At 38.1% G+C, this 137,356-nt stretch overlaps 20 protein-coding genes and 1 pseudogene across 23 annotated transcripts in view; 9 read left to right on the forward strand and 12 right to left on the reverse strand.

Annotated features, from left to right (window-relative positions):
* The first annotated feature begins 17,924 nt into the window (after window positions 1-17,924).
* On the forward strand, window positions 17,925-23,952 carry LOC133715004 (disease resistance-like protein DSC1; annotated as a pseudogene).
* An 830-nt stretch (window positions 23,953-24,782) lies between these two features.
* LOC133714033 (uncharacterized) lies at window positions 24,783-35,623 on the reverse strand. Its single transcript, XM_062140045.1, has 20 exons — window positions 35,498-35,623; window positions 34,302-35,133; window positions 34,003-34,209; window positions 33,792-33,853; window positions 32,615-33,113; window positions 31,733-31,933; window positions 31,036-31,291; window positions 30,485-30,725; window positions 30,195-30,361; window positions 29,605-30,108; window positions 29,188-29,354; window positions 28,572-28,788; window positions 28,285-28,479; window positions 27,815-27,931; window positions 27,346-27,588; window positions 26,755-26,959; window positions 26,228-26,442; window positions 25,949-26,100; window positions 25,447-25,711; window positions 24,783-25,325 (listed from the first exon to the last, which is right to left on the reverse strand). The coding sequence occupies exons 2-20, from the start codon at window positions 35,129-35,131 to the stop codon at window positions 25,056-25,058; spliced, it is 5,013 nt and encodes a 1,670-aa protein (XP_061996029.1). The 5' UTR covers window positions 35,132-35,133; window positions 35,498-35,623; the 3' UTR covers window positions 24,783-25,055.
* Window positions 35,624-35,674: 51 nt separating this feature from the next.
* LOC133714034 (uncharacterized) lies at window positions 35,675-37,120 on the forward strand. The gene is made up of 4 exons (XM_062140046.1): window positions 35,675-35,830; window positions 36,148-36,223; window positions 36,321-36,447; window positions 36,716-37,120. Exons 1-4 carry the CDS (start codon window positions 35,717-35,719, stop codon window positions 36,930-36,932), a joined length of 534 nt encoding a protein of 177 aa, XP_061996030.1. The 5' UTR covers window positions 35,675-35,716; the 3' UTR covers window positions 36,933-37,120.
* A 1,770-nt stretch (window positions 37,121-38,890) lies between these two features.
* On the forward strand, window positions 38,891-42,986 carry LOC133715080 (uncharacterized). The gene is made up of 2 exons (XM_062141398.1): window positions 38,891-39,513; window positions 39,619-42,986. Exon 2 carries the CDS (start codon window positions 39,758-39,760, stop codon window positions 42,569-42,571), a length of 2,814 nt encoding a protein of 937 aa, XP_061997382.1. The 5' UTR covers window positions 38,891-39,513; window positions 39,619-39,757; the 3' UTR covers window positions 42,572-42,986.
* A 3,058-nt stretch (window positions 42,987-46,044) lies between these two features.
* Window positions 46,045-53,371, forward strand: LOC133717577 (uncharacterized aarF domain-containing protein kinase At5g05200, chloroplastic). Its single transcript, XM_062144299.1, has 10 exons — window positions 46,045-46,336; window positions 48,189-48,331; window positions 48,861-48,974; window positions 49,191-49,379; window positions 49,471-49,626; window positions 49,952-50,217; window positions 50,323-50,420; window positions 50,798-50,976; window positions 52,357-52,473; window positions 52,935-53,371. Exons 1-10 carry the CDS (start codon window positions 46,132-46,134, stop codon window positions 53,112-53,114), a joined length of 1,647 nt encoding a protein of 548 aa, XP_062000283.1. The 5' UTR covers window positions 46,045-46,131; the 3' UTR covers window positions 53,115-53,371.
* A 274-nt stretch (window positions 53,372-53,645) lies between these two features.
* Window positions 53,646-58,483, reverse strand: LOC133714107 (uncharacterized). The gene is made up of 3 exons (XM_062140185.1): window positions 58,157-58,483; window positions 57,866-58,056; window positions 53,646-57,496 (listed from the first exon to the last, which is right to left on the reverse strand). The coding sequence occupies exons 2-3, from the start codon at window positions 57,984-57,986 to the stop codon at window positions 54,021-54,023; spliced, it is 3,597 nt and encodes a 1,198-aa protein (XP_061996169.1). The 5' UTR covers window positions 57,987-58,056; window positions 58,157-58,483; the 3' UTR covers window positions 53,646-54,020.
* A 2,422-nt stretch (window positions 58,484-60,905) lies between these two features.
* LOC133718917 (uncharacterized) lies at window positions 60,906-63,606 on the reverse strand. The gene is made up of 3 exons (XM_062145795.1): window positions 63,360-63,606; window positions 62,613-62,726; window positions 60,906-62,531 (listed from the first exon to the last, which is right to left on the reverse strand). The coding sequence occupies exons 1-3, from the start codon at window positions 63,481-63,483 to the stop codon at window positions 62,416-62,418; spliced, it is 354 nt and encodes a 117-aa protein (XP_062001779.1). The 5' UTR covers window positions 63,484-63,606; the 3' UTR covers window positions 60,906-62,415.
* A 2,296-nt stretch (window positions 63,607-65,902) lies between these two features.
* LOC133718113 (protein NETWORKED 4A-like) lies at window positions 65,903-68,985 on the reverse strand. Of its 4 annotated transcripts, XM_062144924.1 has the most exons (4): window positions 68,859-68,985; window positions 67,835-67,944; window positions 67,533-67,723; window positions 65,903-67,334 (listed from the first exon to the last, which is right to left on the reverse strand). In XM_062144924.1, the coding sequence occupies exons 2-4, from the start codon at window positions 67,926-67,928 to the stop codon at window positions 66,237-66,239; spliced, it is 1,383 nt and encodes a 460-aa protein (XP_062000908.1). In that variant the 5' UTR covers window positions 67,929-67,944; window positions 68,859-68,985; the 3' UTR covers window positions 65,903-66,236. The 4 variants fall into 4 exon arrangements, with proteins under 4 accessions (XP_062000908.1, XP_062000905.1, XP_062000906.1 ...); XM_062144921.1 differs by having other exon boundaries at window positions 65,903-67,723; XM_062144922.1 differs by lacking the exon at window positions 68,859-68,985 and adding an exon at window positions 68,676-68,837 and having other exon boundaries at window positions 65,903-67,723.
* A 7,422-nt stretch (window positions 68,986-76,407) lies between these two features.
* Window positions 76,408-79,554, forward strand: LOC133718787 (methylesterase 17). Its single transcript, XM_062145666.1, has 4 exons — window positions 76,408-76,917; window positions 76,997-77,137; window positions 78,225-78,359; window positions 79,005-79,554. The coding sequence occupies exons 1-4, from the start codon at window positions 76,642-76,644 to the stop codon at window positions 79,305-79,307; spliced, it is 855 nt and encodes a 284-aa protein (XP_062001650.1). The 5' UTR covers window positions 76,408-76,641; the 3' UTR covers window positions 79,308-79,554.
* A 216-nt stretch (window positions 79,555-79,770) lies between these two features.
* LOC133718785 (low affinity inorganic phosphate transporter 8-like) lies at window positions 79,771-81,869 on the reverse strand. The gene has a single exon (XM_062145663.1). The coding sequence runs from the start codon at window positions 81,773-81,775 to the stop codon at window positions 80,069-80,071; it is 1,707 nt and encodes a 568-aa protein (XP_062001647.1). The 5' UTR covers window positions 81,776-81,869; the 3' UTR covers window positions 79,771-80,068.
* Window positions 81,870-82,466: 597 nt separating this feature from the next.
* Window positions 82,467-83,947, reverse strand: LOC133718788 (thioredoxin H9). The gene is made up of 5 exons (XM_062145667.1): window positions 83,798-83,947; window positions 83,304-83,370; window positions 83,100-83,225; window positions 82,905-83,027; window positions 82,467-82,777 (listed from the first exon to the last, which is right to left on the reverse strand). The coding sequence occupies exons 2-5, from the start codon at window positions 83,328-83,330 to the stop codon at window positions 82,625-82,627; spliced, it is 429 nt and encodes a 142-aa protein (XP_062001651.1). The 5' UTR covers window positions 83,331-83,370; window positions 83,798-83,947; the 3' UTR covers window positions 82,467-82,624.
* Window positions 83,948-86,288: 2,341 nt separating this feature from the next.
* LOC133718786 (probable inactive receptor kinase At5g58300) lies at window positions 86,289-89,552 on the reverse strand. The gene is made up of 3 exons (XM_062145665.1): window positions 89,273-89,552; window positions 87,224-88,532; window positions 86,289-87,033 (listed from the first exon to the last, which is right to left on the reverse strand). The coding sequence occupies exons 2-3, from the start codon at window positions 88,524-88,526 to the stop codon at window positions 86,399-86,401; spliced, it is 1,938 nt and encodes a 645-aa protein (XP_062001649.1). The 5' UTR covers window positions 88,527-88,532; window positions 89,273-89,552; the 3' UTR covers window positions 86,289-86,398.
* A 2,830-nt stretch (window positions 89,553-92,382) lies between these two features.
* On the reverse strand, window positions 92,383-95,521 carry LOC133714666 (uncharacterized). The gene is made up of 3 exons (XM_062140832.1): window positions 94,847-95,521; window positions 93,436-93,708; window positions 92,383-92,980 (listed from the first exon to the last, which is right to left on the reverse strand). The coding sequence occupies exons 1-3, from the start codon at window positions 95,312-95,314 to the stop codon at window positions 92,711-92,713; spliced, it is 1,011 nt and encodes a 336-aa protein (XP_061996816.1). The 5' UTR covers window positions 95,315-95,521; the 3' UTR covers window positions 92,383-92,710.
* Window positions 95,522-96,143: 622 nt separating this feature from the next.
* On the reverse strand, window positions 96,144-98,033 carry LOC133714667 (large ribosomal subunit protein uL16). Its single transcript, XM_062140833.1, has 4 exons — window positions 97,891-98,033; window positions 96,952-97,453; window positions 96,636-96,717; window positions 96,144-96,411 (listed from the first exon to the last, which is right to left on the reverse strand). Exons 1-4 carry the CDS (start codon window positions 97,898-97,900, stop codon window positions 96,340-96,342), a joined length of 666 nt encoding a protein of 221 aa, XP_061996817.1. The 5' UTR covers window positions 97,901-98,033; the 3' UTR covers window positions 96,144-96,339.
* Window positions 98,034-100,103: 2,070 nt separating this feature from the next.
* LOC133715682 (hydroxyacylglutathione hydrolase cytoplasmic) lies at window positions 100,104-102,769 on the forward strand. The gene is made up of 7 exons (XM_062142288.1): window positions 100,104-100,262; window positions 100,367-100,489; window positions 100,648-100,809; window positions 101,295-101,373; window positions 101,703-101,816; window positions 102,194-102,370; window positions 102,551-102,769. Exons 1-7 carry the CDS (start codon window positions 100,216-100,218, stop codon window positions 102,623-102,625), a joined length of 777 nt encoding a protein of 258 aa, XP_061998272.1. The 5' UTR covers window positions 100,104-100,215; the 3' UTR covers window positions 102,626-102,769.
* A 505-nt stretch (window positions 102,770-103,274) lies between these two features.
* Window positions 103,275-108,973, forward strand: LOC133713660 (uncharacterized). Its single transcript, XM_062139688.1, has 8 exons — window positions 103,275-104,145; window positions 105,072-105,148; window positions 105,259-105,427; window positions 105,841-105,929; window positions 106,015-106,179; window positions 106,281-106,358; window positions 107,903-108,006; window positions 108,530-108,973. The coding sequence occupies exons 1-8, from the start codon at window positions 103,554-103,556 to the stop codon at window positions 108,633-108,635; spliced, it is 1,380 nt and encodes a 459-aa protein (XP_061995672.1). The 5' UTR covers window positions 103,275-103,553; the 3' UTR covers window positions 108,636-108,973.
* A 12,897-nt stretch (window positions 108,974-121,870) lies between these two features.
* Window positions 121,871-124,828, forward strand: LOC133713661 (autophagy-related protein 18c). Its single transcript, XM_062139689.1, has 5 exons — window positions 121,871-122,023; window positions 122,542-123,361; window positions 123,602-123,860; window positions 124,244-124,367; window positions 124,551-124,828. The coding sequence occupies exons 2-5, from the start codon at window positions 122,603-122,605 to the stop codon at window positions 124,642-124,644; spliced, it is 1,236 nt and encodes a 411-aa protein (XP_061995673.1). The 5' UTR covers window positions 121,871-122,023; window positions 122,542-122,602; the 3' UTR covers window positions 124,645-124,828.
* Window positions 124,829-124,900: 72 nt separating this feature from the next.
* On the reverse strand, window positions 124,901-127,352 carry LOC133713662 (uncharacterized). The gene is made up of 6 exons (XM_062139690.1): window positions 126,965-127,352; window positions 126,784-126,892; window positions 126,610-126,701; window positions 126,228-126,486; window positions 125,468-125,611; window positions 124,901-125,306 (listed from the first exon to the last, which is right to left on the reverse strand). The coding sequence occupies exons 1-6, from the start codon at window positions 127,303-127,305 to the stop codon at window positions 125,211-125,213; spliced, it is 1,041 nt and encodes a 346-aa protein (XP_061995674.1). The 5' UTR covers window positions 127,306-127,352; the 3' UTR covers window positions 124,901-125,210.
* Window positions 127,353-127,358: 6 nt separating this feature from the next.
* LOC133713658 (uncharacterized) lies at window positions 127,359-130,375 on the forward strand. Its single transcript, XM_062139687.1, has 6 exons — window positions 127,359-127,680; window positions 127,829-128,312; window positions 128,516-128,855; window positions 129,127-129,225; window positions 129,311-129,431; window positions 129,913-130,375. The coding sequence occupies exons 1-6, from the start codon at window positions 127,485-127,487 to the stop codon at window positions 130,125-130,127; spliced, it is 1,455 nt and encodes a 484-aa protein (XP_061995671.1). The 5' UTR covers window positions 127,359-127,484; the 3' UTR covers window positions 130,128-130,375.
* Window positions 130,376-130,461: 86 nt separating this feature from the next.
* On the reverse strand, window positions 130,462-131,860 carry LOC133713663 (early nodulin-like protein 1). The gene is made up of 2 exons (XM_062139692.1): window positions 131,266-131,860; window positions 130,462-131,116 (listed from the first exon to the last, which is right to left on the reverse strand). The coding sequence occupies exons 1-2, from the start codon at window positions 131,720-131,722 to the stop codon at window positions 130,533-130,535; spliced, it is 1,041 nt and encodes a 346-aa protein (XP_061995676.1). The 5' UTR covers window positions 131,723-131,860; the 3' UTR covers window positions 130,462-130,532.
* A 97-nt stretch (window positions 131,861-131,957) lies between these two features.
* The window catches only part of LOC133713664 (GCN5-related N-acetyltransferase 3, chloroplastic), a 7,484-nt gene continuing 2,085 nt past the window's right edge, over window positions 131,958-137,356 (reverse strand). The window contains exons 4-14 of the mRNA XM_062139693.1: window positions 136,749-136,924; window positions 136,506-136,545; window positions 136,346-136,415; window positions 136,130-136,174; window positions 135,954-136,052; window positions 135,330-135,398; window positions 134,936-135,069; window positions 132,953-134,715; window positions 132,720-132,778; window positions 132,507-132,563; window positions 131,958-132,412 (exon numbers count right to left, since the gene is read on the reverse strand). Coding sequence (XP_061995677.1) covers window positions 132,214-132,412; window positions 132,507-132,563; window positions 132,720-132,778; window positions 132,953-133,501 — 864 coding nt within the window. The 5' untranslated portion in view covers window positions 133,502-134,715; window positions 134,936-135,069; window positions 135,330-135,398; ... (3 more) ...; window positions 136,506-136,545; window positions 136,749-136,924 and the 3' untranslated portion in view covers window positions 131,958-132,213. The remainder of the gene's footprint in view (window positions 132,413-132,506; window positions 132,564-132,719; window positions 132,779-132,952; window positions 134,716-134,935; window positions 135,070-135,329; window positions 135,399-135,953; window positions 136,053-136,129; window positions 136,175-136,345; window positions 136,416-136,505; window positions 136,546-136,748; window positions 136,925-137,356) is intronic.

Genomic DNA, 137,356 nt, shown 5'->3' on the forward strand with positions numbered 1-137,356 from the left:
AGCGAGGTTCGATATCATCATATTCTATGATTCCTTTTGCAACATGATATGCAAATGCATCATCAATTGCCATAGAATTTCTATCCATCGTCTCATGTACACTAGTGTAATTCATGGAGATCTCTCTATTCTCTGAAGTTGGTTTTGACATTGGAGCGTCCCCCAATGATGTCTCTTGGACATAACCATAATCCGGAATATTCTCATGAGATGGATTATTTACATCGATGATTAATGGATTATTTTTGTGTCAAACTCGCTTTCTTTCTTGGGCGAGAATCCATCGAACCTATAGGCCTCCCGCGCTTCCTGGCAGGAGCCATGGGCCTAGCCACAACGTCACCATCACAGTGAGAGGGGACGTTGGCGCCATGCTCAATTGCCCTTGAGATGGCGTCATGTCCTCTAATTTTAAGGACATCAATCCTTGCAGGCACGTTTGCAGCAGGTATATGTGATCTCGTCACTTTAACGATATCAGAAAACGCATCAGGCATCGATTCTGCTACGTTCTGAAGATCGAGAATTCTACGCACTTCAATTTCGGACTGTGCGGTTCAGGGATCAAGATAAGACAGAGTGGGGACAGACCACGACAATTCCTGTCGTTCCTGTTGAACATTCATGTTCTTATCTCCTCCTAACGACGGGAAGACTGTCTCATCGAAGTGACAATCCGCAAATCTTACGGTAAAGAGATCGCCTGTCAAGGGTTCTAAGTAGCGGACAATTGTTGGAGAATCATATCCAACGTAAACGCCTAATCGTCGTTGAGGACCCATTTTGGTGCGTTGTGGCGGCGCAATTGGCACATAAACTGCACACCCAAATATACGTAAGTGTGAGACATCAAGCTCATACCCAGTCACCATCTGGGACGCAGAAAAGGATTGAGTGGCAGTAGGCCTCAGACGAATAAGCACAGCTGCATGCAATATTGCATAGCCCCAAGCAGAAATAGGAAGATTGGTGCGCATTACCAATGCCCTAGCGACCATTTGTAGTCGTTTAATGGCGGCTTCTGCGAGACCATTTTGGGTGTGAACATAAGGAACTGGATGTTCAACTTCAATCCTAATGGACATGCAATAATCATCAAAAGTTTTTGATGTAAACTCCCCAGCATTGTCTAACCTTATAGACTTAATAGGATGATCAGGATGGTGAGCCCTTAACTTAATAATTTGTGCTAGGAGTTCAGCAAATGCAGCGTTCCTAGTGGACAATAGCATGACATGTGACCAGCGTGTCGATGCATCAACCAACACCATAAAATATCTAAATGGTCCGCATGGTGGTTGAATAGGTCCACAAATATCACCTTGGATTCTTTGCAAGAATGGTATATTTTCTTTAGTGTCCTTTGCATAGGATGGTCTCGATCCTAATTTTGCTAAAGAGCAGGCTTTGCAGAACGAGTGATAGGCTTTAGAAACAACCAATGAGGATTTTGGTTGAGCCATGAAGTCACAATGGACTTTAGAAGTAAAATTTGGAGACAAAGGAGCCTTGGTGGAGTCAATGCCACCCTGAGGCCACAGGGGGATGGCGGTGCTGGCTAAGGATGGCCGGATTTGGGGGTGAACGGCGCCGTGAGGCGCAGGGGCTCCTTCGGTGTCCAAAAACCGAGTTTTACTTCTTTTCGTTCTGAAAAATGGATGTCCGTGTGAAGTCTTTAATATACGGATCATCATATTACGACCTGGATGTCCCAAATGGTCGTGCCAAAGCCGATATGTGTCAGAATCCCATAAATCATCTCTCATAACATGATTGGATTCAATTATTCGAATAGTGGTTGCATACAACCCACTAGATCGACACATAAGTTTCTCTAATACTCGTTTATGTCCGTAGTCATTAGAGGTGATGCAAAGGAACTCTTGTCCATTCTCACAATGCATTTCCGCATGAAAACCATTGGCTCTTATATCTTTAAAACTCAATAGGGTTCTTCCTTCCCTAGGAGCATAAAGAGCTTCGGTGACATTTAAAATTGTGTCATTTGGCAACATAAATTGGGCTGGACCTCTACCATGAATTAATTGAGATGATCCAGCCATCGTAGTCACAGAAGATCGAGATGGCGTCATCCATAGAAATAGTTGCCTATTTCGAAGGATGGTATGTGTAGTTGCACTATCCACGAGGCATTCTAGCTCTCCGGGAAACATACTAAAAAATAATAAAGTTCGAAATTAAAATATGTCTAAGACATTGAATTTAAATAAATCGATACTTTATTAATAATAGCCAATGATTACATTAAAGTTTCGTGACCAAAATCTAATCCAACATAAAAAAAATCAAATCGTAGACAAATCGTAGTCACTCTATCCGTTTGGTAACTCCAATCAAATGATTCAAATATGACCAGGGAAGTAGAGAGAGATGTCGGTGGAGCAAAGCTCTCTTAAGTACCACTAATCTCAATTACTTTCCTAGACATCATACTTAATTAGGTGCGCCACATGAGATAGAGTTAATAGAATTGTCATTTATTGATTAAGGCATATTGCCATTACATAATTCTTGGAAAATAAAACTAAGGACTATACTAATCAAAATCTGCAGCATCCTTGTGCAATTCTTTGTCAGATTTGAAGTCCGCTATGGTGAGATTAACGTTGGCATCATCACCATCTTCTTCTTCTTCGGCAAGATAGGCTTCATGCTCTTTAAAGTCTCTATATGCCTTGTAATGTGCAGCCAATTGTTTACTTGCATTGCATTGCTTGAACCAATGATCAATTGATCCACATCTATGGCATGCATCATTACGATTTCCTCCCTTAAATTGAGATGCATCTTGTGCATGAGGACGAGATTGACGTCCTTGATGGACAATGGCGCCACCTCTATGGCCGACAGCCTTTTGTCCTCCTCTCCCACGTTGGCTTTTGTTGCCACGTGCTCCCGCTCCATTTTGGCGGTTTCCTTCCTTTGTAGGGCGGTTATATGGACCAAAACGTCCGTTGTGTCCCTTAAATTTAGGGTTATGCTCCTTGCGCCCTCCTTTGGGTGCATGATTATAATTCGTCTCTTGAACGCTCTTAGTTCCTATAGGCCTTGAATTATAATTCCTCACGAGGATATTATCATGTTTTTCAGCTACAGACATGATATTAATTAGCTGATGAAACCTCGTGATCCGTCCAGTATTGAATTCAGTTCGATATTGCTTCGATAGCAAAATTGCTGAGACGGGGAAGGTGGAGAGAGTTTTCTCAATTAGTTCTTGCTCTGTGACAGGTTGTCCACAGAACCCCAACATGGTTTTGAGGCGAAGAACTTCTGAATTATATTCAGCTACAGACTTGAAGTCGGCGAATCGTAGATTGCCCCATTGAACTTTCAAGTCAGGGAGGAGGGTATCCTTAACATTACCAAAACGCTCTTCTAGCGCAACCCATAATTCTCTAGCATCCTTGATTGTCATGTACTCCAATCGGAGTGATTTATCCATGTGACGCCTCATCAAGATGAGTGCGGTGGCATTATTCGTAGCCGTACGCTAAAAAATAAGCGCAGGATTTGGTGCTTGAATTACGGGTAGGATCCCTTTTGAAGTGAGATGGTTCTCAACATCCGTGACCCAACTATGATATTCCGAGCCAGTTGAGTCAAGTATAGAAAAGTCAAGCTTCGGCTTCGACATCCTGAAATCATGAAGAAGAAGTATATTAGTTTCGGAGTTAAAACTTCCACGACAACTAATAAATAATAAGATTTCCGAGCTATGCTACCAAGAAATCGATTTCCAAGAATGATTGGATTAGACCGAAACAATGATGTTTTAGATGGTCAAAAATCGATGCTTACGGACGCTCTTAGTCCGAAATCTTAAGAACACTCTTAGTTCGTTAATAGCGTGAATCCCCACGATTCCGCTTTTCAATGATCGAACCCACGTTATAAGAAAGGTGGGATGTAGAAGATGGGAGGTTGCAAGTCCCCGAAGAAAAAGAAGGAGAAATTAAATTCGGAAAGCGGGAACTTTAATTATAAAAACTTACTTGTTTGAAATTCGGAACAGATTCTGTTCTGAATAGCTTGCACTTCGATTGGTGTACAGGTCTCAAAACAACTCCGATAAGGCTGAAATTCGGAGGTTAGATGGGAGAGACAGAGACGAACAACTTTGATGAAGAAAGGATTTTTATATGAGGTTCCGAACTAGACGTTTCGGGGCTTGCAAGCAGACAGACGTGCACAGGAAAGGTGAAGGATGTAGTTGGTGTGCGTTGGTGCTGCAAGGGCAGCAGACGTGCAGCGGTGCTGCAGGGGCAGCAGGGATACGTGTGCAGGGGCGCGTAGGTGCTGCAGGGGCAGGCAGGCGCGCAGGTGAGGCTAGCGTGGGCTAGGAGCTGCGGTGATGAAGAAGATTTTTGGGTTTTTGGTTTGTGGTTAAAGCTCGTGCTGATAACATGTTTAAGTAAAATAGATTCGAGAGAGAATGTAGAGAGAATTGTAATCGTATTATTGAGAATAGGAGCCCTATATATAGGGATTACAAAGTACATGTTCTAATGTTACAAGGAAAATTAATCCGAGTTGGATTAGGAATTCTAGAACCTTCTCTCCTATTGCTACTCCTAGTTTGATTAGGCACACTAATAGCTGATTTCCTTCAACACGATGCCTTTTCATCATGGTCATCATCAATTGAAGAATATTGTAGTTACTCTGGTCTGCTACATCTTGATTTAAGTGACAGTAATCTGTGGGAATTATCGGATGGTATTGCTCAATTGTCCTCATTGAAAACCTTAGAGCTGCGCGGAACCAACTTGGAGAACTTACCTGCAACGATGAATCAACTGCGCTGTTTAACACATCTTGAATTGGAAGCTTGCAAGAGACTGAAATCAGTACCAGAGCTTCCTTCGACTATAAATTACAGAGATGCTCATGACTGCAGCGCATTGGAAACCGTTGCAAAACCAAATACTCGCTGCTCTATGAATCTTTGCTTCACATTTTCTAATTGCCTCCAACTGGTACAAACGAATCTATTCAGAGATATTGTGGAAACTCATTCTCATAACCAGGTTCCGATCTTCCACTCAAAAACACCCATTGACTCACATACTAACACGTACAAAAGCACAGAGGTATAGAGTTTTTCTGCTTTCATTAAAAAAAAATAATAATAAATAAATAAATAAATAAATAAACTACAAAAGTATAGAGATGGGTTTGCATATCACTTTTAAGTTTTAATGGAGAAAAATATGCATAAACCTACAAAGTTTCACGCACAGAGAGATTTATATGCTTCCGACATGTGAGCAGAATGGTTGAAAAAAATGAGAGTATATACATGGTAAAATTTTTGTAATTAGGAGGGATAAATACTAGTAAGCTCTGATTCTGTATATAGTAACATATCATGAGTGATTGATCCAGGGTTTATGATGTACTCGTACTGTAGCCTTTATTTTTCTTAAAAAAGGACTGTTACTGACAATTGAGTGATATACTATGTCAGACACAATTTAGTAGTACGTGAATCTAACATTATCTAATTTGTCTTGGTTGGCAGAGCTTACTTCAGGTGTACCCACAAGTATGATGACTATGATCAGGGTTGCAAGGCAACCAAACATGTCGAACGAGTCCAAGACACTCCCACCATGTACAAAACCACCTATTATGGAAACCACACATGCACAGACATAATCAAGGGTCCACAACTTATCATGGGAGACTCCGACCCTCGTAAATATTGGTGGATACCTAATCATCAAACTACTGTTAGCTCAGAAGCTGGGTCGATCACAAATTACAATAAGAAGGATCATCAGGGTAGTCATTTCTCTAGCTCATCGTAGATGATTCCACTGACCGGTGGAAAAAGAGGAGCAAGGAGGAACAACGTTGAGTCATATGACGGCCATTTATCCATGTGGTTCTGCAGTTATACTAATGTAAGAATGAGCCATGCACACTGTCCAAAAGAAGACTCGGGCAATATATATAGTCATGATCATGTGATATAGCCACTGATTTAGAACTGTTATTGTATGTTGATCATAATACCTTAATTAGAACAGGCTTTGATGGATTGGATTCTTCACAGGACATATTCCCAGATATTGCATGCTTTTGTAGAGGAATGTACAGAGGCCATGTGTTAGTATAAAATGTATATTGGCATTCCTTATTTTAACAAAACAACTCTACCCATAAAAGCCCAAGTTTGAAGCCCAAGACCATGTTGTTTAATTGCAATATTCTTCTCTATTGTGGTTGTTTTGCCGTCGAAGATCAAGGTTGAAGAACAGAAGTTGTCCTTCACACTCATGGCTTAGGTAAGCTCATGCATGGCATCTGTTGGTCCTTAATTTGTTATAAAGTTATGTTAGATCAAAAGTGGACTCATCACAAGTTATCCTAGAGCAACTAGGAAACCATCAAAGCATTAAATCGAATACAACATGGATTTGGAAAAGAATCAACCTAGATATCTAATGTGATAGTGTATTTATCATTGGATTAGGAATCCATTATTTGGACTACAAGAAAGTCCTAAATTGTGATGCATTAGGATTCTTAGATACAAGACTTGATCCTTAAGGAAAACCTTTATGGGAGGATTCTTAGGACTAGTACTTGTATAAATAAGAGGTTAGGGTCCCTGTTATCACCACCGTTTTACAAGCATAGTGTTCTGCCCATTCAGAAGCTTAAGTTGGTGAATAGCAGAAGACTTCGACCTCGTCTTCATCTTTGTTTTGCAGCTGCAGCAATGGCTTCTACTTATGACGTCAATGGTATGTTTAAAGTCAATAATGAACATGTAATTGTGTGAGCTTGTTTGTAATCTAGTTTTACAATTGGTATCAGAGCTTAGGCTCACAAATTGTTCTTCAAATTTATTTTCGATGTAAAAATCGTTTTAATGTTTTCAAAAAAAAAAAAAATAAATAAATTTTGCTTTGCAAAGAAACAGGCCTCGTTTTGCCTCTTCAGAAAAACCTTCAAGGCCCAAGTCACAGCATGTGCTAATCCAAGCCCATACCCGGCCCGCAAACCTGCTCCTTCAGAAACTAAAGAAGGTGACCGTTGTTTTACAACGGTCATTTAAGTTAAGTGGGTTTTCTGGGTTTTGGAATCGAAAGCACAAAGGATGATTCATCCTTCTGGGAATTCAAAACCCTTATGCTGTCGAATCAAGATGCCAAGAAGGATGGTTTTTGCTGCACTCTGGTTTTTTGAATTCATGCTTCCACGAATGTTTTTGCAGCAAAATTAAGAAATTTGCAAAGGTTGGTTTTTACAGAAAAATTCAGTTTCGTTCCAATTTGTTTTGTTGATTGATGAGCACAAGAACCCTAGTAGCATTCCCGGCGTGCGCATAGGCTAGAGTAGATGGTGACCGGATGAAATTTAAATTTTTTGGATGCTTCTGTGCCTTGTGAAATCGATTTTGTGTTTGCATATCTGTATTGCTTCTGCTTGTGATTTGATATGCATGTTTAATGTGAATTCTTGAGTTTTGTATCTGTGAATCATGATATGACAATGCATACAGAAAACTCCCAAAAATTTTAGGCATTGTTAAAATTTTCTACAAGTACAAAGAGCTTAGTTTCTTATAAGGATTATCAAATCCGGATAGAAAACAAGTTTTCAAGCTCGTTTTGGTTTGTGTTTTCTGTAGGTTTGAATGAACATATTGCACAAAGCATTCTTCATTAATTCTTGCAGAAAGCCTTGAGTTAACAAACCTGAAAAATTGTATCTTGTGTTTTAAAATTATGCATATAATTTTGCTTCCAAAGAAGTAGTACAATATGATTTTAGAATGCAAATAGCAATATGCATAACTGTTGTTTTCAAATATGGATACTTAGAATACAAATTTCTGTCTAAAGATGTGATTTGTTTTCTTTGGATAACTTGTTTTCAACAGATATGGCTTATTGATTTGGAACCTTCAGAATATTATGTCTTCTGCTCAAAAGTGTTGCATGATATTTATTTTGGTTAAAGGGCTATTGATATGTGACATTGCTTGTGTTTTGCTTTCTGTTTGCATTGTTTTGGTTTTGATATTGCTTGAAGTTATAGAAAACATAAAACTTAAAATTTTAAGAACTTTACAGATGGAAAACTTACGAAGCTTTGTTTTGTTTTTTGCTCTTTAGGAATCCCTACTGTGACCTTGAACACCATTCAGCTCCTAACTGGTTATAACTACAAGAAGTGGAGAAACCAAGTAGATTTTTACTTAGCCATGAACCAAAACATGGACCTTTGCTTAACCGGTGATGAACCTAATATGCTTACTAGTGAGAGCACTGATGAAGAGAAGAAATATTATAAGGAGTGGCATAAAGCCAATAAGATGGCAAAGAATGTGATTAGGACTACTATGTCAGACACAGTTAGAGGTAGCATAGAAGAACCTGATCTAGCCATGGATTTTCTGTATGCCATTCATGACATGTATAGGGAAAGTGATAAGGCTGAGGCAGCTAGGCTGGCAAAGGAATTTAACGACCTTAAGTACACTGGAACAGGAAAAGTGAGAGAGCATATCATGAAGCTTATTGAGATTAATGCTCAGCTAAGGGACCTCAACATGGGGGTCACTGATGATTATGTAGTGCACACTGCACTGCATTTCTTGCCAAATAGTTTTAGCCAACTCAAGACTAGCTACAATGCTCAAAAGGAAAAATGGTGTCTTAAGGAGCTGATTGCCATATGTGTAGATGAGGAAGACAGGATGAGAAAAGAGAAAGAGCCAAGTACCTCAGTGAACCTTGTTGAGAAGCCTAAGAAGAAATACCAGAACCAGTCTAAGCTCAAGCCTACCAAAACCATCTTCAAAGGATCTACCTCAGGAGCAGCTAAAGCCAACAAACCATTTAGGTTCAAGTGCTATTTCTGTAAGAAAATAGGGCACATGAAGAAAGACTGCACAGGCTTTAAGAATTGGTTGATCAAAAAGGGTAATTTTTCTAACTCACTGTTTTCTTTAGAAATTAATTTAGTTAATGTTGAACCAAAAACTTGGTGGATTGATTCAGGAAGCCCCTTACATATTACTAATTCTCTGCAGGGATTCATAAGGAAGAGAGTCCCAAGAAGTAATGAAGTGAACCTGTGTGTAGGCAATGGCATGAGAGTGGCAGTCAAAGCTATTGGAACCTTAAAATTAGATCTTGGTTTAGGAAAGTTGTTAGTTTTGGATAATGTTTATTATGTACCTTCCATGAGAAGGAATTTAATTTCAGTTTCTCTTTTGGTTAAATCTGGATGTAGACTTCTTATTGACTATAATGGAATTATTATTTCTAAAGATTCAGTTCAAATTGGTTCTGGTGTTATATTGAATGATTACCTACAGTTAAATTGTTCACACAGTCAACAAGAAATTTCTCTTGTTGAAAATAATAACACATCGAGTAACACTTTAACTGGTGTTAAAAGAACTAAATGCAATGAAAAGTCTGCATATTTGTGGCATGGAAGACTTGGCCATATATCAAAAGAGAGATTGAAAATTTTGGTTAAAAACAATATCTTGAATGAACTTGACTTTTCTGATTTACAAGATTGTGTTGAATGTTTTAAGGGAAAAATAACTAACTTAAGGAAAAAGACTGCATACAGAAGCCAAGCACCTTTAGAGCTCATACACACTGACATTTGTGGTCCATTTAGAACTCAAACAATCTGTGGAAACATGTATTTCATAACCTTCATCGATGACTTCTCTAGATATTGTTATGTTTATCTACTTTCAGAAAAATCTCAAGCACTTAAAGCCTTTCAAATATTTAAGGCTGAAGTAGAAAAACAACTAGAGAAGAAAATCAAAACTGTTAGATCAGATAGAGGTGGTGAATTTTATGGAAAATACACAGAGAGTGGAGAACAAAAAGGTCCTTTTGCCTTGTTTCTGCAAGAACAAGGCATTAAGGCTCAATATACCACACCATATAGTCCTCAGCAAAATGGTGTGGCTGAGAGAAAGAATAGGACACTTTTGAATATGGTCAGGAGCATGATGTGCACAACAGGCCTACCTCGATTTTTATGGGGTGAGGCTTTAAGGACTGCAAACTATGTTTGCAATAGAACACCTAGTAAAGCTATAGAGAAAACTGCTTTTGAGTTATGGTGTGGCAGAAAACCTAGCCTTCACCATTGTCATGTGTGGGGATGCCCTGCAGAAGTTAGAATTTACAATCCAAACATTAACAAGCTTGATCCTAAAACAGTAAGCTGCTATTTTATAGGCTACCCTGAAAAATCTAAGGGTTATAAGCTTTATGCAGCTCAACACTCACCAAGAATTTTTGAAACACATCAAGTAAAATTCTTGGATGAAAAAATTCACAATACAAGTTTGGACGATTTATCTTCAGAATTTGAAGAAATTGTGGAAAATGAGCATACTGAAAGTATATTGCCTATAATTCATGATACACAAGCAGCCATTAGTGTTCCAGAAACTCAAAATGCACAAGATCAACTTGTTGATCAAGAAATGCATTTTGCAGATGATCAAGCTAACCCTGAACCCTTAACTGATCAACCACAGCCTGTAGAACCTCAAGATCAGCCTGCAGAACCACACCAAAATCAAAATCCCCAATTAAGAAGGTCTAATAAAGCAAGGAAACCAACTTATGGGGGGGGAAGATTCTGACTACATTGTTTATTTGCAAGAACATGAAGTTGAAATTGATCTTGCAGATGACAATGATCCAGTCACTTTCAATCAAGCTATTGAAAGCAGTCAGTCAAGTGAGTGGAAACAAGTAATGGAAGCTGAGATTGAGTCCATGAACCATAATACAGTTTGGGATTTAGTGAAACCTGACCCCAAACAAAAGGCTATAGGCTGCAAGTGGGTGTTTAAAACCAAGAGAGATGCAAATGGGAATATTGAGAGACATAAAGCTAGGTTAGTTGCCAAGGGTTTCACACAGAAAGAGGGTATTGATTTTACTGAAACTTTTTCCCCAGTTTCAACCAAAGACTCTTTTAGGATCATTATGGCACTTGTAGCTCAGTTTGAAATGGAACTACACCAGATGGATGTCAAGACAGCCTTCTTAAATGGAGAACTCGATGAGGTTATTTACATGAAGCAGCCTGAAGGGTTTATAGAACCAGGAACAGAAGACTTAGTCTGCAAGCTAAGAAAATCCATTTATATTTAAAACAAGCTTCTAGACAATGGTATAAAAAGTTTGACTCTGTGATTTCTTCTTTTGGATTCACTGAGAATTTAGTGGATGAGTGTGTTTATCTCAAAACATCTGGAAACCAATTTATATTTTTGGTACTTTATGTTGATGACATTTTGTTGGCCAGTAGCAATTTAAAGCTACTTAAAGAAATCAAAGCCTTTCTGTCAAAGAATTTTGACATGAAGGATTTAGGTGAGGCATCATATGTACTAGGAATAGAAATTATAAGAGATAGGGCACAAGGTTTGCTAGGTTTATCCCAACAAAACTATATTGCTAAAATTCTGAAAAGATTTGGCATGGAGACTTGTGCATCAGGGGAGGTTCCAATGTCTAAAGGAGATAAGCTCACTAAGAAACAAAGTCCAAAGAATGAAATAGAAAAGGTGGATATGGAGTCCAAGCCTTATGCAAGGCTTGTTGGCAGCCTAATGTATGCTCAGGTCTGCACTAGACCTGATTTGTCTTTTGCAGTTGGTATTCTTTCCAGGTTTCAGTCTAATCCGGGTCATGAACACTGGGTAGCTGGAAAGAAAGTACTCAGGTACTTGCAAAGGACTAGAAACCACATGCTTGTGTATAGACAAGTGGAACAGTTGAAGCTTGTAGGATACACAGACTCAGACTTTGCAGGAAATTATCCTGATTCCAAGAAATCGACTTGTGGATATGTTTTATGCTTGCAGGAGGGGCTGTTGCTTGGAAAACTATGAAACAAACCTTAGTGACAACATCTACAATGCAGGCAGAATTTATTGCAGTATATGAAGGAATGTGTGAAGGGCTATGGATTAGAAATTTCATGATGCAGACTAGGATTTTAAGTCATATAGTTTCTGATGCTCTTGTAATTTATTGTGACAATGAGGCAGCTGTGTTCTTCAGTAAAAACAGTAAAAGGTCAAATAATTCAAAGCATATTGACCTCAAGTATTACAGTGTGAGAGAGAGTCAAGCATGGTGAAATTTTAATATTGAGTATAAGCACAGACCCTCAGCTCGCAGATCCCTTCACTAAGGCATTGTCAGTTGCAGCCTTCAAGAAGCATATTGAGAACATTGATGTTTTGCCTAGTTTAGAATCTTGAGTTCAGTGGGAGCCTAATTTAGTTAAGAGCAAATTTTATAAGTTTTGTAATTTTCTGAGTTCTTGTAATTTTGGTAATTGTGATTTTTAGTTATTATCACAACTTTATGTATTATTGAACTTTTGATTATCAATAAAAATTCTCGAGGTATTTCATTCAAGTTGTGTTACTGCAATTTTATTAAAAATTCTCTGCAACTTTATTTTGTGTTCTTGATTTACCTAAATGTCAGATGGTCTTGTAATTTTAGTGAACATGTTCTTTCAGTTTAAAGTACAAGCATTAAGACCATCAGTGTTTTTTCAATTTTGCTTGAGTTTCATTTTGAAACATTCAGTTGGACCATTTAGGTATATGATCTTCTAGTAATACACGATGTTCATATACTGCATCATTTTGTTTTAATAGCATATGTAGAATGCAGGGGCTTATGTTAGTGGTCTGGAAGTGCTGCATTTTTGTTAAAGTGTATGCTTTTCCTTGCTCTACATAAGCTACTGTGTTTTGACCATGCTGAATGGATTTTGAGACTTTTCCTTATTCTGGTGCACACTTCAGTTGGTTGTAAATGAGTTAATGTTATTCAGTTTTGGTTGTCCTTGATAACCAGTGATAGTTGATTTGAGTGCTTGAATGCAACTTACGCGCAATAAGGGCACGGTCATCAAAGAAGTGGGAAATATTTGAACCCGAAATTATCGTACCACGGGGATTGAAAAGCTAACTACAATCCTTGGTTATGCCGATCACTAAGTCACCAACAATTTAACAAACAAAACCTAAAAATAGCACCAAGCTATTTACATGCCCGGCTCGGAAAAACAAAGCCTAAAATGGGTCAAGAGAACCACAAGTGAATGCGGAAACCCACAACCAAATGGTATGGACAATGAAAGTGGTTTGTGAAATTTGATTTTTGATTTTGAAAAATAAATTGACAATTGAAAATTAAAGTAGCTAATAAAACTTGAGATAATAGAAACTAATCAAGAAATAGAAATTAGGTCACTAGGGTATCCTCCTAGCTAAATTTAATGCACAAATATATTTTGATAATGGTCATTAAATTCATAGTGGCATCAAGAACCGTACCCAAGGCTTTTCAAGGCTCATGGGTCATTAGATTCCTTAAAATGTATTCCTACTCCGGATCAAGGGTCGTAGAAACTCAATTGGGACAATCTAGAGCCTTGTTAGGGCCTCTAGTTGCACCAAAAGGCGAAGAGTCCTAGAATCAAGGTTCTCAAGCTAGCCAATACGGCAATCGAAATTGGTATTGTAACTAACCATGTTCTAAACAAGTGTCCTAGCCATAAATTAGAGAAGTGATTAGATCCCTTAATTTGTTCTAGACATGCTCATCTACACATTCAAGAGTTAATCAAGCTCCTAAGCATGCATCTAAGCCAAATATTATAGAATAGAACATATGCCAAACACGAAATTGAAAACCATTAAATCAAAACATATTTACTACATTAAATCCATGCTAGGGCTCAAACCCTAGCTTCCTAAATAGACTACTCACAACTCATCCACAAATCAACAACAAAATACATCAATTAAAGATGTAAATGTGAAGAGGAGTGAGAAGTGACAAGAACAAGTCACAAATTGCTATGGAGCAATTATGACAAGCCTTGATTTATGGCTTCCCACTATACCCAATCTCAAGTCTTGATGTAGATGAGATCCCTTGAAGCTCCTTGAAATTCCTTTGAGAAATTGATGAGGATTTGATGGAATTTTGGTGAGGTGAATCTTGGTGAGGAGGAAAATTGATCTTGGTGAGGAAGAAAATGAATCTTGATGAGGAGGTGAAAATATGAGGAGGAAAAATGGTGGTGTGGTGGAGTGTTAGAGAGAAGAGGAATGGGGAGTGCGGCTGTTGGGGTTAGGGAGAGAATGATGGGATCTGTGGTGTGTGCGGCAGAAGGGGAAGAATAATAGAGAATGGTGGAATAGAGTCGTTTTTGCTAGGTGCGGCCCTCTGGTGAGTGAGAGAGAGTATATCCATATAGAATGATTGATTAGGTTTTTTTGAATAACAAATTACATATAAGTTATTGACAAAATATGACTTTACAAATAAATCATCTAAAGATTGAATTAAACATATAAGGACTAAATCTTACAAATAAGGACAATGTGCTCTCCACTTGCCACATGTCATGAGTTAATTTACTTTTTTATCCTTAACTACTTCTTTTAACTTCTAATCATTTTATAAAGATCAAATCTTACAAATAAGGACAATCTGCTCTCCACTTGCCACATGCCATGAGTTAATTTACTTTTTTACCCTTAACTACTTCTTTTGACTTCTAATTCCCTTATATTACTTTTTTTTTTTTTTTTTTTTTCTGAGAATAATTCTTTATGTTACTTTTTTTTTCCTTGAGAATAATCCATTTATGTTACTTCACAAAATCTCACTCTCCTACTACTCTCATCTCATCATCTAATCCTGCTACTGTACTCGTCCAATCCTGCTACTGCACTCATACTCGTCCAGTTCTGCTACTTGTTTTCTGCTACTGCACTCGTCATCGCCCAATCCTGCTACTGTACTTGTCCAATCCTGCTACTGCACTCATACTCGTCCAGTTCTGCTACTGCACTCGTCATCGCCCAATCCTGCTACTGCACTCGTACTCGTCCAGTTTTGCTACTGCACTTGTCCAATCCTGCTACTGCACTCGTTCAATCCTGCTACTGCACTCGTACTCGTCCAGTTTTGCTACTGCACTCGTTCAATCCTGCTACTGCACTCATACTCGTCCAGTTCTGCTACTGCACTTGTCCAATCCTGCTACTGCCCTCGCTGCACTCATACTCGTTCAGTTCTGCTACTACACAGTAGCACATAACAACAATAAACTGCAGAAAGAAACTTCAATTAAACACAGTAGCACATAACAATAATAAACTGCAGAAAGAAACTTCAAATAAACTGCACACAAATAAACATCAAATAAACTGCACACAGTAGCACATAATAAACTGCACACAGTAGCACATAACAACAATAAACTGCAGAAAGAAACTTCAATTAAACACAGTAGCACATAACAATAATAAACTACACAAATAAACTTCAAATAAACATCAAATAAACTGCACATAGTAGCACATAACAATAATAAACTGCAGAACGAAACTTCAAATAAATTGCACACAGTAGCACATAACAATAATAAACTGCACACAGTAGCACATAACAACAATAAACTTAACACAGTAGCACATAACAACAATAAACTGCATAAAGAAACTTCAATTGAACACAGTAGCACATAACAACAATAACATAGTAGCACAGTAGCACATAACAAATACAACAATAACACAGTAGCACAAATACAAGAATAACACAGTAGCACATAACAACAATAAACTGCAGAAAGAATCTTCAATTGAACACAGTAGCACATAACAACAATAACACAATAAATAACTAGCTCCAACACGATCCAGCATCTAAATTCAATGTATTAAGACTTACTAACAATCCTGAAAACTACCCAACCACAAATTATACTTGTACTAATGGCATGAGTTCCTAATTATGCAAATTCATACACAGAGAACAACAAAATGAATCAAATGATAATAATTAAACAATAACACCAAAACACAAAACTAGTAGCAAAACCAAAACAAACCAATCCTGTTTTATAGTAGCAGTATAAGCTATAGTTTTCTCATCCTTTCTACTGAAGAATCTCACAATACCCAGAGCAAATTTCAAGCATTTTAGTATTGCTACTTTCAAATTCCCAGAGCTCAAACCACCTTTTGGATTCATCTGCACCGATCCATTTTTTATTGTTTCACAAATTTTATTGGGAGAGGTGGTCAGTTGAGCTATTCTCACTCTTAACCCTTGGTAAACAATAAACTAATGTATGAAACTTAGCATCTAATTTCTTATATAACCAAAGGCCAATAATTCAACATATTTATGTTTAAACAATGATACTGAGTAATCAATCACTCACCCATCAATCCTCCTAATTTTGTTCACTCAAATTTTCACAAAAGCTGAACAATTCCACATTTTATTTAACCTTAGAACACAGATAATGAATCCCACACACATAATTAAAGATGAGCAATTCGACACCGTTCAGTTTAAACAATACCACTTGAGTATTCAATTCCCAATCTTACCCACCAGTCCCCCCAATTCTGTCCATTCGGGAGAGGTCGAATAAGAATCACACCAGTCAAATAAGAATCAAAAGTAGTAAAATGTTCATACAAACATTTTCACAAACACTTGGTGTGCACCGCATATTAAGCTGAGAGAAAAACCAAAAAGAAGCTACAGAGCTCTCGATTGAAATACAGCAAGAACAAAGCACCAGCAGCAAGAAAGCAACACTAGCACCCATAAATCAATAGAAGTACAAGAATTGAAATGCAGCAAAATCACCACACAAACAAGCAGACAAGCATTTTTGCTGCTACTGCTAATTCGAAGAAACACAAACGAAGGCAGCGAAGAAACATAAACGAAGGGCTTACCTTATCGACCGCCATTGAAGCCAAATTCGAGCTGAGCAAGGATGTAATTGTAGCTACTACTGCTTTGGCCCCGTCGCTGGGTTTCTGCTACTGCGAAATTGGGGTTTGCTTGTTTGCTTCGTCGTTCAGTTTAGGTCGTCCGTTTTTGGGTATTAGATATTGGGTCAGTGGCAAGCCTGTAAATTGTGATCAAACTAGAGCATTTTAGTCATTTTACATAAAATTGGGAGTCAGGCTTGCATCATTTGACTTCTGGGTCTGGGCTCATGTCCTTATTTGTATAAATCTTTTTGAAAGTGGGTTTTCTGTGTTTACATCTTTGGTCATGTGCTACTATGTAATTTTCTATTTTTTGAATGGATGAATCGGTGGTGTAGGGCTGGAAGAAGAGAATAGGATGGACACGTGTCATACTGTGACAGGAAGAGAGGAAAAAGGAGAGAAAAGAAAATAAAAAGAAAAGGGAAGAAAGGATGAAGAGTGCACGTGGGGGGGGGGGACTCTGATGCTGACGTCAGCAAAGTTTTTTTTTTTTTTTTCCTTTTCTTTTCTTCTTTCTTCTTTTTTTGCTTTTCTTCTTTCTTCTTTTTTTTTTGCTTTCTTTTTCTCTCTTCTCAATGCACTTTTGCATATGTCATCGGAGACAATTGGATTCTACTCCCTTGATGGCATTGACCATGGTTGATCCGCATTGACAATTTCGTCATTTTGTCGGAAACTCTATTTTGCTCCAATTTCGCTCTATTTTCACTCTAATTTCTTCATGTTTCCACAACTCCACTTATTTGCTACAAGGTAAATAAAATTGGATTAATTACATTATAATTGGCTCAAAGATTAGCTTATTTCTAGTGTTTTAGATACAATTACATGCATTTATATGCGTGTAATCAGAGGTGCAAGTTTTAGATTGTTATGGCCCTCAGCATCAGTCAATAAAGAAAATGTGGACCAAAAGAAACTTTCCGCTAAATTTGTGGGAAAGTTGTTTGCTAAAATTCAGAAGTTGTGCATCCCCTGGTAAAATATGATATGAAAAGAAAAACGCGTTGTAAGTGGACTTGTGGGGGTCCATATATCTCCTACTACTTTAACAAGAATCAAGATGGTCTCTCATTCGACGGGATATTTGGTGAACAAACAGAACATCCAGTCGATCATTTCTCATCAGCATTCTTCGATATTCTGTAAATGGCTGCTTCTTCGTCTCCCTCATCTGGTGGTCGTTGGAACTATGATGTGTTCCTCAATTTTAGAGGCGACGATACTCGCAAGATCTTCGTAGGTCATCTCCAAAAAGCTCTTAATCTGGAAGCAATCAACGCATTCATAGACTCTGAAGATCTCCGCAAAGGCAACGACCTTTCAGAGTTACTCCGGGCTATTGAAGACTCTAGGCTTTCGATAGTAGTTTTCTCCCAAAACTATGCTTCCTCAACATGGTGCTTAAAAGAACTGGTCAAGATCCTGGAATGCATGTCCACAAAAAAGCAGCTGGTGGTGCCCATTTTTTATGAAGTAGATCCCTCTGATATCCGCAAAGTAAACGGAAGGTTTGCGGAGGCTTTTGTAAAACATGAACATGATTCTAATGCCGACATGGAAGAAGTTCATAGGTGGAAGTCTGCTCTAACTAAAGCCACCAACTTATCTGGGTGGGATTCGCGAAATTACAAGTAATATTTCTTCATATTTTTATCTATTTGGGATTTTTTATTCAGTGATTTGGGTATTTCTCTAAGCTTTAACTAGTTGGTTAATCCTTTGTTCCATGACCCAAAAAAAAAAAAAAAAAAAAAATGACATCCAGAAGCTTTGAAAATAAAAGCCATCTAATGCTTTGCTTATTTTGTCATAGATAGACCAGATTAATGAAATTGAGTTTCCCCTTGAATAATCGGATTGGTTGATTTAGAGGCCTTGATGACTAGTATTAATATTACAGCAAGTTCAGGTCAAATAAACGTCAAACTGAATTCCAACAGTTTGAAATCTTGTCAACAAAGTCTGGTAACTACCACACACTTCTGTTTTTTTCCTTTGTTATATATACTCTAGTCCCCGTTCGGTAAAAACAGTTGGAAAGCTTGTTGAGACTTGGAAAGCTTGTTGAGACTTAAGAGTATAGATCCCACATGAGAAAATGAGGATATTGCCTATGGATTTATAAGGGTTTGGGTCACTCCATTCATTGCCAATATTACTTTATCAAAACTAACATAGAATGATTCTCTATAGATCCCACATGAGAAAATGAGGATATTGTCTATGGATTTATAAGAGTTTGGGTCACTCCATCCATTGCCAATATTACTTTATCAAAACTAACATAGAAGATTAGGTCTTTCTCTGACTTCTCAAAATCTTGTTCTTCATAAATGGCAGGGATGACGCCAAGTTTATTGAGGAAATTGTTGAAGATATTTCCAAAAAATTGGTCCACATCCGATCCAATAAAGCAAGTAACTTGGTTGGAATGGATTCGCACATAGCGATAATGAGTTCACTATTAAACCTTGGGGAGGACAATGTTCGTGTTGCAGTCTAGGCACTTTGAGCAGAGGTTCCAAGATGATGATGATGGATAGGCTGAGTAAGAAAAAAGTTCTGCTTGTTCTTGATGATGTAGAAAACTTTAACCAAATTGAAGAGTTACTTGGAAGGCAGCATTCATTTGGTGGTGGGAGTAGAATCATAGTAACCACTAGGGATGTACAATCACTCAGTGGAGTTACTGCGAGATATAGTCCCAAGTTTCTAAGGTATGATGAAGCTCTTAAACTTTTTATGCAGTATGCCTTCAGAACAAACCAACCTACGAGAGAGTATGATCCTCTCTCAAGGCGTGCTGTAGAATATGCTCAAGGTCTACCTTTAGCACTCAAAGTTTTGGGAGCTAGTCTTCATGGCAAAAGTATAAGTGAGTGGGAAGATGAGCTAGAGAAAATAAAGGAAATCCCGCATAAGGGAATTGAGGGTGTGCTTAGAACAAGCTTTGATGGACTGGATCCTTCACAGCAGGACATCTTTCTAGACATTGCATGTTTCTTTAGAGGAATGAACGAAGGCTATGTAATCAAAATTCTGGAAAATTGTGGCTTCTATCCCCACAGTGGATTACAAGTACTACGTGATAGAGCTCTCTTAACTATCTCATACGGCAATAGGCTTGAAATGCATGATTTAATACAGGATATGGGTTGGCAAATCGTCCGCCAACAATCTATTAAAGAGCCTGGGAAGCGCAGTCGTTTGTGGACTTACGAAGACGTGGATCGTGTATTAGCTCAAAATACGGTGAGATATATGGTTGTGACCTCTAGCTCTTTCCCATAAGGTCATGGATATTGAACTCACTTCATTTCCACTTTTGCTTTTCCAGGCTACAGAAGCAGTTGAAGGCATAATGCTAGACTTGTCGAAGTCAAAAGACATTGACATAGACGCTGAAGCTTTTGTTCGAATGACGAATCTAAGACTGCTCTTAATCGGTTATAACCACTACCTAGACTTCGATGCGAAAGATTTTCCATTGGAGCTGTTACACCAGCCAGGAGATGAGTGTAAACAACACGTCAGTGGGGTTGTAAAGTTTCTTTCTCGTGACTTGAGGTATCTCATGTGGCATGGATGCCCCCTAAAGTCCTTGCCATCCAATTTTTGCCCGAAGAATCTTGTGGATCTTGACATGCGTTTTAGCCACATTGAACAACTTTGGGAAGGAATCAAGGTACGTACAATGATCATTTGCATATCTTTCTTTTAAACGGTAATTACGTTCTCAGATATCTTGTACATGATTATTATTAAAGAGGGTTTCCCTGGTTGTACTAACATGCAGCCTTTCAAAAAGTTGAAATTCATCAATTTGAGTCATTCTCATTACCTTACCACAACCCCCGACTTCACTGAAGCAACAAATGTGGAAACACTAGTTCTTGACGGTTGTTCAAGTTTACTTGATGTTAACTCATCCATTTCAGCTCTTAAAAACCTTGTGTTCTTGTGCCTAAGAGGATGCAAAGAACTTAAGAGTCTTCCAAGCAGCATATTTTTGAAGTCTCTTAAAATCCTTGATCTTTCTGGGTGCTCAAGTCTCGTAAAGTTTCCAGAGATTTCAGGGATTATGGACGACCTATCTGAAATTTTTCTAAATGAGACTGCAATAGAAGAGTTGCCCTCATCAATTGAACGGCTTCAGGGGCTTGTGTTATTACATTTGATAAACTGTAGAAGCCTTGTCCGTCTTCCGGACAATATATGTAATTTGGTATGTCTTAAAGATCTCACTCTTTCTGGGTGCTCAAAGCTGTATCATTTGCCTGAGAACTTGGGGAATTTAGAATCCTTGATGTACCTTGAAGTAGAAGGAAGTGGTATAAGAGAACTCCCATTCTCTATCTTGTGCTTGAAAAGGCTGAAAACATTATCATGTGATGGATGTAAAGAAATGACGATGCCCTTTTCATCATGGTCATCATCAATTGAAGAATATAACTGTAGTTACTCTGGCCTGCAACATCTTGATTTAAGTGACAGCAATCTGTGGGAATTATCGGATGGTATTGCTCACTTGTCCTCATTGAAAACCTTAGAGCTGCGCAGAACCAACTTGGAGAGCTTACCTGCAACGATGAATCAACTTCGCCGTTTGACACGTCTTGAATTGGAAGCTTGCAAGAGACTGAAATCAATACCAGAGCTTCCATCAAGTATAAGTTACATAGATGCTCATGACTGCAGGGCTTTGGAAACCGTTGGAAAACCAAATACTCGGTGCTCTATGAATCTTTGCTTCACATTTTCTAATTGCCTCCAACTGGTACAAATGAATCTATTCAGAGATATTGTGGAAACTCATTCTCATCACCAGGTTCCAATCTTCCACTCAAAAACAACCCCATTGACTCATATATACTACAAACACAAAGTCAGACAAGTTAACCATTTCTTGTTTCCTTGTTTCAGGGTAATTATCGACTTCCGCTTTACTTTAATATGTCTCTTCCCGGAAGTGAGATTCCTGACTGGTTCATTTATAAGTGTAGGGGATCCTCACTTACTGTACCGCTACCCCCAAATTGGTTTGATAATAAGTTTTTGGGGTTCGCTATATGTGCTGTTAGCGACTTCAAGGGTTCTCAGAATGATGCATCTGATCTATCCGCTCTATGTCGTTGTGGCTTAAAAGGAAATCATGGTGAGAGCAGTTTCTGTTTTACTTTGCTTGATTGGGGTTTCAGTACTGACAGAATCCTCGAGTCTGAGCATATGTTCATGGCATATGTGCCATGGTCTGAATATCGCTTCATTGAAGAGGGAAAGCTGGTCAATGAACGATATTTCACTGAGGCCACATTTGAGATTGTAGTAGAAAATAGAGTTGATAGACATGGTTTCGGGACAGTAATAAACCGCCATTGCATCACAAGTTGCGGAGTTCGTTTCTTTCATGGTGATTACCTGGGTTACAGGGAAGAGCAAATTCTAAGCATCAGCGAAACCAAATCTCATCATGACAGCTGTGACATCCTTTCGGTTAGTAGGAAAGGAAAAGAGGGGGTTGGGGTGCGGTTGGAGGAGTCTCCGGCGGACCGCAGCTCTGCCGGCGAGAGCAGGAAGAGGCCGGGTTATAAGGATCGGAGGCGTTCCTACAAGCTAAGGTCAGTTAGTAGTTACTCTGTCACTATCACTGATTATAGATCCTGGCCAACTATATTCGATCGTTTGAATGCTTGGCTGTTTGTTTTGTTCGTGGTTTGCAGAAAGAGTCTAGAGTCATGGACAATTGTTTCATCCACAGTTGATGATGGTCAGGCTTGGAGGAAATATGGCCAGAAGGAACTCCTCAATGCTCCATATCCAAGGTTTGTGTTTTCTTCTCCAAAGAAATGAAATTTAAAATAGATTGTTCTTTTAGGCTTCTTTCATTGCTAAAGAACAATCACATGGGGATGCAGTTGATAAGGGGGGCCTAAGAGTTTGGGGTCCCCCCCCCCAAACTACCAAGGTTGGGTTGGACCAGCAATTATTGAATCGTTAGCTGTTCATTATTATTAAAGAAATAAGAATAAAATAATCATCTCTATTCTACAAAATTTCACTCAAAACAAATTAGCTTCATAACACGTGATGTTTGTAATTTTCTGAAATTATGTTCAATGATTGAGATATATCGCAGTATGATTGTGGTAAAATTTTCTAACTAGAAAATGAGATAAAATACAGTCAAATTGATTCCATATATAGTTACATATATACGACTAGTAGTTGGTTTGGGGTTTATGATTCTCATTTCGAGACTATATATAAGCTAGTTCGTAATTTTTTTTTCTAACACTTGGAATAATATCTGAATAAAAGGATATATTGCGTTGCGAATCTAACATTATCCGATTCATTTTGGTTGGCAGGGCTTACTTCAGATGTGCCCGCAAGTATGATCAAGGTTGCCAAGCAACCAAACAAGTCCAACAAGTCCAAGACACCCCAAAAGTGTACAAAACCACCTACATTGGAAACCACACGTGCAGAAACATGATCAGGGGTCCACAGATGATCATGGGCGCCACCGATCCTCCTACTTGGGATTCTCATGCTCCTCCTCGATCTACTGTTAGCTCGGAATCTGGATCGACCCCAATTTGCAATAAGAAAGAACATCACGGTGTTCATGGTGGTCATCTCCCTAGCTCGTCGTCTATGATTCCCTTGGTTCCGGTGAAGAAAGAGGAGTGCAAGGAGGGGACGACGTCGAGTGGTCTGACGGACAATCTTAACGATACAAGTGATGTGTGGCCGGAGTTCAAGGATGATCATCATCATCATTTTGGGTTCCCTGAGACTACTGTAATGTCTAATGAGAATGCGGTTTCGAACATGCAGTACTTGGACATGGACTTGGTGGTGAAGTCTATTAATTTCGAGAATGAGTTTGATTTTGATTTTTGATGAAGCTGCATTTCCTAAAGGCCCCTAGCTAGTAGCTAGTAATGAATATTGAATAGCTAAGCTAGGTTGGGTTGTTAATCATTTTGCTTTTGATTTTGTAGCTTAAATGTATCATTATGTTTTAAAAGAAGAACGCAATAGGCAATAGCATTTAATCTTGTAATGTGTTAGGCACCATATCTTCAATTCTCCGAACCTAATCATGAATAGCTTAATCTAGAAAAGCAATAGTTTAAACCAAAAATCCCCGAAGAAAGTAATGAATTGCTAAGCAAAGGCACTTACTATAACTAGTTTTGATTTCCTAAGAAAAGAAGGGGACAGCGTCGAGTTATTTGACGGTCACTTATTCGTGTGGTTTTGTAGTTACGTCCTACTGCAAGAAAACAGGCATATGCTGACTGTCCAAAAGAAGAGGCAGGCAGAAATATATCGACATATTGTCATGATCATGTGATATAGCCATTGATTTAGAACTGTTATTGTATGTCGATCATGATAGCATAAGGGACATTATTCCTAGATATTGCACGCTTTTGTAGAGGAATGACCAAAGGCCAAGGGCAATGTATCCAAAATTCTGGGAAGTAGTGCCTTTTATCCCATGGTGGATCACGAGTACATTTGATAGAGCTCTCGTAACTACCTCAAAGGACTTCCATGGTGGATTATCAGTCCATTTGTTAGAGCTCTCGTAAGTCCTCGTAACTACCTCAAAGGACAATAGGCTGGAAATGCATGATTTAGTACAGAATATGGGTTGGGAGTTTGTCTGCCACCAATATATTAAAGAGTCCAGAGAGCACAGTACGTTGTGGATTTATGAAGATGTTTTGCGTGTATCAACAACTCAAAATACGGTGAGATTAGCACCAACTTAATTTCCTGCGCAGGCAAATGATGTTTGAATTTATTTATGGTAAAGTTCACAAATACTACTTAAACTTTAGGTCAATCCACATCTTGTTTCATCAAATTTCAAAACTCAGAAAATGTGTTGGAGCGAGAGAGATGATTCAGAATACTATTGGAGTATCTGTCTTTAACATGACAGACAGAAATGTTGAATAGTAAAGAATAATACACATTTACAGGCAATTCAGAAAAGATTTCTGATTGCTGGAATATCTAGCCTATAAAAATGTCACTTTTCTTGTGTCACCGTGTTTGATGAAGATTGCTGCCTATACTGGGATATACTTTATAAACAAGCATCTACTACAAAGTAATGATTAAGAAAAGAATAGTTATAATTTGGGGCGAGCACTTGTCATGAAGAACATGAATGCTGCTCCTTGAGCCGCTTCTCAGCTGCAATGGCGGCAGCCACAGAAGGTGGCAAATGTCTTAGAGTTTCACTTTCAGTTGGCCTTACATCAGTCTCTGGTACAGGTAATGATGGCACTGTTGAAAATAAGGCCTCGATGTCTTTCAGTGTCAATAAGGGCTGATCTTGGTTTTTTGTGTTACCACTAATGAAGGCAGTGCTGTTCCTGCTTTTGTTGAGCTTGTATATGCTCTCTTCAACTGTGCCTTTAACCTAATTGCACCACAAAAACAATAAGAAACATTACAGAAGTGTAATAAAGAATGTGAATTTCCAAAGTCATCAACGAGTGTGAGATTAAATATCCAAGATGCAGAGATGAGATTGCACATACTATGAAACGATGAGCGAGGGTCTTATTTTTCTGTCCGATACGGTGTACCCTGCTGATGGCTTGTGCTTCTGCTGCTGGATTGAGAAGAGGCTCAATAAGAATAACATGCTTCGCTTCCAACAGATTGAGGCCATTCGCCCCATGTTGAATTAAGAGCAGCAACACTTGAATAGATCTTCCTTCTGGGTTTCGGCCATGCAACTTGTGATTTCCTGTTAAGCTTCTCTTTTCTCCTTTAAATTCACTAATGGCAACTTGTGATTTCCTAAAGTAACAAAGCCAAAAGTTTAAGAATCTTGTGATTTCCTAAAGTAACAAAGCCTAAAGGAAAAACTATGTCAACAATCTTGTGATTTCCTAAGATTGTTGACATAGTTTTTCCTTCCTTCATGATAAATCATAGGAACAAAATTGCTAGTCTAGAGTGTATTCTAAGTGTTTGTTTGACCCCATCAAAGTCACACAAAAGTAATTTAACTAGGTGTCATATAGATCGTCTTACCTTCCTCCTTTCATCCTTATAAAGGTAATGCCATTAGCAATGAAGGCATGCTCCAATACGTCAAGGACATCATTCCAGCTTGAGAAAACAAGAACTTTAGCCTCTGGATCGGTAGACTTTATCCACAGAATTCTTCTTGTAACTGCTTCAATCTTCATAATACACCACCAGACATGAGTTGTTAGTTTAAAGTTGCTGACAAAAAATTATGCCCAAAACATGGAGAGAGAATAATGTCCTGCAAATAACTTATGCCACATAACACAACAGGAAGCATACCTTTGTTCCATATGAACCTTGAACTATAATAGATGCTTCACACTCTTCACGACTTTGGATTGCATGAAGCCCAGCAGAACCACAAGATTCACTTTGTCCATCATCAGCAAAAGCAATATTTGCAACATCAGTGTGCTGTCGACATGTTGGGCATTTTACCCACTTATCTTGAACCTTTTTCCCATTTAGTAGTCTCTCAGTAATTGCAAATAAACCTAGCAGGAGCAAATTTTCGAAGTTAGATGACATTTATTTCAGAGAACATAACACAGTAGCAGGCAGGAGATATTCCAAACAAATATTAGGATATATCCTGATGGGCGACTGCCACTTATGTCTCACTTAATGGGTTCCTGGGAATTGACTAATGAAATCTTTGATCAACCACGGAGGGTCTCAGAGATTTTACCAGACAGTACAGACTTGCACTGTAGGTATATTAAGGTGATATACAATTTTTCCATTTGAACTAACAGGGTTTTGTTGAGCCAATAGTCATGTCATTTAAGTGGGAGATAATCACTTACATTTACAGCAAGTAAGATGTCCACAAGGGAAAACCATCTTTCGAATGGTTAACTGTTCTTGACAAACTGGGCACGTTTCTTTATCACCTGTAGGTACACATTCATTTCTCTGTTCTGTAGAAGTCAATATGGTGGCTTCCTCTCCAGTTACTGAGGAATGATTTGGACTTCCAAATGGCATTTTTTGTTTAGCTTCTACCAAACCCTAGGAAAATTCAAATAGAATTAGTACCAACAGCTGCGCCAGTAAAAAAGAGACACGTATTATATTTTCAAATAGACGAGGAGAAAGGTCATAGAAAATGGAAGCATAAGTTTGTTACTTTTCATCTCTGAATTTGCTAAGCCTAGTAGGCAAAGCATAGCACTAAAAAGAAAAATTAGCGATACAGGAAAGGTGCCTAAGGAAACACTGAATCAGTTATCAATATTTACTGAAACTTAAGATCCACAATGCAGAATACACTATGGCCAAAAACCACTTTCTTCATCATATGAATCGATAAATAAACACAAATATTGTCACCCTTCATGCTGCCTTGGTTCTGTATTTGACTTATAATGGTGAATGGTTAGACATGGATTTTGTACCTTCAAATAACGAAGCTTCCCTTTTATACAAGACAACAAGCTCAAGGATGCGAACTTTTCACTGGTGTATAAAACGTTAGCTGAAGGTAATTCATCTTCACTTAATACATCAAGAGATTTATCATTCTCATCTTCACTCAGGCGCAACCTTGTAGTTGCCATATTAATTTCATCATAAGCTTGCAGAATCTGAGCTTGAGCTATTGCCAAGGATCTTGCATGCCCATACTCCTTGCGCATGCCCTTAACCAGGTAATAAAGAAAGAATGAGATTGAAACAAAATGGAACCTTGATTGCCACTTTAGCTGAAAGCTTTTAAAAAGATCTCAACTGATAAAAACAAAAATTAAATTAGAGGATGAGCAAACGCTCTTCCTTCTATCATTTCTACAGGGCTGCTCAGTTGCAGACTTGAAGTCCGATAATTTCTACTGAAAAGATATTTCTAGTCACCAGTTTACGACCTACCTCAAGAATGTGTAGGTGCTTGGTAGCTTCTGATATACCTTCCTTTCCTAAATGGGCCTTGCAATGGCTTTTTATAACTCCAAGAACAACCTCTAATTCAGATGGGGATTTTGAAACCTATCAATAAATATGATAAGCAGGACGTTATACAAGCATCACTGGCCAGCTTAAAAAGATACTATCAAACTAAACACAGATACTGAAGCCTTTTGCACCTCAGTAGAAACAGTATTAAAAACAATAGTGATTGATCCTGGATTCTGATTCAAACATAATGTCAATAATAACCACAGTGAGAGGACAAACTAGAGAGAGAGAGAGAGAGAGAGGCGAGAGGCACTCTAGTACTCTACCTCAAACCTGTGAATGAAATATGCATTCCAAAACCAATGTTATGCTGTAAATAAAAAATGGTTGCACTTTGCACCTTATAACACACACAAAAATAGTGCTGACATAAAGTAACTGACCACAACTTTTCCAACATCTCTCTTCTTCGATTCTTGATTAGATTTGGATGACGTTGAATCCTTAATTGGCTGTGATAAATTCTGATAGAAACGATTAAGTTCAGAGTTCTTCTTCTGCAAATCCACAGCCTCTTCAGCAGAGGTAGCAATCCCTCCGGATATTTTCTCAAGACGAAAGAGCCTTGCTTCATATCCCTGGTCGAGAAATCAGACATGTCAACAACCATACAACAAATTCAAGTCATCTTGGATATCAACAAGGCTACCAAAGAACAGGAGTAACGAACCCGAAATAATTCATCTACTTCACAAAGAACACATAAGGGACCACCATCATTAGCTTTGCAATTTCGACAGTATCTCACACGCTGGATATCCTCCTCTTTTGGCTTCTCCATTGTCTGATCAATTTCTAAAAGTCGATCAAGTAACAGTTTCCTAGATTCTTCTAGTTGGTCCAAACCGGTCTGCATGTGATACTTTAGAGCGCTTATGCTTCGTAAACTATATCAAAGAGACTATAATTAGTCACTTACAAAAAATATAAACAACCCAACATTGCTATAGTCATTGAAATAGCCACTCATTTTAAACTCCTAAATCATACATTCTGTACGAAAATACCATAACAAGTTCCTTATCTGAACGAATTTCTAATTAATTTGAGGTACTGATGTCCATGTAACTTTATAATCTTTAGCTCAAACCATCTGTATCAGCATTCACTATAATTACTTTAAAATATGGCAGAAAGAAGTAATTGTCTGCCAAGAAAACTTGGAGCACCTGAGAAATTATCTTGGTCTAAGGTACAGAAACTACATGCTACTCTAGAAAAAGAGCTAAAAGTCAACTCTGTTCTCTGCACCAGAAGTGACATAGAGAAATCCAATGCATACTCACCGAGATGGAATTCTAGATGACTTTGAATTGTTTAGAGTTCCTATGAGCGCCTCTTCAATCTTTCTGATCAACAGACTAGAAATGTCATTATTCTTTTCAGCATGAAGAAGGGCTTCCAGCCACCAGACTGTACTTACATCTTTGATCTCACTAATTGTGCTACAAACCTTCAAAAGAGTATATCTAAAGTCAACAAACAAAGCTATATACAAAAATAAAAAAAAGGACGAAAGAGAAACAAAAAATTCATATTTAGTTTTGGCTACTAAGTGCTCACAAAAGGTAAGACAGAAGTTTTATGGACTACTATTGGTTATTTAGCACAATATGCCCTAAAATTTTAGAAATAATGCGTTTTTGTGTATATAATAAGATGCACAATGCTAAAGTGCAATCTGAAGCAGAGAGGAAATATACCTGGGTGTAAGACTTCTTAAACTCTTGCTGAGTCATGAATAACTTTGAACTGAATGCAGATAAGTACTTTTGTTTAAGATTGTCACAGACTGTTCTCAAAGATACGTCAGTGAAGGAACTACATGATGCATGGGAGTTATTATATTCTTGAGCATTAGATACGTCATTCTCTGATGAGTTATCTTCCCCACCCAGTTTTCGCCTCTTTGCTACATGTTCATCACAGGGGCCCATTTTTCCAGGAATATGTTGTCCTTTTGAAGGGGAGCAGCTTGTTGCTAATGGAAGTATTTCGGCAAGATTATGATGAATGTGAATATTCAACAAAGGATCCAGGCGGAAATCCTCAGTGTGCTCTTCAGCTAAAGTCAACGATTCCTTATACAGTGATACAGCTTGAGTAAAATTTTGCTCAATTACAGCTATCCCAGCGAGCCCATTAAGAGCAACAACTAACCTTCTGAGAGCTTCCTCTCCTTCTATCTTGGTTTTACTTACAAGAACCTGCAGAAAAGGATTCCTTAAAGCACAAAGAACACATGCTACGACTTTCAAATAACATAATAACAGACTTATTATGATGAACATACCATTAATATTTCCTCCATAGTCATGGGAGACTGTTGGAGAGAACGCAGTCCTGAGCTTCCTACTTGAGGGTGACAGCTGGCTTGGCGAAGCTTCAGAAGTGTGTTCAGCAGCTTTCCTGCCTCCGCATGTGTGATGAAAGAATCTGATGATTTAGCTGCTGAGCATCCTGGGAGAATAAGCATGATGGTTTGTGAGACCTTAACATTGTTTCTCCTACTGGTAAATCGTTGTATTATTGTATTGCATCAGAATGACTCTTAACTAAAATTTCAAAATAAACATTAACAACCTCTGACTTTTCTCTTCATAATATCATCTTTCATATGTTCAATGACTTCTCGGGCATAACTCACACAAGTTTCATGTTGCCTCTGGTAAAAATGCTCTTCAACTGGAGATAAAGTGAGCCAAGAGAGACATTCTTCCTGAGGTGGAAGCTGCAACTCATCTGCAACATGCACTTTTGAAGATCGCCACATGATTTCTTTAAAGAATTTATGTGTAAATTCCATAGCTCCTGCATCTCTCCTCTGAAGAGACGAGGGAAAAAATTCAGTGGTGTGATATACTCAAACTTTGAACTAACAAGAACTCGGTAAAACAACTGGATGAAAAAGCAAGCATGAGGAAAAATAAAGAGTTATACTTGATTAATATACCCAGATCAAAGATTCATCCAAGTAATATCTAAATAGTAACTACACTTTTTTTTTCCAATATAAAAAAAGAAAAGAAAAAGAGACAATGATGGTTCTAGTTATCTCGCATCTCTGAACTTTTGGCATGGGCAAGCAGCCTCCAGCTTTAAAAGATAACAGCGGTGAATGTATCAATCTATACCTCATATGGATCTCGTATAACTTCAATCCACCACCTGGAAGCATTGAAAGGGCATGCTTTAAGAAACCGTAGAAGTCCATATAAGTCATCAAGTTTACGTTGTATAGGAGTCCCCGTTATGCACCAATGATGCTTCGCATACAGTCGCATAGCCATTTCTGTTGCAGCACCAGCATTACTCTCCACCATCTGAGCCTCATCCAAACAAATTCTCCACCAGAATATTCTGGTAAGAATAGTTGGAACAACAGGGTATCTGCAACAAGATGGCTGGTCATTATCTTGACAAATACAGGTCTAAAAGAAATTTGCATCTAAAGTTAGCAAGTGCTGTACTAAAACAAAGCAGTGAAGGATGTAAACAGTAAAAAAAATTTAAATAAATAAAAATAAAAGTAGATTCTTTACAGCTTCATAACACAGCTTTTAACAATTAAATTATCGTGTTCTTGTAATTTTTGATGATAGAGCAGCAAAGAATAAGAGACGTAGCTAAAAGCTGAAAAGATCATCTCCACAACAAAGACAGGTGCATGCACATAACTCAACCTAATGTAAGGAGAAAGGTCTATGCTAGGCCACATCCTCACAAGCAGTTATGCAAAAAATTGAATCCATTCCAATCAATGCATATTAATTTAGCCAACATTGACCAAAGAAAGCAGAAATCATGAATGTCATAAGTTTTTGATGAAACCTCTTTTGGAATCTCATTAAGCGTCGATCACCTTCATGCCTATCAGAGTCATGTGACAGGTCCGCTTTAAGCACATCATATGTTGTCAACACAATGTCAGCACTGATGAGTTCACTGATATCAATCACAGATGTGTTTGAAAAAGATGCCTCTCTTACACCTTCATAGACGCAAGTCTTTAAAGAACCTGAACGCGTATGGCTAAGATAATACGAAAAAGTCAGCATTTTCTCGAAAGCACATATGGTTCAGCATTATTCACATATGATGCTCCCACATGCATTGCATGAATATTGACTAGATATAACTACTTAGAATGAAGTAAAGCTTACTGCGTGTGCCTTTACAACCAAAAAAATACTAGCAGTTAAAGAAAACAAAATTTTAGTAGTAAAGCATACTTTTCAGCTTCATTTTCAATACTGGGGATTCCAGCTACATTTTTCTTCTTCTTTGGTTTATAGCAGTAAACTAGCTCAAGAAAGTCACTTTCAAAATGTCCACCGAAACAAAAATTGCTTATGCCTGGATCAACTTAAACCGGTGGCTCTCTGCTCTCTAGTCCAGGCCTAATACTTTTGCAAATCCTTTTCTACCAGAGTTACCACTCTGTATGTTAATAAGTTTATTCAAGCTATACTAAAGTTCAAGGATATAGTATCACGTGCCAAAACACCTTATTACTTTTATTTACTTCAACAATCCACAGATATTAAAGAAAAATTACTAAATATTCTACAATTAAATTATACTTTCAGTAAAAAAATATTATTAAAAAAAATAAAACAACTTTACATAAAGTCAATCTTAATGCATTCCTTTTTTGCCTGAACTTTAATGCAATTTTGAAATGCAGGATAGTTAAATTGAAAATAGACATACCGCATAATTTCAGAATACCACTGGGGCAATATAGAAGCTGGACAGATTATAAGAGTGGCACCAGTAGCAACAGGAGAATTAGTGGCCTGTATCAGTTCTGAGCACAGCTGGCATATATATTCCTCATCTCTCACATCTATTGTGGCTGTATTCTTCTTTCTAGTATAATTCTTAACCACCGAACTCTTATCATGTTCTTTTTGGTTAGAAGCCTCGTTGGATTTTATAGTCTTTCCTCTAGGTGAATAGCCCACACAATCGGCATGTTGCCATGCATCACATATGTCGCACTGTACCCATAGTCCTCTGTAACTGATACTTTCACTCACAGCTCCACATATACATTCAACTCGCTCCCTTTTTAATCTTTTAAGCTTTATTTTCAGATCCTCAGTATCTTGAATTTCAGCATCAGCAAATATGGGGTCTTCATCTGCTGACTTCTGATGAGCAAAGATGCAAGCGAGAAGTTCAACAGTTTTCCCCATGCCCATCTCATCTGTCGTGATCATAAAAATATCATTTTCATTGAATTCAATTAGGAAGCACCAGTCTTTCCTTCATTAATCCTCTGATGTTTCTCTCCTATAATATAAATACCTAAAAATAATTTCCTTCAATTGCAACGAACCATTTCTTTCAAATACAACACAGAATTGGGAAATGATGCTTTATTTAGATAACACGTTTAAGCATTTGTTTTTTTTTTCCATTAATGAATGAAGGAAACACAGAAATAGGAATTTTGAAAGAACAAAGGTACTAGTTGATAGTGACTTCCCTAAATTGTATTGGCAGACGGTAGAACTGGTTGATGGAAACTTCAATTATTTGTTTCATGCCTAGTTTTCATTAAGCAGCTATAAGGTTAACCTATTTCAAAGAAATAGAAGCTTAGATAACCTGTTCCGTTGACAAATGAGTGGAACTAAGAGAAGGGATGGATTCTGAAATCATTTCATAAGGCATTACTCTAAGTCTTATATATTACGAGTAAGTCCCACAGAATTCATGTTATACGAATCCAGACTTAGCTCTAGTGGAAGCATTTAATATGCAAAACCTAGCTTTTGACACGATGAAGTGTTTTAATATCTTCAAATCTGAAAACAAATCCAAACCAGCATTTTCAAGAAATTATATCGACACACAAGAAGTTGTAGGACAATGAGATTACCAGCAAGAATACCACCAGAGACGTACGTTGAAAAATGCTCTTGGTCCAGCGAAACATTTCCACTGAAAAAGATACATAACAAATTTCACAGTAAGCAGCCAAGAGGGGATGAAAGGGAGTGAAAGAACTTGTCGTAAAGGTAAACCAACAACATGAAGAAACTCCTTACTTTTACTGCCATAACACTCATAAACCCATTTGAAAGTCATACCTGAATGGGTTGTAGAACATTTTTGAACATCTGTCGAGAAATTGCAAGGGCAAACATAAAGGCGACATGAACTGACTTTTGGCCTCTTGGGCCAGACTTTGTGCATCGCTTTTCTCCCTCTGTACCATCCAGTAAGCTGCACGGCGCTGATATGGTTTCAATTCAGGAAGCAAATCAGGCAGGACATCTTGAAGCATTGCATCTGCTCTGTAGACAAGGTACACAAGAGATTAAGCATTAATAGACACAAAGTTAAAGGTTGGAGTTAGAAGAGGACACAACATTCAAAAGTGACTCACTTTGAGGGTTTAATGGCTTCATAGAACCCAGCAACATCAAACCTTGCATGTTTACTATGATTTGAATTAGCATGTCCAGTGTCAGTATGCGAATCAATTTCCATGTCTGTTGATCTACTGACTCCATACCTAGCCTCGGAAGTCACTACTTCTGGGTGTAGCCAAGCCATGACATTCATCATACTCTTTTTCCACACTTGCCTAGTATTGTCCAGAAGTGACTCACAAGCATTAAATGCACTCTTAAGTATCTCCACCCTGACCCTGATGGTTGACGTATCATTCACAAACCCAATGGACAGAGCTGGCCTCAGTGTCATAAACTTCAAACTTGCCAAGTGTACCAGACCAGAAATACCTTCATCTGGTCCATCAAAACTCCCTGACAAGATTACTGAGCACGTGTCCTTCTCCATGTCCATATCCTCGCTTGAACATGCTTTAACGAATTCCAAAGATATATCAGCAGAGGACAACAAAGGCCAATGACCAAGCTTAATACGACCAATGAACTCCTTCACATTAGATAACCGGAACCTTAAGGAATAACTATCGCAATTCAAACCCCCACTAACAACATCACTGCAAAACCCTTCTCCGAAAGTCAAATCTGTTAAAACCACTTCAGCAATATCAAGGTGCTCATCTGATCCCCAATTAGACCGATCAACTTCCACAAAATACGGTCTATCAACTTCATCTATGTCATTCTTTTGCGTTTGTCCATTTAAAAGCCTCCCCTCATCCAATTCTCCCCTGCCAGCAGTTGCTTGACTCTCTAATACAATCCCACCCGACCGGTGAGGCCGGTTTTGCTTCCTTCTACCCATCCCTATAAAACCAAAACCAAAACAAAAAAAAGTGACACACTATGAATTCAAACGCTTCCACCTTAATCATTCCTGTTCACAAATATGTAAGACATTCACAAACTATACATCTGAAACCACAATTCCAACACAAACATTGCTTTCCCTAGTAATCACGAGTTGGGTTTAAACGTTTTCTAATTACTTTACAAACAAAGGAGAAGCCTTTACAATACCAATTGTGAAAAGTCACAGAATTTATCATCAAACATAATGAAAGCTCGAAACTTTATATTTTGGCAAGTTGAAAAACCGCGATTTAATCATGTAATGCATGAATTCAAAGCCAGAATAAAAGTCTTTCAGAGAAGCAAAGAGAATTTGAACCTGGGAATTTCGATGTTTCTGTAAGCTCGAATAAAGAACCGAAAGAGCCAAAACCAGATATTGTGGGTTAACTTGGGTTTATATACGTGCGCAACCCAACTAGGATGGAAAACTCCAAATTGCCCACAACCCACTTAGTAATTACAATTGTGTCACTACTAAACCCCTTTTGACCCTTTATTCTTAGGGTTTTAGATTTCCCCAAATCTGAGAGAAGCAATGAAAGGAGGAAGGAAGAATCTGAAGAGGGCTGTGGAGGAACAGAGCTTAACCCTCAGCGATGGCCACTCTATAATGCAAGTGCTTTCTCTACGTGGTTCCAATCTCATTGAGGTAATCAGTAAGCTAAGTTTCCCAAATCTGCGGCTTGCTTTGTAAAGATTGATGCTTTGGTTTGTTAGGGTTCTTCACAGATTGGGTTTTCTGAGATAAAAATTGGGTCTTTTGGGAAATTGAGATAAACCCTATTGGAATTTAGTGAAAATTGGAAAACCAGTCCAAACCCAGTTTCCAATTTAGTGTCTTTCTTCAAACATTGTGCTTGTTCTTCATTTTGTTGAATGAATGGGGATAAATGGAAGCTGATTGATATTGTACAATGTGTTAATGCCTGCTTAGGTTGAGTTTGATTGTGCTTTACTTATTTGAAGGTAATGGATGCACAAGGAGAGAAATCTTTGGCATTGTTTCCGGCTAAGTTTTCGAAGAGCATGTGGATAAAAAGAGGTTTGTTCCCAATAAGCTGAACTAGTTTTAAGGAATTGATGCAAATGTACCAGAAAGGCAATGTTTTTATGTTACTTTTTTTTTTTTCAATGGGCAGGGAGTTTTGTTGTGGTTGATGCAAGTGAAAAGGACAAGGTTCTTGAATCAGGCGGCAAAGTGGCATGTATTGTTTCCCAAGTTCTGTTTTTCGAACAAGTTCGTGCACTTCGGAAATCACCAGATTGGTGAGTGTTCTATTCACAGCTTAAAACGAGCAGTAGAAAAATGAGTGTTCTATTCACAGCTTAAGATGACATAGTTGTCCTGCCTAACAATTCTATTAAGGATGGGGAAAGGTAGCTCTTAGAAGTATAAATCAATTGAGTTGGCATTCTAGTGGCACTTTTTTTGTTCACTTTGAATGTAGATATCATCTTCCCTCGATTCTCTTTAATGTCTGCTCTTTTTTGCTGGTGTTTCGGTTCTTACATTTCTTTGACCATCCGATTGTAGGCCCGAAATCTTCAAATCCACTGTTTCGGATGAGCCATGTGGAAGTTTGAAGGGACACACCTCTAAACAAGAAGAGAATGACAATGACAATGAGGATGACTCTAGCGATGATGATGGACTTCCTCCATTAGAAGCCAACATGAACAGGATGAGACCATCTGAATGGCAATCAGAGGCAGAATCAGATTCGGATACAGATTCAGGACCTGATTCTTGAATTACTGTAGTAGACAAATGGAAAGAACAGATTCAAATCTTGTGGCCCCAATTTTTGTTGAAATTACTGTTTTTTTTTGAAGGGGTGTTGAAATGACTGTATTTACTCAAAGTCATGTACTAAAGATACTAACACAGCTGATAGCACATGACATATATATATCCATGCATCACCTTTTATGTATTGTCTATGTATACAGATCTTCAAAAGTCATGATTTTCTGTATTGGTCATTTAGAGCAAGTGCACCCGTAGTCAAGAAAAGGCAAAGTCGAGAAGTCAAGAATTCGACCGGTCAAGTTACTATTCACTGCCACTGGACATAGGTTTGCATCCGTTTTTTTTCTTGCCCGGTCAACACTGTTCATATATACTATTCATTGCTTTTCACTGTTCATTTTACTGTATAAGTTTACTGTTCATGTTACTGTGTAAATTCCTTGACATCAGATCCATTTTTACTGTTCGGTTGGAAGGCCCAGATTTGTTGACCATTGGGTTTAAATTCCCAAAGCAGCCAACGGATACTTGCCACGTGCGCCCACCCTGCCTTAATTGTCGCTACGCGACAAAAAACCCAATCCTCGCCTGTGATTCGTCCGTGTTCTTCACGACCCCTCTGTCGCGTCTCTCTATGTGCTGTGTCGTGTGACGTCAGCCACATTTTATATCGGGCCGAGGTGGCAGCAGGCCAAGCCTGGGCAAAGAAAAGGGCACGGGCTTGACATTTTTCTTGCCCTTGGTCAAACAAAGGCAAATCCTGCCCAGGCAAAACAGGCCCAGTGGAGGGGAAAAATGGAGCTTGCCCAGTCAAAATCATAGAATGCTGAGGTGGTGCCCGGGCAAAAGAGCACCAGTGCACTTGCTCTTAGTACTAGTGAAAGAAACCGTTGAATGCAGAAAAAGTAAAATTCGAGTTCTATAGTAGATGTTTTTCTCTTTCTTTGCCAGTTTACTGTATATATTGAGGTACCATAACAAGAGCTTGGCCAGTCCACAAAAACACCGTCACATCTAATAGAAAGGAAAAAGATCTGCCCACACTACAATTTATAAGCACAGTGGAACACCTTCACAATGATCTTAGGTTCCTCTCACATTCACATTGATAAACACCCCTCCATGAGGTTTTCCTTGATGTTTTTAAGAGTTAAGACTAGTGTTTATTTTCCCTTGTAAAGCATTAAGATTGATGTATTCAAATACATCATCAATAGTGGCTTCTTTAAATCCAGCAAGCTGACATACTTGTCATGCCTAACAAGTATGAATAAACCAATGTGATTTAACTCATCAGCCTAGTGGCAGAATACAAAATCAGTTTCCAATTGATGCCATATGCCCACTATATCTCACCCCATTTTCTTTCTTTGCGCATTCTTAACTCAATTTAACGGCGATCTTGTTACAATGCAAGTTGTACCACAAATATTCAATAGCTGGGATGATGGACTTCCTCCATTAGAAGCCAACATGAACAGTGCGAGCCCGTCCGAATGGCAATCAAGTGCGGAATCAGAAACAGATACAGATTCAGAAACTGATTCTTGAATAACTGTAGACATTTCCAAGATGGAATCAAATGAAGAAGATACAACAGTTTCAAAATTTTGTACTTGACTTTTGTTGGTTGACTGTGCTATGTAGTCACTCAAAAACCATGCACCTAAAAATACAAACATTTGTGATAGCTAGGCTAATAGCAGATGACGTTTATTAGTCCATGCATCACCTTTTCTCAAACATTCTTGGTGGTAGTGGAGAGAGCACTATTAGTTTTAGTAGGACAGGGTTATGTTTTAGTGCCTCCATTAAAAAGGTTTCTAAAAGCGAGCAAGATGCCAAGATTGTGAGGTTAAACAAGGTGGGGTTCTCTAAATTAGACCAAGAAAAACCAAGTTGGGGGGCTATCAATGTGAAAAGGGTCAAAACTGGAAATTCAAACAGAGAGAGAGAGAGAGAGAGAGAGAGGGGGAAGGAGTAGGCGGGTAGTGTAATAATGTTGGAAGGTAAGAGAAACAGAGCAAGCATTCAATGCAGACATGTCTATATTGACACAGTTAGTAAATGAGGGACTGATCAATGGGTTGCCAATTACAAAATCAAAGCCTTTGTTTTTATCTCTGCACTGCTATATCACTCTACTAGTACTAGCTGAGAGTCTGAGTGGTTGTTGGAGTTGTTGGAGCTGTTTAGGCTTCTTTCCTTTTCCTAGTGTTTGGACCTCTTTCTTTGTGGCTTTTATTGCCATCTTGTTTTATTCTTTTGGGTCTTGTTTCCTGCCCACTTTTATTCAATTTATACCCTTCTCCAAAAGATTTGATTGAACTGGGTTTAGGCATTAGGGGTTTTGCTAGGGAATGCTAAGAAACCGAGTTCCTGGTTTTAAAGTTGGAGTCTTTTTGTATTGGGGGTGTCCTGGAATCTTGTTATTGAATCTTTTGTGGATATAAAGATCTGGGTTTTGTTGGGTTGATGATTTCTGAGAAGGGTTTCTGTTTGAATTGGACATATCCTTCATTATGGTGCTTTTGATTGGACGATGCTAAAGCTGGGTTTTCCCTGTGAAGCAATTATTAAAGGTTAGGCCTTTGTGTTTTTTTTTCTTTGGTCATATCATTATAGATCTCACTAAAGTTTTGGGTTTTAATGGTAGAATCTTTGGCTTTGTTATTTGAATGCTTTAGGGAAATAAAGTAAAGGCTCCTCCTCAGCCAAAGTTTGAAACTTGACTCACTCTCCCTCAGTCTGTGAAGCTCAAAATCTGGTTTCAGTTTTTTTAGCTTTCTGGGTGAGACTGACTGGTTTTAGATTGAAAAGGGCTTGATGCATATTTCAGTATGGAAGCCTATATCTCACTGTGCTGCTCTACTAATGGAGAAGAAGACCAGAAGGAGAGATGCTTCTGGTTTATCAGTGGAGGCCAAGAGAAAGCCTTCTGTTCTTCGTCAATTGCAAGAGAACAAGCTCAGGGAGGCTCTTGAAGAAGCATCAGAAGATGGGTCTCTTTCGAAATCGCAAGACATTGATTCCTCTGATGCTCCAAATCAAGATGGCAGCAGCTTTGGAAGGTCAAGATCTCTTGCTAGGCTCCATGCTCAGAGGGAGTTTCTGAGAGCCACAGCACTTGCTGCTGATCGTACATTTTCGACAGAGGACTCCATTCCTGATCTCAATGAAGCATTCAACAAGTTCCTCACAATGTACCCGAAATTCCAGTCTTCGGAGAAGATTGATCATTTGAGAGCAGATGAGTACAGTCACCTCTCAGAGGCTTTTGCCAAGGTATGTCTTGATTACTGTGGTTTCGGGCTGTTTTCGTATCTGCAAACTCTAGCATATTGGGAATCATCTGCATTTACATTGTCTGAGATAACTGCAAATTTGAGTAACCACGCTCTTTATGGTGGTGCTGAGAAAGGCTCTGTTGAACATGATATCAAGACTAGGATTATGGATTACTTGAACATTCCTGAAAATGAATATGGTCTTGTTTTCACTGTTAGCAGAGGTTCTGCCTTTAAATTGTTGGCTGAATCTTACCCTTTCCAAACGAATAAGAAGTTGTTGACAATGTTTGATCACGAGAGCCAATCTGTGAATTGGATGGCTCAAAGTGCTAAAGAGAAAGGTGCTAAGGTTTATAGTTCCTGGTTTAAATGGCCAACCTTGAAACTTTGCTCTAGGGAGCTTAAAAAGCAAATTGCAAACAAGAAGAGGAGAAAGAAGGATTCTGCAACCGGGCTTTTTGTATTTCCTGTTCAGTCAAGGGTAACTGGGGCAAAGTACTCTTACCAGTGGATGGCACTTGCTCAGCAGAACAATTGGCATGTTTTGCTTGATGCTGGGTCATTGGGTCCTAAGGACATGGATTCACTTGGGCTGTCTCTGTTTCGGCCAGATTTCATTATTACATCATTCTACCGGGTATTTGGATCTGACCCAACTGGATTTGGATGCCTTTTGATCAAGAAATCTGTAATGGGGAGTCTGCAAAGTCAAGGGGGGCGCACTGGGACTGGAATGGTGAGGATTCTCCCGGTTTTTCCACAGTACCTGAGTGATTCTGTGGATGGTATTGATGGATTGGCTGGAAATGAGAATGATGCAGTCAACCGTGAGGAAGAATTATTGCCTGAAGCAGATGGGGGGTCACAGATGCCTGCCTTTTCAGGTGTATTCACTTCCAATCAGGTGAGGGATTGTTTTGAGACAGAAATGGATCAGGACTCAGATAGGGATGGAGCAAGCACCATTTTCGAGGAAGTGGAGAGTATTTCAGTTGGGGAAGTTATGAAGAGTCCAATCTTCAGTGAAGATGAGTCCTCGGACAATTCATACTGGATTGATTTGGGTCAGAGTCCATTTGGTTCTGATCATTCTGGCAATATAATGAAACAGAATACAGGTTCACCCTTGCCACCATTATGGTTCTCCGGCAAGAAAAACAGCAAGATCTCCTCTCCAAAAGTTTCATGTAGAATTCCAAAGAGCCCATTATATGATGATAAAAGGTTAAAGCTCAGACAGCATGAAGATCCTGTGTTGTCTTTTGATGCAGCAATATTATCAGTGTCACATGAGCAGGACCGTGTTAAGGCAATTCCTGAAGAAGATATGTTTGCTGAAACAGATGCTGCTGCCTCAGGAGATGGTAGAATGTACTCAGATTCCGTCCATGTCAGGGAAATTCAAGAAGAATCTGAAATCAGGGAAGTTTCAGTGCCCAGTAGTTCTGGGCTTAAACACAGTGGCATTGGGAGTTCGTCAACCTCTGAAATTTGCCAAGAATCAAAGGAAAGTGCTGCAATAAGGAGAGAGACAGAAGGTGACTTTAGACTTCTAGGAAGAAGGGAAACAAATAGATTTTCTGGCAGTAGATTTTTTGGTTTAGAAGAGGGTGATCGAGATCCAAGCATGAGTAGTCGAAGGGTATCTTTTACTGTGGGAGACAGCCATAGAGGGATATCAAGCCATATTTTTGAGCCTGGAGAAGCATCTATGACTACCCTTGGTGATGACGAGCTTATGAGTGAAGGAGACTATGCTGATGATCAGGAATGGGGGAGGAGGGAGCCTGAGATAGTTTGTCGGAATCTTGATCATATTAATATGTTGGGTCTGAACAAAACTACTTTCAGACTGCGATACCTTATCAATTGGCTTGTTACCTCGTTACTTCAACTTCGGTTACCTGGTCCTGATGAAGGTGTGGGATTGCCACTTGTGCAAATATATGGTCCGAAGATCAAATATGAAAGGGGGGCAGCTGTAGCTTTCAATGTCAGACAGAGCGGTGGAAAAGGGCTAATTCACCCTGAAGTGGTACAGAGATTGGCCGAAAAAAATGGTATATCTCTTGGTATTGGTATCCTTAGTCATGTGCGTATCGTAGATAGCCCCAAGCAACCTTGTGGAGCACTTGATCTTGAAGATACATCTTTGTGCAAGCCAATGGCTAATGGTCGCCAAGGTGGTAAGAATACTTTCTTCAGGGTTGAGGTGGTTACAGCTTCACTTGGATTTTTGACCAACTTTGAAGATGTTTATAAGATGTGGGCTTTTGTTGCCAAGTTTCTTAGTTCATCATTTGTTGAAGGGGATGAGTTATCTACAGTACCAGAGGATTCAGAAACATAACACTTGTAAAGTATATGGTTGTTTTTTTTTCCTCTGCATTGAAGAAAATTGACGCTGATCACTCTGTTTAGCCACCTCCGGTGAATGTGATCAAGCCAGCAGCTGAACACGGGAGTAAAACAAAGGATCGATGCTTTGTGCAGTCTGATGTCTTTGCTCCACCTTTTACAGTTTTTCTTCTGAGCAGATGAATTTGTTTATTCTTGTTGTGATATCTGGTAGTAATGTATTTTTTGTGTTACTGGTATTCAGTTTCATGGAGTGTTTTCTCCACCTAGTACCAGTTCAGAAAGTTGTATGAAACTTGAAATAGAAGTCAAATGGCGTTTGAATATTTTTCTCTATAGAAAAGTGTTCTTTCATCATTTGCAATATGTTATTTCTCCAGGCAATCATTTTCATATGTCTAATGATACATGCCCTGTCAGATTTGATCAACTGTTTGCACTGTGAATAATTCACTATAGTTATTGTTGTTTTGCACTGGGGTCAGATTACAACGACGTTCTAGTACTTAACTTGGACCACAATGCGAGCCTCTTTCATTTTCCAATTTATTTCTCCACCTGATTTTGGGTGTAGAAAAAAAGAGGTTGAGTCTCCAGTGGTTTGCAAATTTGGTGAGGTTGGTTTGGTTGGTCTGGTCTGGTCCCATAAAAACATTATCTCAGACCATGTGGTTTGACTCGTTTACTTGATAAAGTTGATATATAGGTAAATAACTATATCCGGTATCTGCAAACCAACAAATATAGAAAATCTCATCCCTTGTTTTGATGTGATTTTGGTCTTGGTTTTGGTGTGTGCTCACTGCTCAAAGTTGAAGGACATTGATAGTTGAAAACTTTAAACTAAAGATTGGATTCCACCCCTTGTATATTATACTTGTATTCCTTGTCTGATACGAAAATGCCATGTCTATGAGTCTTGTATAATATATAGTGAATTAAGAAGGGATTGATGCTCTCTATGAGTCTAGTGTCTCACGCTGGTATTGTTATTGCGTAGAGCCACCATTTTTCTCTTGGGTCTGCAGAAGTTCATTAATCTTATGAAGTTTGTTTATCAATTTCGCATTTGATTTGGATGGCATCAGGAAAAGTTTAACAACACCTAACTGGCATGTGGGTTATGATATAATTTATGACGATGATTGATGTAGGCTCTTGTCTGTGTGTAGGTTCTTCTTGTCGATCTAAGATAGTAACCCTTAACCCCACAGATTCGGTTTCTTGGTCTGTTATTAATTATTTAGTTTGACTAAAAAGTAAAACAATCAAAGAGATTAGACTTTGAAATTAATCATAAAAGGAGGGTTTAAACTTTTGAAGCAAGAAATCTGGAGAATTTGTGGGAAACTATTAGTACATAGTTGGAGTTGCAGAAAGATTATAGACCTTGTTTTTCACTTTGCATCTCGACTGACAAAACATTATTCACTCTTCACTGTATTGCAGTGTGGTAATACTAGCTTAGCTTGACTTAATTCGATTCTGGTTTACTTATTTTAAGATAACGTATGCACAATTAAGGAGAGAAATCTTAGGAGTGCTGTTTCCAGCCAAGTTTTCAAGAACATATGGATAGAACAAGGATTGTTCCACTTGATCGAGCTCAACTAATTTTAACAACTCTAGCAAATGTACCCAAAGAGCTAGCAAGTAGAAAGAATAAGGTTCTTGCATCAGTCAACAAAACAACATTCTACTGTTTCACATGTTCAATCTGTTTTACGAACAAGTTCATGCACGTTGGAGATCACCAGAATAGTGTGTATATTATCTTCATATCTGAAAATGATTTGCAAATTAGCAAAATGATACCATATTGCCACTATCTCACCGCATCTTTTCTCTTTGGCATTATCTTACAACATTGTTATCTGCAACCTAGGTATATATATATATATGCCACCATTCAACATGTTGGTAAATGTAGCTTAAACATCCAAAAGCAGCGGTTGCCTTTTTGTTTTGGTTGTTCCATATCAACTACATAAAGTTCAAAAGTGCCTTACTTAGGGTTTATAGGATTCCAGCAACAATGATTGAAGGTGCCGCGCCCGGAGATTAGTCACCGAGTTGAAAATCAAGTTGCCATATCTTTTTGAATCAAGTTGTATACCCAGTCGTTGCTTCACTAAACCATTTTCTAGCCATGCATCTTCCATATCCTACAACATGTAGGGTCTGTAAATGAATCATTTTGAGTCCCAGCCAATATGGTGTCTTGTTGTTAAAAACCAAATGTTTCATCATCCGAAGAACATCAGGGATGAAATCTCGAACTACAAGCAATGAGGCGGTCAATTTTCCAATAGATGATGGTATGAACAGATGCATACTTCCCCCTAAATCCTAGATACCTCAACACTGATATTCAGTACCATTTTACTTCTAGGACATTAAGTAACTTAGCCTTCAAAATAGAGAAATCATATCTCTGAAACCATCTTGGATGCGGCTGGCTTTAACTTGTCTTAAGTTTGCCACCAAGCGTGAATGAATTATCATCCAGAAGCTTAATTATTACGTAAGTTAGTCTTCCAATATCTTTAAACTGAGTTAAACTTGAAAAATAGACCTACATGCATAAACAAGTAAAACTGTCCTAATTTTTCATCCCGTTAAGGACTTTAGAATGGTACAACCCATAGAATGAAGCTAGTTCACTTAGAGTGTGTTTGGATGAGGGAAAAAATGATGGAATTTAATTAAAAGTGAGGATTTCATAATTCCTAAAAGCCAATTCCCTCGTTTGGCATTATCAGATTGAAAATTTTAAATTTCTCTGTGGAAAAAAACGAATGAATTCGTTATTTAAATTCCTCACTTCAATTTCCACCAAAATAGGTGTCATTTACAAATTCCTTTGCAGCATTCAATTTTTATTTCCAAAACAAGAATTTTTTCTATTTTATCTTTTTATTTGTTTTAAACTTTCTTAATTTATTACACATTTCAAATCTTAAATTGATGCAACCAAACAATAGAAATTGCAATTAATGGAATTTTAGATTGATGGAGTTAAAGATTCCATCATTTATAAATTCCTACAGATTTTATAATTTTCTCATCCAAACGCACCGTTACGGAATTGGATTCTAATACAGATTCCAAAATTGATTATGAATAACTATAAAGATACCTTTTATTTTCTTAACTTTAACTATAAAGATACCTTTCAATAAAAGCAATGTTTCAAATATGTGGCTGTAATTTTTGTTGGATTAACTCTGTATTTACTCAAATCATGCACTAAAAATACAAACACATCAAATATCACCTTCTATGTAATGTCTAGGCATTTATGCAGAACTAAACCTGGAGGGGAGAGACTAGACTTCTCCTTCAAGTAAAAATGTACAACATAAACTTCCAAACAAATCTGCCGAGCCACGTGGCATCTCCTCTTTCACTTACATTCTGTACAACGTAAAGGTTACACGAAGTACAAAACACTGGAACGTCGTCGTTTAAACTGAGCCAGTGACTCCCAAACTGAGTTTGCCGAATTCAGATTCCAAGATTCTCTCTTTCTTTGCTCCCAAGTACAGAGAGATGGCCTTGGTCTCGGCTGTGAGAGGCGGCCGGCTCCCGTCATCATTACATCATCATCATCTGGGTTCGTCTTCGTCTTCGTCTTCATCACTAGGTAGTTGGGGTTCGTTAAGACCATGGAAGCAGATGAATTCTAGCTCAAAGGGCTTCACTCTCTTGGCTCGTTACTCACAAACACAGGACCTTTTCTCCTCTCGCCTTCAAGGTACTCACTTTCTTATCCAATTTCAATTGAGGTTTAGTGGTTTTGATTGTGTTTTGTATTAGTAGTTTGATTTGGGTTTTCTAGTTGGATTGTAGTAGTGGTTGTTTATGTGGTTTCCTATTTGTGTTCATTGTGTTGTTTTATATATACAGAAAAAGAAGTAGACTTTTACATAAGCAAATAGTTCTAGCAAAGCTTTGAAGTTTTGATTTTGAGGTGAAGAACTAGTTAATTCTTGTTTTTGAGTATGAATAAGGAGGTGGTGATCCTTCCTCTGTTAGTTTTGTTATGTATAGTTGGCATATTAGGAGGCTACTTCTTTGGAAGAGCCAAAGGTCGAAAAGATTGGATTACAGTAGTATCTGATCAGCCCAAAAACGATGTGCAACCACCAGTTGGTGCTGCCATCGTCTCCCAACCGACAGACGAGGCCTATAGGAAGTCTGTTATCCCCAAAAGAATCAAACTTTTCGAGTCCATTTAGGCCTGAGAAAAAGCAATCATTTGGTCCCTTCCCTCCGCATCCATCAAGATTTGTGGGATAGGCAGGTGAAGGAGGGTCGGAGTGGATAACTTCTCCTCGCACATTTCCAGGGAGGTTTCCAAGAGTGTGGCTTTGTAAGCTTTGTGGCCTTTGGAATGCAACTCTGAGGTTAAGCTCTTCACATTTGAAGACGATAAAGGTTGGGACACTTTTGGGTGTTCAAGCACTAAATGAGTCTGGCAAGCCTTGCCAGATAAATGAGGGGGATGGGACATTTTATGGAGCAAAGATAGATATCAGTGTACCTAATGCATTAAACAAAAAAAATGTCAGCGTCCAACGATACAGCTTGATATTCAGCTGCTGATCCTGATCAGTTTGAGCTGTATTACCCAGTGGAGGGTAAAGAAAGCAAGAGGGAGAGGCCGTTTATGATACACAGAGCGGTGGTTGGCTCCATTGAGCGTTTCTTTTTGCTATACTTTTGGGGCACTACTATGGGAAATTGCCATTCTGCCTTGGTCCACGTCAGGCAATTGTTTGCCCCGTCTCAGAGAAATTCGAGCCTTATGCTCTACAGGTGTCAGGATCACATATGTCGGGCTGTTTATCATGTTAATGTAAACACAAATTATGGATCCTTAGGTAAAAAGGTACGATAGGCTTGGATGGCACAATACAACTACATTTTAGTTGTTGGTGAGAAGGAAGCCAAAACTGAGAAGGTGAGCTTATGGGGAAGAGATAAAGAAGATGTTGCAGTAATGAGCAGTGACAGTCTACTCCAATTCTTCAAAGATGAAGTTGAAGGTTTCCGTTGGCATATTGTTTTCTGGTATACATAGCCTTTTCTAATTACCGAAACCAGATTTACCAATGATCTCTGCCGCCATAACGAATGTCCATCTCTGCTGTGAAGAATTCATACTGCTGTTGAAGGAACATCTGTAACTGCATCCCCATACGCTGTGAATTGGAGGATTCTTGCTTAGGCTATTTTTGTTACAGTTTCATTTCCTATCTAATCATGTTTTCTAGTCCTAGTACTAGTTTGATTCATTGTATCAGTATAAATACCTCCAAGATGTAGAAGAATAGATTGATTTTTATAGTCTTCTAAGAATTATATAGAGAGAGATCACCAGAAATAACCAAGTTCTTGTTATATCTCTCAACATAAGCTTCAGAACCACTTCCATATGTGGTAGTGGGTATTGATCAAGTCATTCCTGATCACTTTATGGTAGTAGACTAGTAGCTATAAAACTTTAAAAAAAAAAACTTTAAATGAAGTATTCCAGTAATCAACTTCATTCCTGATCACTTTATTGATTTGAGCTGAAGCTTGGAAATTCTTGCTATTATCAGATAGTATGGAAAACTTGCCTAAACTGGTGGAGGATATTGTCCGGACATCATTAAGTACAGGCCCACGTGGCGCCCTAAGGATGGCTCAAGGTATTCAAGCATTTATTGGTGTTGGTGGGGAGTGGCTTACTGAGGCATCAAAGGTAACAAGAACTTTTTTTTCATTGTGATACTTTCTTCATTTTCATTGCAAAAGTTGTTTCTTGTGGAGCATATCAATTTGTAATTGTATTATGCATTTCTGTATCTGAGCAATATGCAAATGTATACTTTTTTCATGTTGATATATTTTCAAGCAAGGGAATGTTTGTTTTAAACTCATCACAAATTCATGTTTGATTGTTGGCATTGCTTGTCTAACACCGTGTACACCTTGTAAACTATAAGCACATTCTCTTGCTTAAAGTGTCCGAGAACATAAAAAGAATGAATGGGTTATTCAGCCTCAGGACTTCTAATTATTGCTGCTTTTTGTCAGTTATTGTCTACAACTCTAGAAAGGGCTGAATGGCGCCTAGTTTGTGATTAGTGCTTTGTTACTCGACACCTAGTTTGTGTTTGGTTGTTTTCTTTATGGTTGATATACGCTCGAGTTGGTATGGGTAGATCTTGCACCTGAATAAGTGAAATCATCAAAACTAAACTTCTAATCACCCTAACTTTTGTTTGTAGTCAGCAAATTCATCTACTGGCTTACCAACCCAATTGCAGCTTGGAGTGCTCTCCCCCCTTTACTTGAGGAGATTGTTTGAGCGCATGGGAGCAACTTATATTAAATTGGGCCAGGTACGTCTTGTTTGTTTGCATTCCTGCTTTCTGATGGCAAGTTATAGCTCCAAATGGGTATTTAGTACCCTTTCAAATGTCTGAGTATGGCTGCACCATAAGTTTAGCTATTAACTTATTAAAAATTATCTTCTTCTTTTTTTTTGGCTTATCTTCACTGTCTTTCTTCATGTAATGTACATAATCACTAACTATTAGCTTACTTGCAATTGTTAGTTCATTGCATCCGCACCAACATTGTTCCCAGCAGACTATGTCGAGGAATTTCAGAACTGCTTTGACAGAGCTCCCGCAATACCTTTTGTGGAGATTCAACAAATATTGCGCCAGGAATTGGGGAGACCAATTGAAAGTGTATTTGAGTATGTTGACCCAACTCCAATTGCTTCGGCCTCAATAGCACAAGTTTGTTCTCTTCCTTTCCATTCTCACATTTCATTAGTCCATTTTTTTGCTTAGTTTTAATAATGTCATTAATGTGCCATATTTTGATTAGGTTCACGGTGCAAGGCTAAGAGGGTCCCAAGAAGATGTGGTTATAAAGGTCTTGAAACCCGGAATAGAAGATATGTTGGTTGCAGATCTGAATTTTATTTACATAGTTGCTCGCATTTTGGAGTTCTTGAGTCCTGACATAAGCCGTGCTTCACTGGTACTGTAGACAGAAACTCTGTAGTTGCAATTAATGACTAATGGATAAAAAGTATATACATACATGTTAGTTAGATACTCCTAGAAATCACTTGGCATCTCTTTACTTGCAAATTATATTTAGTCCAAGCAGGAAAAGTTAATCTAATGATCTAGTGACATGACATAGTTTAGTGTGATGCCAGCATCTTTGATTCTTCTTGTTCTACTTCTCTTCTTCATCACTCAAAAAGAATTAATATCTAAGTCCTATTCGTAGTTTTATACATATGTTGGGAAGCCATTGTGGATATTTTTCCATTATAATCTGTTCGTATTTTCAGTAGGTTGGTATCGTGAAGGACATACGGGAATCTATGCTTGAAGAGGTTGATTTCTACAAGGAGGCTGCAAATGTTGAGTCCTTCAGGAGATATTTAGAAGCCATGGGACTCACAAGGCAGGCTACAGCTCCAAGAGTGTATCACCAATGCAGCACAAAACGAATTTTAACAATGGAGAGGCTATATGGGGTTCCTCTTACTGACTTAGACTCTATAAGTTCACTTGTTTCTAGTCCGGAGGCCAGTCTCATAACTGCCCTTAATGTGTGGTAGGCCTTGAATATTTCATTCACAATATGTTTATTTAAGTGTCAAAACTCTGATTTTAATTCACCAAAAAGAAAAAAGCTTTGATTGTCTCTTGTTTAATGCAGGTTTGGCAGTTTACTTGCCTGTGAAAGCTTCCATGCAGATGTGCACGCTGGAAATCTGTGGTTGTTGCGTGATGGCCGTATTGGGTTTCTTGACTTTGGTATGTCCTCATCCATTACATTTACCCATGGCTTGGTTTAGTGGTTGTAATAGGTGATTGTCTTCGGCATTTATTCCATTGCTTCAGTTGTTTGTACATGGTATATGAAATTTCCACACATGGCTGGATGTTTATTGGCAGAAAATGAAGAGAGTTATCAAAGTAAATATTTATATATTCACTGGTGTATAGCTTTATTAACCTATTGGTCGTTCCTTACCAAAAGTGCACAGTCCCTAGGTGCAGTACCCATCATCCGCTTCAAAGTTGTATGAATTTCTGTTTATTTGCCTAACCCTTCAAGTGCTGATTTAATTTTATGGTTGTTGCCTTTCACTTATTTCGAAATTATGTTTTCATTGGACTCAAATTCACAGGAATCGTAGGTCGTATAGACCCACAAACATGGGCTGCCATGGAAATCTTTTTGGCATCAATTGCAACTGAAGAATATGAATCAATGGCATCTGCGTTGATTCAAATGGGTGCTACAGACACAAATGTTGATGCTAAGGCCTTTGCAAGAGACTTGGAAAAAATGTTCTCATCAATGAAGGCAAGCATTAAACTTTCTTGGGCTAATTATGTTTTGCTTGAATCAAGCTCCTTTTGATTGTGCTTTTTCTGAGATAAGTTGAAGTCCAGGAAAAATCATGTTTTTAACTCAAAACTGCCGTCAAAAGATGATATATATATATGGGTCCGGATCATGGGACACCATATTTTACACAAGTTTTTACACTTCTTTTTAGCCATTAGATCTAATTAAGTTCAACGGTCTTGATTAATTTCCATCATGATGTGGAAATGACATCAAATATAAAAAAAAATAAAAAAATAGTCAACTAAAAAAAAAGAAAATTAAATTAAACTTTTCTGGAGAGGAAAATTGAACTCAAAAAAACTTACGTCCCTTTCTCTCTGGCTGAGTAAGGGTTTGGTCTAGGGTTTCGATTCCTGGAGTTCTCTCGTCCTTCCCATTCAATCCTTCTTTACTATATGTGGCAGCGGGTGCGAGTGGTGTGGTGGGGGTGTCTTGCTTTCTTTAGTTGGGTTTGTAGAATGGAGGAGTCTTTGATTGAACTGGCCAAACGGCTAGCTTTAGATGATGAAGAGAACTTCAATGTCATTCAGATTGAAGCAAACAGTTTATTCTATCTCAATTCACCTCATTAACACCTTCACTATTCACTAAAGCAATGTTTTTTGTTAAGAGTTCATATAATTATCATAATCACCAAGCAACCAATATCATGATCATGTGATTCATGTCCAGCAAATATTCTGGGTTCGATCACCACCATTATCCCACATGAAGTCATGAACGCTAACTAATTTTCCCCATATTGCAATTATTAGACCATAAAATTCAAGTTCGATCCAATTCTTTATTTAACACACCACCCTCTTCATCAATTGATTCATTCATTCAAAAATCCTAATTTTTATAATCCACCAAAAATTCAAACCCAGCGTTTGTTGTCTTCCCTGACAGCACTGGTTTTTCTTTTTCCTTTTCTCAAGAACATAAGTCTTATGTTCTTCTCATTGTATTCTGGAAATTTTAATTTTAATTTTAATTTGATGTTTAAAAAAATGATTGTAATTTAAATTTATTTATTTTTTGGTTGAGAAAAAAATTAATTCCATGTCATTTGCCACATCATTAGGGAAATTAATCAAGACCATTGAACTTAATTAGATCTAATGGCTAAAAAGAAGTGTAAAAACTTGTGTAAAATAATGTGTCCCGTGATCCGGACCCTATATATATATATATAATATTGGCCTTCAATATTTTTGCTGTAGAAAAGATGGAAAGTGGAAGAGGTGAATCAGAGCTCAAATAGTGATGGATTTAGAATTTAGAACTGAAGTCGCATTATATTAGTTTGAATTTCTTAGCAATAACATTGACATTGTATCTTAAATGCAGGAGTTGGATACGGAAATAGTCATAGCAACAGCCAGGGAGCCGGCTACCAATGCAACTGCTGTTTCTGCTAATGTAGTCGTTGATGAGAGACAAATGAATGCACTTTTTCTTGATGTGGTAAGCTGTTGCCTGCATTTAGGTTACTTGCATGCATGATTTGATGAAATTTCACTACTCGAGCCTTTTGATACCTTCAAACTCATAATGTTTCTGAATACAAAAATCAATTGGTACATACTGTGCATTTCAACATGGAGATCCTGAGAGTGGGAAAATCAATCATGAACAGGGTTCGAGGGGAGACCATAAAAATGAAACAAAATAGGAGCAATTGAAACAATCAAAATTATTTCAAATGAGGGACCTCTTCTGAAAGTACCACATTGATAACTCAAACAAGAGTTATACGGTTAGACTGACACAGACACAGTAAAGTTCATACTGCTTAATGTTCAGTAAAGTTCAAGGCCGCACCTGAAAAGTGGGGATATTCTTTTTTAGTAGGTGTTAAGGTCTGTGATTTTGGTCATTCAAAGGATAATCACCAGCAATAACCTACTTTCATGTTGATATTTCAGGTTCGGGTTAGTGAATCGTATGGATTGAAGTTTCCCCGAGAGTTTGCACTTCTCTTGAAGCAGCTCTTGTATTTTGATCGGTACACCCGTTTGTTGGCCCCAAACTTGAATATGCTCCAGGACCAAAGGATTTCAATTGCTTCAAATCGAAGAAGCAACTACAGGGACAATTTCAGCTGAATGTAGAAATTGCAGATAGGTCGTGTAATTATAAATAAGATTGAAGATTGGAGTTGTATGCGAGCAAAGCATGATACGGATTTTGGTATGGATTTGTCATAATATTCATACCTTACAATACTTTGCTTCACTAATTGATTACTACGGTTTCGTTTGCTTTTAGCTGAATCCACCATCAGACATCATAGGAATGTATAATATATGGTTTTCAAAAGTAAATTATATTATATAGCACTATAGATAAGCATTGGACTCAATATTTTTTTTCTCTTGCCATTTTAAAGGATTCTTTGTGGGATCAATATTTTCAATCATATGCGAGTAAATTCACTGTTCCGTTTTTATGTCTCAAGGCATAGATTATTTTTGCAAATTTTTAGCCAAGTTGAGATATTGTACCCAAGCAAAGCCGCTACTGTGGTTTTAGGTTTTGGTTTGGCCATTGTTGTGAGGTGTGCTTTGGTTCACCAGTTGATTACTAAATATCATACATGGTCTAATCAGCTAAAAGCAAACCAGAAACAACTAATATGCAAAAGAAATTTGTATTAATATTGCACATGATATACTCTACTGTATACAAACAAATCAATCAAATATGAGTCCTTTTGAACTTACATACATGTACAACAAATGAAAACTTTGACTTTTGCATCTATAACACACTTACTATGGGCAACTGTATTAGTCTCACTAACAACAAAAGGTAGGTCTTCTAGAGGGAGGGAAAAAAAAAAGTTCCAAGTAGCTAAAGTGCCAATGTTTTGCCTTGAAAAGCTTACCAGAAATCTATCTCTGCATCAGGGTCCAATAAGTGACACCAAGGTCTTCCATCCGAGCAATGCGCCTAGGAGTTTCAGTATTATCATTCAGTGCTTGACAGCAACATATCCCGGGAAACATATTTTAGTTCCTTAATGAGCTTTTTGTCCCTGAACGAGATATACCAGACCCTCTAATCACTTGACTTGGCGATTTGTAACCCATGAGTTGATGAAGTGGTGAGCTTGACTTTGGTGGCAGCTCTTCAACTTCTGAGGAATGATTTTTTGACTTCAACATACCGGATGATGTTCTTGCTGACATAAATCTTTCGACTGGATTCTTGTCTTTGTTTTGAGATTGAGAGCGTCTCAAAACAATCCCCTGTCTCCCTCTTGTTGGATTGTTTGAACCATATGACATATTTCTCTCATGAACTGAATTACTTTGGAGAGAGCTTGAGAGTGTTGCATTTACAGCATATCCTGCTTCAGTAGAGCCACTTTTGCAGTATGAGAGTTCATAACCATAATCATCAGAACACGACACAGGATCCGCAACCTCACTTGGTGGAGGGCCTATTGCATTCACTTCATAAGGGACAATGTGAGTTCTCTTATGGAGTGAAAACTTAAGCACCTTTGAGCAAGCACCACATTGAAGTCTATGGCATCTCCTTTTGAAAAGAAGAAAATCTGCAGGTATCTGCAGCGGCTTAAAGCAGTTATAACAAAGCACAATAGGAGCTCCACCTGCTATTGGCAGGAAATGACGCTTAGGCATCTGTTGTTTCTCTCCATAATACTTCTTCACCTCATGACTGTTGTGCCTGAGATCATCAGACATTGTTTCACTGTCCCACTGGCTTGAGGCATAACCAGGATGAACCCTACGTAACCCATTAGTATTGCACTGGATAGGTAGAGGCATTGGTGCTGAGTACTGCCTGGCTGGAGGACAGTGTTGCATATAGGAGGGATCAACTTGGTGTCTGCTTGTTGTTGCCTCACTTGAGAAAGGTATTCGTGTGTACTGACTTTGCTGCTGGGTATAATGGCTTCCCGCTCTGCTTCTTCTGAAATCCCTAGGCTGATTTAGGCCATGGAAAAGCTCCTCCTCAGATGCCTCATAATTATGGTACTGGGGAATATGCTTTTCCTGCCGACTTGCATGCACATTTAAATTGTTAACTTGATTCTGCAGTTCATAAACCATTCTCAGAAGTGTCAACTTGTCCCGTCCAACACTCACAGACATGTCAGATTGATAGTCTGAATTGCTTTGGAACTCATTATGCATTTGATTTGTGAAGTGTTCATTTCCATATCCACCTAGGGAACCTCTTTGAAGAGAAGCCATCCTAGGCATATATTCATTCCTCTGCACTCTTGCATGATCTCGACTTGGATAACCTGGTCTTCTAGGTGGCAGCAATTCATCTTGATACCGATTTCTGTATTTCATGGCATGACCATTCTTATCAGACAGACTTGACCAGGAACTCCTAGCCTGACTTGGTGATTCAGAAACTCTATTTCCCATGCTTTCCGCCAGAAACTTATCCCTTCTGTATCTTTCTTCAGATCGAGCCAAGTTCAGAGCTTTATAAGAATCTTGAAATGTATGTAGATTATGGTTGTAGAACTGATCATCCATACCATCATAAGAAGAGACACTTCCATCATAAGCATGATGGCTTCTAGTTGCTGGGGACTTCGATCTATCTCTAACTGCAGTGCTAAATTCAGATCGGGGGCTGAGAAAATCTGTAGTTTCAAATGTGTTCGAAGACTTGAAATGATCAAAACTTTTTGGAACACTATTATGCGGTTCCTTGAGTTGTTCATTTGGAGAAGAAGTAAGGGTACCTGATGAACTGCTCTCTTGTGCTGGCATGTGAACAGTAACATCACTATCCCTTGTAGCTCCTGGATTGACAACACTTGCTCTCCTGAAATCAGAATCAACGTCCATGTTGATGTCTGCTTTTGCGCGTGACTGTTCATCAGGAGATAGAATGATATCTGATGAAATGCTCTCCCTCGGGAGCATATGAGCAGGATATATTGAACTACTTCCCCTTGTGGCCACTGCATTGAGACTACTGGAACTCGTGGAATCAGAATCAATCTCCACCTCAATGTCTACTTCTACATTTGGTGCTAAAGGTAAACTCCCATCATCTTTCAATGCTGGTGAACATGCTGCTGTTATTGGCAATGGCTCCTTTCTTTCATTACTTGCCAACTCCATTGATGAAGAGATTTCTTTGGAAACTCCAGGTTGCTCGATACCATGGTCACCATAATCATTTTGATCACTCTGGTTGTTTTGGTTTCCATCCGGCAAGTTCAAGTGTCCAAGCTGCTCACCACCATAATTTTCTACAGTTGAATTATCAGGATCCCTCTCGCTGTTTTGAATTGTAGTGTATTCTCCTGATTCTGGAAGAATGACCTTGTGACTTAAGCTGCTAGATTCTTCATCTTCAGAAAACTTATTCTGATTCTTCTCATTGTGGTGATCCGAAAAGTGTTCTCCCGAGTCAGGAAAGGTAGCCTTTGGACTTGAGCTGCTGGATTCAATGCCTTCTGAAGACTTATTCTCAACCCTCTCAATGTTTCGTTCCAAGAAGCATTCTCCCAAGTCAGGAGTTGTAGCCTTTGGACTTGAGCTGCTGGATTCAAGGCCTTCTGAAGACTTACTCTCATCCCTCTCAATGTTTTGTTCCAAAGAATATTCTCCCGAGTCAGGAGCCTTAGCCTTTAAACTGAAGCTGCCATATTCAATGCCTTCTGAAGACTTACTCTCATCCCTCTCATTATTTCGTTCCAAAGTGCATTCTCCCAAATCGGGAGTTGTAGCCGATTCAGTGCCTTCTGAAGAATTACTCCCATCCCTCTCATTCCTTCTTTCCAAAGAGCATTCTCCCGAGGCAGGAGCTGAAGCCTTTAGACTAGAGCTGCTAGATTCAGTGCCTTCTGAAGACTTACTCCCATTCCTCTCATTCCTTCTTACCAAATAGATTTCTTCCGAGGCAGGAGCCTTACTTGAGCTGCTAGATTCAATGCTTTCTGAAGACTTACTCCCATTCCTCTCATTCCTTCTTTCCGAATAGAATTCTTCCGAGGCAGGAGCCGAAGCCTTTAGACTTGAGCTGCTAGATTCAATGCTTTCTGAAGACTTACTCCCATCCCTCTCATTCCTTCTTTCCGAATAGAATTCTTCCGAGGCAGGAGCCGAAGCCTTGAGACTTGAGCTGGATTCAATGCCTTGTGAAGAATTACTCCCATCCTTCTCATTCCTTCTTTCCAAAGATAATTCTCCCGAGGCAGGAGCCTTACCCTTTAGACTTGAGCTGCTAGATTCAGTGCCTTCTGAAGACTCATTCTCATCCCTCTCACTCTTTCTTTCCAAAGAGCATTCTCTGGAAAACTTACCTTGATTCTTCTCATCGATTTGGTCTGAAGAGCATTCTCCCGAGTCAGAAAGAGTTCCATTACAACTTGTGATGCTGGATGCCTTAACTTCAGAAACGTGACCCAATCCATTCACCTGAGCTGCCACTGTTCCATTTAAGCCAGTGCTCCTGCTTCTCAGACCGTTTACACGATTTTTCGCTGCAGTAAGGAGGAGGACTTGGATCAGAAACGCCGATCATGAATATAAAAACCGATCGAGTACCAAGAACTGAAAGCTATTATCCATATAAAGGCGCATAGAAAGAGACAGCTCAATTACTCAGAATGCCAAATCCATAGACAGACATGATGGTACAGAAATAAACAGTTCATAGTAAATTAGTTGGTAACTAATACAATGTCCTAATCAAACAAACTGAGCAGAATCAAACAAACAAACAAGTCCTTACATGCCAGGACCACTTGTTCTATCTTTTAGGCCACAGAACCTCGAAAACTCTAAGCTAAATTACCTCAATACACAGACAGTAGTTCGTAGCGAGAGTTAAACAAAGTAGAGTAATTTACCTAGGAGAATCGCACCACATCCACCACACTTGTAGACCCGAAAATCCGGCAACTCCGGTAGAAGCAGCCGGCATTTAGGACATCTAACTAGTCGAACTTTCGTAGTGAACTCAGTAGCCATATCTCTCCCCCACCGAAAAAAAAAACCAAACTTGAGCTTCCAACACAAACTCTCAAACTTAATGCACCATCTGCAATGCAATCACAAGATGTAAACAAAAGCTTAAAAAGGGTACTTAGATCTACAAAAGAGAGCATGGACTCGGATCAACTAAGAGCTAAAGAACTCACCTGAATTATAAAAGAGATCCAAGAATGCTGAGAAGTTTTGAAGATGGAATAGTGATTCTTAGCTAGCGTTTACCAAAACAGAAAAGTCTGAAAGAGAAACAGAGAGAGAGGCAGTCTTTCTCTCTCTGAGAATTGAGAAAACTTGAGGTTTAGGATCAGTTAGGGGGAATTAATTGGAAATGGTCTTTTTGTCGTGCTGAAGAAGCTTCGAGGTCAACCATTCCTTCCTGCACCGTGAGAAACACGGGAAGCCAAAGCCAAAAGTGACCTCGCCGCCGACCTTATTTAAAGCGTCAGGAGTGACGTGTCACCACTCACCACCAAGCTCTACTCCTCTCTCTCTCTCTCGTTTCTCTCTCTTCATAATTCAAAACTGGAAAAATCAATGAAATGTCCTCTGCCTTCCCTCGTTGGCAGAGAAAGACCGTTAGCCAAGTCAACCAATCCCTCTTTATCTCTTCTTTTGTTTTTCTAATTCTGGAAAAAAAAAATTACAGTTTAAGATATCGGTAAAATAATAAACAAACTTCATGTTGCTGTAGACTAGCTAGAAGCCTAGAACTCACGACTGAATTAGTGTATTATTGCATGATGCTAGTCTACTATAATGCATGGAGTTAGTATATCGATGCATAAATTTAAATTAATTACTATAGCAAACTGGTTTATTTAATGAATCGATACATCAAATTAAAACTCACGACATAATTAGTGTAGTAATGCTTGCATGATGCTAGTCGATCTCTACTAATGTATGGAGCTAGTATATAAATGCATAAACACAAATTAATTACTATATCAAATTTGTCTATTTAATAGATCGGTACATCAACTTAAAACTCACGACAGAGTTAGTATACTAATGCATGACACTAGTCTATATTAATATATGCATAGAGTTAGTATACCAATACATAAATTTACTTTAATTATTATATCAAATTGATCTATTTAATGTATCGATACATAAATGCGAACTCTATTTAATGTACCGATAGATAAATGCGAACTCTTAGTTCACGTCAGGAGTAAATTTGACATTTCAGAAAAAACGAAACCCAGCTGTTCAAAGTCAAACTTGGACTTATCTCCTCGCTGTCAGAGGTAACGTGTCATTCAAATTCCAGGTGATGCTAGAGGAGAGTAGGTGTGTTTATTTTTGAGGTGGGTCCACATTTTGACTAATGAGGCCATTAATAAAGCAAAACCCAATTAGTTTAGACTAATTGTGTATATAATTTCGCGCCAATCAGACTGGTTCTTCCACCGGGAAAACGACCTGGATTGGCATCAAAAAATCCAGATGACGACCTGGTTTCGATGTCGTGACGCACATCAATTACATTTCCAGGGAGGTTACTGACATTTCAACTCAAGTTAGTCCACACTAGTACAGTTCGTTCTGCTTCAGCTTCTAGGTCAAAAGTCAGACATGGTATCTTCCTCGTTTTCGCCTCCCCTTTTCCTCTTCTTTATTCCTTCTCCTATTTCCTAATTTTTGCTTTGTAATGTTAGGTACATCTACGGTACATTAATGTATCGATACATCAAGTAAACGTGTTTAATATAGAGGTAAAGTAGCTTATTACGGAGATAAACTAATTCGAAATCAAGCCAAGTTGATCTATTCATGCATAGAGTTAGTCTATCTCTGTATAGAACGTCTAGTCTATTTAATGGTATATTAATATACCGTAGAACTTTTATGTGATGTGACTATGTGTTATTGTCTTTCTTGGAAACTAAGCAATGTCTGTGATCTTTACCTCTTTTAGAGAAGAAGCACGCTGGACATAATCATTGGTGTCCTTGTGTTTTTACTCTCTGGCGTATGAAAGATGCTCCTAACAGCAGACAAAAGCTTTGCATTTGGCTTTTTGGGGATCCCTAATTGTGTAAAAAGGGTCCAAGAGACAAGGCATGTGTAAGTTGAACTGATGAAGTAATCAAATGCTTTTCTTTGTGCTGTATAGAACGTTTTTCTTGGGTTGTATGATGCAAACATATCAAGGACTTGGTCAAGGATATGGATTGTGGCGTAAGCGTGGGGATTAAGTATCAACCCTACCTGAGTTTTACAGACCATGACCAATTCAAATGTGATGCCAACTTTAACAGTAAAAAGAAAGAGTAAACAATTGCAGTAATTCCCATATAATGCAAGAAGCCAAGTCTAGCCGACTGAAGCTGTGGCTCAACATAGAGACTTCCCAATTTGACCTAGGACCCAAGTCAAAATTCCTAGTTCATTGGCAGAAGTATAGAAAACGAAAAAACAGATGAAACCATGGAAATGATTTAAGGCCATTTATACAGGTAAAGAAGAAAAAGTAGCTCTGCAGTTGGCTTAGGAGCCCTCACTAATTAAATGAATGGATCCAACAGAGAAGTATAAAGTGATTGCTTTTCCTTGTTCTAGAGAACATTTTTGTTGGTTTTATACAAATCAATTCAAGGACTTGTTCAAAGTTCTATAACCACTGCCCACTGGGTTCTAGACCATGACAAAGTACAAGAGGGCAAGATCAGGAACTATAACATTTTATCTTCGGGGAAATCTTTAGATTATGAGTAGTGCTAGGTGAACCGCTCAATAAATTATGAATGAAGCTGACTCATCCAGTTGAACTAGTAGCTTCTGCTCAACTGACATACAAGGCTCTCCCCGATTGAACTATGATCAACTCAAAAATCCAAGTCCATATATTGGCAGAGATTTGATATATTTTTCCCTCTTGACAGAGTATATAGCATGCAATGAACTGCAATATAGCACGCTATGTTGAACTGATGGTATGTAAGTACGTAAATAAGTTTAAGTTACACGTAGATCAATCCACAAAGGACCGAGGCAATAAATATTCTTACATAAAATGGGCAGTTTTAAGTATAATCATAAGGCTACTCTCAGCAGTAAAGTCCAACTCAATCACATTGTATCCTGCTAAGACAATTCGCCATCTTCAGGCTGTCAAAGCGAACTGAACATTATAATTCACAACAGATGCACACCAGGTTTTCTCAAAGAACTATCCTCTCTGTTCAGTCACAACTGATCGATATTTGTGTAAGCATTAAGCCGTGAGCGATATTTCTGTTTTGATACTTAATTAGTCTCAAGCCAACCAAACAAAAGAGAAAGACAATAGGCCACAAGCATAGATTGATAGGATTATCAGCATGCCTACTGTGGTAAACATACTGAACTGTCGCGAAAATGCACTGAGGGATGGCACCAACCAATGCTAAAATGTCGGGGAAAGTACCAAAAATGGTGCTACTGGGAGGTGGATGATAAAACCACCACAGCATTCCCCACCTCCCCAATTTAGCTCCTTCCCTCTTAACCTTGTGAATGAGCTCGCAGATGCAAGTGATTACAGCAACAATAGCAAACAACATACCAATTAGTGCATAGTTTGATTTACTTGGGGAGGAAGCCTGATCAAAAGCAGCTGACAGAAGCTCTAGGATGATGCTCACGATTAAAAAGATCCAGTCTTCAAAATTAGCCTTCAAAAGAAATTAGTAGTCGAATCACAAATTAAAGACAACTATCAAGAAATATGCTAACAAGGATGTTGGTTAACTGCAGCTATGAGTTTAGAACACTAGCTTTATCTTCTGCTTCAACATGTCACGATAGTCATCGTTGGCCCCATTTGAACTGGTGTGATGTGAAATCGACATGCTGGACACTGAATTGTAGGTGAAAGGACCATCTCAAAACTTCTTCTACAATATGTAAACCAAAAAAGCCTTCTACAATATACATGACCTTGTAACTGAAATATGCATAACAGGCATGTCTTGTCTAGTCATTAGGTAGTTAATATGGTACTCTAAAGATTTTCTTTCTCATCTATTTCTGTTTGGCTAACATTGAGAGTTGGAATGAAAACGACTTTATATTGTTAACTTGGCGCTAGCTGAAAAGTTACTTAAATCGGATAACATAACAAACTCCATGTGTCTTAATCTGTCAAAGGAAGAGTAACCAACTATGATTTGAACCAACATATAACAAGAAAAGAAAAATGCTGAACTATTGCTCAACTTTGAGGGTTAGCTAGGTATACACATTACATGACCCTTGTATAGAACATCCTTTCAGAAAAACATCCATCAAAATAATAATAATGAAGTGTTGCACTACGTACTGGTCGAGGTGCCAGATTCTATGTCTACAGAAAGAATACCTAATTGATTCCCTAGAGCCGCTATTTTATTAGAGCGAAAGCTCTCACTTCTCTCATTTCTTACTTCTCTCGAGAAACATGATCTAATAATTCATTCACAGGAGCTGTTTCGATAATTAAGCCCTCACTTCTCTCATTTCTTACTTGATTTCTTGTTCTCACTTCTCCCATTGAGGCTGAAATCCCTTTTCATAGAGATGTCAGTATGATGCAATACTTAAAAATGAAAATGATTACTGAATAGTTGCATTACATACCAACTGAGCTGACTGATTCTGAATCTCGAGAAACATGATCTAATAATTGATTCACTGGAGCTGATTGGATGGTTAAGCCCTCACTTCTTCTCTCGTTTCTTACTCGATTTCTTGCTGCATGCAGGATAATTATTTAGAAATGTACTCACAACAATGATGTCAAAAACTGAATAGGAATTCGTAAGAACCTTTCTTTGATGAGATATATGAAAGCTAATTTGGTATTATATACAGAAGGCAATTAAAAGAGGTGGCTCAGGAACTTAGAGTTGGTTTTGTAAATAGCTCACTGGTACTACATCCACAATGTTATGAGACCCCAACCTTGATCACCCTCTCAAAAAAGAAGATAGAAACAAAAACTAATAGTTGATTAACATGTAGACGGAAATTATGGAATGACATGCTAATGCAATATTGTCTTACATTTAAACTACTTACAGAGTCCAAGGAGACAGTAAGTCATCAATATCATTTGAGAAATTTCTGACAAAGATTTATCGAGACCTAGTTGGTTCAATCGTATTTTACACAATATAAGCAAATTTACATATTGTAAAATCTTTGGTGCCATGTTAGGAAATTCCCCTTAATCTCTAGTACAGAGATCTTTGAACCTAAAACTCCAATCAATAGCTGGATAGCCGGAACCTACCCTCTACTTGCTTTTTGATAATTGTAGACCATTGTTTGAAGTGAGAACTAAACAGAGAAGACTGCTAGAGAATAATGTGCTGGTTGATTTACCTCGGAGAACGGCACCACATCCACCACACTTGTAAACCTTAAAATCTGGCAACTCTGGTAGAAGCAGCCGACATCTAGGACATCTGACTAATCGGACTCTAGTAGTGAGTTCCTGAGAATCCATGAGGCTCCCCTGCAAAAAAAACTACATAATGGCATGCATCAGGTATGAGTTAATTCCAATTGAAAGACTATGATCCACCTCAATCATTCATTGGCGATAATCAATGAAATTTCGAACTCAACTGTTACCAAAAAAAGAAAGTTTTTAGAGGAAAAGTAAGAAAATAGAGGGGAGCAGCAATGTACCTGAACTGTGGTGTTGTAAAGAGAACTGAAAAGAGACGGAGAGACTGGTATGCAATTGCTAGTGTTGGTACTCGGTAAAGAAGGAAATAGGGAGGAGGTGCATGATTCACGTACGCCAGTTTAGACGAAGAGTAAGACCAAAACCAGTCTTATTAGTACTCTACCAAGACGAAGCAACAAAGAAAAAGAGTGACGAGTGATTACAGCAGGCCGAATCAAAGCGTCGCTCTCAAACTCTGCCGTTACTCCTTAAGGTTTTTTTTTTTTCTTTTTCTGTTTTCTTTTTCTTTTTTCTTTTTTAAGGGTCGGTTTTATTTATTTAAGTTTTAAATTTGATTATACCAGACCAAAAGATGAGTCTTATGGTGTCCATTTTTTGGGTGTAAAGTCTTATGGACACTTTCCCCAGTAGGGTTTTAGACCCTTTTCTCATTCAGAACACATCAAGTATGGAAGCCATATTGATCTTTAACAATGCACAACCTAGGGCGCAATCTCATTTCATATCAAATTAACCAAAAGAAGGTGCAGTAATGTCCAATACTCCCATTCTCAAAAAAAAAAAAAAAAAAAGTCCAATACTCCCAGTAAATGAACAAAAGTTCTAGCACAATATACCATATACATACTCATCAAGCAAGAGGCGAGTGCTCTTGCTGTCAAGAAAACGACATGGATTGGCATTAAAAATTTCAGATGACAAGGTAATATCTTTTTCATGACGCGCATCAGTATATACCAGGAAGCTAACTGACATTCTACTCCAGTTAGTCCCCAGCAGTGAGTTCCTTTTGCTTCAGCATCTTGGTGAAAGTCGAGCATGGTTTTTTCCTCGAAAATCCCTTTCCCTTTTCCTCTGTTCTTTCTTCTTTATTCCTTCTCTATTCCTTACTTTTTCTTCCAATCTGATTATGTCTTATTGTCTTTCTTGGTAACCAAGCAATGTCTGCAGGTATATGAGAGACCTCTAATTGTTAGCTCTTTTATAGAGGAAGCACACTCGACATAATCATTGTAGTCCTTGTGTTTTTACTCTTTTAGTGCATGAAAGATGCTGCAAACATAAGCTTTGCATTTAGGAGTTCACTGATTAAGTAAAAAGGGTCCAACAGACAAGGCGTGTAAAATGAAGTCATAAAATGCTTTCTTTGCTGTATATAGAACATTTTATTGGGTTGTTTACAAATCAAGGACTTGGTCAAGGGTTTCAAGAATCAATCCGCCTACCACTGGGTTTTACAGACCGTGACCAAGTGAAGTGTGATGCCAATCTAACAGTAAGAAGAAATCGTAAACAATAACAGTAATTCCCCATTGGTAAAACACTATATGAAAGAAGTCTAGCAAACTGAAGCTGTGGCTCAGTAACTGACATAATACTTCCCAATTTGAACTAGGACCAAGTCAAAATGCCTAGTTCAGTGGCAGGGGTGGAGTTTTGTTTCTCTTTCAATAAGACCAATTAAAACATACTAGTAGCGGCACACAATTGTTAATAAGCGAAATGCAACCAAGATTTAAGTTTTAAGAAACAGACAATCAGCAAAGCTTTCTTTATTCAGGATTTAAGAGAATAGGATGCAAACCCACAATGTGTGAACTTGTAGTGACGCACATCAATACATTTCCAGGTAGCTTACTGACATTTTCACTCCAGTTAGTCCACAGTAGTACAGTTCATTCTGCTTCACCATCTAGGTCAAGGACAAATATGGTACCTTCCTCGTTTTCGCTTTCCCTTTTCCTCTTCTTTATTCCTTCTATTTCCCAGTTTTTGCTTATAGTCTTTCTTGGAAACTAAGCAGTCTCTGATCTTTACCTCTTTATAGAGAAGAAGCATGCTGGACATGGTCATTGTTGTCCTTGTGTTTTTGCTCTTTGGTGTATGAGAGATGCTCCTAACAGCAAACAAAAGCTTTGCATTTGGCTTTTTGGAGCTCCTAAAATGCTTTTTTTTGTTCTGTATAGAACGTCTTTCTTGGGTTATATGATGCTTATAAATCAAGGACTTAGTCAAGGCTATGGATTGTGGCGACCATCAAACCTACCTGAGTTTTACAGACCATGAACAAGTCAAATGTGATGCCAACTCTAAAAGTAAAAAGAAAGAGTAATTCCCAATCACATGAGACTTCCGGTTTGAAATAGGAAAAAGTCAAATGCCTAGTGCATTGGCAGAGGTAGTTTCATTTCTCTTTCAAGAAGGCCAAGTAAAACACTATAACATACTAGTATTTTGGCACACAAATGTTGGATATTCAAATATTTTTTCAATTCAGAATTTAGGAGAATAAGATGCAAACACAACAGGTATGAACTTGTATATGCCACTATGGGTTTTAACATGCACAATATATAGCACAAAGGCAACATTTGGTATCAAAATTACCTAGGCAGCAACATAATGTCTGACTTGAATTGACCACAACCCTAAACAAGATACAAGAATATCCGGTACTCAAGAACTGAGCAAAAGTTCCATCATAATAACACAAAGACATCACATCAGGCAAGAGATGAGTGAACCTGAGAAACACATACTAGACCACTTTATAGAAGAAGCTGATTTTATGCAGCAGCAACTGCTCGCCACTTGTGCCCCTTAAATGCTTGGTGAAGTTCTTTATATCCACTCCTATAATGCTCCAGTGAGAAACATAGCTGTCGTATAGCCTCTCTTTTCTCCTCAGCCCCGTCTGATATCACAACTCTCTGCCTATTCACCTCTTCCTGCAACTCCTCCACTCTCAATTTCAGTTCATCTACTAACTTGCGTGCACTTTCAGACCCAGCAATCAGATCCTCATGGTCTGTATGTAACCGGCATAGATGTCCTTCCATTTCCCTAATTTGATCATCACGGCAACTCACATTCGCCATAAGCGTGTGAACCTTAGCATTGAGCTCATCCTTCTCTGCCATTAGCATATCATATTTCAGTTTGAATTTGTCAAAGTCCTTATTCACAGCTTCCACATGTTTACCTCGTTCAGCGAGTTCTACCTTCAGCCAACTTATTTCGCCTTGCAAAACCATCTCTTGTGCAACACGCATCTTTTCCAGCTCCATCTTATCAGTTTGGTGTTGCCTTATTTCATCTTCTAGATTCCTGTTCTTCCACTCCCATTCTTCAAGCCTGGTCTCCAAGATGGTTTGATTCTCTGACAAACCAGAAATATGAAACTGCATGTCTGCTCTCTCCAGAGAAAACTGGTCCTGTGCATCATGCAAAGCACTCTTCAATTCCATCAACTCAAGATCACGGCCAACCAAATCGGCATCGTACTTCACAATCCTCTCCTGCAGCTCCAAAACATGCTTCCTCTCCGAGTCAAGTTGAGCTTCCAACATGGCTATATCTTCCTCAGCCACTGCAAGATGACCTTGCATTTCTTTAACACCTTCAGACACTTTCTCAGTAACCTCCTGCTTCAACCTTGCATTCTCCTCATCCGACCCCTTGAGCCTTGCTGTAATTACTTCCAACTCTCTCACCAATCTACCAATGTCATTATCTGTTTCTGATGCACGACTCTCCAACTCAGCTATCTGTTTTTGCAGATCTGATACCCGTAATTTCTCCTGTTCGAGATCAGCCTCCCTTGTCTGGAGCTTCTCTTTCATGCTGGAAAGTTCATCCTCTAGTTCAATAATCCTCTCCCATCCCTGCGAGTCAAAGTCCATGTTCAGAGGTGGAATCGAGTAATTGCTGGGAGATAAGTTAAGAGATTCTGACTCAGACTCCAATGATGATGAGGAAGATGATTCGGTGCCTTTCTTTAAAGAAAGAGCAGGACTAGAACCACCTGAGCTTGGTGACATATCTAAACCAATGACCTGATGGCCAGATTTATGCAAACCCACCTTTCCATCAGGAGTCTGCATATGTGCTTCTTTTGCCAAGTGACCATAGCACCCAGCCAGTGATCGATACAATCGCTGAAATTCCTCAATTAACTCTGGCTTCTTATAAGAATCTTCTGCAACATTTCTAGGCAAAGAATCACCATCTTCTTTTATCAGCTTAAGCATTTGCTTAATTCTCTGGTCCATCTCTGTAGAAAGAACATTTTGAACATCATTATGACAACTCATCATAAAATTACTAGTCTGAAACAATCTGCACAAGATATAACAGAAAGAGATGGATCAGAAAATGTATTCACCTTCAAGATTTTCTACCAGCCATATAGAACCATCTTGACTGACATTGTTGTCCTGCTCACATGAATCCGACTTCTTCAAATCTGATGTCCCCATATCAACCGTTTACCGACTGCAAATGATGTAAAGAACGCCACATAAGCCTCAAATTAACATGAAAAGAAGCAACTTTCTCTAATACAAGTACCAGCTAAAGAACAAGGATTTCACCGACTCCAGAAAAACCAATATATCAATGATTTAATGACCACAACAACACACCAAACTAAAGGCAAAACTGCAAGAAAAACTGCTGTATTCATCAGAAATGGCAACAGCAACATCCTCACTTAAGACTAGACTGTCTTAGGAGATTCTCACATCAACCAATCAAGTTCTGCTAGTCTAACTAGTAGTCCTACTGCATTATTCAACCTCCATCATATCGACCAATCAATCAATCAATCAATTTAAACTGCATTCTTCAGACATTCTCACATCAACCTATCAACTTCTGCTAGTCTAAAACCTCTATCATATCGCACCTGTCATCACTCTTTCCCCTCCAATCTCTACTTCCAATTGCGATCTAAATTTGAGCAGACGACAATCACAAATAACAAGAGATGTGTCACTTGCACTCTCAATCAAGCAATTCAGTAAAGAATCATCTTTTCACCTAAATTTAACCCAAAAAAAAAAACTAAACTCATGAGCAAAGAATCATCTTTTCACCTAAATCCAAACCCCCTTAAAATCTCATGCTTATTTCCACTATCAGTATGAGCCCACAAATACAATACACGCTAATCTGCTTACTCAAAAAGTCTCTAACTTTTCCAATCCCACAAAAATTCTGCTTACCAGAATCAGATTCAAGACCAAAACCACTAAACCAGCAGCTAGATCCACAAAATTTCCAAGAAATTAAGCAAGAACAAACCGAGATCTATAAGCGAACCGCACCAATACACAAATCACCAGAGCAAATCAATTCTGAGAAAGCAAGAAAATTCAAAGAGTTGAGGAATTGATGAGCAAACATACCAACTAGAGTGGTTGGGTTCAGTGGCCCCTGAGATTTGAAAGCTTTGGGCTTTTGCTGATAGAAGAAGCGGCTTTTTAAGCAAAATCCGCTTTTTTCAAAATTCAAAAATTGGGCACCAGAATCGAGACAAGTAGCTAGAGTCTGAAAGAGAAGGCTTAAATTTTGTTGCCCCCGCCTTATCGGTGTGACTAAACTGCCCTCCGGCATGGCTTCGTGTTTCGGGTATTTCTGTGCGTGGATGTGTCATATGTGGGTGTTTTGGTAATTTGGGGGAATTTTCAATAATGAACGACTGAGAGGTGGGCCAAGGCCCGTGAATGGTGCCGGCCCCGCCCAGCGGAGCAACCGAGAGCTATGGCGGGAAAGCGTTACAATTTGCAAAAATAGGATAATGAAAATTAAAGAAAATGTATAAATATCTAATCTTTAATATTCTTCTTCTTTTCTTTTATGTAACAAAAGTCTGATTTAGTCCAAATTTATCCAATTATCTGTTCATGGATCCAGCTCCTCGATTAAGCTTTAGGTTGTCACCAAATTTGTCATGTTGAGAGATTCTTGATCTTCCACTCTTTTTTTTTTTTTTTTTTTTTTTTTTAAAACCCCACCCTTGATGGGGCTCGAACTCCTGACCTCTTATATATGAGACCAAAGCCTTACCACCCCACCAAACACACACACCCTCTTGATCTTCCACTCAAGATTCAAGACTTTTAGACTTTAATGAGTTTTATGGTGCACAACAAAAATTTATATGATTCTTCATATCATTCGGATTATAATATATTAAAAAATGTATAAATATCGAATCTTTAATATATTTTTTATATAACAAAAGTCTGATTTAGTCCAAGTATCTGTACATGGATCCACCTACTCTTCAATTAACCTTTAGGTTGTTAGCAAATTTGTCATTTTGAGAGATCCTTAATCTTCCACTCAAGAGTCAAAGCCAAAGACTTATACTTGATGAGTTTCATGGTGAACAACTGAAATTTGTATGATTCTTAGGATTATTCATAATATGATATACTTCGAATCTAGTAAATGGTTTCCTCACCCTGGTCACGACATATAGATTGGTTTGTTCATATCTACTTTGTTATGGTTATGGCTAGGTGCTCCTATTGTTGCTTGGTGCATCATGGAATCGTGGGGGTAGTTGAGCACTTAAGCGGCTTTGTTGACAGTTCATGTGTTTTTGGTATGTAAATTTAAGCAATTGCGTTTGAATTGTGAATAAATTTTAGGCTAAATATGTTTGACGTCAAGCTGAATGGTTTGTTGTTGGTGTACGTGATGTCAGTCGGGACATGTAACACCCTAAACAAAAAGCAATTAGATTAATATGAATTAAGAGTGGAATAAATTCGTTACCCCAGAACACAAATTTTCCAAACGTCACTAAAAAAATAAATAAAATCACATTATCATGTGCATCTTACTGCTTGGTACATTGAAAGTGATACCCAAAGTCGATCTTAATGGCATCCGGAGTCATTGAGAACGGTGCACAACAGTTGGAATCATCGAGACCCCAAACTTCACTTCACTGTTATCGGGGTTGCATGGCCAAAGCAAGACCATGCATCATTTCTCATCTTCAAGGCCAAGCTATACCAGTATACCCCCACTCGAATTGCTAGAAATATTAGCCGAAAACATGAGACCCATCGGGGTCGAGTTTGGCAAGTTATCCAAAGGTAGTCAGGTCGAGTTTATGGGTGTCACATGACATGATATTTGTATTCGCATCAACTATCAAGTCATGATCAACTCAAACATGGGAGTAGTAAAACCGACCAACACTCAGAAAACCACTTCATCAGGTCGCTTGAGTCTATTTAATTCGACTAAAATGTTGCAAGAGGTGAGAGAGCCAAATCCCCTTCGAATGGTTTGACATTGAGTTAAGGTAATTTACATATCAAATTGGAATCGACTCATCAAGTTATGATTAGCTTAAATACTTAATTTAAATTCGTAATATGTTTGAATCATATTATCTTGTCGCGTCAAAAATTACTGACTATATATATATATATATATTTAATTTACTTCAATAACTAAAATCTATTATAGTCGCAAAACATATGTGGAGGCTTTATGAATCACAAATGATTGTCCTTGATGTAAATGGCATACTAAGTATGTTAAATTGTTAATTACTAATTAACATCAAACTTACAAACAAGAGATCGTCTTGCTAGAATTGTGATTAATCTACAAAACTAGCAAGGATGAACCAAACGATCGACGATTTGCATCTTTCTCATGTTGGAGGTTGGAATTGGGAAAGGTGGGAATTCAAGAGCACTGTCAAACACTCGTAGGAGACAACCAAACGTGGACTCACCACTTCTATCTCTTCTTTATTCGGAAGAAACTTTTGAGGTACAGTGATATATAATATATCTTCCAGTTTCACAGTAACGCATGCAATGTTGCACTTTAATTAGTTTTCTTTTTCTTTATCGACGAGAACTTTCAGTGTGAGAAAGAACAACAGGCTTTTTGCATATGCAGCTGCCTCAAAAAGATGGATGTATATATATGCTCGAATATATAAACATTTTATGGCCAAAATAAAAGGTTGATGGATGGTTCCAGATTATTGAAATTTCAAAAACGAAAGATATATGATAGATTAGTTTATTGTGTGAACTACGAATAATTTTTCAATATATATACCTTTTTTTATCTGATTTTCAATATACCTTTGCTAGACTATATAAGAATCAAATTAAACTATTCTGATATGGGAAAATAATCATTTACCCAATTTTAAGGTTAATTAACTCTACTTACAAAGAGATTGCCCACTTACCCAAACATTTTAAGAAATCATTTCCCTAATACCCAATTAAGTATTTTTTTTATTCTTTTTTTATTTATTTTTGGGACAATTTTGCCCTCTCCTTCTTTGTCACTTAGAGAGAGAAGTCATCGGAGACCTTGCCGGACTCCGGTGACCAGTGGTCGGCCGCGGACTCCGGTGACCGGACTCCAACGACCGGTGACCGAAATCTGACAACCGGTCACCGAAATCCCGAATCCAGCTACCAGACTGATGACCGGATTCTGGCGTCTGATTTTATTACCCCGCAATAATCTTTTTATTGGCCCCCAATAATCTTATTATTGCCTTCCAATAATCGTTTTTTGCCCCCCAATAGTCTTATTATTATCCCCAATAATCTTATTATTGCCTTCTAATAATCGTTTTTTCGCCCCCCAATAATCTTATTATTGCCCAACCAAATCATAATAAACAAAACAATCACATATACTTCTTTAATCTCTCTCTCTCCTCTCTCTCTCTCACCAAACCCTAGAGAACGCCGTTGGTGTAACTCTGTCCTGCGATCCTGTCCGGCTGCGCCTCAGCGCCATCCTGGACTAGCCGGTGCACGAGTTGTGCGGCCGGATGGGAGGTTGTTGGCTTATCTCAGGCTGGGAGGCTAGGGTCGGGACGTGTTCGTCTTTCTCGGTTGGAAGGAGTGGTCAGGGCATGGTTGTGTAAGGGGAGCGGAGTCGAATCGGCGTTGGGGCTGAGTTGTGGCAATGGGCGTTGGATCGGTGGTTTGGGTGACGACGGCGCTCGGAGGTTCAATTCGAATTCGGATGCAGTGCTCCGATCTTGGGGCTGGCTTGGGGTGGGTCCCATGACTGTTGAGATCGTCTCTGATGGCGGTGGAGACTTGATGCATGTGTTGGCCCGAAGCCGGTGGTGGGGCGCCGGAGCTGCCATGGCAGAGAGAGAGGATCGTGCAGATCGGAATCGGAGGATGAGAGAGGGAGAAAGCACATATTGGAGGGATGAGAGAGAGAGAGATATATGAGTGTAATTTATAAATTAAAATGAGGGTAATACTGTCAATAGATGTTAGATTGGGTAAATGGGGTTAAAAAACTCTTAGTGGAGTAAGTGGACAATTTTTAAACTGAAATTAGGTAAGTGATCACGGCCCCTTCTGATATCACTCCACTTGAAATTCTTTGGCTTCTTCTGAATGGAGGCATCATAGTTTATTAACTTTAATTCACATAACCTTTACTTCCAATTAGCTTTTTCCCATTTCCTCATTACATGGCTTGAATTTGACACTATCTACTTTCTACTGAGTGTGCCTTTATGTAATGGCAATTATATAACTAATGATTAACTTTAGACATTTGGGTTATATATGGTGGAAGATGGAGTTGACTTTATTTGGTAAACAATATGGGTTTGACTTTTAGTAACCTTAGGCTATGAATTCTACGGTTGAATTGATATTGGAGCACCCATTTGCAATGGAAAGGCTAATCACTTGGCTTCAACAAACCATGAGTTACAAGAATTTATTTTGGTATGGCGACAAAAATGATGAAACATCTGCTTGAGAAATGGAGAACATAGAATTTTGTCAACATAATGTCTACATATATAATCTGTTTAATGTATTTCAAATTGAGCAAACTCAAAGGTTACTGCGAGAGATCGAAGAGCAAACTCCTTAACTGAGAGTTCGTAATAGTGTATTATCTTCATGACACAAATGGTTAAAAAAAGAAATCATGAAGCTCCAAAAGAAAAGAGATAATATTGTTATATATACACACGTTTCAGGTTGGGATGTTATTTATATTAGTATATATTTAATTAACTATTTTATAGATATATTGTCGTACAGCTATTATTTAGTAAACAAATTTCTTAAACACAGCGTTGAATTTAGCATTTTTAAACTATAATATTAACAGATCGACAATAACATTATAATATTAATAGACAATATGTTTTCCTAATTCTCACATACATTCAATTATTCAAACATGGATTTGGACCTGGTCTAGTCTTCATCACTAACTAGTAAGTGTCAACTAGAAACTTGCAAAATGGCATTCAGTCCTCTAGTGCTTGGCAGTTTCTCCTAAAGAAAGAGACAATTCACAGGCAAATATCAAATCAAAAGAAACTTCCAAGCACAACTAACTTTTTAAATTTGATTTATCAGCACTTCTGGTATGGACTCAATTTCCAGGATACTAGTCTAAAACTCCATTATTAACCAGATGAATATTTATGTGGAAGCAAGAGGATAGAGACCAGACGGTAAAAATGGAAATTGCCAAAAGTCTTCTCCTACCTTCCACTCACAATTACTCAATTTTTCAGAGAAGCTTACATCGACTCATTTAGAGCTAGGCACCATTCCCAATGGACTTTCTTCAATTCTCACATTGTATCAACTTTTTCCAGAACAGTTGAGTACACTTGTGTAATTGCTCAATCATGATATTCTTTGATTAGCTTTTAGCTTTTTTTAGCCAATCTTTTCCTTCTCACTTCTCCTCTTGCAGTGATTCTCACTAGAAATATAAGTTTTCCTTGCTTCCAGAAGGCTCTCCTTGCTCAACTGGGGCATTCTCACTTTACTTGTCTTCTGAGTTGACGAAAGCTTTTTTACCCGAGAGGGTAATTAAGAACTAATTTACTATCAGCTGTGTGTGGTTCTGCATTCATATCAGTCACTTCTATGGATTGGTTGGGATGTTTAATCACAGAAGTACTTATGTGTCAGTGAACTTATTTTGGTAAAGACTATGCGAATGGAAATTTTGATTCACTGATGTATTCATGAAAGATTGTCAGAAAGTTGTGTTGCATTATTTTTTTGGTAAAAGTTGAGAAATTAGGCTCAAGGAGTTGGTGAGTTGGTAATTTTTTTTTTTGCTTGACTTTGTAAGGGGAACTCAAATGCTTCCTAGGCCCAAGATAAAACCCCTTCAGCGCATGTGAAATGCTCTAACTGTGCATTGCAGCACAGTGTCTGGCCACTTTGACAGTTTCGGGATTCGAACCTAGGTTGGGGAGCACACCCAACTAGGCAAGAACCACTAGACCACTTGCAGTGGTTGGTGAGTTGGTAATTTGATTTGGCTGTAATTTCTGTCATCCGAGTTTAATGCCCGCTAACTTCCAAAGAGCTATCTCTACTCGTGGAGTTCCATTGGTTAAGCAGACATCAGCCAGCTCAATTCTCACAAGCTGTGCAAATCTTGATTTTCAATTCGCACGAGTAGTGAGACCGCTTCGTGTGATTGAAGTTTGACTTCTTTCTTTAGTAGTGTACACGAAGTACAGGATTATCAAAATCAAAGTTGTATAGCCAGAAATCTCATATACGAAGGTCAAATTTCATGCGTGCACTTAACACAGGGAAAAAATGAAATTATGATATTAATGATGTAAGAAAACCATTGTTGTATTTTTTTTTACTAATATGCAAATTGAGGGACCATTAAAATTATGTTAAATCCAGCGTGCTATATTATGAATTGAAATTGTATTCAATAATTTTTTGAGATTTGAGAAATAATATGTATTAATTTAATTGACCGCACTTTTTTTTTTCATTTCATTTTTTTTAAGAGGATCAAATGATTTCACTCCTATTTCCATGATGACTCGAACCCAAGACCTAGATCCTAGGTAGTGGGTGCTATTGACCGCACTTAACATAGGAAAAAAAATTATGGTATTAAAATGTAATAAAAACTTCCAAAAGTATGTATTCGTTGGATTGACCGCACTTAAAAGAAGAAGAAAAATGAAATTATGGTATTAAAAATGTAAGAAAACATTCCAAAAATATGTATTGATTGGATTGTCCGCACTTAACACAGGAAAAAAAATGAAATTATGATATTAATGATGTAAGAAAACCTTTCAAAAGTATGTATTAATTGGATTGAGCGTATTAATAGAGTAATTTTTTTCATTCATATTTTTCACTCATAAGATTTAATTACTCTTATGAGAAACTACTACAATTACCACTTTAGTACTTAATTATTTAAATGAGAATATATTTTACTCTAACGAGGACCCTATTTATCTTAGAGAAATTTTAAATACACACCCCTAATCACTTAATACACATCCCTATTATTTTATATTTCAAATTAAATTTTGTAGGTAGGTTAAACGACCAAAACAGATATCTATGCATTAGAAGAAGAAAAAAATAGTCATATTTTCCTTATATTATTCTATTTATGTATAAATAGTTAGATAAACACAATAAATGTCTATACATATAATAATTTCAAAAAATAACTAAATATTTAGTAATTAATATTGATTCAGAATTTGTAAAATATTAAGGAGGCCGGGTCACTTGATCCTTATGGTCTACGTTGACTACGCCCTGCTACGAAAAAAATCCAGATTAATTAATTTGAATCGACATCATCATGGACAAATGAAAAAAAAAAAACAAAGGATATTGTTGGCCTGCACTGCCTGATTAAAAAAACCAAATTTGTATAATTTATAATAAAATTCTGAAACAGAAATACAAAAGTTCTCTGACAAAATCCCCATTTCCAAAGACCTCTTCTTGTTAGGACTGCCCTTACTATTCTAATCCAATATGGTGAGTGAGCAGCACACGAAAACTTTGGTGATAGCGACCCAGTATGGCGCCAAGTGGCGTATTACTTGAACCATCACAAATTCACTGGTCAGTATAATGAGCTCACCTGTTCTTACATGCACCCAATAATTCAAAAACTGTTTATTCCTCTGGTGGATTACCTGAGAACCCTGTCACCATTATCCTTCCACAGATATATGAATATATGCATTTTCAATCTTCCCTATTTGAATATATGCATTCAAAGAAAACTAAAAGAAGTCTTCTCCACTGCTGCATGTTTGTATATATGAACCGGTAGTGAGAAGAAGAAGAAGAAAGAAAGAAAAGGGTTTGTGGGAATTAAATAGAAGTAGAGATGTTGGAAGAGATTACCAAAATGGCTGAGGAGGTGAGTTTGAAGAGTACTACTACTACTACTCCTATTCACTTTGTGCTGGTGCATGGTATCAGTGGAGGGGGTTGGTGCTGGTACAAAATCCGGTGTCTCATGGAGAATTCCGGCTACAAAGTCTCCACAGTTGATCTGAAGAGCGCCGGAATCGATCCCGCAAACGCGGATTCGGTCCTCTCTTTCGATGACTACAACAAACCACTCCTTGACTTCCTCTCTTCTCTCCCCGAACACGAACAGGTTTGTCTTATTAGTTAGATTAATTAATTTGCGTTTTTCTTTGAGATTACGAATTTAAATGAGATTAGTTCTTTTGCAGGTAGTTTTGGTCGGGCACAGCGCCGGAGGGTTGAGCGTGACGCTGGCGACGCTGAAGTTTCCGAAGAAGATCCGGCTGGCGGTTTATGTGGCGGCGACCATGCTCAAGCATGGGTACACTAGTGAGGAAGATGTTAAAGATGTAATGTGTTTCTTCCTCTAAACTGCTACTACGTTTTTCATTGTTCTGTTTCATTGTAATTGCTTCATTACCATGCATGGCTAGCTTCGATTTGATTGACTGGGAATTAGGAAAGGTGTTTTGAAGTTTGTGAAGATCCTAATATTGGTAATGGCGTATAGCTAGATACATGTGTGAATTGCAGACAAAGATGGCTGCCAACTGTCATCACAAGGATGGTGGTTGCGAGGCCAGCTTATCTCCTTAATCCTACTGCTTTATTATCCCTAATTACTATTAGCCAGCTTAATTAATTATCATTAAACTCAAATGTTACAAGTCTCCGTATTAAAATAATGATGTGGCGACATTTGAGTGAGTTGATTTGTTACATTCATGTATCTTAATATATTATATTTTGTGCGTCGGATACATCTTATTCTAATTTATATTACTAAATTATTGGTAAACTTTTAGTTTGCACATATATATAGCAATCATAAGTTCAATAATTTAGGGATTTAGATAGCTCTTTTTTCCTCGAGTCTTGTCGGCATGCTTGGTGTTCATGTTGTCTGAAAACTAGCAAATGGCGACGTAAGCTTTTCCATAAAAAAGGAGCTAATTATAAAACCAAATCCCTTTTGAATAGGCTAGCTAGCATCCATGAACAAAAGTACCTCCCATGCCCAATCACTAGAATAATAATACAATGTACCCTCCCAATTATTGAAGTGGGACATGGAACAATTAAGTTAATTATTGGCAAATTATAGTTCGACTTCTACCGACTCAATTTGGTGAAATATATCTCTTTTCTTTATTCATACTCATTGTAATAGGGACCGATTAGGTCCGCCACAATTTCGTTTGTAATAGTTGATTATGTTTTGGTTTTTTGTCCCCCTCTTCTTGTATCTTTATTTTATTTTCAATGAAGTCTAGTGGTTAAGGAGACTCTTTGCCTACATTCTCAAAAAAAAAAAAAGGAGACTCTTTGCCTCGATCTGTTGGCTCCTAGTTTCAAGCAAAAAAAAAAAAGTTAATTAATTATAACATTCTCATTAGATGTACTAATTTTGTGGCTATTCGTGTTTATGTGAAACAGGGAGTGCCTAATTTATCCGAATTTGGTGACGTGTACGAATTAGGATTTGAATTAGGAGCCGACAAACCACCAACAAGCGGAATTGTGAAGAAAGAAGTCCAGCGCAAAATCATATATCAAATGAGTCCTCAAGAGGTAAGTTCAATTCACTTCAATTCTATCAGTACATAATACATTTTTCTTATCTTTCTATCATGTCGAACCTTGCACTCATATTGAATGTTAATTGTTCACTTGATTTACTTCCTAGTCAACATGGCCATTAGTTCAGCCCTCATTCAATGACACAATGCATGTCTCAACAACATGGATGCCTATTAACAGGTTGAAATAATAATTTTCGGGCCTTTGTTTTGTGACAGAGACATCTTTCTCGTAAGACAGGGTAAAATATAGAAGTCTATAAAACTAATTTACTCGATTATCAAAACTTCAATTTCTTCGCAACATTATATCAAACACATTGCCTACAAATATCTTCTGTATTACATAATACTAGACCATGTGGGAGAGCTTTCATTTGATCCATACAATTTTGGACAATGGTGGGTCACTGAGCATATATATATACAGTCCCTTTTCAGTTACCTATCAGAGAGATGCATTAATACTATTCACTTTGCACTCACATGCATGTGCAGATGTGCTCATAGCAATTTGGGAGGTGAACATCAAATCCGTACGCATATTTTTCACATGCAGTACGTTTGGTTCAGATACGATACGATACGATATGATATGATAGTTATAATTAATTTCCTGACTGGTATTTTTACATAGGATTCGACACTAGCTGCCATGCTTTTGAGACCAGGACCGCTCCTGGCTATAACGACAGCCCAGTTTAAGGAAGAAAACGATGACCATGACATTGATGCGCTTGAGAAAGTGCCACGTGTCTACGTGAAGACGTTGCAAGATCATGTGGTGAAACCGGCGCAGCAAGATTCGATGGTCAAGAGGTGGCCGCCGGCTGAGGTCTATGTATTGGATAGTGATCACAGTCCCTTCTTCTCCCAGCCGTTTCTGCTCTTTGGATTCCTTGTAAAGGCTGCCGAGGCTTCTCACTGGGAGATTATATAGATGTGGGTCTTCTTTTTTGTTTTTGTTTGGGTTTTATATTTTTACCCTATTCTATGTAATTTGGGATGAATAAAGTCTTCTAGTGCAAGGGAATGGAGGCAATATTGAAATAATGAAGAACAATCTAGATGCATTCTCCTATTGTAATCGATCAATTTGTGCGCGCGCGTCACTAATTAATTAGATGACGAGACATGCATTTGGCAACTTTAAGAGTTATATATAGAAAATTTCATACTTACAAGCCTATATATATGCATATATAATTCGAGCTTAACAAAACGTGTTGTACGATTCATCTTGTCTCAAAAAGTGGTGAAGTAACACTTAATTTATAGTTTGATGTTGCAGTTGTGTAAAGTCAGTAACCGATTCAATGATAGTCGACCAAAGTTTCCTCAGTGAATTAAGTACTAACCAAGAGAACACTTACTATGTTGTATTGTTGTGCTTGAACCATAAGTAACACAAAAAACTTGCAAGTGAACTAATGTTTTGATAGTTCAACTACAAAAGTTTGTTCGCTCCAAATTCCAGTCCTTCATATTTGTAACCAAGCTCAACACCATCACAAAAGTAAGCTAGAACCAAACTACCAAAGCAGCATCACTTTTATTTTCTGCTGTAATATCAAGCCATGCTTACTTCGATCTATATATACTCCTACTTTCCATTTCATACGTGCACTGCGCGCACTTCAGATCGATGATCTCTTATTACAAGTATTACCTAGATTTCTTATTTCTATTCAAACCAAAGATTCAAACCATTTCCATTTCAGCTTCTGGAGCTTTCTCTTTCTCAACACCATTAGTATTCTCTGCTTTCTCTGTTTTTACTTCCTTGTCATCTGCAACAACGGCGGTGAACCCATTCCTTCCGAGCTCATTATTCTCCCCGGAAATCTCCTCCAGAGACCGGCCCATCGTCTCCGGCACCAACAACGTGAAGAAAACGCCAAGCAAGTTGACCAAAGCAAGCGCCTTTATAGCTTTCTTCACACCCTTAACATCCGGTGTATAACTCTGCACCACAAACGCCCCGATTATAGCCCCGGCTTTTCCCGCCGCGGCGGAGATTCCGTGACACGTCGACCGGAACCGCGCCGGGAAAAGCTCCGCGGGGACAATGAAGGTCGTGCTGTTGGGCCCGAAGTTGGCGAAGAACAACGTCAGGCCGTAGAGCACGGCGAACTGTTTAGGGTGGCCTTCGCAGAACTCGAATTCGGATTTTGAGTCCGCGGAACACGTACTTCCCCTGAGATGCTCGTATTGGAATCCGAGAATGGCCATGAAGATTGACATGAGGAGGAAGCCGCCGAGTTGGATGGGGAACCGGCCGATCCGGTCGATGAGGAAGACTGTGAACCAGTAGCCGGGGACGGTGGCAGCGAGTGCGATTAGGAGCATTGACTTGGAGAGCAAGTAAACTTCTTCTATAGCGTTCATTTCTGTGGGTTTTGGTAAGAGACCACTAGATGGGTAGATGTCCTTTTGGGTTAGTTGGAGACTGTAGAAAGCAATGTCTAGTAAGAACCATGTGCTTGTGGTACCAAGAAGATGTAAACCATGTGTTCTAACAAATTCCCTAGAGAAGAGCCCGTATGAGGAATTAGGATCAAGGACCTTTTTCGGGGTTTCGGATTCTCCACCGGTACTAATGGGGATGTTGTCTATCTTTTTCTCGAGGACTTTAGCCATGTCAGCTGCAGCCTTGTCATGGTCTCCTTTAACCAAGGCAGTGTACCTCGCTGTTTCGGGCATCTTCAGCCGCCAGTAAAAGGTCAGAGCTGCAGGGATTGCTCCGAACATGAGCACGATTCGCCAAACAAAGTCGCCTTCTGGCTGAGTGGATAGCACATTGTTGGTTTTGAAGTTGTCAGCTGGGAAAGCTATCATGAAGGCCCTAGATACAACTAGGGCTACAACTCCAGCCACCAATATGCCAATTCCTTGCATTGCAAAGACAGCAGCTACAAAGCCACCTCGGGTTTTCGTGTTGGCGTACTCGGACATGATGACCGCCGAGAGGGGATAGTCACCTCCAATCCCAAATCCGAGCCAAAATCGGAAGAAGCAAAGAGTTGTGACTACACTTTTTGGAGTGGAGCCAAAGGAAAGTCCCGAGGCAAGAGCACACCCCACCATAGTGACCAAGGTGATCCCATAAACTTTTTTCCTGCCGAGTTTGTCTCCGAGCCAGCCAAAGAAGAGTTGCCCGGCTAGGGTGCCAAATAGAGCAACCCCCGTTATGGCATTGTTGATATTTGGAGGTAGAGCACCAGGTTTTTTAGTAGAGGGATCGTAGAAGTAAAGGCGGCCTATAAGTTTGGTGACGGCGGTGATGCAAAACAGGTCATAAGCATCAGTGAAAAAGCCCATGCCAGCAATCACAATTGCCTTGTAATGGTAAAGTTGTGTCTTGGCATTGTCAAGAGATGTGAAGATGGACTCTCTTCCGTCTGCCATGGCCGGAGTAGTACTATTCTGCAGCGGAGACTGACACAGAGAGTCGGGAAGTGTTGGCCAACAAATGGAGCAACTATTTAACAAGGTCCACGAGGCGGAGGTTCCTCTGGTTTGCTTGGTACTTTGACAGATCATTGCTTTGTTTTTCAAGAAATGCTCTTTGTAAGTAACGATATAAATAACAGGTTTTCTCATTCTCTCTGTCTCTTCCTGTTTCTTCCTCATGTTAATTAATCCTGAATTTATATGCTGCATTAATTCATACATTGGCTGTTAAATTATGATCATGTAATGTAGACATTTTGGATTTTTGGATATATACAAATTTTCAAAGTTGAACAAATGCATAGGTTGAGCAAGCTTAACTAACAAGAAATGCATGTCGCATAGATTGTTGTTTCTTCATGTTTCTTAGTGATATCCTCTATACTGATGTTCACTTGTCTTAAGGCTATTTATCATTTCTCTTTCGCCTGCCGAATGAATTTATTATCGACTTTCATCTGATCGAGTTGTCTCTGTATATCGGACTGTCGGAATATCTGTGAGCTAGATCTATGTGAACTTGCTAAAGATTTCAGTTGCCTTCAGCTCCTGCTGCCTGCTTGTTTATTCAAATGTGCAGGACAACTTATTCCTACTAGGTTCCCAAGTTGTGGTTTTGTTTTATCTTCCCTAACCTTCCAAGCAATAAACAGAGATTATAAAATATTCATTGCCTTTGCTCCCTCTATGATCTCTACATTCTCTGACTTGATGATATAACTATGCGAAACTAAGAAAATCAGTTAACATGACTGATTTTCCTGAATATCGCAACTAGAAAAGAAATTGATCATCCCAAAAGAGTCAATTACGAGACATGGTTGCTAACTGAGCCACAGCAGTTATTTTCTTCTGGAGCTCCTGCTTGTTTCCTCCAACAAGTGTATCGACTTGTCTTCCATTTTTGAGAAAAACAAATGTTGGAGTGGCTTTTATATCCCATGAAGTACTCAACTCCTGCACCACGAGAAACAAAAAATTAAATGCCACATTATTCATCAAGATATTGCTTGTGTACCATACCAATATTGCATTCGGACAAGAACACAGAAGGCAAATTACGTTAGCATTTTTCTATACTTACAGCGAGGTCATCGACATCCAAGGTTAGAAATAAGATTGAAGGATGTTTAGCTGCAAGCTCAGAGTAGGCCGGTGCAATACTTTTAGAAGGATTACACCATGATGCACCAAAATTTGCAACAACCTGTAGGACAGTAAAAAATATTAGGCCAAAGTTAGGCATGTGGGATTTCTGATGAGAACTCTAGAAACTTACAAGTTTGTCTTCCTCAATTGCTTCTGATAACTTCGCCTCCCAACCATCCATGGTCTTTATAAAGTGCACATTCCCACCGGCTTCATGAACATCATGTTGACCCTCATCACCATTATGTCCACAAAACTGCAAGAATCAAATATTTCCTCAGATGGTGCAGCAAACTATCATTCTCTATCGATTTGTCTGTCGAAAGAAACTTACCATACAAGAAGAACAACAGGTTCCCATCTGATTGAGTGTGCACAGCCAGACCCGACGAAGTTAACATCTGAGGAACCAAATAGAACGAAACAAACCCTAGTGAGGCTACCCAAATATGCGATTTTTGCTTGCTTTACGTTGTACATGCATGGGATCAGAAACACAAACAATTTGCATAGTAATGAATAAGATCCCCCTCAAAAGGTCCTCTTGCAAATGCCCTCAATTTCGGTGAAAACAAGAAGACAATACTAGGCCATGTAAAGCAAAAAGATCTTCAACAATTCAATCATACCATTGAAACAAAAGGTGTGTTTTAATCTCACGAACAATTCACAATAACTTGCAATGTGGAAGATGGGTTTTGCACAATTGTTTTCTTATCACATCAAACTAGACAAAAATTTGATCGATCTAATAAACGAAAATCTAGATGTTCAGAAACATTGTGTAAACAAAGAAATGGGAATGTTCAATTTGATTAGAACAATTACCTTTCACCTGCTTTGAAATCCTTCATGGTGATTAACCCAAAAACTCAGCCAGGAAAGAGGAGTCCCGGCCAAGAAATTGGGGATGGAAGACAGAGAAATGAAAACTTTTAGGAACGCTGATTCAAGATATATGGGGAAATATTTAAGAAAAACCACTGGCGTGTCATAATAGAAAGTGTAATAAGATATTGCATTGGATAGATACGAGAATTATTAATTTCAGTTGTTTGGCCATTTTCATTTTGACAGGTCCAACTCCTGATTTTTGGAGGTAATAGAACTTAATTTTTTTTTTTTTGTATTGATTTTATTGGAGGATGGACATTGTGGGAAAATTAGAGAGATGTGGATAACAAATTGATTATTCATTATTACCCTTATTAGGTTTTATTTCCGATGCTTTATTGCATCTAGTATTGATCTTGTTATTTCATATAATATTGATGTAGTTTCTACATCTATAAATTATAATTTTTCGTATGATTATTATTAATAAAGTGGTTGACTATTACTCTAAAAAAAAAAAAGTAACAAATCAAAGTTTCAATTATTTTCAATGTAACAAAAACATAATATTGCACAGGTTGAGCCACAAAATCCGTATGTGTATTATATTATGCCGGTTGGAAAATCACAAACTTAGTATGTCCGCATGAAACAAAATCTCCTGATTTTGTACTCAGTATAATTCGTTAAAAAAAAAATTGTTGAAAAGACCATCAGCTCAAGTCTAATATAATTACATCAATGCTAAATTTTAACAACGCCGTTCTAAAACGCAAAATAATACCTTTCATTAAGACAAAAAGAAGAGTACAATCACAATTCCACATAAATCATTATTATCATTCTTATTTAACATCAATCTTTGTTATAGGGTCTGTGGCTCTAAACTTTGTTACAGGAGTCCTTTTTCAATTGTTGTATGATGGCGTTTAGATGGCCCTTCACAAGAGTATGAAGTTCAAAATCCACCTAGTAAATCTCGAACTCACGCTATGCTGTTTAGAATCACGGACTCTCAAACAGATAAGATAAAATAACATTCAACTGATCTCCCGACCGATACAGTAGAAGATACTAAAATAAAAATGAATGAGAGTATAACGCATGTGGGTGAGTTATCCGAGCTCAGCATGTGGAACATCAGCATTTGTGGCAATTGCTGCAACTGCATAGAGCCTGATTCTAAATAGCAAAATAAAACATCTCATTAAGACAAAGGAAGAGTAGGACAATCATAATCCCACAAAAGTCATTATTCTCGTTCTTATTTAACATCAATCGATCTTCAGAAATGGGAGGAGTTCGATCACAAAAATAGTTTAAAACTCCACCATCACCAACAAATTCAAACAAGAAAGAAAATAGATGAGTCCACAATTGTGGAAATCTATAATTTTTTTTTTTTAATTGCTCATGTTGCACATTTATTGAATCATCAGCACCATGATCCACTATTACACTATAAAGATGGAGAAGTCATACACAATTTTGTTCAAACAAAAAATGAACAATGTAATGTCCACTGAAGCGGCGTACAGTTTTAGAGAAATTTTCGAATTTCTCATATCTCACATTTCTCGAATTTCTCATGACTCTTGAAAATTTATCTCAACAAAAATCATGTACTGTTTAAACCAATCTACTTGCACTTGAAACTCCAAAATAATGTCAGTAGAAAAATAATATCGCTCCACAATTGATATGACTATCGGATGATACCCGTTCTTGAAATATCTAGTTGTTGATTCTATCGATTGATTTTGACGCTAGTGATAGTTCTTCTTGAGCTAAATTGCATTTGGTGAAGTAGGATTTTGTCTAGGAATCTAGGTCCTCATTTTATACTCTTACATTTTTTTTTTTTTTTTGAAAACCATATGGGATCCCATCTAGAGAGCCCTTCTAATGAGGACCTCTAAAATGAGGACTAGTTGAGGACTTTTGTATGAGACTCACTGTTCGATCTCATTTTCATAAATCAACCGTTAGATGTTTAAATATTTATGTGTAAATCATTTACCCAAATTTTCAGCCAAATTGAAAATCGTTAAGGCATTCATAATCGTGATTTATCAGTTATGAACATGAACGGCTCATGTTTGACATATTTGGGACGAACGTTAATTTGATCTAAGTTCGGTACCTTAACGATTGGCAATTTGGAAAAAAATATTCAGAAGTGATCTACTTATGCATATATAAACATCTAACGGTTGATTTATCGTAATATAATCCAAAAGTGGGTCTCCTAAATCATTGATTAAAACGTCCTCAACTATTCTTCATTAGAAGATCGAGCTCCCACCATATATATATATTTCATCGTAACATTGCCTTTTCTTCCCTTACTTTCGTGTTTTGGTTTTTTTTTTTCTCTCCACTGTTCTTTTATGCTGTTTTTTTTTGGTTATGAGGGAAAGAAGGTCCTCGGTGTCTATATGACTAGTACATGTTCATCACTCCATCAGAATATAGGAGAGTACTGTCCTAGAAACTGTGACACACTGAAAACAATAGCATTGAACATTATTTCCAAATTGCATACATGCATATGAAGTTGCTACTTTCCATTCCAAACAAAAGAAACTAAAGCTTTCATGGGGTACTTTGCACATCAAGCTCAGACTCAGAGGAAGGCCTAGTCCTAGTGTCAGATTGCCGAAATTCCTCTAGCATTCTCACAACTTCATCCATCTTGGGGCGTGACTCAGGTAGCTTTGCTACACATGCCAATGCAATCTGCAGCATCTGCACCATCTCTTCTTCAATGCCTTGTTGTCTAAGCAACTCCAAATCAAAAACCTCAGCAGTCCATTCCTCACGAACAACAGATTTCACCCACCTTGGGAGATCAACCACTACATTATCATAATGCCCTGCATGTTGAAGTGTGGTTTTCCCTGTCAGCATTTCGAGTAGGAGCACACCAAAGCTGTAAACATCTGATTTGTGGGACATTTTGCGCATGTCAATTGCCTCTGGTGCAAGATAACCAGTAGCTCTTCGTGACATGGATGCAACCACAGGGAAGTTCATTAGAGGAGTCAACCCAACATCTGAGATGCAAGCCTCAAGGTCTTCGGTTAGGAGGACATTTGTGGACTTTATGTTACCATGGACGCATTTAAGACCACCCTCAGAATGAATGTGAGCAATTGCCCTCGCAATTCCAAGAGAGATCTTTAGTCTTGAATCCCAATCAAGCGGGGATCTTCCAGCATCCCTGCTTCCTTTAATTTCACAAACATCAAAAAATGGAAAAACATCTCGTCATTACCAGTTAGAATTGTCAAGCATGTACCAATACATCATTTAGTGAACAAATTTGATGCGTTTGACACTAGTATCTGTTATGGAATTATAGCTGATACTAAGACATGTGATGCATGAACTACAAACAGGTTTAGATTAGGCACATACCATGCAAGTGAGCAAACAAGCTTCCTGCTGGCATGTAGTTGTAGACCAAAAGCTTCTCATCTCTAGAATAATAATAAGCGCGAGGAGGCACAACATTTGGGTGCTTCCCAACCCTCTCCACAACCTCCATATGCTGCTCAAACTCCCTCTTACCCACAACAATTTCCTTTAACCTTTTCACTACAACAGTTGTTTCCTCATCCAAAACAGCCTTGTAGGTTGTCCCATAACTTCCTTTTCCAAGAACTTCAGCTGATGCCCTCAGTAGATCCTCAAGATCGAAATTGTAATTGCATCCTTCGAAGAAGAACAGCTTGTTCTTTGCTGCTGCTTGCACTCCACTCCCGAAACTTATAGACTTCTGATCAGTCTTTTCATCACTAGAGGCACCACTCTTCCCTTTCAACATGCTACTGCCTCCCTTGCTAGTCCTTTTCAAACAGCATAAGATGACCATGATGACCAAAACAAACAAAACAGAAGCTCCCAAAGCAATGATTGAACCTAGGCCAAGTAACTTTTTGGCAGGGGTAGCATTTCGATTTTCCAGGACTACTGGTGAGGCTGCAGGCAAGTAAATAGGGGAAGGAGAAGGTGAAGAGGATGAGATTTTAGAACAATGGTTTAGAGGTTTCCCACATAAGAGAGAATTCCCAAGAAATGAGGAACGAGGGTACTTTTGGAGGGAATATGGAATTGAGCCATTCAAGTTGTTATAGCTCAAATTCAAAAGCTTAAGCTCTGTCAGGTTCAGATTGGGGATGGCACCAGAGATGGAATTGTTTTGAAGACTCAACTCTGCAAGCCTTGTCAGGTTATAAATGATGGTTGGAATGATCCCAGATAAGGAGTTGAAGGATAACTCTAATACAATGAGATTGGGGGAGAGAGAAGCAGGAATGGCACCAGAGAAGTTGTTGTTTTGGAGGTAAAGAAATTTCAATGAAGGAATGGACAGAACATCAGAAGGAAGAGTTCCATAGAGGAAATTGGAGTGGAGACTAAGGACTCTAAGAGCATCAAGCTTTCCAATGGTGTTGTTTGGGATTGAGCCAAAGAGTCCAATGGCAGGAAGATGGATATCAATCACACTGGTTTGGTTTATATTGCAAGTGATTCCAACCCAAGAGGAGCAAACTGGTGTAGAACTATTCCAGTTGAGTTTTTGTGTATGAAAGACATTGGCAGCAAATTCAAGGAGGGCTTCTTTATCAGAGTTAAGGTCAGCAATGACTGAGGAAAACAAGAAAGGGAGTATAGGGAAAAGGAAGATAAGTTCACCAATGGAGGACTTGAGCTTCATGGTTTTCTGCTCAGAATGAAAATGAGAAAAACCAAAAAAAAAACAAAGTTAGTTAATCATGGAGTGGGATACAAATAGCAGAGAACCCTTTAATCCCATACCCTTTTTGTTTTGGCCAACTCCAATCCCTAATACCCCAAATTCCCAACCCTAAATCTCAACATAAGAAAACCGTACTGTGTGGAAAGGGCTGATTATAACTTTGGTATATTAGAAAAGCAGAGTGCTCTTTCTTTACCCAAAAGAAAAAGAAAAAAAGAAAAGCCAAAGGAAGAAAGAGGAGAGAGCTGTCACCCAAACTAAGCTGCAACTTTTCCCTGAGCAAAAATTGAGCCACTTAAAAGTTTGTAAACCAGTGAAGAAAAGTAACCAATATACAAAGCAAAGTAGTGGAATCCAAGGAGAAGATAGCCTTCATAAAGAAAAAGAAAAAGTTCATAACTTGATAGATATACTTCTTTGTAATTTTGTGCTCTTTAGGCTTAGATTTGCTTATATCAGTGAACAAATATATATGCAGATACGTTGGTTCATAACCAACAGCACTGGAAATCAATTCCAGACTGCCAGCCTCAGATATGCTTATTCTCTCTATCAAGAACATTCACTACTTAAAGATTTTGCTATACTGCAGAACCTTGATAATGTTCAAAAGAAAAACTTTCGTCTTAGATTGAAATCCAAAAGGCTTAACGAAGAGGCTTTCAAACGAAACAAGAGAAGGGTTATCATAGAGTTTGTTTCACCTGCAGGAAATGATGATCAATGCAATGTGTCAGAGACTTCAGGAATTTCCACCTGCAAAATGACTGAACTTCCAACTTCTACCACTCATACTTTCAGGACCTATCAGAAGGAGCTCAAAATTTGAATGAAACGGGCATATTAGTCTCATGCCATATATGATGTAGAAACTGAAATTTCTTATGAATTGGTAATTATTGATTTTCTTCTAGGAGTTATGAGCAAAAGTATCAGGTAGGAAGAACAGTAAAAGTGATTAGTAAATAGGGGTCATTCTTCTTTTTTTTTTTTGAAAAGAAATAGGGGTCATTCTTCAACAGTAACGTTTGGCAATTATATATAGTAATTGAAATTCAGAAAAAGCTAATCATGCATTAACTATGTCCCATACTAAAGGTTTAAAGTTATACACTATGGAATAGTAGAAAAGCAAAATGATTCCATGTCAGTTTTTAGCTGAAGGAGTGTCCACAAACCACACCTTTTGAACTTTTTAGGTAGGAAAAGAATAATTTCTCCAAACCTAATATCAGTGTTCATTGCCCTTTGGAATAATCAATATTTATGAGATATAGAGATGTCTGGTAATCCTAGGGTGTACCTTTAATTGATGCCATTGCTTAGAGATGTTATTATGAATCACTATCTCCTGTTTTGACTTCAGAGCTATAATTATGCCAATACTTAGAGAGAATTCTTCAGCTCACATGGTAGGGTTACCAAGTGTTAATCATATTTCTGAAAGAAATTGTGGTTATAGTTGTAGGTGAAAGCATGGACCATCGACACAAACATTATTGTCTATTTGTCTCAGTGAGTAAGAGTGGTAGTTTCCAACAACTTGAGTAAGAGTATAGCAAATGAATTAAGAACAAGGACCTTTCAGATTCAGAGCTCAACAAGACAAACAAGGAGAGGGGTTTGGAATTGACATTGATGGTATGTAAAGGGGTAGCACCTAAACTCATGCCCGAGTCTGACTGAACACTATGATCGAATCGTCCACGAAAAAGCGATGCTAGTTGGCTGTTTGTTGATGTTCAAGTGATGATGCACTAACTTCACGCGTAATTCTTTCCTAGCATTGGTTGTGTATAGGCATGTGTATGTGCATCTCTCTCACACGTGCTGAGTGATGAATCCATACACAACTGGTGATATAGAACAAAACTTCCAATTTACACTACTTCGAATTCTTCTTCATCTCCAGGAATAACTGTTGGTCAGTTCCTGATGCCATGGGAATGTCAACTGCCAATAGCTTCATTAACCTTCATATCATACTGCATAAGTCATAAGAAGCTTGCACCCAAATTGCCAAATGCTTAAATGAGAAAAAAATTAACCATCACTGTACCTCTCAAGTCATAACAACCAAAAACATATGGGGTTTCGACAGTCCTCCATTAATCTAGCATCAATTAATTAGCTGTGGGCACAGAGCATAAACTCAATCAGCTTCGCTGTAGAGGCATACAATCCGCGGTCTAAGAATGAAATTTACAGCTATAAACAGTAGTAGATACATACACTGCCTTAAAAGTTCACCAACATAACAATCTTGGAATGTACATTTTTAACGCACACTATTAAACAAGGACACAACGTTGAACTTTCATATTTGGTGTTGCTATAGGAGACTAGGAAAGAAAATAGGACATGCTAATGGACAATTTATAGGCATGAGGCCTTGTTAGAAATAGAAAAATGATCAGCAGCCACTAATAACGAACATACCTATTACCTTGCTTTTTTTCTTCTGTACTTCATAACTGACCAGACCTTTTCCTCTGAACCCCGTACTGGGAAATGAGGAAGCACTGCTTGCTCCTGAGACTTGGCTACCTCAGTATCAGTACAACACTCTCAAATGGTAAAATTTATAAAGTAAACCAAGACTGTGGAGTGACAAACAATCACATAACTGCAAAATCAATATCAAGATTTCGAGTCCTGCCATCCTAGATATGAGCACTTCAACTTCTAATCATATATAGACCCTAATGACCAGCAAAACAAATCCCATTGGTAGGCAAACTGAACTTGCCATATGCAAAGTCCAATGACTAGCTCAATACATTATCACTCAGTCACTGCATGAAGTGATACCAGACTTATAACTAACAAGTCGAAAATGGTTAATGATAGACCTAAAGGCCAGATAATATAACATTACAACAACTGTAAAAATCCGTTCATTCTAACTGCTTCAATAATGCAACACTAGAACTTGTAATATTATTAGCTCGAAATCACTTGTTGATTAGAACTTTCTAATTTTTCAGCTGTTCTGTGCTGTTGCATGATTACCAAAGATCAAGTAGGTAAATTGTCAAGAAAGCAATTCATCTTCCTTGTCGAACATGACAATGACCACCAATTCTGATTTTCTTTCCACAATTACAATACAGTGCATGATACTGATTAGTCATTACAAGCATGCTTGTCAATTATACAGAAACAAGAACGCCAGCAGTGTTATTAAGCTAATGATTCAGAGGAACTTACAGCAAAGGCGACCACAGCAGAAGATAGAGCCAGGAAGCCATACTTGGTTGCATAAAATGTGGTTTTATAGTATAGAGACTATAGAGATGGAAGGACCGCCCTCATAAATGATATAGTTGTCTCTCTGAGTTACTCAGAGTCGGTAATTCCCAACTTCAGTAGGACAGCAAATGAAGTAAGAACAAGGACCTTCCAGACTCAAAGCTCAACAAGACAAACATGGAATGGGATTTGGAATTGACATTGATGATATGGATTATGGAAAGGGTAGCATGTTTAACTCATGCCTGAGTATGACTGAACATTATGATCAATCGTCCACAAGGTGAAGGAAGTTGGCTGTTGGTTGATGTAAGGCTTTTGTGCAAGTGATGATGCACTCAACTTCACGAGTAACTCCTTCCTATCACCGGTTGTGTATGATTTACATATTCATCTCGCTCGTCACCTAGCACGAATGAGAAAGATGGAACACATGAATCATACACAACCGGCAATGAAGAATGAAACTACTTCAATTGCCGAGCACTGTGTGTGTCTAAAAATGTAGAGAAACTTGGATTTGAAATACATAGTAATCACTTTACCAAAAAAAAGAAATACATAGTAATCACTTGAAAGAAGCATATTTTATAAGCAGTGTGAACATTACAAATTTGAGAAGCAAAGAATCAAGGCATGCTTGTCGCTTCAACTGTCATCTTTATTGCCCCAAGGGGGTCATCTTAACTTTAGAAATTTCCAAAGCTGCCTATTTGCAGTACAAAGTTAAACCATGTCAACAACTCTGCAAAAAAACAAAAACAAAAATGCAAGGTAACCTACTGTAACCTGAGACAATTTGGTCAAAGACTCGCGCATTATTTACAACTCCTCTATCAAAACAAACCAGAAGAGAATGGAAAGGGTAGAAAGAAAATCTACAGAAAAAATCACTGTGTCCCATCTTTTTCAAGCTTCTCAATTTCTTCACGATGCTTTCTTTCTGCCTCCAGAAGTTCTTTTTCAGCATCCTCCTCGTCTTCAATCTGATCAAGATTATCAAATATCTTCTCTGCAGCCATTGCTTTCACAACAGGATCTCTCAGCTCAGATATTAGTCCACCACCAACTTTGTATTCTTCTTCATCCCCAATCAGGAATAACCGTTGATCAGGTCCTGATGCCATGGGAATGTCAACTGCCAATAGCTTCATATCATACTGCATAAAAAGATGACACCCGAAATCTTAAATCAGAAAAACTAGACCATCAGAGTACCTCTCAAGTCAATACAACCAAACTCATATGGAGTTTCAACAGTCCTCCATCTACTAGATACATGTAGTATCCATTACTTAGCTGTGCGCGCAGAGAATATACTCAATCTGCTCTCTTTCAGAGGCATACAAACTATGGTATGATAAGAAAACAGTAGCAGATACAACCAACTTGTTACAAGTTCCACAACATAAAAATCTTGCAATCTAAACTATTAGTTTGAACTTGCGTTTGGTCTTGCTAAAGGAGACTAGGAAAGAATAGAAATGAAACACATGCTTCTGAAGAATTTATAGGCCCTTGACCATGTTAAAAGAGAAAAATCCCAGTAGATTTATAGGGTAATGACCTGGGTAGAATTTATATCAGCTAGCTGAATTTAAACATAAGCACAAACCTGGCCTTTCTTCTTCTTTACTTCAACATTGACCAGACCTCTTCTTTCGGAACCTCGTATTGGGAAAATGAGGAAGCACCGCTTGCTCCTGAGAGTTGGCCTGAATTTTTTCAGTTGAAACCCACCTCCGGACATTATATAGGCTCTTAGATCTGATCCTGTTAGAGGGGCACCCATGACCTCAAGAATCCCAGCAGATGTATTTAGCTTTGTCATGGCAATCCTATATACTTTATCAGGATTTATTGTGAACCTTGCCCGCAGATAAAGGCCCTGAGTAGGAAAAAAGTTCAACACTCTCAAATGGTAAAATCTATAAACTAAATCAAGACTGTGGAGTGACAGACAATCACACACATTGTTAAAGCAATATCAAGATTTCAAGCCCTACCATCCTAGATATGAGCGCTTCAACTTGTTGTCATATATAGACCTAATACAGCAAAACAAATCCCCTCGGAAGACAATCTGAACTTGCAAGATGCAAAGTGCGAGTACTAGGTCAATATGCTACCAACCAATCAGTCACTGCATTAAGTGATACCAGTTTCCAAATTGCAAATGGTATGTGATAGACCTACAGCCAGAAAGTGCAAAACTACAACAACTGTTCCAATAAGTTCGATACTCATTCTAACTGTTTCTATAATCCAACACTATGGCGTGTAAAACTATTTCTGGAATCACTTGTTGACTAGCACTTTCTAAACTTCAGCTGTTCTATGTTCTTCTGCGATAAACTAAAGAACAAGCCGACGAATTAAGCCTCATCATGGGAATTCTATGAATATATCAAAATTGATGGTTGAATGTTGCAGGGGCATAAAAGCCCCAAGTAGAAAGAAGCACAATACTCCGAAATGGGAAAATCTAAAACATAAGGCAACACTGTCGAGTGACAGACGATCACATACACCAGAAAATCAATATCCAGATTTCAGGTCCTACAATCCTAGACTTCAATCTCTGATCATATATAGACACAAATGACAGCAAAACAAACCCCACTGGTCTGATGACTAGGTCAATCCGGTGTCACTCAGTCACTGCATTAAGTGATACTATACCTTATAACTACCAAGTTGAAATGGTTCATGAAAGACCTAAAGTCCAGATAGTATAACACTACAACAACTGTTCCTATACATTGGATATTAATTCTAACTGCTTCAGTAATCCAATTCTAGAACTTGTGAAACAATTAGCTCAAAATCACTAGTTGACTAGAACCTACTACATTTTTATGCTGATAGACCAAAGAGCAAAAACACCAGCATTGTCGAACATGACACCAATTCCGATTTTGTTCCACAATTACAATACATCAACAAGCATGCTTTTCAATCGCAATTCTACCGAAACAAGAACACCAGCATTGTCATTTTTAAGCTAACAATTCAGAGCAACTTACGGCGAAAGCAACCATGGCAGAAGACAGAGCTAAAAAGCCATACTTGGCCATTCCCTCAGAGAGGTGCACAAATGTGCTAGCAATCCCAAACATGATCTTCCAGAGCAGAGCACACACCACAACTCCCCCAGCTCCCACCAGCACCAGATTGTTCCTCTTCCAGAACGCCTCAACCTGCAACCCTAGCGCCTCCTGGTACCGCGAGAAAGTCGACGCCGCCGCCGCCAGCGGCTTCTCGAACACCTTCTTGGCATTGCCGGCGTCGAAGGAGAGGAATCTCAGGCCGACGCCGCCGGGCCGGAAGGAGGAGCTGCCGAGGGGTTTTGGGGGAGCGGGGAATCGGGGGAGAGGGCCATTGGAGTGGTGGTAGGTCCGCCGGAAAGTGGTGGGCGGAGTTGGGGGCTTAGAGATTTGGTGGCGGTGGAATCGGAGCAGACCTTGGAAGATTCGAGATGAGGGTTTTGACATTGGAAATTTGGGGGATTTGGTTTTTGGGTTTTTAGAATCTTATTCTACAAACAAAACTGAGATTGAAGAGGAGTAGTATAAAGGGTTTGTGTCACCTGCCCACATTGCCCACCATTTAAATAGTGGTGCTTCCTGTCTTGCTCACTCTGCCATGGACTTCTGATGCTCTCGTCTCTTCTCTTCTCAATCAGCAATGGAAATGTGGAAAAAGACTAGGCCTTTGAGTTGGTTGTACATAAAACCCATCACCAAGTTACTGTGGTCAACGTCCCAAAAAAAAAAAAAACACTGTGGTAAAAAAAATATGGTGTGAAAATATTGGTATGCCCATTTTGGTTGTTGAAGTAAATTTCCAAAATTATTAACCAATTTTATGGTCGATTCCATTCGCGCTAAGCTCAAGCCGGCTCAAATAGTGTGTCGGGCTTAGCGCAAATGGTGTCGACGCTGGTTTGGACCCATGGCATCACAGAATCCTCGATACAGGGAAGAACTCACATTTTGAATGCCACGGCGTACCAGATGCTGTCGTTGGACATTGTTGAGATCTTTTATTCTAGGGACATTGATTCTTTCATTCAATACAAGTTTATCTAGAAACTCAGGGAGATAAATAGTGATTGAAGCAGCAGCAGTGTGATAATCTTGCAACTGTCATGAGTGTAACAAATATGGTGACGGCATGAAGCTGACCACAATATCCATTCCATGGATATGGAATCATATACCAAAGAGGAATGGAAGAAACTGGTGGTGGTGTGGATTAGAAAGAAGTGAAATAAGGAGTGGTGGTCAAGGTTCAGAGCGCAAATGTAAACTGACTGCAAAATTAATAGAAAAACCAACATTCAATTAAATAAAACTGCGTCTTAATCGACATATATTAATTATATCAAATTATCAATAATACTAGCGTTCACAACTCATACTAACGAACTCAACACTAGTTTAATGGAGACCAGGCCAAAACCCAAAAAACATAAGCTCGGTTCTGCATGAGCTCGCAACTAAAGCACTCTTATTCTTCAAGCAACGGCTTGAGGCAGGAAAGCTTTTCCAGGTGGACGGTTAGCTAAAGCACCATGGCATCCATAAAGCTGCACAATCAAAAATATACAAAATCATTAGATACGAGAACCAACAATAACGCAAATCCAGCAACTAATATGATAAGAGAAGGCAATTCTGACTAGCCTAACTAACAACTTTTAAGAATGAAGAATCTGAGGTATTGAAAAGCACAAATAAACTAAAACAAAGCTTATCATTGTGACAGGAAGCTCTCATTCAAACATTTATTTGCATGCAGATGAAGTATTACCTTAGCATTAACACCATCTGGTTGAACTTTGCCCTCAGCCTTGAACTTCAAGTAATCATTACGGTTAAACTTGGTGAATCCCCTGAAAAATGCAAAACAGTAGAAAATGAAAAGATGAGTGATATAATTTCTAGATGAAAGAATGTTTCGTTACAGGCATGCAACACTAAAACAAACCATATAGAATAATTCAATATTTCAAAGGAAGACTATAATGCATGCATACTGCACATTCAAAATAAATTTTAAATATAAATGGCACAACTCTTTGAATTTCTGTGGAACAAATCAATGCCAAAATAGAACAAAAGCTCACCACTTCCTGCTGACAATGATCTTTTGGCGACCAGGAAACTTGAACTTTGCACGTCGGAGGGCCTCCTGTGCATGATGACCGTTGGCATCCCTGCAGCGAACAGAAAGAAGAACCTGTCCAATAGCAACTCGAGCACATGTTCCTAGTGGCTTTCCAAAAGCACCCCTCATTCCAGTCTGGAGCCTATCAGCCCCAGCACATGAAAGCATCTTGTTGATGCGGAGAACATGGAACGGATGCACCCTGACTCTCAAATGGAACGCATCCTTCCCAGCAAACTTAGTCATGTACTTGTTGCAGGCAATACGAGCAGCCTCAAGCGCCTCACTCGACACATTTTCCTTCTCCCAACTCACAAGATGGACACAGAAGGGGAACTCACCAACACCCTTCTTCTTCATCCCAACATCATAAATTCTGATCTTAGGATCAGGGACACCACGACAGAACCGTGACTTGGGGTAGGGCTTGTTCTTGATCTGACGGTAGCACCTCGCAGGTCCTAACAAACATGACAACATCCACACAATTATCAGAAAAATCACAAACATCATGAGTAATCAAAACTACATGAATGAATACTAACCCTAAATTTCATCCCCACACTATGTTCATGTGAATCAAATCAACCACAGAATTCATGTGGCTACAAATCATCAAAAACACAACAATCAAATTAGAAACCGGATCGATTATCTGCAAACACATACACATCCCATTTCTGTATCAATCAGGCAGAGATCATGTCCACAAATTGCTTAATAGCTCGGAAAATCAAGTAGATACCAAATCGATGACAACAAAATCCATCTACCAGCAAAAAAATATATTTTCTAGATCTAAACCTGAGAATTATATAGACAAATAATACATCGATGCGCGAAGAAAATAAAAACATTAAGGAAGAACGTATTAAAATCGAGAAAGAAAGGGACTTACTCCTCCCCATGGTGACCTCCTGATTCTTCTCCTGCTGCTGCTTCCGATTTGGAACCACAAAACCTAATATCAGGCTTTTATAATAGATAAAGGTATGAGCGTCTTTAGGGTTTTAATCTGGGCCTGAGTGCTGGCATGGACTCCTGAACGTCGTGATAAAGGCCCAACTTTAATTTGTTCCTCTTTTTCCATAATAAAGGATCCGAAATAAACCAATGGTTTGGTTCGCTGATAACTTGGGCTTAGTTACAACTGCCGGTCAGCTAAGGTCGATTTTTTTTTTTTTCTTTTGAAAATGGGGTTTGAAATCCAGCCTAGCTGAGATGCTCAACTGCCTCAGCCCCACTCTAGTTCGATTTTTACTAATATTAAAAAGACTAGTCTCTTGATGCAAATAGAATTTGATTGGTATGATTATTATAGGATGAGTTAAACATGTTGAGATTCTGTCATTTTGCAAGTCTTTATTGACTCATTACAAGAATTGTATTGTCAGTTTATGTTAGCAAATTTTTTTTTTCTCTGTCACAAGAATGCACAGTAGTGTTATAATGACGAGATTGCTCAACATCTTTTTTTTTTTATCAAATACAATTAGTCTATTGTTTGTGAGTCGAACTCACGAGTTCCTATTTCTAAAAGAGAAACTTATGGCACTAAACTAAATGGTACTGAGCGAGATTACTCGACTTTGTATAATTTTTTTATTTATTATATCAATAATAAAGAAATACAACAATCAGTCGACTCACGACCTCCTCCTGACAAAAAAAAAAAACACTAACATCACTTGATCAAATTTCGGTAGAGACGTCGGGGGGTGTATTGTATTTGGATTTGTGCAGACTTTTTTTAAATGACAGACTTTTTGAAAAGTCCACAGACTCTTTAAAAAGTTGATAGACTGTTATGGATTTCTTAAAACCATTGATTTTAGCAACAGACTTTTATTGATTCATGAAAATCTATATACTTTATTATGAATGACTTCTACAGATTTCCTAAGATGTACAAAATATTTAAAAAAAACAAACAAACAAACAAAAACAAAAAACAAAAAAAATTAAAACAAATGCAGCTCAAACACAAAACAAAATAATAACTTGTTGTCTCTTCAATGCTCTAGTATCTTCTAATAGAAATTGACTCAAATAAATGATTGTTAGTCTGTCTAACGAGTTTGTTCTTATTCCTAATCTCCCAACAACATAAATATACAATATAGATCACTTGATGTTTATGGTTAATTATTCTCATCAATTTTGTTTTCGCCGATTAACATATATTGTAGCAATATTGGTCAATGTCTTGATCTATAATCAATCAATTGAAATTCAATTGTTCAACCTTTTTTTGAACCATAATATAAATTCAAATTAATGAGAATAATTAATTAATAAGATAAAATTTAGTATGGTTCAAGGTCTTAGGGTTAGACCACAATATTTGAGTTTTAGGGTTTCATAAATCATTTTTATTGCTATTAGGGTTCAAAGTACCACAATTAAACAAAAAAAAAACAAAAATCACATTCAACAACTACAATGAACATGTTGGGTATCAAAAAAGGTTGATATCATAAAGGAGGAAATTCTACAATATGTTAACGTATGACATGCATACAATATGTTAATGAGAAACATTAACATACCATAGCCTTACCCTCATAAAAGATTAGAGAAAAGACAAAAAATTAAGAAAGAGAGATGATGAAGGACAAACTTCTTCGTGCGTGGAGCTTTGATAGACCTTTTTTTTTTTTTTTTTTTTAAGAGGAAACTTTGATAGACTTTTTGAAATCTTTGGTCTGGAGGCTGGAAAATTATTGGAGTTTGGTATGTATAGTTAACACTACAAAGTCCATGATTATCCATGATTTTCTAATTCCATAAGTATGAATGATATTTTGAATACCTCTGTACTTTTATTCATTTTTAAAAGTCCTAATTGAATACCTCTAGATTTTGGTGGAATTCATGAAGTCTTTAAAAATCCTAATTGAATACCTCAAGACTTTCATGGACTGTTAAAAGTCTATATTAAATACACCCAGACTTTCAAATTCCATAGATTTCTTTAAAAGTTCTACTAATTCCATATACAATACACCCCCGTAGTTTCGGGAGGAGATTTACAGAGATAAAAGAACTGAAATTTGTTCAGTCTACTCAATCATGCGCGATGGCTGGCTCTACTGCTGACACGTGTAGAATGAAACACGTGGCGCTCTTAGGCTATATTAACGAGTACCCGATTGACTTGTATTCGCATTCAAGAACCAACTGGGACTGCTCGAGCTTTCAGCTGCACTGTTACTAATCGAAGATGAAAATCCATCACGTTGCTTGCTTGGAAGACAATTACGCATACCTGTAAGCCAAAACCCCCTCTTCAGTTTCATCTCAATCACCATTCTTTGATTGTTAGGGTTTTTTACTGATGGCTAGTGTTTTGTTCTGGGTTTTGGGTGAATCAGAATTATTGACGAGAGCACCAAAGAAGCCGCGGTTGTGGATCCTGTTGAACCCGAAAAGGTTCTTAAAGCAGCCCAAGAGCACGGCGCCCAAGTCAAACTCGTCCTCACCACTCACCACCATTGGTATTATGCAGTTCACTATTCAGTTTAGAAATTTACTGTGTTTCTGTTTATGTATATTAGTTTGGTAATCTGAATTACTAATAAGTTGCTATGTACTTTTTTATTTGAGCAAATTTGACTTAATTTTAATGGTATGTTTCCGTGGTTATGTGTGATAGGGATCATGCTGGTGGAAATGAGAAGATTAAGCAGTTGGTGCCTGGTATTAAAGTATATGGGGGTTCTGTTGATAATGTGAAGGGGTGCACTGATAAGGTGGACAATGGTGATAAGATTTCGCTCGGAGCTGATACTCAAATACTCTCGCTTCACACACCTTGGTATTGTTTTTACTACATCTCCTGCATATATTTTCATTCGGAATTGTCTTGTGGTCTTAAAATCTGCTATGCAATGGACTGTCTGCGAGTCTCTTTGGAGTAATTCCTTGCATTTTTTTCTACCGTGGTGCTATGTATAGAGTATAGAGCAATATCATTTGATTGCTTCTCTGTTATGCCATTGTTTTAAACTAATGAAAGCAGTGAGACACCGAGTTTTTTAATGCAAGACACCCTTAATTCCTTTTAGGCTGTGGCAAGAAATCTTCCCACAATGTACTAGAGACTTAAGGATCTAAAGATTGCAATAAAAAGGAAAGTGACACAGAACCAATCCAACCAACACTTAGATTAGTTGCTCTCATGCCACCTAAATTCTAGTTTTCTTAGCCTGATACTGATTGTTATTTGGTGGTTAACATTGTCTATGTATGAATTCTTTTTCAAGGTTTTTTTGACTTTTTCTTTCTGTTTGATCTCATCAGTCACACAAAAGGTCATATAAGTTATTATGTGACTAGCAAAGAGGGAGAGGAACCAGCTGTTTTCACCGGAGACACACTGGTAAGTTATGAAAGAAGCTTTAGTTTCTCTGCAACCAAAAATATCGGCAGATGTCGGGAAAAGCCCTTTATATCTAGTTTCCAGAGTCTAATTTTGGTCTGAATGCACTGTGCAAGAGACACGAGTTATTGTATTGCACTGTCAAGTGAATCTCACACCGATGAAATGATATCAAATAGTTTGATATCTTGGAACACTCGAACCTAATTGATGCCCGTTTAAGAAAACCATGGGCTTAATTGGTCTTTGCAGAAGTTTGCCAATTGCCTTGCTTTATGTTTACTTATAAGAGTGCAAGCAGTTGATTGTGGTTGTTACTCTATGTGTAGTTTATTGCTGGTTGTGGCAAATTTTTCGAAGGAACAGCTGAACAGATGCATCAGTCACTATGCGTAACTTTAGCTTCATTGCCAAAGCCTACACGAGTTTACTGTGGTCATGAGGTAAAAGAAGATTCTGATACTTTTCTGCTTCTTTCCTTTGGGTAAGGGGCATTTTCAAGGGTTTCATAATATCAGAATTGGGGATATTTTAAATTCATCTGAGCCGTTGTAGATAACAAGTTGGAGTAGGTTGTTTAACGCGGGAATAATTTCAACTGCAAGTATATACATGAATATATATATATGAGGATTGATGATGTTTTCTACAATCATCTTGAAATGGCCACATAGTATTGCATATACCGATGCTTATGGGGCACAACTTTCGATGTGCTGGCATGGATGAATTAAGCTCTTTATGCTGCAGCCAAATTCCTATAGCTATCACAGCCTATGATCTCTGCCATACTTGATGAATTATTGTTGTATTGTTCCAGTACACGGTGAAGAACTTGCAATTTGCTCAGACAGTAGAACCAGACAATGCCAAGATAAAGCAGAAGTTATCCTGGGCACAGCAGCAGCGGGAAGCAGGTCTCCCGACAGTTCCCTCAACCATTGAGAGTGAGATGGAAACAAACCCTTTTGTGCGGGCTGATCTGCCAGAGCTTCAGGTCTGATTATTCTCATTTAGTTACAAGGCCCCTTTTCGTGGTTTTCAAAGGACAAATCACTATGTAACTATACAAGTCGTATGAATAAAAACTGGTGTTTGAACATATTAAGAAATTTTGGTACTAGCGATCCATGTGTTGAAACAGCTTATCTTAAGTAGTAATTTACTTGTTTTACAGGAGAAGGTCGGTTGCCACAATGCTGTGGACGCCCTACGTGAGATAAGGCAGAGGAAGGACAATTGGAGGGGCTAATCGACAATCTACTTACAAACATACCGTGTGTCATCTCATCGTTTCTGCAATAAGAAGTTGTAGAATTTGTTCATGGAAAGTAAAACCTTTTGTATGTTTTTGGCATGGACAGCGCAAGTAATACATTTTCTGTTCTCGCTTTAATTTTTTTTTTTTTCTTGAGAAGAACGCTTTCTTGAACATTAAAGCAAGAAAAATGCTTTGACCGAAAACAAAATCAAGAAAAATGCAAATGGGCCTCGTCTTTCTTAATGATCATAGTGTGTAATGCATGACATATTCTTCTTATTTTTCTAAGAATGTGGGCGAATAGGAAATTAATAAAGCTAGCAGTAGAGGTTTAGTTGTCTAGATAATGACCCTCATTAAACAAAGCAAGCATATTAACTCGCCGAAAAAAAAAAAAAAAAAAGGTGTACTTTTGGTCAGACCATTGGAACCATCTAACCGCCACTAATATCTCGCCACGTCTACAGTCTGGGGTACTTTTGGTATTATACAAACCAAATAGAACGCTTTTGATTAGTTGGCTGGAGCTGTAACTTGACGGGGGCGTCCTATAGGAGTTGTTCTCGACACGCGGAATGTAATTGACTTCAACACGTTACGGCCAAGAAACCAGAAAATAAAAAAAGCATTAAATTAGTGCATCTCTGATGTTTACTTGGCGAAGAGGTTGATCTCCGATAATAATCTTCAGTTCTCCTCTCTCTCTCTCTCTCTCTCAAACCTTTTTTTCCCCCAAATTTTCTCTCACTGAAGTTTTGACCTTTTCTTCTTCAACGGTCGCCTCCGATCGTCGTCGCCGACGGAACCAAAACGCCGTCGCTTTGTTTATCTCTCTCTCGCTCTATCTGTGTCTCCGATTCTTGCTCAGTACGGAAAAGGTGGAGAATTAAGGAAGAAGAGAGGCTAGGGTTTTTGTTTGATGGAGGCATCGGCCGGCAATGGGAGCAGTGCGAGCAGTGGAGGGAACAGTAGTGGTGGTGAGGATCGTGCGACGTCGTTTGGCTCTATGCAATTCCCGGCGCTGCGATTCTTCCAGTCGCCGCTTTCTTTTCTGTTAGATTACTCCGGCATACTTTCGCCTACCTCGTCGTCCTCGCGCCACGAGAGCGACGCCCCGGTGGTCAACGCCGGCGTCGTTCCCGATTCGCGGCCGCATTCCCCTGCGGCCTGCACCAGCGGCTCTAGCAACGCCGGGGAGGTTTCGATTCGGATTATCGGCGCCGGGGAGCAGGAGGACCGCGGGAATAGTAACGAAACGACGGCGTTGCAAGGGCAGCGTGGAGAGGAGAATGGAGGGGTGGATAATCAGGCCGGGATGGATGAGAGAGTCCCCTTGGTGGCTCCGTCGTCGCCGGAACATGAGGCAGGGGAGGCTGGGAATGGCGTGGAAGAGAATTCTAGGGATTCGGCTTACCAGAGATATGATATTCAACAGGTAGCCAGGTGGATTGAGCAGGTTCTTCCGTTTTCGCTGCTCTTACTCGTTGTGTTCATCCGTCAGCATTTGCAAGGTACTAACTTGTTCACTAGTTTATACTCAAGGTTGATGATTGGTGCTAGTTTCGAATGCATATATGGAATGAGTGTTTTCTTTTCTGTTTATGTTGGTTTTCAAAGAGCTATGTTATTTGGAATAGCATATGCAAGATGCAGTCTTCAGCATACTTATAATGGTTTCGGCTTAGATTGTATGCGGGGAAACAAGCACTAAGTTTGGTTTTCTTGGCTGTTATTCCTTATTCTTTGATAACATTAATCACTGATTAATGTAGAGAAACTATTTCTAGTTTGAATGCATATATGGGTGACCTGAATTATTCCTAGCTTGAATGCAGAGTGTTTTGTTTTTGGTTTATCAGGGTTTAGAAGAGCTTTTTTATCTGGAGTAGCATAAACAAGATGCAGTCTTTAGTAGAATATGGTTTCTGTTTAGATTGTGAGGGGACAAACACTAATGCAGCTATGGCTTGGCTTTTTACAATTTGGATGGGAGCTAGGATTTTCTGTGTTGTGTCATTTGCATTCTTTAATAACAGTAACAGTAGTGTAGAGAAACTATTTCTAATATTTGCAACATAAATAGAAATTGAAGCCCATACAGAGCTCATTATCTTATGGTTATAATCAAATATCAAAGGCATGCGAATGCAAGAGGCTGTAGCATTATACACAAACACTTCAAATCTTGAGAACAAGTTGTCCTAAACCAGGAATATGGTTTTTACATTTTTAGTGTTAACAATGGTCGAGTCTGAATCTTTATGTTATAATGGAAGGATATCCTTTCTCACTAAGTAATGTGATTCAACTGTAAAATGGCAGTTTGTAAATGAGTGGTAAAGACTTCTTCAACTAAGTGATTTAACTATGATTTGGTTTCATTATTTGAGTGCTATTCTATCTGTTCATGTAATTAATTTTGGGTTGTAACTTGCAGGTTTCTTTGTCACTATATGGATATCAGCTGTCATGTATAGGTCAAATGACATTGTTAGGAAGCAGACGGCTCTAAAGGTGAGTGAAGTTGCCTTTGGTTTTATTAGTTTCGTTTATCTATTCTTTCACCCCTTCTAGAATTTGCTCAGAAACAGACTAAAAAGCTCAGACATTGTTTGTTTCTGTAGGGAGACAGGAAAATCTCTTTTCTTGTGGGCATTGCTGTTGTTTTTATGCTTCATGTGGTTGGTGTTTACTGGTGGTATCGAAATGATGATCTTTTATACCCGCTGGCAATGCTTCCTCCAAAAGCCATACCACCATTCTGGCATGCAATATTCATCATTTTGGTAAATGGTATGTTGACAGTTTACTCTTCTTGTATTTCAGTGAACAAAATTGTTATGCTACTATTTTAGATATAGATTAGATTGTTGTCTATTACAAGCTTCACAGGAGAATGTGTTATAGATGTTAAAACAGAATTTCAGTAGGGATTTGACTTTTGCATTGAAGTCCCCAATTTAGCATTTATTTAACTTGTCCGGTGATTTACTGCTTTATTAAGTAGGTTTTGTTGCCTCTTCCTTTTGCTTCTACTTGGAATCTTCTGAGCAGTCGCGTTTTCTGGTTCTATACTTTTTTTTTTAGATGTTAATATTCTATGTTTCTCTCTTCGGTTTTATTTTATGCTACTTCTCTTACCTTGCAATATTTACTTTTTATTTGACTTCATGGGAGGGGAGTTATCTAACTTCTATTACTTTCAGATACTTTGGTGAGACAGGCAACAATGGCTTTCAAGTGTTTGTTGCTTGTATACTACAAGAATGGAAGAGGGCATAACTATCGTCGACAGGTGATATAAATTTTTATAAGCATATAATCTGCAAGTATCTCTTAATTTGTAGTAACTTTCTGACAGTTGTTGTCTCATTATGAAGGGTCAAATGTTAACCGTAGTTGAGTATTCGCTGCTGCTGTACCGTGCCTTATTACCAGCACCTGTTTGGTACAGATTCTTCCTGAACAAAGAATATGGAAGCCTCTTCTCATCACTTATTACAGGATTATACTTGACTTTTAAGCTAACATCTGTTGTTGAGAAGGTAATTTTATTTATGTAATAAGCTGTTGTACTGGAAGATGATGTTTTACTTCGTGGCTCTTGAGTCGCATCTATATTTAATAATGTTTCATTTCTTTTCAGGTCCAATCCTTTTTTGCTTCTATAAGGGCATTATCACGAAAAGATATCCATTATGGGTCCCACGCAACATTGGAACAGGTATGAAATCTAACTAATGGTTCCGATTTAGTTTGGAAGCTGGATCGTCAAAGCCTCTAGCTATTATTCTATCATGCCAACTATAGGCTATCTGTAACTACCCATCTTTTCTTCTCTATCTTGTTCATTTTTAATCTTTAAACGAGTCATAGTTTTCTTGTCCTTTCAACAAATTTGAAGCTATTCAACTGTGTAACCGTTAACTTGCTTATTCTTTAAGGTCATTTATGTTCTATTAATTCCCTCTTGCTGCCTATTGTTATGGGTGTGCCTTATCCTGAAGTTGTTGCACATTCTTTACTTTATTTCCCTGTTTTCTGGGACAACTTTCAGGCTTCTTTCCTACACTCAAATCCAACCTTTGAGGACTCCTTTACTGATAAGAATTTTCAAGCAAAGATGATTTCAATGTCCTTTGTGTGTGTGTGTGTGTTGAACATAAATATATGAATACATATTTATGTATTGTGCATAGTATATATGTACACTAGCCTTCTTCATACATGCTCTGCACGTGTAATAGGTTTTTTTTTTTTTTTTTTTTTTAAGAAAATTAAAAAAATAAATGAAATAAAACAGTTATTGCTGGGAGAAAATAGTGGGAGAGAAAAGTGGAGGTTGTGGGATAATTTTTTTTAAATTTTTTAATAAAAATCCATTTTGTAATTGTCATATTTACCCTTGTGATTTAATTTATTTTCAAGGACTAAATACTCGTTACTCCTCATACTTTTGCATGAAAAACAGTTTAGTCCAAAATTTTAAAATTAAACAGTTTAGTCCTTATTCTTTCTAATTCTCACACAACATGTCCTAAAATGACTATTATACCCCTCACTTTTTTTTTTTCTCTATTTTTATTTTTTATTTTTTATTTTTTTCTGCCTCTCTCTCTTTCTATATATACACACACACACACATATATATATATACACACACACACACACACACACACACACATATATATATAGAGAGAGAGAGAGAGAGAGAGAGAGAGAAATAAAAAGTGAGGGTTATAATAGTCATTTTAAGACCTGTTGTATGAGAATTAGAAAGAATAAGGACTAAACTGTTTAATTTTAAAATTTTGGACTAAACTGTTTTTCATGCAAAAGTATGAGGAGTAACGAGTATTTAATCTTATTTTCAAAGTTTTTTAATCTTTTAGGGTTAAATCTGTCCAAATTTTTGGTTTTGGCTAACAAAATCTCTTCTCTTAATAATAGTATAGATATGTATGTCTATGAAATGGTCAAATGAGCTCCACCTTGTCAAGTTGAAAGGTGGAAGCTTATTTACCAGTGTGGGTAAATTGGTCAATGTTTCTGTCTTGATATTGAATTTTAGAAACTAAGATGCTATTTGGTTGGGAGATGTAAAACATTATCTTTCTCATGCCCTAGGAAACACCTTCATGGTTAGGAGTTTTCTTGTTTGTGTCTTCTCTTGCTTCTGTGTACAATAGATCATCTTGAATGTTGGCTTATAGTCAAAACTGGTGCTTTTTACTTTTTGTCTTCTTGCTCACAAGTATTTCAATGCAGGTAAATGCAGCAGGAGACCTTTGTGCCATTTGCCAGGAGAAGATGCATGCTCCTATCCTGTTGCGCTGCAAACACATCTTCTGCGAGGACTGTGTTTCCGAATGGTTAGTTTTCTGCCTTCTGTTTCTTACCCAGTTTATATATAATTGATCACAAGGTTTTATTAGAAATACTGAGAAGTTGAGTTCCTTTTTAGCGCTTCCTAAACCCTTAAATAGGAAGAATTATAACTAAAATGCCATGATGTTTTAACACTTGGTGTTCCCTGAATAAGAAAGCGAAGAGCAAGTTTTTCCTTAATACCACCAAAATTTTCAGCAGAACTGTTTGTTATTGACTTCCATTTAGAGCTACATTATCTAAATTCATATTGTTAACTTGGAATGTATAACTTTGTAAAATTGTGTAGAAACACGTGTATCCCCTGTAGTAAGTTCTTTAATAAAATTCCTCTGGTAAGTTTTGGTTCGGATCCAACTACTGGTAACAGAAGCATAGAAACCCCTGGCCTTGACTAGGTTATTTGTTTTTTCAACTTTTTACACTGTAGTTTTTCTTTAGTCAACAAATGCATTCTCATATCGTCTTTACTTTCCATTGACTGACCGCCAATTGCTTGCTTTTTAGGTTTGAGAGAGAAAGAACTTGCCCTCTATGCCGAGCAGTGGTAAAACCTGCAGATCTGCGAACATTTGGGGACGGATCAACAAGTTTATTTTTCCAGTTCTTCTGAAATCTAAGTCCTGACTTTCATAGCGTAGATATATGAGCAGCATTCTTGAAACGGTCACGTTTTGTTCTTGTTATGAAAAAAATGAATGTAATCTGATAACAATGTATCTTTAGGTTGGCTCCAGGAAATCGGATGGTAGGTATTATCACTAGAGCGAGATGTGGTTTGGTATTATGTCAATGTGTTACAATCATGAGGTCATCCTGGAGCCTAATAGATGAGAAAACAGATGACATGATCACTACATCTCCATGTACAAAACGTGCCTCTGATGAATGGGGTCATCCTTGATATGTTATCAGATCTTTGTATAGATCTATGATGCTTCTTTTTTTCTCCTCTCTCTCCACTAATCTGATGAGTTTGTTACAAAGAAAAATTAAGGTTTTTAGAAACCCTTTTGTTCCCTTCACAATGTGTTGAAAAAGACTATTGAAACTTGAAAGCTGAGTGCTGGTTTGGGTTGCTATTTGACTGATGTGTCCTCGCAGTTTCAAGCATTTATATACTCAGGGAATGAACAAATGTAACCACTAACCAGGGTCGTCGAGTACTCGAGTCCAAGCTGAAATGAATGGAGATATCCTTACACCTCTGATATTTGAATTAGTGGTCAGTAGTTTCCTATAGCTCCATAGTCAGAAGTCAGAACACCACAATGGGGATTGCAAGACCTTTGTGGTGGTCCTGTAATGGTTTTTGCTTTCATAGTCAACCAAGTTGTCTATGCTAGATAACCACTACTGTCATGTCGAAAAGTGTACGCAATAACAAAATAAGTTAACAATATATATCAAACGAAAATTAAGATTTTTTTTTTTTTTTACCAAGTAAAGAAACTTAGTGGATAAATATTTAAAACCCATGATCCCTTATAAATTTTCCTTTCCTTTAAGCTCAAACGAAACTTGCATATGAAGATTTCGAAACGCAAGAGGTGATAGTAAACGGCTCAGGAATGGACTGATGCCGGGTATCAAGTAATCAGATAAGCAGGATCACATGTACATAGATATTCCAGAAATGTTATCAAAAGGACTTGGGTGGTCCGGTGGAGTTGGTCTGGCTGCTGCTCCCCACAGTAGGACGGCTGTAGGGATCAAGCCGTGGTCACCGTCATGTTGTCATGGTCATGTTTGTTATAGCTGGAAAGCAACACATTCACACACTATTTTCTAGACCCTCTTCATTTCTGTGTTTCGGGACCACGCTTTTGGCAAACCTCTTTCACCCTGCATGATCATGAAGCTTTGACCGTCTACACAGATTTTCATCGTCAACTTCCTGGGAACGTTTAGTTTCTAACACTTGGAACACAAAACATTGATGTTGGATCAAAATAGTTAGAAAGCAAATATGGAAAAGGACATATTTTCTCTGGTAGCCATAACTAGCTAGTACTAGTACTACTGTAGTAGTTTTGGCTTGGCTTGGTTTCAGAGAATCGCAGTGAGTTTTCATGGGGGCTGGCCGGTGTGTGGTGGCAGTGCGCGCAGGACACTCACTGTCCTTTTGGTAATTGATTTGATTCTTGTGCACCTGTCTAGCACGATGAGCAATGAGTCTGATCGATCAGACGCCAGTAGTCTTCAGAAGACTCAGAGGCTCAGACGAACAGAGTGAGTGTGATGATGGCAAAGAAGACGATACCTATTAAATGCACAGATCGATGATGCCCGGCTGGTTTCCACCGAGTACTGTCTAGACCATGCCTGAGTGGAACTGTTGCAGCATGTAATCGAAAATCAACTACGAGTAACTAGTAAGGCCAATCATATTTTCACGGCTGTATTTTGGGCTAGCTTGGTCTAGTTTCTTCCTAGGTTTTATAGTTTTCACATGTTGCAGCCTACTAAAGCGTCAATGACGTTCTAGTGCGGTTAGTAGCTAGAGTCGTTTGAGCACATTCTGAACGGCCGCAAAGTTTTAAAGGAAAATTTTGTAAAAAATAACTTCAAAACTTCGATCTTGTGGTCTCATTGATGCTACGTACGTTCTCAACTGTCATATCTAGTCTATCAATGTGCCGAAACCACAATTATGGAGATGTGTAGGTTGGAGAAGTTGCATAAGTACGTAACTGAAGTCTGCAAACAATGAAATGAGGTCTATGAGACTATGAGTGTCAAAAATTAGCAGTTCTATACTTCTATTTTGATTTCATTGAGATCGAATTGACCATCAAGAGTGTGGAGGTACAAAACTGTCACGATGGTTAGTCGTCCACGTTGTTACCGTGAAAGGAAGGGGAAAGCAGTACTTATTGGCTAATCTCTGAAGAACAGGGTAGTTAAAAATTGTTTAATAGGAATTTATTTTGGACGAACATGATGAACTTCTTCGTTTGCCAAGATGGTCTTATGTAAGGGCATCTTCAATCTATTAGTCGAAAATTATAGCCATTTTATAAATTTGACACTCCTAGTGTCATTACTATTCATTCAGATTTTGCATCTCCAACCCCTTTTAGTTAAAAGCCATAACATAATTTCAATGAACTATCGAGCCCACCTCCTCTCCCTTCTTCTCCATTTTGGCTTTAATTCTACAAAACGTTGTCAAAATGATTAAGCTATTGACTCGGGGGTCATTTTGACTACCTTTTCTATTGAGTTGGTGATGCTGGACTTAAATTGGGGAAGCCAAAACGACTTTTGCACTAGAGTTGGAGATGCCCTAAGACCGCATGATCATTAGATTGGTTACCGATAAAAAAACGTATGTAAAAATACTTTAAAAAATTTGATACATTTTCAAGGATTAGAGGATACGATATTTTTGTGTTTAGGCATGGGTGGCCTCTTCCCACTAACTTGTCTAACCAATCCAACGGTCAAATGGTCTTACACAAACCTTGCCTTGTCCGCTTACCCCATCATTTCCTCAATTTTTCTTCTTCTCAATAGTAACTTTTACCCCCACGCCCAAAACCTAATTACAACTGATAGGTGAAGAGTTCTATATGAAAAATCAAAAGTCACTCATGTGAAAGAGAATAAACTCAATAAAGTTGCAGAGATGCTTTAATAGAACATGACATAAAGGGCATTACTGGTGGTTAACCTATATGTTCTTTTCAGTTGTCAAAAAAACCTATATGTTCTTTTCTCTTTCTCTTTTCATTTTAGTTTATTTCTTTTTCAGCATCAAGCAACCTGTTCTGCTGAGAAATTAAAGAATCCAATTGATTGTTGGCAGAGACCAGGCTGCAATGAGACTGTGAGAGTAGAGTACAAATCACAAGAGAGACGTGGGTTGTCGGTTGAATATATACGTGTATAATGCCTACATATATATATATATATATAGAGGGAGGATTTAGAGATGACCTCTTTAAACTTGAAAAATGATAATATTTTTATTTTTAGTTTGTAGTTTAATAATCTAAATCATTCATCATCTAGTTACATATACACATATGAATCCTACAAAAATTAGTCAAATCGAAAAACGTTTAACTATTTGATTAGCACAATATTCATTTAATTTTATCTAATGGATCACATTTGTTCACACAATTTTGAATGACCAAATGATTATGGATTTGGTTATTTTTTGTAAACACAATTCTAGCATAGAAATCTAATGAATAAACGGTTGAGATCATTAAATTAGGTCATATACCAGTGTAAAATAGTGAAAATCCTCAAATTCTTAAAGTAAAGAAGTTCTCTCTAGAACGGGCCTTATATATATATACAGATCATATCCAGAGCGGAGCTCCGCTTTAAAATTAACGAGTGAAGTTCGAGTTTTTAATTACTTTTCGGTCGCATATCCACATCTCGACCATTCAGTTTTTAGGTACTAATGTATAGATCATCTCTGCAAATTTTCAGCTAAATTGATGATCGTTAAGGCATTGATACCTGCTTTAAAGCTAGTACGGTTCAAGTTGACAGATTCAGTCCGTCCATTAGTTTAAACGAGTTAGATACCAATGCCTTGAACCGTACTAGCTTTAAAGCAAGTATCAATACCTTAACGATCATCAATTTAGCTGAAAATTTGTAGAGATGATCTATACAGTAGTACCTAAAAACTGAATGGTCGAGATGTGGATATGCGACCGAAAACTCGAACTTCACACGTTAATTTTAAAGCGGAGCTCCGCTCTGGATAGGATCTGTATATATATATCTACTACTATGAAGCCAATTTTTTAGGGAATGGTTAAATTTTTGAAATATTATTTATGCCCTCACATAATATAAATATTAATAAACAAATTATTTCTATATGAGGATAAGATAGTCAAATATAATATAATCATATTTGAAAAAATTGCAATACCTCCCATGAAAAAATGAGAAACTTCTCTAAAATTAGGAGAAAAATTGCTGTAATTTTTTTAATTTTTTAAAAATAAAAAATAAAAGTCAATTAACATGTTAAGGGGCTAGTGTGTGTGTGTTATATATATATTTTTTCCTCCAACCAAAGTACATCAACACTGGAGTACCCTCAAAGTCCCACGCAAGTGACGCAACTGCTTGTTATATCAGATTTGGTGGTTTAGAGTTAAAGGTTACATTTCTCCAAAAAAAAAAGAGTTAAAGGTTACATATATCACATAATGTTGCATATATCAAATATTTTAAGCTTTTACTTGGATTAAATATATAGTTAGCATTTATTTCTTATCTAAAGTAAATATATTAGCATATTCACTGGAGAAGGGTGTGTAATTCAGTAGCTCTATTGAGTTGACTGAGAATAGAATGTGGTAACAAATTTGTCTTAACTGGTAACTGCGCATTGTAATGAAAAAGATGTTTTTTTTTTTTTTTTTGAAAGAATGGAGTGTCAATCTATTAAAGAGTAAAAGACAAATAACTCAACCACATTTGAGCTACGATAATATTGAGCCATGACTAGAAAACTCTAAAGTAATCTAACATAACGTAACCATGAATTAAAGCTCAAAGTAACCGATAACCTGACACTATTAGAGAAGGCTCAGAAACAAACTCAAAAACCAACCCTAATTTATTTGTCCCAAATCCAAAATCGAACTGGAACAAATATATCTATATATAATCCTCATGAATCTCAAACACAAATAAAAAAATGTGTGGACCTAAGTGTTACAGGCCACACAACAAGAGCCACAACACAAGAGGGGAAAATTAGAAATATATGAATAAGATCTTGAAACATCTTCTACTATAGAGAATTTTGTTTGAGGTTTGTATCCCTCTGTGAAAATAAATATCCGGGGAGGTATGCATACCTCTCTATTTCAGTTGCATATGTAGTGGATCTAGTTCTTTGTATTGGGATTTGGGACGTCGTGTTCTCAATGAGTGTTTTTTTTTTTTTTCAATAATGAGTGTTTTATTATTTATGGACAAATGATTAATTTTTGGGAGGAGGCTCAAGAGCTAACCGATTAGCTTTGTATTAAGAAGTTAATAATCTTTTAGACCAAATTTCAGTCATATATCGGCATCTCCACCGTTCAGTTTTTCGGTCCCTATGAGTAGATTATGTAAATTTTCAGCCAAGTTGATGATCGTTTGGATACCGAACTAAATCAAATCAATGGACGAACCGAATCAGTCCAACCTGAACCTTTTGTGTTTATAATTAGTAAATCACGATTATGAATACTTAAATGATCATCAATTTAGTTAAAAATTTACATAAATGATCTACTAATAGCGACCTAAAAACTGAATTGTGGAGATGCCGATATGTAATAAAAAAGTTGGTCTAAAATATGGTTAGCTTCTTCCGGTTAGCTCTAGAGTGCTCCTCTAATTTTAGCTTATGATAATATGATAAATTCTGCAATCAAGTAATTTTTTTCATCTTATTTTTACAGTTGTTGGTCCTCTAATTTTTTTTTTTTTTTATCAGGTAGTTAGCTGTTAGTAACTCACACACCCATGCAGTGGAATCCCAGCGCCAGGACACCTGCACAGACATTGCGGCTAAAGCCAGACTAATCCACTGCACCGCAGACGCACGAATCCAAAGGATCCCTCAAATACAATCAAGTATTTTTTTTTCAATTTATTTTTACCGTTGATCAGAGATCATTTTGTAATAATTTCTCATATTTTTTCCTTGATTGTTTATAAGCCGGTTGTATTGTTAATTTGATATCTTTAATTTAAATATTCTTAAGACATGATCGTATTATAATTTTTGTTTTTCAACGATTTTTACTAGCTATTTCTCTGATTTTACGATTAAAAAAAATAAGAATTAAATTGTCTCAAGTTACATTCCTTGATTAGTAAAGTTAGGCCATCTCCAACCCATGATCTTAAAGTGCTAAAGGGCTAAATTTTAGCCCATTTGGACTCCAACCCAACAACCTAAGGGCCAAAATGCCAAAATAGAGGGCCAAATGTGAGGTTGTAGTGTTAAATATAGCACTTTGCCCCTTTAAAAAAATGGATCAGATTGGTGGTGGCCCACGGGCTGCAGTTGATGCTGACGGGAGCATGACGTCAGCAACGGCTAGTTGCTGACATCAGCTACCCGTTGGTTTTTTTTTGTTTTTTTTATTTATTAACTTTTACACTATAAATACATATGACTTCAACATTCTTTTTCACATCTTCCTTCTACTTCCTCATATATATATTTCTATTATAAATCTTTTATTTTCTCCATATTATTAATCTCTCATTTATTTTACTTTTATCGAAAATGGCTAGTTCGTTGAAAAGAAGTGTGAATTGGTCACCGTTGGAAGATGAAGCACTCACCGTTGCTTTCGTGAAAGTATCCCAAAATTCCGTCAATGGTACAAGTCAATCGGAAGATGGTCTTTGGGTCCAAGTCCAACAAAAATTCATGGAGATCCAAAATACTATTTTGGTACAAAAGACATGGGAGAGTTGCAAATCTCGGTGGCAAAAACACATTTTTCCTCAAATGAACAAATGACACTCTTGCATCAAACGTGCCGAGAGGAGGAACCAAAGTGGAGGCAATCTTGAAGATCAAGTGAGTATTTTTTCAAAGAAAAATTTATTTTAAAATATTAAAAAAAATATTTTTTATCATATAAATCATTTCAATTACTATAAGTCAATTGACTTTAAAAAATAAGCGCATATATATATATATATATATATATATATATATATATATATATATATATATATATATATATATACAGGCGGGTTCTGAATCGGACGTCCTCACGTTGCTAAAGTGCAGACGGCGGCGCTGCAGCATAGCTCAGGCGTCGACGGCGGCGCGAATCCGGCCGGAAGGAGGCCGGAAGCATCCCAGACGGCTTCTGGGCACCGTTCGAGGTCGGAGGAGGTCGGGGTTGCCGGTTTCTGGGCAGCCACCTCACCTGCAACTGCAGGTTCTGTGCAGCACTGAAAAACCCGTCGCCGACAACTCCACTCGATCGCAGACCCCTCCGCACGACCCCTGGGCTTCCTCCGGCAAGCCGCGCCGCGCCGTCGTGGGCTGAGTTGGGCTGCAGCGCCGTCGTCCGCACTTTAGCGAAAGTGCGGACGTCCTCTTTGGAACGCGTCCGTATATATATATATATATATATATATATATATATATATATATATATATATATATATACAGATTTTATTCAGAGCGGAGCTCCACTTTGAAATTAACATGTGAAGTTCTAGTTTTGGGTAACTTTTCGGTCGCATATCCATATCTTGACCGTTCATTTTTTAGGTACTAGTGTATAGATCATCTCTGCAAATTTTCAGCCAAATTGATGATCGTTAAGGTATCTAACTCGCTTAAACCAATGGACGAACTGAATCTATCAACCTGAACCGTACTAGCTTTAAGGCAGTTATCAATGCCTTAACGATAATCAATTTGGTTGAAAATTTGTAGAGATGATCTATACACTAGTACCTAAAAACTGAACGGTCGAGATGTGGATATGCGACCGAAAAGTGACCAAAAACTCGAACTTCACACTATTAATTTCAAAGCGGAGCTCCGCTCTGGATAATATATATATATATATATATATATATATATATATATAACCACTCCAAAATGTTAAAATATATTTTAGGGCTATAATTTAGCCTTGACGGGTTGGAGACGGTTGATGTCAGATCAATAAATAGTACAGAATTTAGGGCTACAATTTAGCTCTAAGACCATTTTTAGCCCTTTGGGTTGGAGATGGCCTTAGACCCTAACTATGTTGCACCTTTTTAAAAAAAAAAAAAAATTTTAGGTTTATACACATCAGGACAACTGTCTTTCAGTCTCTCTTCTGGGATACATCAAACAGACAAAACGCAACACTAGGACAAGACAACTGGACAAGACATGTGTATTTATATTTGTATCTACTCTTGTGGTGAGCCAGTGCAAATTAAACTGAGCCTCTGGGTCTTTCGTTTACATTAGGTACTGTTCTGCTTGTGAGAGAGTGGGAGAGAGTGAGAGTGGTTAATTATTAGTCCCTCATATTTCGTGTTTATTCACCAAGATGGTAATTATATTCTTATAGAAAATCTCCTGGAACCATAAAAGTGATCCCTCCTGCTTTAAGATTTGCTGAGATCCTGAGTCGCTTTCTTGTCCGACTCCCATGGGGACAGTTAATGACGCATCATCATCTACTCTCTTTCTCCCCTTTCCAATTTTTTGCTACCTTTTTCTTCTTTACCCATCTCCCACCGTTCTCTTTAATTATGTGGATTAGGGTTTCCAACGAGGGGCTCTAATTACTTTGAGTTTAGGGTTATATATATGCAGGAAACCCATGTCTTACAGAGTATGAACACTCACAGTTGAGTACTCGATGGTCTCTTTCAATATTAGATCATATTGATTCGACACAGTACCTATGTTTTGGATCGTTTTATATATTTTCTTCTTTGTTCTGCCGTGATGATCGATCAAAGAAGTAAGTCAATGTTTTCATTTCTCTACATATTATATTTCTGAGGTTAATTCGTATTTCCTTGCAATGTTATGGCGTGGGGCTTTTACTTTAAGCACTGATAGCTGCAGCTGGGACTGATTAATTGGTATTTGGTCCTCTTAGAAGTTTTTAGGTTTAATCGATCGTTTAGTCTGAACTGGCAAATGGGTTTTCTCTATGGTCTATAAGCACTTCAAGCTTTGTTTTTTGGTATGATTTTTAGAGTATCTGTTTTGCTGAGTTTGCTAAAGATTCGTAAGCGGTGGAACTTGTTCTTTTTCCTATTGAAACTGTATAAATGTTCTCTTCTATGTAACTTGACTAATTCTTGATGAACATATTTATGATGGAAATTGATTTATAGTCTTTAGGCTAGATTTCTGAAATAAGGAAACATTTGTTTTCTCTTTTGCTTATTATGAGATTGATCATGAGACCAACTACAAAATGAATTTCTGTGTATCAATTAGGGTTTACTCATTAGTGTCTTATTATGTATGTGTAGATTCTGTTTCTGGGTAGTGATAAGGCCATTGATTTGGGAGAATTGTAATTATAGATCTTAAGGTCATTTTGGGCATTTTTAGAAGGTAAAAGCTTTCATTGAATCAACATAAGCTAAGTTGGATTGCATTGTTGCACTAGCTTCTGGTAAATACGAAAACTGAATGAATTAAATTGCGTCTGTGATCTGCAGAAGTAGTACGAATCTGACTCTGAGCTCTTGGAGAGTGCTATGCCAGTGGTGCTCTGCAGTAGTGAGTATTACTACAGTTGCATGGTGGGAATTCCTATCCTATTGACCTTAAACTATTGGCTCATTCATTGTTGCATTGGTTTTATGAATCAATGTCAGGGAAGGAACTCAAGTGGTGCAGTTGCATGGTGGGTTTTAATTGATTACTGGCTTTATTTCGAGGTTTAATTATTGCTGCTACAGTATTAGTGCATGTGAATTGTCAGAGAGGAAGTACTAGTAGTCTAATACTGTAATGATGACTAGTATTGATCAGATTGAAGATGAATGATGAGAGAGAGAGAGAGAAGGGAGGGGGAGCTTTCATCAGTCCACTCATGGATAGGATAGGATGGGGTTTGTTGAAGTAACTGCCGACTCATTCATTCAAGCACTCCTCAGTATCTTGATAAACTTACAATGTATGTTTGCTACTGTGATTGATTGTGTGAATGAAGCGGGAGTTAATTTACATCCCTCTTTCTCTTTGCTTGGACTGAAGGGAGCTCCTCCACTTTTCCTTACTTAATTTCCAGGCTAGTAAAGGTATTACTCATTAGGCACACATATATAGTTACATGCGCAGCTAAGCTAGCAGAAACTCAATAACTAGGTACGCAAATATTTTAGGTTGAAATTATCAGTTGAAGAGTTAGCTAGCTAATCATCATCTTCTTCAGCCTTGAAATCATGTTATCGGATGTCTACTTCTTGGAGGGCATAACAAAATGGTTAAGAGAGTAGTATCTCAAATCTGAGAATGTATAATCATGCATATAACTTTTTACGATCTATAACATAACATGCATTCTCATCAAAAACAGTTAAGTTTCCTATTATTCCATGGTTACTGATGAGGAAAGAGGAGGGTCCATGAAGTTATTACTCTGTAGATCTCTCTATATTATTGCTTCTCATCCTGACTCCTTCACATCTTCTACTTTTTTCACCCGACAAGTAAACACTCCTTTCAGGTACTGCTTTTTGGATTCCCCTGCACCCAATCTTCATCACAAGCCACACCTCAGCAACTTTTCTGGGTTCTCCCCCATTTTGTTTCCACTATTTATCCTGTTTAAGAAATCAATGGCATGCATCTGAAGCTCCACTTCGTTTTTCACTTGTCATTTTGACCATGTTATCCTGCAGCTAGGTAACTCCATTATCTGCATGTAAATTAAATAGTGCAGTCTTTTTTAATTATACCATATATATAGAGAGAGTATGGTACAGATCATGCATATAACATTATATATTGAAGTACTTCATCTCTGAAAAAGCTTGAAGAAACCAAACCATCTCTATATATGTTGCTTTTACTGGTAAAAAAGTATACGCTTTAATCCTTTTAAGGCCTTGGAACTGGTCATTGTTTCACTCCATGTGTTCATTGAAATATGCACAGTACTTTCTATTAGAATCGTATTATACGCATTTTTCCTTTGGAGCTGTGCCACCCACTCTTCTGTGTTCCTTTTCTGTGGTACAACTATGGAAATGCCAGCAGTTAATACACGAGCAAAGCTTACTTTTTTCCTTTATAACCTCTGTTTTTAAGTGTGTGGCTTTGGGCGGTGGCCGATCCAGTAGTATGAACAATAATAATGTATTCCAGATATGGTAAGATTGGAACTCGTGAGCGAAACTTCCTCTTTTGGTAATCAGCACTTGTTTAACTTGGAACAGTGTGTTTATAAACTTCCTGTCAGATAGATTGACCTGGTAGTAGGGCTGGTAGCTAGGCTGGTAGGCATCCCATGTGGTCCCCATATTCTTCTTCTTCTCAGCAGTTTGAAACCCTAATGTTGATGGAATTTGATAAACTTCTTTGTTTAATAAGGGCATTATGTATCGACTATGGAGATGTATTTGCTTTCCATCTTGTTAGAGAAAATCTGTGTAAACATGGGGTATTACTTATTAAAAGAACACAAGTACACGCTTCTTAATCTACAATTCTACATCGTCTCCCTTTATGAGTACGTTTTGTAGCTGGAGTCTTTGTTAATTGAGGGCTTCTGTCGAGAGAGAAGAAAAGAGGAATAATTTAGGGCACTTGCTACATATATGACGAAAGAAAATTTTGTTTTGTGCCTATGCAATTGCCCTTTTCTGTTGAGAGAGGAGAAACATAAATTATGACTTAATTGTTTTGGTTTTTTCTTCGGCTATTGAACATGTTGTTCACTATAGTCAGTATAGTGACTTGAAATAACATCAAGGAATATAAATCAAGGCAAATTATTTTTGTTTAATGAGGAATCACAGATTCACAATTCACAAGGTGTCTATTGCATATTATATGGAGGTTAACGTTTGCTTAAGCATATTCCAACATGATTGCATTATCTTCAAAATGAAAGTTTATTAGCCAGTTGGCTGACCTCATAGTCCCAGAAGTTTAAGATAAGTCTACCAGCTAGACCTTTAATTTATCTGGATGAATTCTGTAAAGAAAATCAAACTCTATATGTACACATCTGTATGATTGAATATAAATTGAAAGAACAATATATATTGGTTTCTCCTAATACAAATTTTAAATTGTGTGTTTATATTTAATTTTCTTATAAAAATGTGGTCGTTCAATGCATTGTTCATTTTGCAGAGTACGTGCTCTAATAATTTGATATGCTTTCTTCAGTTCTTGAGGGTTTCACATTCACTTAGAGATCAACTATCAAATTGAGTACCTTTTAGTCACATAATCACAACCTAAATCTTTTGTCTCTCATAAAGACAAAACATTTTGGCAATAAAATTTCGAATTATTTCAGCTTTAGTGTTAAACTCAATTCACACATGCATGTCAACATGTGATTAAATAATAAATAAGGAGAATATAAAAAATTATCACTTAATTTTTACATGTTTGACACTTTGATCACTTATTTTTTAAATATATCATTTCGGTCACTCAATTTTAACTTCTTATTCAAGATTTTTTTTTTTTGTCACAATATCAAGAATATTTTCGTTCAACTAGCCTTGAAAAACGTAGAAGTCTAAATTGAATTGATTGGGAGAAGTGACTAAAGCAAAATTTTGACTAAATTACCCTCTAAAAATGCATATTTACAAAAATATTGTCTATTTAATTGAGATTTTGACGAAGGATTTAGTAAAATGACTAAAGTGATTGATAGAGTAATAGTTGAGTAGCTAAAGTAATATATTTGAAAATTAAGTGACCAAAGTGTTGAATGAGTAATAAATGAGTGACCATTTGCGATATTCTCTCGATTAAATATGTACTCTGTCTTCATACGAACGTATTTAGGACCTAATAAGTCACTAAGTATTCATATACATCGCTACGTATTTCAATTTTTTCAGCAGTATTCAATCCTTTCCGACTACCTAGTACTCCGGTATTGATTTTTGTTTATATTTCTCCGACTAAAACCAATATTTTTGATAACATCAACAATTTATAATTACAACATCTATTTCGAAGTTGAATTTACAACCTCTCACTTACGAATGAGACATTCATGCCTCTAAATGAAATAGTACTAGGCAGAACTAATATTTTTACGGTTTAAGAAACCGATTATATAAACTTAAAAAAAAAGAAATAAAAAACAAAAATGCTGAGTCATGAGTTGGATCGGTTGTCCCAGGTTTCATGATTTTGGGCCTCCGGCCCTCTTTACAACCAAACAAAAGAAACTGGAAAAGCAGAAGAAACTAAAACAAAACACCGGAGGTTCGCTGCCGCCGTCTACAGCACAAGTCTCAGATCACAACACCCGAAAAAAGGTCAGTCCTTCAAATTTAGCGGTTGACTCTCTTCCTTTGAATCCTGACTTCTCTTCTTTTCAATTCGATTCCTTAAATGTAATTTAAGTCCTTTAATACTTGATTACCTGTGCTAATAAGGATTTAAGATTTTGGCTCTTCAACATCTAATGCTGCTTTTAGCTTGTAAATTGGATTAAAGTAGTTGACTTTGATTTGTTTATGTATGCTTGTATTTGGGTTCTTCCCAACGTATGAACCAAGTTTGATGATTTTGGTAATTGGCATTGTGGGTTTCTTCAAAAGGTTGAAGCTTGATGTAGTATTTTTGTAAATTTTGAGTCTTTGTGGATGATGCTTCATATTTGGTGTTTCTGTATCAAGTTGATACATCACTTTGTTGAGGATCACAGTATTGATTAAAGAAGTTGTGGGTTTTTTTTTTTTTAGTTCGAAGCATGAAGCATGAAGCATCCTTTGTAGAATTTTCTGTTGGAAACGGAAGTGAACTTTGTGGTTTCTTTTGTTTGGATGTTCAGGTTATCGATCATTCATGATTATTGATTGAGGGAGTTGCTTATAACTGTGCTTGCCTCCCTCATGAGTTCAACAGTTTCGACACCTAGAGGGATACTGTCACCCACTAGGCTTGGCTCGTACGGGTCGCCTGATGCCGGGTCGTCTGGTTCTTTTACCCCGCTTGAATCGGACTTCAGTGATGGTGACGAGACTGAGTTGCACTCTGTGTCCTGGAATCAGGACTATGGTTGCTTTGCGGCAGGCACAAGTAATGGTTTTCGTATCTATAACTGTGAGCCTTTCAAGGAGACTTTTAGACGTGATTTGAAAAGTGGTGGGTTTAAAATTGTTGAGATGTTGTTCAGATGCAACATTCTTGTACTTGTTGGTGGTGGAGACAATTCCCAATATCCACCCAACAAAGTTATGATTTGGGATGATCATCAGAGCCGATGTATTGGTGAATTTTCATTCAGGTCTGAGATTCGTGCAGTAAAGTTGAGACGTGATCGCATAGTTGTGGTTCTTGAGCACAAGATATATGTTTACAGCTTCATGGATCTAAAGCTGCTGCATCAGACAGAAACTTTATCAAATCCCAGGGGATTGTGTTGCCTTTCACACCATCAAAATACATCTGTGCTGGCTTGCCCAGGCCTTCAGCGGGGACAAGTTCGAATTGAACATTTTGGGCTGATTATGACAAAGTTAATCAATGCTCATGATTCTCATATTGCATGCTTCACCTTAACAATGGATGGGCTGCTTCTTGCAACTGCTAGTACCAAGGGTACTTTAATAAGAATCTTCAACACGATGGATGGGACTCGCTTACAAGAGGTAGTATATTGTGCTGCAATCTTTCTATAAATAAGATAGGATTGCTCTTCAAATTTATGATCAATGGCTTTGGGAGTCTGTACTAAGTAATAACATGATGTGAGTTACTAAATAGTAATTGTGTCTTTTCTGGCCCATTCTCCTGTAAAGTTATTCTTTTATGCATGGGAGAATGACATCCATAAGTAATTGTCTTTCTAAAGGAAACACTTCTTATTTCATCTATGGCCCCTCTTGTAGGTACGCAGAGGTGTGGACAGAGCAGACATCTATAGTATTGCCCTCTCTCCAAATGTTCAGTGGTTGGCAGCATCAAGTGACAAAGGTACTGTGCATATATTCAGCCTCAGAGTTAGAGGGGTTGGAATGGATTTATCTACTCATTCGAATGCTGCTCAAGGGCCATCACTTTTTCAACAGAATTCTTCAAATTCCCTAGAGCCTCTTATTTCTCCAAACACTGGAGCCAATTCGAGTTCATCATTGTCTTTCATGAAAGGTAAGAACATGCCAAATATAACTTTGACGTCTTGAGTTACTGAGTCTTCTGCAAGTGCTCTGCTCTTATGCGTCCTTGTACTAATGTTCAACACGAGCAAGAATTGCTATCCTTTAATTTGACAATGCTAACAAAACTTCATGATTTATTTATCAATATATCAATAAATATAGAAACCTGAATATGGAAACTTGATGTAAGTTCTCAATTTCCATATGGGCAAGTGGGGTCTTTGCCAACTATTACTTCTCAATAAGAGCACAGAAATTGGTCATTGAGGGCATACAGTCAACTCATGCTTCTGAATTTGCAGTACTTTTTGCATTCACTTGGTGTTTGGTGCTGTCTTCTTCAAGCATCTAATATTTCTAAAAAATTTGCAGGGGTTTTACCTAAATATTTTAGCTCAGAGTGGTCTTTTGCTCAGTTCCACTTGCCAGAAGATACACAATTCATTACTGCATTTGGTTCTCAAAACAGTGTCATCATTGTTGGCCTGGATGGGAGGTAATGTCTCTGTTTCTGTATTGTTAATGTTATCCTTGTTACCAAATTACGTGCACTTGCACTTCTGTCCAGCCTAAAGTTTTGAAAACACGCTGTTAGGAACCAGAAACTTCCACCTTTTCTTTGTGCATATTTTCCATACTTTCCTACCCTCTGATTCACTATTTCTTTTATCTGCATCAGCTTCTACAGGTGCAGTTTTGATCCAGTGAATGGAGGTGAGATGTTGCAGCAGGAATATGTACGGTTTCTGAAAACAGACAGTAGACCAAGATAGGGTTGTTTTATTACTCATGTGGCCATACGTTCTTTTGACCCTGTGTACATATTGATTTATCAGTTGAGTGTAAATAGTAAATATTTGGGAAGTATTATCTTGTTCCATTTGACTGTATATCTTGCAAAATAATGCCGATGATTGTTGCTGTCATAATGGCAAATATTGTTCCAAATCCAAATCAGTCTATATATATTGCTGTTGCATTGTTAGAAATGAAAAATAGAAGCTTCTTAGCTCTGAGTTTTAGCTCTGGTGGAAGAAAGCCAAATCAGAGGTTAATAATTAATACGATAGAACCACCACTTAATTTATTGACAGGAGCTCTATGCCCTCTGGTTTGCAGCTGATATTTGATTATACATGGCACAATTTATTACAACCATATACACAGGGTCATAACTTGTACAATGGACCTAAACCAACCATCTACCGTCTTGTTATCGAAAAAACCATCTACCGTCTATAGATAAATGATGCGTTCAATACAAGCTATGGAAAAGGGGCAGACTCAGGAATGGAAATGCTGAGGAGTACAATATCCAACCATCCCAGCTGAATTCTGATTAAAGCTTTGACCTTACACTGCTTGGCTCGTCAAGAACAATCATCACTTTCCCAATGGCTTTCCTATCTTTGATGGCAGAAAAGGCAAGATTGGCCTGTCATTTACAAACAATTTAGAGCAGCTCAGATGATCAATAATCCATTGCATAAAGTTGTGTGGCCATCAGAATAGGAACATATACTCAAAACACCACAACCAATGATTATCGGGACAGAAGGGGCTGAGGGGTTAAATAAGAGTGAAAAAAGTCCTGACCTCTGGCAGGCGGTAAGTATGAGAAATGCGGATGGTGATCAGGCCTCGCGCCACCCATGATAGTAGTTCATTAACTGAATCTTCAAGAACAGCTGGTCGATGTATTCTGTAGCTACCCCAGTACAGTCCATGCACTGTCCAGTTCTGGTACAAAGTGATGCATAAGTAAAAAGGGCATTGTAATCCGGGACCGAAAATTCAGGAACAATTTATAGTTCAGATATCAATCTAGCTTGTTCCATGGTGAAAGTGGAGGCCTAGTTTTAAAGGACAGAAGTATGGGGAATATTCACAAGATAAGTTCAGTTCAGAACTTCAGATACACTGTTTTGGACACACTTTTCATTAAAGCCTCCCTGATATCAGTCTTTTACCTGGTTCCCTTATTCCCTTTTCAGTATCTCTCTCATATGTTTAAAGTTTAAACTTCGTTCAACTGGAGAGCTGTGCCTGTTACTGTTCAACCTTCAATGGAGTTCCAAATCCCTACAAGGAATTTTTTTTTTCTTGTCTTGTCTTGTCTTCATCATATACTAGAAACTGGCAAATTTTAAACGAGTAGTTGCAAATGATAATTGATAATTACAGCTATCACAGTCTAATGGGTATGTACTTGGTCATCTTATAAGCCTTCAACAGCCTACCTGCTAATCAATCTTAACACTCTCGTTTCCATTAAGCATTTGAATCTTAAGCAGGAGCAATGATTTTGAACAAATGAAGGCAATAATTTTGGACTCGAAACAATAACTAGTCATACCTTAACAAGAGCAATATTGGCGGGAATGACAGGGACCTCTCCACTTGCAAAGCCTATAACCAAAATCTGTGCTCCCCAATTCAATACCTTCATGGCTTCTTTTGTAAGCTTCCCTCCAACCGGATCATACAAAACATCAACCCCTTTAAGCTTTCTGGTTTTCAAGAAGTCCTTCACACTCTGGATAATACTTTGACTGCTGGAGTCCACCACATGATCAACCCCCAACGACTTCAAATACTGCACCTTCTCAGCTCCCCTGCAAATCCATCACCCAAAACACAACAAACACATCTCTAAATAACTCCAATTCAAACTCCACACAATCCCAATTTCCCCACAAACAACATAACCAATGAAGCAATGAAATATGTACACACACCTAGCTACCGCAATAACAACGGCTCCAACAACCTTCCCAATCTGTACCGCCGCAAGTCCAACACCTCCAGCTGCACCAAGCACTAGCAATACCTACCAATAAACACGAAAATGAAAACTTTCACATACAAAACACCAACGCATTTACATTAACCTGATCACAAAATGTACTTACTTGACCGGAGCTCAAATTGGCCCGGTGACGAAGAGCCACATGAGAGGTCCCAAATGCAACCGGCAGTGCACCAGCAGCCACCAGATCACACCCCTCCGGCACTCCAAACCTTCCAACACCAAAAATTTACCGCAATCAAATTCAACTCAAAAATTGTAATTTACATAACAGAGGAACTCACAGAAGTGACTGATCGGCGACGATGAACTGGGCAAACGACCCGAGTGCGGCGAAGGAGCAAACAGCGTCGCCGACTCTGAACTTGGAGACGGCCGGGCCCACGGCGTCGACTACGCCGGAGTAATCGGAGCCGGGGATGAAAGGCAGAGGCGGCTTCTCTTGGTACTTGCCAAGTATCTGAAGGTAATTGGCGTAGTTCAAGCTCGTAGCTTTCACTCTCACTCTCACCGATGTGGGAGTCTCCAGTTCAGGAATCGGATAGCTCTTCTCGATCACTATTGCTTTCTCTTCTGAAATCGGCGCCGTTGGATCCCCCAATTTCTTGCACACCAAAGCCTCCATCTTTCTTCTTCTGTGAGCTCTGCTTCAATTTTCACACTTAAATATCACAACTTTGACCCCAACGGCGTCGTTTTGGCGAAGTTGGTTTCTTTAAATAAATATGGTGGCATTGGTATTATCCATGTGCTTCAAATTTTGGGTTTGGGGGGTTCTGAGGCTTGAAGGGCGCGAAAATCCATATGAGGAGCTTGGCGGGGATACGGGTGTTGCCGAGTTGCAGTAAAGTTTCGAGCTTTAATGGCAGACTCGTTAGCTCAAGCTTTGCTTCGAGATTTGATGGCCCAGATACTCCAAACTACGTCGTTTTGAAGTCTTCTCCGGTGGCTACTGCTGCTGCTTCAGTCAGCGGCTCCGGTGCCCAGTACTCCGGTTCTGGTAAACCCAAATTTCTTATCTTTATGCATTTCTGTTGTTCTTTGTGCACATTTATAGAATTGATTGATTCTGGTTTTTGTTCTTGTTTGGATATATTGTGTGTTTGTGTGAGTTTTGATGATTGGGATTGGGGTTGATTCTGCACCAGGGGGATTGCTTGGTGTGCAAACTAAGGAGAAGAAGAAGAAGAAGGAGGGAATAGCTGGGATTGATCAAGATGAACTGGTGGAGGATCCAAAGCTTTTAGCTGACCCGGATAGTTGTTTTTGTGAGTTTAGTGGAGTGGAGATACATCATAAGGTATATGAAGCACAATTGAAGGTGCATGAGACTGAGAGTGTCTCAAGTGAGACTAAGACTGCTGGTCTTGCTATGATCTTGTTACATGGGTTTGGAGCCTCGGTTTTCTCTTGGAAGCGGGTTATGAAGCCGTTGGCCGAGGCCATTGGTTCCAAAGTTCTGGCGTTTGATAGGCCGGCGTTTGGGTTGACATCTAGGGGAAACTCTGTCAGGCATTTATCTTCTGGAAATGGGGAATCCAAACCTGTGAATCCGTATTCCATGGCATTTTCAGTGCTTGCAACCTTGTATTTTATTGATTTTCTGGTAGCTGAGAAGGCCATTATAGTGGGGTATCTACTTCTCCTGTCTTATATTATTGTTCTGTTTGAGTTTTCTTTCATGTATTGTTCTTGTGGTGATTCATTTTCTCTAGCAGATGGGTAGTTTACATAGAACGAAAAATTCTTTGTTGTTTCATTCTGTTAACTACTTTAGGAGACTTTCTGTGAGTATTACTCTTAATCTGAAAACCGATATCTCTCTAATATCTCAGGCATTCAGCTGGTTCTCTTGTAGCAGTCGAGTCATATTTTGAAGCACCAGAACGTGTGGCTGCTCTAATCCTTGTCGCGCCAGCAATTTTTGCCCCAATTACAACACAGAAGGTTGTCAAGGGATCTCAACCTGGAACAAATAACCAGACAGAAGAAGATGGCTCAAATTCAGTTGAAAATGGGAATCCATTTGTCCAGTTCTCCAAGGTTCTGTCCAAATTTGCCAGATTTATTTCACAGGCAATTATGGGATTGGTGAAAGGGATGGCAGTTATGCTCAACTCTTTGTATAAGAAATTCTTGTCAGCTCTTCTGCGCTCTGCTTTTGCGATAATGCTGGTAAGGAATTTTTATCTGGAGGTTTTACATTACACTTGGTTTGTGTTATCCAGATACGGTCTAAGTAATTGAATGTATCAAACAACCAAAGCAAAACATCAATTGGCCAACACTATCTTGAAAACATTTTGTCAAAATATTACAAGATATCACTGAACTTTGTTCTTCAAGAGTATCATTACTCATTTTCTGTTGTTATAATCTTGTACATCATTTGTCTATGTTAGATACATGTGCTACATCTGACAGTGACTAACTGCATGATTCCCAGGTAAGAATGGCAATCAATAAATTCGGTATCGCTGCTGTTAGGAATGCTTGGTATGACTCGAAGAAAGTCACGGATGAAGACATCAGTGGTTATACAAAGGTTATTTTCTTTAAAAGTTCTGTCTTCCTTTTTGTTTTTGGCTTTGGGGAGCATAGTGCTCACCTGGGTGTAGTTCCACATGCAGCCATTGAGGACGAAGGGTTGGGATAAGGCACTTGTGGAGTACACCGCAGCAATGCTCACAGACACTTCATCTGAATCAAAGCCACCATTGGCAAAGAGACTCCGTGATATCAAATGTCCTGGTAACAATTATGAACCTATAGTTTTCCTTTTAAGTGTTGAAATCTGATGATGGGGCAGTTAAAAGCAAGAATCAATAAATTAAGACGGTAAGAAGAAAGTCCCCTACATCCCTCAAACAGTTAAACCAGACTGTTGGTTTTCTTTTTTAATGAAATAGTCAAGCTGGAATTACGTAAAGACAGTCATAAGAAAGTCCATAAAACCAAAATAATCCTTAGGTACTAGTAAGGCTGAATCTGGACCAAAAGAATTGGTGAAAAAAAGAGTATAAAAGCATAATGCCCAGTAGTGTCTATGGAGTTAAGAGGCATCAGCTGACCGGATACTGTTTTTGCTTGTTTGTTGGTCCAAAATGCATCTTTGTTGGTCCTCTTATTGCTTACTACTACTCCGGCATTACATCTTATTATGGATTATTATTAAGTTGAAGAGGTAACGTGTATTTTTGATACTAGTTGTTCACTCTTATCTCTGAATCAGTTCTGATTGTTACCGGTGATACTGACCGAATTGTCCCGTCATGGAATGCGAAGAGACTTTCAAAAGCCATACCGGGGTCTTGCTTTGAAGTAATAAAGCGTTGTGGGCACTTGCCACATGAAGAGAAAGCTGACGAGTTTGTTTCAATAGTTAAGAAATTTCTACAAACTGCTTTTGATGATTCTCCGCAGGAGCAATTACAAGTTATAGTTTGAAGTTTTTCTCCTATATGGCTATACACCATGTTACTATGTCATGAACAACATGTGGGTTTGATCAAGCATCAGAATATCAGTATAGAATTTATTACTTCTGTTGTATATCACTGTAATACTATCAGAGATGAAACTTCTGGTGCTTCAATCATTCAGATGCCCACTAGCTGTATTAGACAACAAGATTAGAAACTACGATCTTCTTTTACTGTGTCCTTAATAAGCAATTTATAGTTATTTTGACAATCTATGATTTGTGAATGGAGCAAACCCTGTGAGCATTCTTGTTCTTTACTGAAATTACATTCTCAGAAAGGGACTGAACAACATGGCATGACAAAGTTCAAGTTTCTTTAGATTGCATAACTTTTACAACACAACAGTTGATGATAGTTACAAACTTGGTTAGAAAGGAGGATCAGCTGATATGGTAACACTAGCATCTTGTAAGCCTGAAGGAACATCAAATCCTGACATAAAGTCATCACCGAAGATCACGGCACCGGCTGCCAGCGCTCCAGCACCCATCCCCATTGCAAAAGCAGGTCCTCCGGCCCTAGTTCCACGACCAGGAGGTGGTGCTCCAGATGATGAGGGCATATTGATATAGGTGTCAGTCATTTGATCTGTCCTGGGGAGAAAAGTAGGTACATACCCAACATTGGAAGGTGGTGGAGGCGGTGGAGGAGTTCTAGAAGGCTGATAGCTTGGTCCACTCGCTGGCAGGTAGCCTGGTCCGCTTGCTGGCAGGTAGCCTGGTCCGTTTGCTGGCGTGTAGCTTGGTCCGCTTGCTGGTGTGTAACTTGGTCCAACTGCAGATGGTTTCAAATAGTTTGTAGTCGAAGGCATTGGATTTGCATACGGGGAATTCATTTGGAATTGATGTTCTGGTCTCTTTTGTGGAGTAAAAGGTAGTAATGCTGGTGCAGACCCATCTCCGGTAGCCAAGGTGATAGTATTGCTGTGATCCCCAGGTCCTCCCTCATTTCCTACAAAGCAGAACTTCATGATTTCATCACATTTATGGTGATTCTCAAGGATCATATTTCCATTAAACACGAAATTTCAACTGGAGAATTCAAATTACATATGAAACAAACTGAAAAAGGAACAACTCTCCAAAGGGTTCTAGGAATACCTGTGTATGAGCTTCTCCCTTCCATATCCTCAGAAATGTGGATTGAAACATCAACAAAACCTTGAGGTTTGTTGGAATTCTTTTTTCGCAATTGGTAGCTCCCAACTTCTTCAACTCCATGCCTTGAATTCTCAGAATTCTTGTTATGCTTAGCCAGAAACTCTTTCAAGAGAATAGTAGCTGTCCCCTGTAGCCTTTCTCTGAGGAATATAGGCTCTCTACTATAGACTTCAATGTGCAGAGCCAAATCATTCAGTTTAGATTCCGCGTCCTCAACCAAGGTAGCAAACTTGGTTTTCCATACTGGATTTGCATTTCCAGATGCATCAATCTTGGTGCAGTACTTGTTGTTGGGATTGGTCCACCCCACAGCATACCATTGAAGCTTCCATAGGGACGATGAACGCCGGAGCCCTCGAGCAGATATCAAGCAAACTTCAACCCAGAGTTTCCCCATACCAGGATAATTGCAGAAAAAGAGAGAAGTTGAGAGATAACTTTCTTCTGTATTGGGAAAGTTGTTATGGAGAAAGAAAGAAAGAAAGAAAGAAAGGGAAGCTGTTTTGCAATTTTTAAATGGCTACTTTACTTTGCTGGTGAGATAATTCTTATGCCTGAGAACCATTATGGGGTAACCTCTCTTTTCAAACTTGCTTTTCCTTAGTAAAGTGCATTACAGATGGATAGGAATATGCTGTAAATAGAAAATGTAAAGCTTAATACTGTTGGGGAATATGAGCACAGTAACTATTTTTCAAATATTTACATGATCTTGAATTAACATATGGAATGATTGGAATCTAACAATCAAAGAAAGGGTCCACAGTCCACATTGACTGTTCTGGTTTGAATGTGAACATGCAACATCTTCAAGCCAAAATAGAGACAGTGAAACACCAATTTCAAACTCTTCTATTGACAGAAACACAACACTTCTTATCTTGATGCTTAAGATGATTGTGTGGTGGTCTTGGACTTGGAGTATGGTAAGGTCTTCAAAAATGGTGGGACTAACAATAGCTTTCGACCTGCGCGTGTTACCATCCGTTGTTCTTCGAGATTAGTTGAACCACTAGCAGTCCTTGTATACATCATTGCTGTGGAGCACAGAATGTCATCTCCAAAACCACATGCTTTGAAGAACGAGCTGATACAGTACGTACGTTCCAAAATTATGAGATCAAAGTTTGTTCAGCAAAGTCATTAAGGCTTTGATATTGAAGAGAGATTGGTAAAATTACCTCTCGCTCTCTGAGCAAAGGGCTGCTATGTCATAAATGTCTCTGCTTGTGAGTATTCTGCAAGAAGCAATCACAAAGTTTTCAGTTTTCACACACCACAAGAGGACTTTATATATTTCAGAGCCCTTTTAGTATGAGATATGGTCAATCTATACCCTAAAGGAAAATGAGACCATAGTCCTAAAGGACCAGTTTTAAGAAAGAATACTGAACCTTATGATTCTTTTAACTATCATCTTGCCAATTCCCATACCCTGCAATGAAGGAATAACCTGGGAAACACATATATGAATATGAAGACTTCCCAAATTTACCATATCTTGAACATAAGCTAAAACAGTTACTGCCAATGTAAAATTTACCACACTGTACATTTCATACTTTTTAGCAAGTAGGGTGTAAATTAAAGACCTTTTTATAAGTGAAAATCAAGTTTTCGTGAATACCATAACATCGTAGATGGAGGCTGTCAATCCTTGATCAGAAACAGCTCGGCCAAAACCCACCAATTGACTGTTAAATGGTGTCACCGGCATCACCACCCTCTCAAACAATTCTCCTAAACCCTCTCTGCTAATCTTCTGCTGCTGTCGATTTTTTTGCGAAAATGATGATGAAGTTTTGCTAACTACATCATTTGCTTTGCAGAAGACTGAGACCACAACTTCACTGTGTGAGAGAGCCACACGTAGCTTGTTCACATCAATACCTTCAACTACACGGCAGCCATCTCCGCCGTCCACGTACTCCGGGAATCGGTGGCCGTTGAGATTGCAGGCGCTGTATAGGTCAATGAGATCATCTGGTTTTACGTGAGATGGGTTTGTGGATATGAACACAGGGACTGAGGCTTGAAGTGTAGCTGGTGCTTTAAATTTTGAAGGTGTTTTCATGTTTTGCAGTTGGGCTTTGCCTCGGGAACTTACCCATTTTAACTCCATAGCCTTGCATGAATGACCCTCTACTATGTTCATGGGCGTCGCAGCAGCCTCCATTTCTTCCTCTGAGGCTGTTTCTCCAATGAAGTGGGGATGATAATGTGTGACCGTATTACCCTTTTAAACGATAAGGGGTAGTTTGGTCTCATATGTATGTTATCCAAAAGGCATAGAACCAATACTGTTTTATCAGTCAAGGCAATGTAATGGATAAAACAAAGCTCTTATTTATGTTCTGAAGAAGGGAAGAGATACTGAGGTTCCACCATGGAACCAATGTCAATGATTATATAACAAAGCCCTTATTATGGTCTAAAGAAAGGAAGAGATGCTAAAAGCCTAAAACCATCAATTGAAACAGATCATGAAATCCTCAGTCTAGAAAGTAGGATCAGATAGCACCATGTTGTACCCTGTGGAGATTTCAGGTGGATAGCTATGAATAGGATTTGTGATTTTTAATGGTTTCGGAGCCATTCATCTATGTCTGATAACTTTACAGGCTTTGCATTAGAGGTTGATGTCTCCCACTGTGAGGGCCCAGCTGATGTTGATTGCGGCTGGAACAGCCGGCTAGAAACAGGCTGTGGTGGTGCCTCTGTTGGCCTGAACCGTTTCCAGTCTTGGCCTGCCTCCTCCACATTGCTGGAGTAACTAGTGCGAGTGGCTGGGCTCTGAGTTGCTCCAGACATAAATTGGGAAAGCCATGCTGCTGATGAAGAACCATAACCTTTTGCAGCCGGTATCTTCTGCTCTAAAGAAGATATGTTAGCTACTTGGACATTCTTACCCTTATCAAAAGCACTTGAATATAAGTTGTTGGCTTCAACTTGTCTTTTCCATGTAGAAGGAAAAGAATATCCATTTCCAAATGAGGGATTGTCGATGAAGGAACACCAGCAGTTTTGATCAGGCCTGCCCCAGACAGATTTTCCACTGAAGTGGATGCTTGTACCCTGAGCAGATAAGTTGGAACTTCCAAATAAGGATCTGGTAAAGTCAGAATTCCCATTGTCCTGATCAAGCATAGTTCGAACTGGTTTTCCCTCGAGGTTACCGTATGTGTCCCATTCAGAACTCCCATCTCCAAGTAAGGCATTCATAAAGTGGAAACCCCCAGTGTCTTGATCTGCTGTCAATACCCTTTCCACGTTAGGCGCTTCTTCTGCATAACTTTGTAACTTCCAACACGCAAATGTATTAGCAGTAGGCCCTAGATCTTTAACAAACTGCAGCAGGCTTTCTGTGTGTCCAGTACTATTCTGCTTATTCTACAAAACCAAGAAAGTAATCAATATGCAACTGCAGACACCTGTAATTAATGAATATAGGAGGCCTTAGAAGCTCATCCCACTTCAGTTACAGGCTTTGGATTGGCTGGTGTGGGCGAAAATTTTACTAATGTAAACTGTATACTTGTATTGTTAATGTTTGGGGAAGTTTTCTAAAGACACCCATGAGTACATGCACGGCTGCACAGACATTACCCACCTGCACTAGTTCTTGTGGGCTGAGATAGACTGCAGCTGCTATTGACTCATTTTCATTGAGCAATTTATTCAGAGGCCGGTAGGTATAGCGTTGATCTACTTCAGAATACTTGGATCTTCTTCCACCTCTGCATCCTGTTTATGAAAGAAATGCAAAAAGAGAATTAGCCTAATTCAATTATTTGGAAAGTTCACGGCAGGTATAGTCCCCTATCAGATTTTGATATTTCCACAAAGGGTCAGTTTTCAAAAAATTAAACAACTTCGTCGCTAGATTTCTTATCGCATGAGCCTGGAAAACCATAATATTCTGAACGTTAAGGAGAAAATATAGACTTCAAGAGTATAAACTTATGGTCAACCTTTGTGATAAGAACAGTGCTTTGTGGACTAACCTCTTCATAATAAAGGGTACTTGAATCGTTGAAAAGCATAGCATTGCTCCGTACCAGTGTTACATCATGCTGTACATTAAACAAGGAACATCAAAATAAATGAAAACGGCTTTGCACATCACTGTACAATTGAGGTTACAACTAATAAATGCAATCTTTATCCACCTATCATTGTAAAAGTAGCCTGCCCAAAAAGTTAATTTCATATACAGATTTATCAAGCTTCATTATCTACAAAATCTAGGAAAAAAGAATCAATAGAAGTCAATGAAAGCATGCCTTCTGCAAAATCGCATTAATGTTTCATTCTGTTTAATATTACAGAGTCCACCATATAAAAGGCAAGGACCTAGAAAGGCCTGTCATCTGGCTGTGAAAATCAATAACATCTGCAAGTACCATTCACCAAAAGACAGCATACGAAATATAAATGCTATGATGATTCCATATCACCTGCCTATTCAAAACAACTGTGCTGCATATCTGCCCTCAAATTTCATTTTGCAACAAACATAAAAGGAAGTGGAGTATTAAATGAAGTCTAAAAAAAAAAAAAAACAGTGTTCCTTTCCTAGCCTCATTGAATGAAAAGCAAGTAGGGAACTAAGGACTCCAGGAGCAAACCTCAAATTCTTGCAGTGCTTTGTAGCTTCCTCCATTGAGTTTTGCTGTAATCGTGCCAAAATCCATTGGTTCTTTAATGACATCATAATAATATTCCACCTTTCATATTAAGAATCAGAAATAAGTAACTGTAAAGGTATGTGCATTTGGAAAGACCATAAATAAAGTAGACAAACCTCTTCTGCATTACTGGCTCCGAGAACATACAGTGCACATCTCTCCTATAAAAAAGTGAAAAAGAAAATTAAGCAACTAACTTTGATGATTAGCAATTAACTTTAAAAGAGGCCGGTCACTTCAAAGAAAAATTAAAAAAGTTCACTTTGTTGAAGTGTTGTAGTATGGCTACCCAAATTGCAGATTAACAGAAGGTGTCATAACAAAGCCTTCACCTTTTCAGTTTACCAAGCAACAGTTGAAGCTTGCTTCTTTCTGGTAAAGGATTGCCAGATGGCATAACAGCTGTTTCATTTAATACACGAAACACCCAATTACTGATCATCTGAAACATAGTATGATTAATTGCAATCCAAAAAAAAAAAAGAACCTCACCAGCATTTGTCTGATGATCTTTGGTACTAGTACTACCAGCCTGCAAATTGATGTAAACAAAACCTTGATTATAAATGCAAAATTCAAAACACCTGCAGATAAAGACTTAAACCTACAATTCCTCTGCCAACTTCCTGCCTAAGACACTCATGAATATGTAAACATCATTAAAGAATACACCATTTTTGGAACTTGAGACTCAATTGTATAAGCAAACAGATCTTGGACAGGTCTAATGACAACCTTTTTTCCCTGATTCAGATTCTGGTTCTCTTTTTGCTGCTTCTTCTGTGTTTCAAGTGCAAATATACATAAACTCTGTCTACGGTCCCCATTCCACATCATTTTTTATGGAATGACCTCTATGACATACAATGTTCTGAGTGCAACTTAAGCCAAATTCAGTTGAATGTCTCCACCTGTTCCACAAGTTATAATAAATATCAGGGATACATTGCTAGCATGGGCATTAATACAGGCATAACATATGAAATGAGTGTTCCGAAACTTCACACACTTCACAAACATAAGTTTATGGGCACTCTTCATATTAAAAAAATGACATGACAACAACATGAAAAAGCTTTTGTGGTATTTAGTTTTAAAATGGAATAGAAGCCATATGTTAGAGGAAATTCAATGAAAAACTGTTTGGATTTCACTATCAAATTTTCAGGAAACACTTTAATTCAGCCAAATTATTAAGGTCCTACGACCCCTACCACAGATTTTATTTACCAATCAGAGCAGAAATACAAATTCCAAAGAAACCAAATGTTAACCACCTTAGACATTAATTATTGCAGATTAAGATATATAGGCTACAGTTTTATGTAAAGAAAATGTCCTTT

The sequence above is a fragment of the Rosa rugosa genome, chromosome 6 (assembly GCF_958449725.1).
Source record: "Rosa rugosa chromosome 6, drRosRugo1.1, whole genome shotgun sequence".
Lineage (NCBI taxonomy): Eukaryota > Viridiplantae > Streptophyta > Magnoliopsida > Rosales > Rosaceae > Rosa > Rosa rugosa.

Bases quoted from the DNA above. Each gene is read 5' to 3' on its own strand.
- LOC133718113 (XM_062144921.1), bottom strand. From the start codon at position 67,928: ATGGGGACATCAGATTTGAAGAAGTCGGATTCATGTGAGCAGGACAAC. The intron at 67,724-67,834 runs GTGAATACATTT...TTCTTTCTACAG, and splicing joins GCTGGTAGAAAATCTTGAAG to AGATGGACCAGAGAATTAAG.
- LOC133714667 (XM_062140833.1), bottom strand. The intron at 96,718-96,951 runs GTGAGCTTTTGT...TGCATTTTTCAG, and splicing joins ATCATTGTCAGCAGGAAGTG to GGGATTCACCAAGTTTAACC. The intron at 96,412-96,635 runs GTAATACTTCAT...TTGATTGTGCAG, and splicing joins CAGATGGTGTTAATGCTAAG to CTTTATGGATGCCATGGTGC.
- LOC133714107 (XM_062140185.1), bottom strand. From the start codon at position 57,986: ATGGCTACTGAGTTCACTACGAAAGTTCGACTAGTTAGATGTCCTAAA. The intron at 57,497-57,865 runs GTAAATTACTCT...TCCTTACTGCAG, and splicing joins ATGTGGTGCGATTCTCCTAG to CGAAAAATCGTGTAAACGGT.
- LOC133718787 (XM_062145666.1), top strand. From the start codon at position 76,642: ATGTTGGAAGAGATTACCAAAATGGCTGAGGAGGTGAGTTTGAAGAGT. The intron at 77,138-78,224 runs GTAATGTGTTTC...TATGTGAAACAG, and splicing joins GTGAGGAAGATGTTAAAGAT to GGAGTGCCTAATTTATCCGA. The intron at 78,360-79,004 runs GTAAGTTCAATT...ATTTTTACATAG, and splicing joins ATCAAATGAGTCCTCAAGAG to GATTCGACACTAGCTGCCAT.
- LOC133713661 (XM_062139689.1), top strand. From the start codon at position 122,603: ATGAGTTCAACAGTTTCGACACCTAGAGGGATACTGTCACCCACTAGG. The intron at 123,362-123,601 runs GTAGTATATTGT...CCCCTCTTGTAG, and splicing joins ATGGGACTCGCTTACAAGAG to GTACGCAGAGGTGTGGACAG. The intron at 124,368-124,550 runs GTAATGTCTCTG...TATCTGCATCAG, and splicing joins ATTGTTGGCCTGGATGGGAG to CTTCTACAGGTGCAGTTTTG.
- LOC133715682 (XM_062142288.1), top strand. From the start codon at position 100,216: ATGAAAATCCATCACGTTGCTTGCTTGGAAGACAATTACGCATACCT. The intron at 100,490-100,647 runs GTATTATGCAGT...TATGTGTGATAG, and splicing joins CTCACCACTCACCACCATTG to GGATCATGCTGGTGGAAATG. The intron at 102,371-102,550 runs GTCTGATTATTC...CTTGTTTTACAG, and splicing joins CTGATCTGCCAGAGCTTCAG to GAGAAGGTCGGTTGCCACAA.
- LOC133713663 (XM_062139692.1), bottom strand. From the start codon at position 131,722: ATGGGGAAACTCTGGGTTGAAGTTTGCTTGATATCTGCTCGAGGGCTC. The intron at 131,117-131,265 runs GTATTCCTAGAA...TCTGCTTTGTAG, and splicing joins AGGGAGAAGCTCATACACAG to GAAATGAGGGAGGACCTGGG.
- LOC133718917 (XM_062145795.1), bottom strand. From the start codon at position 63,483: ATGGATTCTCAGGAACTCACTACTAGAGTCCGATTAGTCAGATGTCCT. The intron at 62,727-63,359 runs GTAAATCAACCA...TCCTGCATGCAG, and splicing joins ATGTGGTGCCGTTCTCCGAG to CAAGAAATCGAGTAAGAAAC. The intron at 62,532-62,612 runs GTATGTAATGCA...AAGGGATTTCAG, and splicing joins AGAATCAGTCAGCTCAGTTG to CCTCAATGGGAGAAGTGAGA.
- LOC133718786 (XM_062145665.1), bottom strand. From the start codon at position 88,526: ATGAAGCTCAAGTCCTCCATTGGTGAACTTATCTTCCTTTTCCCTATA. The intron at 87,034-87,223 runs GTATGTGCCTAA...GTGAAATTAAAG, and splicing joins CTTGTTTGCTCACTTGCATG to GAAGCAGGGATGCTGGAAGA.
- LOC133713658 (XM_062139687.1), top strand. From the start codon at position 127,485: ATGAGGAGCTTGGCGGGGATACGGGTGTTGCCGAGTTGCAGTAAAGTT. The intron at 128,856-129,126 runs GTAAGGAATTTT...CATGATTCCCAG, and splicing joins CTGCTTTTGCGATAATGCTG to GTAAGAATGGCAATCAATAA. The intron at 129,432-129,912 runs GTAACAATTATG...TCTCTGAATCAG, and splicing joins CCGTGATATCAAATGTCCTG to TTCTGATTGTTACCGGTGAT.
- LOC133714034 (XM_062140046.1), top strand. From the start codon at position 35,717: ATGAAAGGAGGAAGGAAGAATCTGAAGAGGGCTGTGGAGGAACAGAGC. The intron at 36,224-36,320 runs GTTTGTTCCCAA...TTCAATGGGCAG, and splicing joins GAGCATGTGGATAAAAAGAG to GGAGTTTTGTTGTGGTTGAT. The intron at 36,448-36,715 runs GTGAGTGTTCTA...ATCCGATTGTAG, and splicing joins CTTCGGAAATCACCAGATTG to GCCCGAAATCTTCAAATCCA.
- LOC133714666 (XM_062140832.1), bottom strand. From the start codon at position 95,314: ATGTCAAAACCCTCATCTCGAATCTTCCAAGGTCTGCTCCGATTCCAC. The intron at 93,709-94,846 runs GTAAGTTGCTCT...TTTCCTACTCAG, and splicing joins CTGCCATGGTTGCTTTCGCC to GGCCTTTATCTGCGGGCAAG. The intron at 92,981-93,435 runs GTTTGTGCTTAT...CTTTTTATGCAG, and splicing joins TAAAGAAGAAGAAAGGCCAG to TATGATATGAAGCTATTGGC.
- LOC133713660 (XM_062139688.1), top strand. From the start codon at position 103,554: ATGGAGGCATCGGCCGGCAATGGGAGCAGTGCGAGCAGTGGAGGGAAC. The intron at 104,146-105,071 runs GTACTAACTTGT...TGTAACTTGCAG, and splicing joins CATCCGTCAGCATTTGCAAG to GTTTCTTTGTCACTATATGG. The intron at 105,930-106,014 runs GTGATATAAATT...CTCATTATGAAG, and splicing joins GGCATAACTATCGTCGACAG to GGTCAAATGTTAACCGTAGT.
- LOC133715080 (XM_062141398.1), top strand. From the start codon at position 39,758: ATGCATATTTCAGTATGGAAGCCTATATCTCACTGTGCTGCTCTACTA.
- LOC133718785 (XM_062145663.1), bottom strand. From the start codon at position 81,775: ATGGCAGACGGAAGAGAGTCCATCTTCACATCTCTTGACAATGCCAAG.
- LOC133718788 (XM_062145667.1), bottom strand. From the start codon at position 83,330: ATGGGAACCTGTTGTTCTTCTTGTATG. The intron at 83,226-83,303 runs GTAAGTTTCTTT...TGATTCTTGCAG, and splicing joins CCTGTTGTTCTTCTTGTATG to TTTTGTGGACATAATGGTGA. The intron at 82,778-82,904 runs GTAAGTATAGAA...CTCGTGGTGCAG, and splicing joins TGGATGTCGATGACCTCGCT to GAGTTGAGTACTTCATGGGA.
- LOC133714033 (XM_062140045.1), bottom strand. From the start codon at position 35,131: ATGGGTAGAAGGAAGCAAAACCGGCCTCACCGGTCGGGTGGGATTGTA. The intron at 28,480-28,571 runs GTTCGTTACTCC...TTTCTCGACCAG, and splicing joins AAGTAGATGAATTATTTCGG to GGATATGAAGCAAGGCTCTT. The intron at 25,712-25,948 runs GTAAGACGATCT...TTGTTACTTTAG, and splicing joins ATAAGGATGAAAGGAGGAAG to GAAATCACAAGTTGCCATTA.
- LOC133717577 (XM_062144299.1), top strand. From the start codon at position 46,132: ATGGCCTTGGTCTCGGCTGTGAGAGGCGGCCGGCTCCCGTCATCATTA. The intron at 50,218-50,322 runs GTAGGCCTTGAA...TGTTTAATGCAG, and splicing joins ATAACTGCCCTTAATGTGTG to GTTTGGCAGTTTACTTGCCT. The intron at 50,421-50,797 runs GTATGTCCTCAT...TCAAATTCACAG, and splicing joins TATTGGGTTTCTTGACTTTG to GAATCGTAGGTCGTATAGAC.
- LOC133713662 (XM_062139690.1), bottom strand. From the start codon at position 127,305: ATGGAGGCTTTGGTGTGCAAGAAATTGGGGGATCCAACGGCGCCGATT. The intron at 126,487-126,609 runs GTGTGTGTACAT...ATGGATTTGCAG, and splicing joins GTTGTTATTGCGGTAGCTAG to GGGAGCTGAGAAGGTGCAGT. The intron at 125,307-125,467 runs GTCAGGACTTTT...TGTAAATGACAG, and splicing joins ATACTTACCGCCTGCCAGAG to GCCAATCTTGCCTTTTCTGC.